This window comes from Pelecanus crispus, chromosome 3, assembly GCF_030463565.1.
Source record: "Pelecanus crispus isolate bPelCri1 chromosome 3, bPelCri1.pri, whole genome shotgun sequence".
In the NCBI taxonomy this organism is placed as follows: domain Eukaryota; kingdom Metazoa; phylum Chordata; class Aves; order Pelecaniformes; family Pelecanidae; genus Pelecanus; species Pelecanus crispus.
This window is the reverse complement of record NC_134645.1, coordinates 68,443,700-68,587,878: the sequence shown is the minus strand read 5'-3', so window position 1 is coordinate 68,587,878 and position 144,179 is coordinate 68,443,700. Positions and strand designations below refer to the sequence as shown.

The 144,179-nt window shown below is 39.4% G+C and overlaps 1 protein-coding gene across 4 annotated transcripts; it reads left to right on the top strand.

Moving 5' to 3' along the window:
* The first annotated feature begins 62,466 nt into the window (after positions 1–62,466).
* Positions 62,467–113,184, top strand: EYA4 (EYA transcriptional coactivator and phosphatase 4). Of its 4 annotated transcripts, none has more exons than XM_009489768.1 (17): positions 62,467–62,587; positions 69,116–69,193; positions 75,103–75,169; positions 76,068–76,070; positions 77,097–77,239; positions 77,377–77,520; positions 78,431–78,510; positions 78,866–79,046; positions 86,373–86,509; positions 88,017–88,100; positions 97,904–97,993; positions 104,273–104,331; positions 104,437–104,597; positions 107,026–107,140; positions 108,959–109,080; positions 111,390–111,490; positions 113,104–113,184. In XM_009489768.1, the coding sequence occupies exons 1-17, from the start codon at positions 62,467–62,469 to the stop codon at positions 113,182–113,184; spliced, it is 1,767 nt and encodes a 588-aa protein (XP_009488043.1). The 4 variants fall into 4 exon arrangements, with proteins under 4 accessions (XP_009488043.1, XP_075562789.1, XP_009488058.1 ...); XM_075706674.1 differs by lacking the exons at positions 76,068–76,070; positions 111,390–111,490 and adding exons at positions 63,772–63,840; positions 111,250–111,350 and having other exon boundaries at positions 69,101–69,193; XM_009489783.1 differs by lacking the exon at positions 76,068–76,070 and having other exon boundaries at positions 77,398–77,520.
* The last annotated feature ends 30,995 nt before the right edge of the window (positions 113,185–144,179 follow it).

Here is a 144,179-nt window from a genome sequence, read left to right as displayed (position 1 = left end):
AGATGAAATGTCAAAACTAGTAAATATCTATTAACTTCTTGGCCTGCTAATGAATTGAGGTAGTTTTTATAATTCTATGAGGTTATAATTTGTGCTAAGAGAATTTCATTTATTTGCTGAATTGATAAACTTCAGGAAAGTCATTCAGATCAGTAAGAAGCCAGTCTACTTTTCAGTGGTGTTCCCATTATTATATATAGTATAAAGTACAATTAGTTCCAGGAAACCAATCAAAAGCAATTGTAATCAATGTCCTTAGTAGATGGAAAGCTTCTAACATAGGCGAAATAAGCTATTCTTTTTTAAACAGACAGAGGTTTGAGAGTCCAGGGCAAAATTACAGAAGCAAATGCTTCCCCTTCCTGCTCAATTCTTGCTCTTCCTCTTTCACCTCTGTCCTTTTGAGTTCATGGGTCTGGCAGTAAACTGGTGGAAAACAGTTGTATATCTCATTTCTGTAAGAGCACTGTTTGATGTCACTGGTGAGCATTGCTCTCTTGCCTCAAAGGGGATAAGGGCAGGGATAAGGGCATAGAATGATTCTATGAATGAGTAGGAAAGCAAAGTTATTCAGGTAAAGCAACCCAATTACTGCATCAGCTACTGTTGTCCTCTTCTGACTGGTCCAAGAAACCACTCAGGTGTGGCATCTAAGGTGTGGCATCTAACCACGAATATGTGGCATCACTCTTCCTTTTCATTTTTCTATTATCAGTATAAAATAGTTTCTGTGCAAGAGACAGCAGTAATTGCAATTATCTATTTGAAGGCAGGGTGGCTGTGGCTCTCTAGATCTTCTCCCTGTGTCTTTGCATACTTGCCGCATATGTTCAGTTGCACTCATTTCTTGGCAGAAAAAAGGCTCTGCCATCAGAAAAACACAAGTATGGATGGAATCAAGAGTGCATTTTCTCGTGCCTGTATGGCAGATAAGTTGGAGTGTAAGCATCACGGTGTTTAAAACTCCATGATAATGCCTCAAAATGTCTTCTCAGCTTAATGTAAGGTGATGGTGTTAAATTACCAGAGGGCACACTCCATAATGCTTCAACTATACACCACAATTTAACTTCTTTTTCCTACTATGCCTGAGAAAAGCCAGAGAGTGTATAGTCTGGTGAGTACAAAAGAACTTTGCTAAAGGCTTCTTTAAGAAAGAGAAGAATGAATAGCATTTAATCTGCTCACTAGTGTATTATGTTAAAGGCAACAATAAGATGTAGAAAATCACTTTTCTCTGTGTTATATATATATATACCTTTATTTTCAACCGCTCTGTAATAGATTTTTTTTTTTCTGTCTGGGTTTGCTGTCAACCTAGAATGTCAGCTTTGTTTTGCCTTTTTTTTTCCCCTTGGAATTATATTTTGTCAGTAAAGGTTGCTTTGTGGAAGAACTGGGCATGCCTGCACCATGCAGTGGTGCAAAGCAGGAATACACAGTGTTGTCTATGCTAGTTAACAGACTGGAAGCATGATGATGAGCCCAGCCTGGTAAGATGCGTGGAAAGGTAGATAGAGCGGGAAACTGGAGGCACTAAGCAGCAGCTTTAACAACCAGGTAAATGGCGGGGGAAATCCCAGAAAATGATATGTTATGGGTTTTTTTTTCCTATAAAACTACTAATAAAATTGTCAATAAAAATATTGAAACCAGAAGAACAGTTAAGAGAGATATTTTTTCTCTCTCTCATTTTTCGGAGGAATAGAGCCATGGAATTCCAGAAAATAAGAACATATCTGACTTTTTGTCCATTTTTTGTGGGTAGATTTTTCAACAGAGAAATTCTAATTTTGATAAGGAGTTACATATTATATTGCTCAAAAGGTGATGGGTTACAAAGACCATAGCTATCCTGAGGAAGGATTTTAAGTAGGGAGGCTTGCTTTTTGGCAATTTTCCCTAATAGCATTAAAATAACAAGTTACTTTTTAGTATATTATTTGGGGGCTGTAGTTTCCCCAGAAATCACAGCTCAAGATAGGAAAGCAATGAAGGAATGTAGCTTCTATATTATATTCAAATTTTGAATTACAGCCTGACATTGTACATTTTTACCCACATAGACCACATCCCTTTTAAAAGGATATAAACCAGTTAGCTCTTTGACTATAATTTTTCAGCTAATCCACACATGTTTGGAAGCAGAGCAAAGCAGCTATTGAAGGAGATGGCTATTCCTCTTTCCCTCCTGCTCTCTCCCCTGTCTGGTGGAGAGGAGGGATCAGAGGCAGATAAGACATTAGGGAAGGGAGGTAAGTTTCTTGCTGTAGATCGGTACAACCAGCACTGCTGCTAAACCGCAGACTTTTGTGATAAACTGTGGGTTATATGCATGGAAATACTGTTGAATCATCTCTTCAAGTGTACTTATATACACATACCTAAATTATAGCTGTTCTAAACTCATTGCAAAATACATTTTTTTGATGATGAGCTATTAAATAACTTAAATAATGTAAGTGAAACCAATGCTTCACAATAATTAAAATGTAGCTCTAGGAAAAGAAGATGTTACAACGTGCGGTGGAACCATGGGACTCACAAGAATAAACAGTGACTTTCTGTTTTTCACATTTCAGGTAGTAGTTTGTTGCTGGAAGCCTAGTCATATGGTGTTGAAGGACTGACATATTAATTTTGCAGATGGTAAGAGAGGGTTAGAACAGATTTATAGAACAAAAGTGTTTCTTTCAGTAGTCTTTGAAGATAAATTATATATGAATGCTTTAAAAATTCATACAGATATTCTACGAATTATAACATTTTATATATATATAAAAAAGCAGTTTTCTAAATTGCACTGTAATGTTGTAATTTACTTTTTTTTAAAAAAAAAAAAAGAGAAGGAGTTACATATTTTGTATAGTTTCTATAGGGAACAAAGCAGAATCTGTGATATTTGCAAGAATACCAAAGATGCACCATTGCATGATGCTCCATGGAGATAAAATAAGAGGTAAGAGTTGTCAGTCTTCCCATATAGGACATTTCTGGCTTTACGCAGAAGCAGAGATACAACATCAAAAAGAATTACAGCTAATAAGCATGGGTTTTGAGGAGTGCAGTTTTAGATGTTGATATGTACTACTCCAGTCTCACTCTAGTTACCTGTCTCACTTTTGCATATTGTCCTCAGCACTAAGTTTCTAACAGTAAAGTCTTGTATGACTTCATGGGACATAGGGAGTTAAGACATTTGGGGGGTATGTCTGTCCATCTGTGGGTTTTCTTCATTCCTCTGGGACATAGGAATTGAGCACACTTTATGTTAAAGTTCTTGCTGCATATCAGACAGACTGAGAACTTAAATATGTGTATATCTATTGCAGGCTACCCCTTAAGTCTTTTATTGGAGAACACCCTCCCAGTCATAAAAAAAAAGGCTGGTCTTGCCTAGGCACCTAACTGGGCCAGGTGGCAGAGTTCGGATGGTTTGAATGGGTCAGGGACACCTAAGGGAGGTGCAGCTTCAACATTCAAAGTATTCTGGGTGTTTTTTGTATTACTTTAATCAAAAGTATCAGTACTAAAGCTTTTCCATATTGATGGGCAACTTGCATCTTTATTTGGAGCAATCTCTGGCGTGAGCAGAATACTGCTTGAGTGGGGGCTTCGGCTGTGCCTTCTCTCTGTCTGATACATTCAAGGATCATTTGATGATCGTGAACTTCAACGTATGTGGTGCTTTTCGTACACTAAACTCTGTTTTGGGAAAGCAGTAATATGCAGCAGATGGAGAGCAGGCTGTTGGTCATGCCTTAGGCAAATGTAGCTGCCTAAAAATAGCACCATTAGCCCACAAATGCGCATATTGGCATGGTGCACTCTTAGAATCCAGCTTCATACTTTTTTCATTTTTCCTTACACTGAAGCCTTTTAAAAAGTTCTGTGAGGTTTTGTGGAATGTAACCTGTCACTGTGATATATGGTACACTGGAGAAATATTAGAGAAAATGCCTTTCCACTATTTTGAACCTTTTTGTCACAGTATTTTATGTCACTACTTGGCTTCCTCTCTGCTCTTTGTTTTGTTTGCTCTATGGCTTATGAAACACCCCCATTAGCTCTTTCTCTCTAGCCTGTTCTGATAGTGCTGATTCACTAGCAGCTGATATTCCACTGTTGGTTTTTTTTTAGTTAACTAGCAAGAGAAAACTTGTGTAGCATTATGAAAAGGGTACAGACAGGTTCATCTTCTCCTGCTACCAGTGACATTTCTTCTTTTCATTCATCTGTCTCCTTTGGTTCTTTTCAGTCGTGATACACTGAATTTGGAAATTCAAAATAATTTTCTGTAAATCTATCTGAAATAATTTTTTTGCAGCTGTCTCAGCCACTTTGTGCTACAAGGAAGAAGTTGTTTAAACTACTGATATGTAGGATCTAAGTACTGAAGTTAGAGTTATTTTTAACAAATTTGAAGCTGACCTTCTCATCCTTCCTCATGCCATACAGAAACACACATATACCTCTGTTTATACTTGGAAGTGCCTTTCTCACCTTATCTGAATTATATTTCAGGTTGTGTGCCTTGCTTGTGAAAAATTGCTATAAACCTGTTAAATAATACAGCTTTTCAGGTTAGGACTAAAACTTGGTAAATCTGTGTCATCAGCAGCATCTTTTAAAAGATGGCACAAATGGTGACATCTGGGAGCCAATTCATCATTTAATTAAATTATCCTGTAATGAAATCTGCCTTAATGAGATTAATTTTAATTATTAATCAGGAGCTGACATGGGCTCAAGGCACCATAAATAATAAATGGAAGCTCTGTCTGCTCTGTTTCTAAGAAAGGACCTACTTTAGAAGAGCAGTGCTTTTCATGAAGCTGTGTTGGGTTTTTTGTGCTATTATGATCTCTGTTTTGTTGAGTTTGGTTTCTGTTTTAAACTTTAAGGCAGAATATTAGTCCTGCTTCTGTTAATGAGTAACTGTTGATGTTTTAGTATTTAATTTGATTCAGTCCTTACATCACCAGTCACCTTCATTATTCCAGAAATAAATTCTGCTTTGTTTTCATCTATAGTAGTTAATTACCATAAGTGTATTTTAGCGGTAAGTAATGTAGGTATAATTTATTGAGGCTGTGACCAAAGTATGCAAGGCCTTGTGCTAGTCTGTGCTATCACACCTATGTTTATATGCATAACTGCGCTCACACTTGTGCAGCTTCTCCCATATTCTGTTCTAATGTCCGTCTTCACATGGATTATGTTAGTGTTTGTATTAAGAATGCTCCTTATAAGGACTTTCGTTGCTTGGCCATAACAGAAGTTTATCTGGGAAGTATGGCTGACCTAGGAGAAATGATCCCTATGGTTACCAGCCACAAACGCTCCGTGAGGCTTGTCATGATTGTCTTACATGAGGAGTGAACCCTTTTGCCTTTGCCTCCATTAACAAGCAGGACAACACTGTGCTCTCACTTGCCAAATGCAGACTGGTTCCACAAGGCCAGAGCTGATTGTTCGCTGCTCACAGAGTGATTATTTCTTTGGCCTCCTGGGCTGTGCACATTACCTGCCATCTGTATTTGGTTTGAGGGAACTGACATTTGTTTTAGTTCCAGCATTCCGTGAATATTTGGTTTCCCTTCATTGTCTCTTGTTGAAAAATCATTTTACTTCAGAAAGAATAATAAGACCAAAGTTAGAACAAGAGCCGTTGATGCTGAGGAGTATCAGTAACAACCTGCCACATATGGGAGTTCCTGAATGATTGCAATTTTTGTAGGCTACCATTAGTCTGTTGGCCTGATAGCACAGCCCATGTTTGGGCCTCATTAGATGAGGGAATGAGTAAGCACGTGACCTCTGTCTAAGTTGAAGGAATTCCTTCTTCTGCAGCCATCATGGGTTGGACTCAAGGTCCTTTTCTTGGTACATTTCCTTTCTATTTTTGTTTTCCAAAATCAGAAGACTGACATTTAATGTATTGTAATCTTACCAATTTCTCAGTATATGCGGCTATAGTACCTGCTTGGTATACATCATTCAAGATGAACTTTTCGTTCAATAAGGATCTTAGACACCCCCAAATTCCTCTGTTATGCAATGGTGAGCAAGACAGTAATGAGTTAGCATGCCTCACTGTTTTAGAATTCTCTCAAGAGATGGAGATCTGGCTGATCAGCTCTTCATACATTTCCAAAAGGCATGAAGTAGCGTTCTGCATGGAACACTTTTGAGGATATTCAGGAGGCTTGGGAGGATAGGGTAGGAAACAAGGAATTAAACTGTGAAAAGAGATTGGATGACATCAAGGAAAAAAAAATTACTTTTTTTTTTTAAATAACAGTTTTAAAAGTTAACATTGAAATATTCCACTATTAGCTGGTGAAATCTACTGCTTAGTGTCCCTCACCTAATGTAGTCCAACAATTGCTGCAGGGTTGGAGAGTAATTTGGTCAAGTATCACTATATGATTTCCCTGTTCTTACACATTTTCAGTATCTGCTGAGGGTGGAATATTGGGCTCAATGCATTTTTTAATTATCTTGAACAGATCTTCTTATGTTCTTAAGCAAAGACTTGCAAATGGCTGAGCACCCATTTGCTGCAGTACGGTCATAATTAGCTCTAATACCAAAGCAAAGGGTGTTGGTGCTTCCCCTTTTGTCTTTCACAGAAATGAATATCCTGATTTCTGCATCAGTATAGTAACTTCTTGCTGCCTGAGGTCTGGTTAGAAAATCAAGATGAATTGTTGACTGTAGAAGAGTTTACGTTAACTTGGATCATGTCTGAGCAGCTCGTTGAGCATAGTGCAATAGTGTGATCTCCCAAGCAGACTGCAGGGAGATCACACGATCTAGGAATGCAGTGTGACCCACTCTGCTAGCACAGGGTGTATGCATTCGGGATCTGCATGTGCCTCCAGACAGAATACCTTGTGCCTTACTAGAGGGGCACATTTCACTTGGTTTTGAGCCACTGAGCTCAGTGCTGTAATCTTTCCGGTGCTGGCCAGTCAGCCCTTGTGTCACTGTGTTCTGTTAAAGTGCAGGATGTTCCAGTGTGTGTTAGCAGCCAGGTTTATTATTCTGCATTTGGTGGGTTCCTGCATACTTCTCTGCATTGCAATCAAACTTCAAGTTGGCTTTGTTCTCCAGGAGCTGATCCAAAGCGCACTGACGCTTCGAGGAGTTGTCCAAGTAACTGCTGTAGGCTTTGGAACAAGTTGAGTATTAATAATGCAGGCTGGAAACATTCAAAGAAGAGTCACTGTTTCACACATGCACACACACACATTTAGATGTGTTCAAAGAATTTATTATCCAAGGGCTATGGAGAATATTTTGTTCAACAGCTGCACATAAAAATAATACTATCCAGTCAGAAAAGAGAAAACTCACTTCTGGCATGGTGGCCTGGCAGATGTTAGGAAGTCTATTTTTGAGGGTGGGTGTGCCCCCATACCCGGGTGTGTATGTGTTTGCAAAGTTGTCTGCTGATCCAATTCATTTCTAGCTTTCAGGGAGAATTATTGCAAGATTTCAGTGATCTGTGGATTTATTGTAAAGGTTTTAGTTTTCTGTCCAGCTTCTCCCAGATGCATTCAATAGATGACAGATTTGAGGGTAATACTGGCTAGTCTTTATATATTTAACACTCCATCTCATTCTTTCTTCAAGCACATACTGAGATCTGGCCAAATGTTTAATATCATTGTTAAGTTGCAAAATTAAACCTTGGCCAGTTGGACATGATCTACTTGGAAGAGTGCAGCTCTGTAGAACATTCTGGTAGTCTTCTTGGGCAGAACAGCCATAATATTGTGCAGTCCACTAATTGCCTTGGCTCAAAGTCAAAACAACCCTCAGGCCATTAACTTAGCCTTTCCTTCACTGCTGAGAAGGATCTGCTCCCCACAGTTTCTAGGTGGATGTAAACCCTGTGCATTTGGACTTGTCCCCGTATACTTTTTCCAATGTTCCAATGTCCTGGTTGGCTCCCACTGAGTTTAAAATTTGCCATTTGAAACCATGTTTTCATTAGGCTTATCACCCTTGCATACTGATCTGCTTTTGATCTCATTGGGTCTGTGTCTGTTCCATAATTGGTTTGTCCACATTTCCTAATGTATAAATGGATAAGGAGATTTTAGGTGAGATATCTAACTTGCCAAGAAATTGGAATTTGTAAGTTCAGCCAATCTAGATTTCCACCCACTTCCTGATGTATACATGTGAATGTAAATTGGTTTTGGTCACTTTAATTTACATACCAAAGAGCAAAAAGAAGGTGTAAGTTACTATAGGAGTGGATAACTAACTTATTAATGTGTGCTCCTTCTAGTTGCATTACCTGTTTAGCCTCTCTCCTGATCGTTCAGTGTGTCAACAATACCTTCATAAGCTCAAACATATTTAATCATTCAAATTCAGAGATAATACATATAAAGATGTATTCTACAGTTTGTGAATGAGTGTGGATATAAATTTGCCTGTTTTATGATTCTAGATTCACTCATTTCAGTCTTAAGGCTTGTTCTGCCATCCCAAGAGGCAAGAGACTAAAAATCAAGCTAACAAGGAGAAACATGCCCTAGACTGTTCAGAGCATTCTGGGGCTGGCCTGTGAGATCTGTGGTAGATCTGCTCTTGACTTCAGTGGTGAAAGATCAGGCCTTCAGAATAATAGTCGTCTTCCTCTTGTTTAAGATTTCTTAGAATTAATTCAAGTCATTCTACTTCCCAGGGTTGTCTGGTTTAAGTCAAAGTGATTTAAAACACCAATTATAACCCTGATTTGAACCACCCATCAGAAAAAAGGTCTTTATCTTGCTTTTTATGAGCATTTTTAAATTATTTTTTCTTTAGAAACCTTGTCATTGACAGTATAACCATGAAATGTGGACTTGTCTTGCATGACACTGGAAAAACAAGCATTTAGGGAAACAAGTGATTTTTAAAGAATTATGTGGGCTTACTCAACTTCTGAATCTCCATTTCTATTTTGTTAAAATAAGGATACCACATTTGTTACTTTGGAGAAATTTAAATTTGTATCAACCTGCAGTTTGGATGCAAATCAGAATTCCACACAAATGCAGAAAAAAAAACATTTAATGTCTTTTACTGAAATAAACCAGCCTTAAATAGTTTGAATACATAACTAAAATATTTTCATGCAAGTCTAAAGGATCTGTTATACAAGAGAATTATTAATCACAGTTATTAAGTGAACAAGTCATCGCACTGGCTGAGATTTTCAAAGCTGTCTGGATACATAAAGGTGTTGAAAGGTATACAGAAGGTTTTTCCGATGTTACAAATGAAATTAATTGCTGACCTCTGAAAAAATAAGTTTGAATTAAGAATTAGGTTTCTTCTTGCTTAGACACCTTTGAAGTTCTGTGTACCAGAAACCTCCAAAAATTAGTTTAACTAGCAAAGCTCAGCTTCTATTGTTTTATTTGTTATATGGATTGGAAAGGAGCAAATTTCCTGCTTTTGCATATCTTAATTCAATTCCTTTACATTAGAGGTGGAAAAACTTGATTTCCCTTGATAAGAAAACTCAAAGTGTCTAGGAAAACTCATTTCTATGCAGGTGAAAACAAAATATTTATCTGAAAAACATATAACTGCCAACATTTTATCCATTATATATTATAAAACAATGACCTATTTTGTATATTATGATTCTGTAGTTTACTTTTTAATCGAGTTATAAGTTTTTGTCCCTATATATGTCTAAGATTAAAATAGAAGTTCTTATACATTTAATAATGACTCAATAACACTATTTAAAAAAAAATCCTATTCACTCAATAATTCTAGAAAGTTTTGGTGTTAGTATAGAATGGCATAACTACAAATACCATTTATAAATGCTTAAAAATTATGTAAGTTTTAAACACACAGTGAGTATTTACACAGTGAATTATTTAAATAGCAGAAAATACATATCCTTTAAAATGTTGCTTCTCTGACAGTTTTCCATATGATGGACACAAGTCTTTTGGAATGTTTTGGTGCCTTTAATTATTTGTGCTAGTCTTTCTAGATACTACAAGAGCACTTTAAAGAAACTGGCTGTCTCTATAGTGAGACAATCTTGTAGAAAGATAGCTGCATTCACCCTACCTTTGGATAGTTTGCATGGGTGATATCAGGCCTCCTTTCCTCCTCAGCAGAATTTCCAGTCTTACACTGGTAGACTTTGAGACCATTTTCTTAAAGCTGGAGGGGCACTGAATCATGTGAATCAGCTCATGAATCAGCTTTTCCTAACTGTGAATGTTCAAACCATGTACAACTTAAACATCAAGACAAAATCTGAAAGACGCTTCTGGGTAACAGGGTGTATGTCATAACGATTAGTGAATTTTAATTGTATTCTATCAAAATATTCGTTTTTCACTTTTTTTAGTCACAGTCTTCATTGCCAATTCTTGTCGTGTGGATGAAATTAGTTGTATGTCCTATTTAACCTAAGCAGTGTAATCAGTGTCTACCTGCATGATTTAGTGCCCAAATTCCTGGGTAGATTCTAAGAATCTTGTAATTTCTATTTTCTGCCTTTTAAATGTTATCACAGCTCCTGTTTATATTCATTCTTGGTTTTAATTCCCTTTGAGTTGAATTAACTAACTGAATATGCTCTCTGACCTTCAGAAAATGGCTTCTGTTTAACTTAATTTTGCGGAACAATTCCTCAGCTGATTTCTTGAACCCCAGAAATCTAAGAATCTGTGTAGTATTTTATCATAAAAATAGAGACATAATGAAAAACTCCCATGTTCTGTCTTCAGCTTTAAGGCTCCCTGATTTCACCTTTATCTGTGCTGTTAAGCTAATGAAGTTCATGTGATAAAGATTCAGGAAAAACAAGATGCAGAGTTTGTTTCATGCAGTAGGAAGCTACATGATCTTTTCACATACTGTCAAATGGAAGACATTAGTTGATGTTTTCCAAATGCTCGAGGTTAATTGTTCATTCACACATGTTCTTCTGAAACAGTCTGTCAGCTCTTTTTTATATTTGATTTCCTACATTTTGTTGAGATAGTAGCTGTTTCAAGATACTTGTCCCCCCAGAATTCCTCTTTGAGCTGCTTAGTTTATTCTTAAACTTGGTGCACCTCCAGGTCCTATTTGTGTTCCTTTCCCAATAACCAACTCTGAGACAATGTGTGCCTCTGAGCTTGCAAAACTAACCTAGTAATCTGTGGTCGTCACTCCCTTTTTGTCTATATGGTAAATCTTATTTTAGAAACCAGAAATTTAGATTTTGTTTAACTAAAAACTAAAGTATCAGCCTCAAGGTTCCCAGTGTTGCATTTTTTTTCACTAAAGCAAAATCTTTGGTTACACTACAAAATTCTTTGTCTGTTTAAATATGAAAAAAGGACAGTTCACATCACTTCTTCAGGCATCTGAATTTATGTAGGTAATTAGTGAACCAAAATTCAGGTGCATCCCCCCTAATTGTAACTCCCCATTGAGGAACCCAAGCTAGAAGTCAGCTGATGAAGAGACATGGCCTCTGCAACAGCGAGTTGGGTCTTGGTTTGCTGGGTCGCATGCTGGAAGAGTGTCAGGACTGAACTGCGCTCTGAAGTGGGCTGTTAGTCTTTATTATTAACTGTTCAGAAAGAATTGTGGAGTTGTATTGTAGTTCCCTAAAGTGTGAGTAGATCCCTCTGCCCTGCCAGCTTCCTTCCCTGATGCTGCTTAGATAGGTGGGAGCTTTGGCACTTTACAGGACAGTATAAAAGACCTCACACAAAATTTATGTTAAGGTTACCCAGTGGTCAGTTTTGAGCCTATCCTAATCTTTCTGTGCTGCCACAGGAAAGCACGGAGGGAGGGAGGGAAATTCACGCTCTGTGTTCAGTTCTGTTTGCTCAACCTGCTATGGATTTGGAAAAATTGTAGAATTCAGATATGGGAAATGGAAATTAATAAAGACATTCAAAAACCCAGCCCTCCTTTATGGACTGTGACAAACACAGTTGACAGATGACTCCAGTAATGTATATGCAATAATGAGTAGGATAGAGACTGTAAGTCAAGTGCTGCAATTTAGGTAGTATTAAGAGAAATTGAAATATATTTCAAACTAAAAAAAGGAATATTTTTCTACCAACACATAATAAAGATTTGGAATTCATTGCCACTAGGGAACACGGAGGCTAAAAGCTTAGGTTTTGTATGACTGAAATTATTTCATGAAAAATAAGACCATCCACAAATATTAAGTAGTTTTGCTTTGGTCAGATATAAGTGTGTGTATTTCACACACCAACAAATCCATAGAGTGTAGAGGTAAGATTGAACTCCCTGTCCTGGCAGGCTGTTCCATAACTTCACTGGACAGTGGGGGGACTCTTGCATCTACTTTTCAAACCATCAGTAATGTCCGCTTTCATAATTACGTCATTGTATCCCATATAACCCAAAGATCTAATCTGGTAATCTAATTTGTGATTGAGACTGAAGGCAGAGCTACCAAGGTTGATGTCTTCTAAACTGAGCTCTTAGCCAGCTCTGGAGTGCAGCACTCACTGGGGAAAAAAAACCCAAAAATATTCCCTCTTCTACTGCCAGTTGTCCCTGCTCCCCTCTCAAACAGGCGCTTTTGCAAGAAGGACTTCACTTGTGACTCCCTTTCTTTCTACCCTGCCCTTCTGTGCAGGCACAGCCAGACATTTATTTAATTTTTTAAAATCCACTTGGGGAGTTGTTTGAAACTTCCTTTTATCCCTCAGTGCTTTTAATACAGCACTCAGGCACTCACGGCAGGGACAGAAAGCAGAACTGCAGTTACATAGAGTAACAGGGTATGAGTTTGTTGGGCCCTGCCTCTGTCCAGATGTGATTGTTTTGGGGCCAAATCAGCAGAAACCTTGCATACATGGCTTTGCTCTTCAGTAATGCCATGCACTCTGAATATATGATACAATTTTTCTTGTAGTGAAATAGGTGTGCTTTATTTTAGCTAGATATTTTTTATTTTAGCTAGATATTTCAGTTACCAACTTGCATATTTCCTCTCTCTGCTGTGCAACGCAAGGTATTTAAAATATTCCTTAGCATTTTCTGACATTCCCTTGAACTCTTGCTAAAACTGGAGATAGTTACAGTGGATTCAATTTGAATGACTATATGTGTGCTTGAATTGTTTAAAAACTCTGAAGCAATATTTTCATGCACTATATAATTTTTTTTTAGTAATATCTCAATGTGTTTGTAGATCTCTAGAAATATGTGTGAGGAGTAAGTCTCATTTCTAATTGCACATATTACAGTGTGATGTCTTTTTTGTTGAAAACAGTAAGTATTACAAATCGGGAAAAGAGAAAAGACCTGAAATACCTGGCATAAACTTTGCAACAGTATTTCAATTCAAGTTCCATTCGTGTGGTGATTTACACATATGTCTAACTGCACGCTGTGAATAATTTTATTAAAGCCAGTGAAACAATTCCCATCTGAAGAAGTAAGCACATGCATATGATTTTTAATAGGTTATGTTGAATATTACCTCATTGGCATAGAAACCAATATTTTGAAAGAAATACCTTGCTTAAATATGTATCTCCAAAACACTTCCTTGTATTCTAAAAATTACCAAAATACAGTTGTGTCTGTCTGAGACAGAAGAAGGTTCATCTGTACTTATTTTGTAGGGCCAATGACCAGAATCACTACATTACCTTCAAAGCTGAGAAGAATCACTTTGGCATACTACAAGGAAATACCATTAATGTTTTTTGTCTGTATTCTATTAGGGTTTGGTGCTTGGTTCCCAGTTCAGACAGAAATTTTTTTCACCTGCAAAAGTTACCAGGTTTTCTTGAAATTCTTTCATTTTGTGTGTATCTCAGTTCATTTCTTTCTCCACAGAAAAAGCATCGAAGCTTCTACATTTTATTCCCAGTCTTGAAAAGGTATTGTTTGATTACTGGAAATGATCAAAAGCTCAGTTGGAGAAGCAGAATATAATGTTCCCTATTTAGGCCATAGTGTAAATTTTTAGAGGTCTGGTTTAGGAAAACAGATTTATAAGTATACAAGGAAAAAAAAAATCACTGTAGGCTTTTAAAAGTTTTGCTTTTTTTTAATCAATTTTGAATCACTGTATAACTAATGTCTCATGACAGTGACAGAAATCTGATTTTATTAAAGCTTCTGAATCAAGTTATGAAATACTATGATTTGTGATATTTTATTCTTTGTTTATATATGCAAATCTAAATAGCATGTAAAAGCAACTTATCTGCCTTTCTGTACTTGTGTCCAGAAACAGAGATCATGATTTAAACCAAGTAATTCTTCTGAAAGCTTGCGCTGATGCTGAGAAATTGGTTATGATGATGGAGGATGTTTGCTTTCCAGCACTAGTCACTTGTAAGATGATCCACCTTTGAAGTTGTGGTAAAACCTCTGAAACACTATATTTTTGAGTAGGGTGGTGTTGAAAACTGTATCCTGATCCAGATTTTGCTCTCACTTACAACAGTGCAACCCCATTGACTGTAGCAGAGTTGCAAGTGTGACGAGAAGAAAACTGGATGCAGTGAATTAAAACTTTCTTTATATGTAGAAATGCTAGGCAAAAGAATACAGCAAGGGCCAAATTTTGCTACTATGTCATGGATAGTTTTAGATTGACACTGCAGTAAAGGAGAGTGTTGTCAGAAGTGGACATTAATACCATTGTATTTCCAATTGTAAATCTGCATATTTGAAATATACTGAAGGATTCTTGCGGGTGAAGCAGTGTAGAATTTTAAGGTGTTTTATGAATTTAAAAAGTTTGTAGAGATCAGGAAGTGATCAGTTTAATACAATGATATTGTGGCAAAACTATCTGTGGAAGCCAAAACCCACATTCTGCTCTTGATTATTGTGGTGCATTCCACACAGAATTGATGAACACCTCTAGAGAACAGAATATGCCCCTACGTTTTTCTGTGTTGCAGAGGGCTAAAAACTTGACTTAGGCTTCAGGATGCAATAGCTTAAAGCACAGGGTGGATTTAATAAAATTACAAAGAGGGAAGACTGTATTTTAGTTAAGCAGTAAACTGTCACTGGACAAAAAAGGAATAAAAGCCTATAGTGTAGCACAGCAGAAAAAGGAGCGAGCTGCTGAAAGCTGGATAATTTGGGGATATAGAGATGTCACTTCCTCCCTTTGCCAGGCTGTGAAATTCTTTGTAATTCCCACTGGTAAAGCTGCCAACACAAACAAAGGAAAAAATGGAAACTTCCGTGCAAGTCCTCCTTTGATGAGTAGAAGAACATATACATTCAAAGGAACAAATTCACCAGCACCACGTTTGATACAAACTTTTTGTAAACCTTACAGAAAAAGGACGGAGATCTCACCCAAATCAAGAAAGCATATAAGAAATTTAATAATAATTTATGTTTCTAAGGAACGATTTTAGCAACAGATGCATGCCTAAAAAACGTGGATGACTAACTTGCCTAACAGTTACAGTATTATCTGTAACTCTGGGGGAAAGCTGGCTGAAATATGTTCATTTTGGTGTGATACCTAAGGTTTTTTGTTAACTAGCTGTTAGTCTCTTTAGAGGAAAAGATTGAGAGATTAATCGTTAGTATGGCTCAACAGTAGTTTCAGCGTATGGGTTCCTCATTAACATATTGGTGACTTTAAGCATAAATGTAATTGCACAGAAAGAGCTATAATAACTTTGTACTAAAAACAGTAATTATTAATTTCATAGAATCATAGAATCGTTTAGGTTGGAAAAGACCTTTAAGATCATCCAGTCCAGCCATTTATCTTTTGTCCAAATTTTTAAAGGACATTTTGAAGAGAGTGTCGCATAATTGTCTGAGAATAGATGTTTCCAATAATGACCAAATTAACTGGTGCAGGTAAGCTAGGTATCTCCCTGAAATGTCCATAACCAGACATGGAGGAGCCCAAGAATTTCCACCGTAAGATCCTATGCAACTCATGTATGCCATTAATTTTTACTTAAGGCTCCCTTTCAAGGTTTTTATACAGTGAAAACCATTTCTGTATAAAGTGGCTGGCTTCCCTAAATTTATGACAGATAACCTTCATTCACTCACAGCCAGAGCTTTTAATTTAGTTTTGTTTAAGGGAATTACTATACAAGGCAATTACAAAATTAACAGATTTTGTAATTTCTTTTTTTCTTTGTAATTTCTTATTTGTACCAGTTTATTTCTAATGCATGTATAAAATTTATTGCGTTGCATTGAAAGTTTACATTTAAAAAAAAGGACAATGGAATTTTTCTTACATACTTAGGTATCAGTCTTAGTAAGGGAGGTGACCTCAGTTAAACTGCTGGGTTTGTGAACCCCTTAAAGTGATAGCCTAAAAGAGATTATTTGCTAGAAAAGAGTTATATATGGATGATCTTTTTCCGGGCGAGTGAGCCATTCCTTAACTCCCATGTCTCCCAAATCAGAACCTGAACACCATCTTTTCCTTCATGCAAAAAGCACTTCCCCTACCACGCTAGGCTTTGCTCCAGGCGCAAATAAACAGTGTGAGCCCCAGCACTGTGCCCAGAAAGGTCAGGATCTGTTGCTGCTGCTCCCGCTTTTGCCTGCCCCGGCACAAAAGTACCGCCTTGAAGTGGTTTGCATACCACAGCTTAGGAATCCCTGCTTTGGTTGTCTCAGGCCTGATACTGCTCTAGCTTTCTGGTGAGGAGGTCTGTGGTAATTACGGAGGTGCCAGTCAGCTTTCAAAATAAACGGTAACTTAAAGCAAGGATAGAGCCCTTGTTTTATACAAAAAATCTATCATGCCATTCCTCAGACCAGCATTTCTGAGGATGTACAATGAGCTAGCCATGTGGGCACTGAGGGAGGGGGGAGGAGGGAGGAGAGCAGGTCCTGTTGCAGAAGCAGAACAAAAGCCGCAACAAGTGCTCGGTACAAGGAGTGAAGAGTATCGTACAGTCTGAAAAAATGAGAGATAAAAATGGACAGCATTTTGTTTACTCAGACTGGATGTTACCTACAACAGGAGGCTTGGCTGAGAGCAGTCAGATACTCAACTGCTCTTGCTGACTGTCTTTGAATGCATAATGGTTAAAATGATTGAAAATGTGGTCTGCTGATCAGAAGTTCAAGTCAAAAACTCCCAACAGTTTGACCTCTTATTTCCCTTGCAGCTTTCAAGGTCTGTTTCAAAAATTTAAACTCCTTCCCAACCTTCACATAACTGTAATTCTCTTCTGTACTTATTTAAAGAAATTTTTTATTTGGGTATAAAATTAACCGTGAAGATTATAGTAGAGTTGGGTCTCTAGAGCCATAAGAAAAACTAGATTTTAAGCTTTCAGTGTTGAGATCACATTTGTGCCCAGCACTGATCACTGACACATCACTCATCTTGATTGGAACCCTAGAAAAAGTGGTAATAAAAATGCATAATAATAGCAGAGGCTGGAATGAATACTTTTATAAATTATTTTTACTTTGAATGCCTTAGAAAGGTAAAGTGTTGCATGACAACTTCCCTTTAGGAGAAATTATATGAAAACCCTTATGACAAAGTTTGTACCTTGAACTTGACATGCATTTTGAAAAGTTGAGGATTTTATTTATTTGTTTGTTTTAAATCAGAATTAATATCAGAGATACTTAAAATGGCAGGTGGGAATGAGACGTAAATATGTACTTGTTGGAAAAAAATTCATTGAAACCACTGGAAGAAATTGAGATGGAGATGTTGAGGCAGAAAATACTATGTTGCCCGTTATGACAATTTTATTGTGTTTATGGCATTAATGTTTCAAGGTAAAGGCTTAATATTTCAAGGTAAAGGCATGAAGAAGTATACTTGCATTTTACAGAGTTACACGTAAGACTGTAGAAATAAACTGGAAAATGCGAATGCTGAGAAAACGTAAGGCAAATCAAGACGACCTCAAAACTTTAAAAAAACTGTGATGTTTTAAAGCTCTTTCAGGAATGTGATTTGTAAATACGTACAGTGTGTTGCTGTTATTAATTTATGTTTACGCTGTAAAATTCCTGTTTATGTTTATAAACTTTTTCCATTATCACTGTTTGAAAACCTGATATACTCAGATGTCTGTTTTTTCCTTGGAACTCAGAATTTAGCTAGCTTCCGTCTGTTTTTCAATTTTTTTTTTTTCTGACATTTTATCAAACAGTTTTTAGGGTTTGGTAGCAGTTTCAATAATGAAAAAAGTGCATGTCCTGGAGTCCAGCTGGCATCCGCTGTTTTGTTGTTGTTGTTCTCTGTGTGCGAGAAGCGGCTCTCGGCAAGGCTGAGGGGAATAAGGAGAGGGAAGGGGATGGGGACTGTGATGAAACCGCAGACTTTGCTCTAAGGGAGCTCCACGCTGGTGAGTGCGTGCCCAGGCAGAACATAACATAGCATTAGTGGTGGCTGGAGAGTCTAATAAATACAGTATCGCATATCGATAGAAGTGTTATAATAGTAATGATTTTATTTGTCTCACCCCCTTGATTTTACAGACAAGCCATGGAGCAGGTAGGAGGCACCCACGAAGTGAAATTCAAAGGATAGTTTGTCTTCCCATAAGGTCTACGGGATTGCCACAGATACAGCTCAGAGAAAACAAACAAAACAAAAATACCAGACAACAAAGCCGTCTTGAGGGGGTTGTAAATTTAAATGTCGTTTAAATGTCATTTAAACGTCATTTAAATGTCATTTCAATTTCATTAAAATTCATTTAAATTTCACTTCAATTTCTTGAAAAAGCACAGCAGTTGGGATCTGGGAATTTATTTTTTCTGACAGTTTTGTAACTAAAAAAACAAAGTAACAAAAAAAGGCAAACACACTTGAGCAAGTTAGTTTTTTGACAACGCTGGCTTGGTTGGAGGCACCATTATACCATTATCCATTATATGGATAAAGGTTGATACCCCCAGAGCCTGCTGTGGCCTGCCAGAGCCGGTCAGCCAGCCTGGGAAACGCCGAGAGGCCCCGAGGGGGGAGAGTCAGGGGCTGGCGCAGTCCCCTTGATCAAAGCACCTTCAAACCCTCTTTCAATGCAAGATCAGAGTCCACTAAAATATTTATTTGGCATTGAATTTGATCTCCAGTTAACGAAACTCTTGACCAACCCAAAATCTCACAGGCAGCCCTTTCTCAAAAAGTGGCTCTACTTCTTACACTCTTTTTTTTTTTTTTTTTTTTTTTTGTCAGTTTTATCACTGTATTGCTTAAACCCCCCTATTGACTCCATGTGGAGTGGTTGTGGTGGCGCTCAGAATGTGTTAGACAGGGTTGCTCGACAGCAAGAAAATCTGCTGCTACTGTGTGTTCTTCCCTCTAACGTACCTTGAGAAGTACTTAATGTCGTATGATGAAATCTGAAGGAATAGTAAAAAAATAGCAACTGCAAAAATGCATTCAAGGGAAGCGTATGTTCCCGTTAGTATCTTAAAAAGAGATTACTGCTTATAAAAATAGAGCATTTTCCTTCTCTCCAATTTCTCCACCTAGAGGAAAAAATAAAAAAAAGATAGAGAAATCTTTCATACCACCACTACTATTTTTATTAGTCTTCAAAGCTGTGGATATAACAGTAACTGTTGCTTATGTGGTCCTGCACAGTTAGTTAGTTTGTGACAACACTTAAAACATAAAGGCGTGCTGGTAAGCTTTTCTTTTTGGTTTGATATTCTCTGTATTGCAGGCAAACAGTGAACAACAACGCATAAAGCAAACCGTAGAACAGAAAAAATAACATCGGAAGTAATTTTCACAACTCTGGCCCTAAACCACACACTTTTGGTTGCAGAACTAATTCAGAAATTCACAATATTTAACATTTAATGCTTTCATATTTTCTCAAATGAGTACAATCTTTATTCACTAATGTCTGCTATTATCCTTTCTGTCACATTTGTGTCCTTAGGAAGATGGCGTAAATAAAGGGCATGAAGAAATTTCTGATTTATGTGTCCATAGAAAACATCTCCTTGGTAATCTCAATTTGCAGACAGAGCAGTTCATCAGTCACAGGGATGCTGGGACAGTTGTTTCCCCTGTCAGCCTGAGAAAGGAGCTTGTGCTGTAGATGTCATAATTTTCTCTGATCATCTCTTGACACTACTGCTGTGTGCACAGAATTATGCCGTAGAAATTTTTTGTCGTCACTATGCAATAAACACCTTTAAAAGTGTATGGGAGTATACTTTGCCTCCAGGTAAAGTGTATTTACCTTACAGGTGCCTGAGGAACAATAAAACCATCTTGTTTTACTGGGAAAAGGAGGAAGGCTGATGGTCATTTCTTTGCATCCTTGTGAGCAGAGACGTGTTAGTCTGTGGCAGAAGACAGGAGGACAGAGGTGAAGTGGGGGGGGGGGGAGGGCGGGCAAACAGGTCTGCTCTGGTTTGGAGCTGCTGAGTGAAGACCTCCTGTGTATGGAGGTGTGCAAAAGCGGGTGATGGCGTGCTCCTTGTGGAGTCTAAAACCAGGCTGGTTTCCCTCTGCCTGATGCCTGGTAGAAGAAGAGACAAATTTTGTTCCTCTTCTGCTCCTGTGAAGACCCTCTGCAGTTCACTGAGCAGTGTCTAAGGATTTGAGCCTTAGAGCTCCCCGTTCATGTATGTCCTGTGGCTTTCAGTCTTCCCTTGGCAGAGTTTTCCATGGTAGCTTTTCCCTTTGTTTTCCTTTTTTTCGGTGGTGAAAAAAACAGTTGCTTGCAAGCAATCTTGCATTAGCAACCTTCCGTATCTGATGCATTAGTTCTTTCAGCAGTTAAGAATGAGGTTATGCCCAATGCTAATGTCAAAAACAACATCTGAAAGCTGATTATGCTCTCCCCAGTGCTTTATATATGCTCCAGTGGGTTTTCATTGTCAAAGAGGTGGGCCTTTATTATGCCACATAGTGCAGTAAAATAAGGATTACTTGGATTTCAGTGCATGAGATAATAACAGCTGACAGGCACCTGTTTAAGGAAGTATATTGTATTCCTAAGCACAAGTATTTTGTAAAAATTAAGCGAGATTTCATATTTTAACTTTTGTACTTACACTTCATAAATAGGTTTAAGTACAAAAAAAGGCATCAGGGAATCTGGATGGATGTATTTATTAGTGGCCGTTACGGTCCCGACAGTCCATTCTAATAATAAAGTGTGGGACCTGTCAAATGATGGTACAAATATCCTAATCTGAACTGACATGGCTTTCCTGCCCAGTTCATCAATCATGTTTTATTAGTTTTAACAGAGCCAAGCTGCTATCTGTCATTTCGATGCTGTAGTGGTGACAAAAACTGGTGCCGAAAATGTGCTGCAGGTGTAACTTTCACTCAAAGAGCATTTCTGAGCAGCAGTCAAGTTTGTGTTTGCATGGGGAGAGAGTGCCATCTTCAGTTTCATGTCTCCACGAGAAACAAGTCTGAACTTTCTAGTGCTGCCCGATGACTAAAGTGAGGAAAAAAGTATCAGTAGAAATTTAGAAATAGTTCTCAATTCTTAGTTGTACGAGACTTTGGACTTGGGAAGAAAAATGCTAAACGCTATGTTCTTGTTCCTGTTTTAAGATACAGTTAATTCAGATATGTCTGTTGTGACAAGTAATTTCCAGTAGAGTACAGAAAAGTAAGGTTGGGCTTTGTCCTTTTGGTTTGCAACGCTGTATGAAGAAGATAACAATTGCCAGTTGGATCGCAAACCCCTTGTAACCAGTAGCACATTGTATGCATAAAAAATGAGAGCTAGGAGTCTGTACGCTGCTGCGTATTTACTGTGTTTTGTAAGAGCCATCAGTTCCATGTATTCTTTCAGCCCAGAATTGACTTTGCCGTTTGCATTGGGGTCCTGGCGCTTGACCCTTGTTTTTCTTGGCTCTGTGTCATTTTGCAGCAGAGCTCGAGGACTCTCCTCATCTCTTGTTTCCAGCATGTTAACATATTCAAGTAAATATCATCTGGCACAGGCACATGCATTTTCCTTTGGGGGAGAATTTGTAAAAGTTTTAAGGACCAGATCAAACAATGGCATCCATCTTCCTTCCTCCTGAATTTCTTTTATTCACAAGATGAATGTTGCTGGCAAAATTCTTTCTTTGATCTTTAAAAAGACTTTATTTTGTCAATATTCACAGACAAGGTTCGTGCCCATAAAAATCAGTATTACTTGCAGAATATATGCCCAGGTACGTCTTTTCTGTATATTTTAACACTTAATAAGACTTTGCACAATAAGGAGCAGATGTGTCATAGCGACAGCAGGCGAGCAGGGACCAGGAAGGTGGTTTCATTAAAAGAGCCTTGGGATAAATGCAGCACATTAGATACCCACTGAAAGACAGGAGCTGTTGATGGGGTGACCTCTGAATGCAAGTCATCTTACTATAAACAGAAGGGTGTGGAAAGCCATTGGACAGAGCCAAGCTTGTTTACTATCCAGATCTCCTCTTAGTTAACTTAAGTAACCGGACTGTGCTAGGCTGGGTGTGACAGTTCAAGGAAGAACAAAGTGTCTTCAGTATTTCCGAGTTTAAAAAAATCCTAGCTGACCGGTGCAAAAGCTTTTTGGTCCTGAAAATCTGTCTGCACACCTTAGCTGCTGTACAGTGGAAGTTAATTAGTGCTAAACATAACAGATACTCTTTTTTTTATTTTTTTATCTTGGAAACTGACTTTGCACATTTGGGGAATTCATTTCTGTTCATCAGAGACAACTGAGGTAAGGTTATGATGGATTTTAATTTGCGCTATCGATGCAAATGTCGCTTAGTGATAAAGTGGGAAATATGCGTGGGTATTAATTGCACCGTCAGATTATATTCTGAAAAGGAGATTTTGGGTTCATTTCTGTAGTAGCAGTTTCAAACTTGGTTTTGGAAGAACGCGTGTGTTCATAGTGGCTCTAGAGAACGGGAGTTTAGGTAGGTCATAGGACCGAATCCATCATGTTCTTTCAGGAGCAGCTTTTTCTTGAAGCAGGAGGTTACTTGTTAAGTGTTGTAAGAAATAAAAAGTGTCATTCTATAATATGCTGTGAATGTCACATTTTGTCAAATCTGCGAGCAGTTTGCTGGTGTGTTATTCAATACATTATTGTAAGAGACACTTAAAGGCCAGTACGCTGAGACAGGTGTCTAGACATAAATTGACTTCAAATTAATTAGCCCTAAACTACAAAAACTGCGGATACAAATAAAGTTAATTTAATTTACTAATACTTCATTTGAGTCCATTTAGTCCATTTCTAAGTTGCTTAGACAGTAGTTTGGAACAAATAATGCTGAAGTGTAATTACGCTAAAGCATCAGTCCTACCGCCTCAAAGTTCGCTTTAACTTTCTCCGTAATGTTATCTGTCAGTTGGCACTAAGAGTTTGTACTTGAGCCTTACTTCATTGTGAATTTGTTTCAAACCGTTTCATGCATTTTGCAATTGCGCAGACCATTTTTTAGGAAGAAATCCTGATTAAAACTGTACTTCTTCAGGGAGCCCGTGGGGCTGTGCGGCTGTTGCATTCAGATGCTTTTCTCTACCTTGGAGCCCGTGCAGCGGGCGAGCGCAGCCGTGCCACTGCCGTGCTGCATTCAGAGGGCCACGATGGGAGCTGGCATAATGATTACTGCTTCTTAAATGTCCATTTCATTCAGGGAAACGCGGGAGGGGTTTACTCTGGGAGTGCTCTTTTATTATCCTAGTGCAGCAAGCAGAGTCCCGGGGAAGAAAGAGCAACCCAGCATGGTCCAGCTGTAAACAGCCATTTACTGCTATAGGCAAATGTAATGTGTAGGGAACCTGTTTGGAGGAAAGGTATGATAAATTATTACAGCCAATAAGTTCTTCGATTTTGTGCCTGGGGTCTGGTGAGCGGCAAGCAGCAGGATCCAGTTACATGTTTCTTTTCTTGGACTGTTCACTGTTTTCTGAAATGCGTTTCAGCTAAGCAGCTTTTAACTGTCTCACTACCTTTTGTGCCATTATAATTATTTATCTTCTAAAGTAAATCAAATGTAAATTCAAAAAAGGTATATAAAGCAAGTAATATTTAAAATTCCTGGATTAAAAATACAGTTCTTGCCAAAGCATTTTTCCAAGATAATTTTGAATTTATTAAAGTGCTTAGTATAGCTTGTTAAATGGTACAGTGAATCGAGTAGCATTGACCTTGTATGAATGTGGATAATAGCAAGCAAAAGAACTTGAATTTGGCTTTGGGGAAATATCTGTATGTTTGTGTGATCATGCAAGCATATATACGCATGTTAGAGTGTGCATACACGGAAGCTAACTAATCTGTTACAGAAATTAGAAGTTGAGGTTATCTTCTAAACTTGAACAGATTGCGTTTTGATAAAATGTCTGAGTACACTGTGAAATAGAGGAAGCAAGTGAAAAACCACACTGCATACTGTCTGTCTCATTCGCGTGCTTACCTATCTTTTTGATCTTTTTTTTTTAATCTTTTGTTTTCTGTTGTTTTCTTTGCAGGAAGCTATACTTAGATTTTACTGAAGTTATATTTACTTTGGGACAATATAGGAAATAAGTAGCACTTTATTCAGTTTTAAACTTTGAATCGTAAAATTTATTTAGTAAATGTTATTTACGAGGGATTAAAATTTTAACATGATATACCATTTCAATATTTGTAAATAAAAGGAGAGCATTTATGTATAAAAGGTATGTGAGCAGTTTGTGGAATTTAATGCTCTAGTTAATATGCTACTTATTTACTTTTTATATCTTATGAACTCTATTTTCAGTTATACTGCTGGAAAAAATAAAAAAATTACATTTCTGTAATAGCTTAACAGGAAATATAATACCTATGTGGTTTATTTCTCTATGTAATATTTAATCATTGCTCTGAATTAATACATGATTAAATAGTATTCAATTATAAGTAAAGATCCGCAGAAAATGTGAAGTTTTTTTTTAAATCTAATTTTAAAATTGATCTTATTTTAGCCCCAAAAAGATGCAGTTAAAAATACATATTGAAGAACTTGGATTGATTTAAAAAGCATAATTATTTTATTGCTTGCACTGGATTGAAATGAAAGTGGTAGGCAGTATCTCAGAAAAGTAGAATTTATGTATTATTTTAGCAAGAGTTAATTGAAGATTTGCTTCCTAAATATTGAAGCAAAGTTCTCTGTGTGTTCTCATAGTAAATCTGTAATTGTTCTTCAAAATTCATTTCAGGAATATTTAAAGGTCATTAACTGAGCTTTACAATTATGTAACTGTGTCTGATCATCTGGTATAACTGATAATAAAACCTTTGGAAGGTAAAATAATCTGAAGTGATTTCACGTAAACAGAGATTCTGTATGTATTATATATATTTGCATACATGCACAAAAACATATCCTTGTGTGTTTGCACGCATATTAGAGCAGTTCTTTTTATCAAGGTTTTTTTTCTGGATAAAATTAATTGTCTCATGATTAGATTTTTGCTGTACTTAAAGTATTTGTAGTGCTATTCCAGGTGAGCTCTGCATTCAATTAGAGTCACAACTAAGAACCAAATGTACATGTTGCTCTGAACGTTCAAAATGTTAGCTCCACTGAAGCACAGTTTAACTTGATTGATACTTGGATTTTAAAGCAAATAAGGACTAATTTTTGCCTGTGGCAAAAAATCTTTGAAGTTTCATGCCTGTGCCGAGGCTGGATTAGTTAAGCGGTGGGACTGGGGCTGGGACTGTGACCCTGTTGTGCTTGGCAGGTTGTGATAAATGGGGGAATCTTTCTTAACCTTGTGGCCAAAACATTCCAGGATCAGGTTGGGGAGACAGGAGAGAAGGGAGGGGGGTCGGAAGATGCGGGAGACTTGGCACATTAAAGCTGGAGACAAAGGACACTTGCTTGTTTGTCTGAAACAGGGGTGAACCTGCAGACCCTTGCGGGAGAAAGTACTGCAGATGCATTGCAATATACTTTATTGTTATCTCTGACCGTTGACCTTGGTAGATGAAATTCATCCTTCACTGTGAAGCTGTCTCTTTTTATTTTTGTTTTGAATGCTTTCAAAGTTTAGAGAATCTTGGTTGTTATATTTTCCTACACTAAAGAGGTTTTTTATTTAATGCTTGAGATGTGTGTATAAAACCATCCAAAATATATTGGAAGGACTCCTTATTCCAAGTAATTGCCTGTTGGTTGAAGAATTTACTGGAGGACTGCAAATATAAACAAATGGTATGAATTTGGAAAAAAAAAACCCAACCAGTTAATTAATTGCTTCTGGAAAGCTAGTTCAACTATTTTGTTTATAGAACATTTTTAAAAGTAAAACATACTTTTAAATATTTAAAAATTATAAATTTTGATATAGAAGTACTAATAATAAATCTGAAAATTATTTGGATATGCTAAAGTAGTGTACTGGGATAAACCAGTCAAATTTTCAAACCTGAAAAAAGAGGCAAAATTGACTTATATCTGAGCTGAAACATGAGCTATCAAGTGCTTCTTTCTTGTGGCATTTTAAGAGCGATACTGCCTCTGATGTTGTCCCCATTGACTAATAATGAAAAATAGATTATTAGATGATGGTTTGAGATTTATTTACATAATTTATACTGTAAGTACAGCTATTCTGGCTAGTGTTAACTATAGCATAAAGCAAATGAAAATAAGAATGGTAACTATTTTTAATATGCTTTCTAATTGTGGATATTGTTACTAGTATACAAGCAAACATATGTTTTATCCCTCTGTGTAGATGAAATTAATAATTTCTCCTGAATGTCCTGAATGACATTTTAACACTATGATATTAATAGGATTTCTAATGAATGTTGTGTTGTAAATGTTCCCGGAGTTCACCTGTTCATTAATATTTGAATAATTAAATGTAAATCATATATATAAAAAGTACTCTCACTAAATAGGATTTTGCTTCTGTGCTGTTTACTAGCAATAGTAACTATGTGTACATTACATGTATTATAATTACCTATGCGTTTGTTAGATAGTATTTTATCTGTGGTTTGCCTCTGATAAGTTATTATTCTTTTTCTTCTACCCTTTAAAAAAAAAGACTGATTTCTTAGCAGCATTTTCTTCATTTTTATTGAAGTGTTCTAGAGGCACTGAAAACTAGCTAACCAGAAACAAACTAAATTTCATTGCATGACGATACAAATGCATGTGAATAGGTCTTTAGATTATATCCACTGGTTTGTGAGATTTTATACTGCAACATTGTGTGTCATTTTATCTTTCCTCTAATAAATTATTTTTTCACAAGTTAGACAACATATGGACCATAAAGAACTGATTCTTTTGTTTTGACCAGCAAGTAGTTTGAGCTACAAAGAATTTTTTGCATCCTTACTCTAACAGAAGTAGGTTGCCAAAGTTTTTGGTTATCTGATGTAGTTTATTAATGTTACAACAGCTGCTAGAAATTATTGCTACAATGCTAGACAAATTAGCTTCAGTAATGAGGAAGAACAGAAATGTATGAAACTGAAGAAAAAGGACAGCTGTTCACTGTAAATGTACAGGCGATTTACTTGGTAATTTTCAAGGTGGAATGTGATGTGCAATTGCTTATTACCTTCTCCTTCTATTTCCACTTTTTTCCCAGTTTTGAACATACTTTTGTTTTTAATTTGTAACGTAGTCATTTTTATACCTTTTAAGTAGGCGGTTTTAATTGGAATAGCCTCAGTGCGTTATACAAAAAATACTAGTGTTGTACAATTAGCTGATGACTTCAGCTTGGGCTATTTTCATAGAAATTATTTGTTCATGTTCACATTCATAGGTATTATCTGTTGAAAAGTCAGATATTTATGGCTGAATATCTTTGATCTACTACCAGGAGAAAAACTACCACGGAATAGCAGACAGGGGTTTCTGTTGTTGTTTGGTTGGGTTTTTTTTAATTTAATTTTATTTTAATACTGTTTTAACACGGTCTCCATCTAATTCCCATCTTCCACAATGCCTACAAGGACTCTGCCAGCTGAAAAGGGGTAGGCAGGTGCTCAGTTAAAATCATGTTCATATTACCTCCTCATGTTACCTTGTCCGTCCTCCCTACAACCTGTCTTCTTGCTCTGTCCACCTGTTGCTTTCTGGCATTAACGGAGCCCCCTCCCATCCTGCAAAAGCATATTCACATACTCACCTTCTTTATTCTGAATCATTTCATTGAAGATAACGGGCCTAACCACCATGTTCCTGTTTAGACTTAAGCTTAAATCTTTGTAGGCTTGTCCCAAGCTTGACAACTCGTAAGATCAGGGAATGCCTTTTGCTAAGGACTGAATACAGCATAGCCTCAGTTAGCCATTGCTGTTACCCTCACTGCTGCCGGAGCGAGGCGAAGGCACCAGTGGAAGCCCGTGCAAGCCGAGGTGGGACCGGGTCATTTTCTGCAATTACTGCCGTTAGTCGTGAACAGCCTGTTTGCATTCCCAGATCTCAGGACATGGAGGTACTCCTGCCTTTCAGGGTTGTGAAGGAGAGCAGTGAACAACTGCTTAGAGTCCGCAACTGTTGATTATTTTAGTCAAAAAGGGCAAAATCGTCCTGACAATATTAAGAGCAGGCATTTTCCTTGTTTCTGTCAAACACACTGGAGTTCAACTGGAGCTGAAGAAGCCAATGGTTTGGAGTGATCCTTGCCTGCAGCTACAGTCAAGCCTCCCCTATCCTGAGCCCGATCACAGCAAAACTGCCCAGTGACCAATTGCAAGTTCTTTTAGTTGAATGTGGCATTTTAGAGCATGTTCAGTCTGAATTCAGGTCAGGATGTGGAACTGAATTGCTTTAATGAAGTCAGATGATCTTTTTTGATCTGTGAGTAAAGGTCAGTTACATTTTCTTGTCTTTTTGGTACTCTATGTCACATATGACACTATCCACTGAATATAGTCATTTCTCCTGAGAGATGAAAATGGATCCAGAAGAGAAAGAAGTGAGTTGAGTCCTTAACAGATATATGCTAGAATTGTAATGAAATGCTGCAGTACAGTACTAGTTTTTCTCCTTTTCTGAAGGACATATACAAGGATCAGTATTTCTTCTGATTCTGTATGGCATACATGTGCTGGACTGGTCACACAGCATGGATTGTACTGTCAGACACTGCAGGTAATACACTGTTCTTCTACCATTACATCCGGTTCATACAGCTATAGCTAGATATGCTTGGGATAAGACCAACAGTGAAGAAAAGTTGGCCGAAAGTGTATCTGAGCAAGAGTAAAAGTGGTACTGGTGAATGAGTGGCTACACTTGGAAGAACTTGTGTCTACCATATTGTCTTGAATAGTTCAAGTCTCAACCTAGGAACTTTCTTTGGATCGTCGATAATCCAAGTTGTCGTGTAGCCAAATCCACATACAATGCTTTCAGTGTACCCAAACTATTCCATCCCATTCTATCAGACCATGATATGAGTCAAGTGTTCATTCATTATTAAGTGGGACGGACTGTTATGAAGACTTTGGTGCTTGAAAACCAAGTATTACAAAGCTCACATCAAGTCAGGGCATTGTGAACATACTAGATCTGTCTTTTTTTTTTTTTTTCACTAAATGGCATTTCCTGAACTTTTTGAATATAGTTCAAAACCACAGCCCTTGTTTTTAAAGACCCTTTAGCTCTGGGATGAAGAATGCAGCTGATGAGTATGCTCCTCCAAGACAGAGAGGATGGTGAAGGTGGTGGTGTTGTAGACATCTCCTCCTCAAGGCTGACCCAGCACCTGGGAGAGACCTCTCAGTGGAGCTAAGAAAATGGAGATTGCTGACCAAGAGTAAGGCACGTTTTGGGGGGCTGATCTCCTTTAACCTTACGACATAGCGATATTTATATTAAAAATACAGAAGACAAACAAGAGAATACAGGGAGAAAAAAAGGACTTCTCTGCTAAAATGGAATATTTTACATATATGTGTTTCATCATCTGTGGTGAGGATGAATATTTTGACAGATGTGTGATCATGTTGTTTACTGCACTTGGGTATCAGTATGCTCCTAGGTAGAAACGGGGATAGTGAAGAGCAGAAAGGAGGAGATGATCGACAAGGCCATTTGTTTAAATTTCCTCTAAGTGAGGGATGGAAAAGCTGTGACAAGTGTTCTTTGATCTTAAGGGGGAAAGGCAGATTATTTTCTGGTGAGGCAAAAGACTCAGGAGAGAAGTTGGCCTTTGTTATTGGGGAGGTCAGTATGTAAGCTCTTGGGTGAGCTAAGGGAAAGCTAGGTGTCAGGGAGGCACCAGCATCTACAGAACAGAGAGGTGCCTTGTGGCAGAGATACTTGACTTGTGGTAGAGAAATCAGCTTTAGCAGTAGAAATACACTGTACTGTTGCTCATACAAGATGGTTTCCACATGAAAAGAAAATAGCGTGTTTTATTATGCTTTATGGCACAGTACTATATGCCTTTAACAAAATAGCTTGAAGTATTTGCATGATGTATTTGCAACATGGCCAAGTTAACACAGCCATAGGAACATTAACTTTTGAACTTCCTGACTTGTCATTGCTTTAAATTTCAGCTTCAAAGTTTACTTTTTTTTCTTTGCGTTTGTTGGCCCTGGTTAGTTTTGAAAAGCAGGAGGAAAGAAAATAAGTTCAGGTTTTCTGAGGAGGCACTGAATCTTATGCATATAATGGGAGATGACTTGCTATTCCTTTGAATATGAAATGGTAACTCCAAAGCAGTTTTGATACACCTAGTTTGCTTATGATATTTCTGTGGATCTGGGGAATCACAAGGTTAAATCTAGAAAGCACTGCACAGTGTGGCTCTTCTCCTGCATCTCAGTATGTTTTTCTCCTGAAAAGAGATCAATGGTATCTGGGAATGCTGAGATTTAAAAAGCAAACACTTAAAATTAATAAAAATGGTGTGATGGCAACAAGTCTGGGGGAGATCATGGGACCATAACTGGAGTAAAAAACAGGAAGCATTTTTCCATGTCTAGATTGAGAACAGTACAGTATCTTCTAGCTGATTTCCAGTTGGAGATACCAGGGAGGCACCAAGGGTATACTTGCAGATTCAGCTGCAATGACACATACTGCTGATTTGAAAAGCCAAAAAAAGGCCACAGGTTTGTCTTCAGTGTGTTTTAAATAGAGAGAGAGAAAGAGAGAGGGAGTGAAAGAATATGACTGTGAGAGAGAGAAAAAAGAGAATCAGGTATTTCCAGCGCCAGTGCTTTAGCATTTCTTCCTGAATCTGACTTGGATAATAAATGAGCTGCTCCCAGCTCCAGACTGGTGGAGCTTCCCTGCCTTTGCAACTGTTGAATGGGGAATGGGGAGCTAACTCCTTTTCTTTCTTTCTTTCTTTCTGGGAAGGGAGCCAGCCTGATGGCCCATCCACCCAGCAGGGCAGGGGAAAGTGTTCTGCGAGCTCTGAGCTATTAGGTAACCCAGACTGAAACAAAAAGTGCTATCGTGGTGTGGCATTTGCCCTGCCTGCCCCACCAGTTAAGGGAAGGCATATTCCCTTCTTTCATCTAACACAAACAAACAAAAAGAAAAAAAGAATGCCATTTTTTTCCCACAGTGCATGTATAAATGCATTTCAAAATGTAGAAGATAGTACTTTACAGGTTGAAATCGCTTAAATTATGACTTGACCGTCACACACTCTGATATTTTTTTAAAGTGCACTTGTGCCAAAAGCAATTTAAAATGTGTTTTAAAAATGTTTGCAGGTATAAAAGACTTGAAAGAAGCTTAGAGCTCTGAACTGAGTGAACCCATTAATCAGGTTGCAAAAACAAACATGTAGGAAATCCTTCCACTGGTAAGAAAGTACCAAGGAAGGAAAATTTTGACCCCAAAGATAGCCTGCAAATGAGAAAATTGAGGAGTTAAGGTTGTCTCATATTTTATCAATTTATGCTATAAATACACCTTAATGAGACCTCCTTCTGAAAAACTTTTCAATAGAAACACAGTTTTATATTGGATAAATCTTTCTGATTTAAGTAGCACAAAGGCTTGAATCAAGGCTGACTGTGCAGTGTTCCTGAAAGAAACAATCATTATGGTCTCCTTGTAAGTATGAAAAAGCCATTTACCCAGATTGATTAAATCCCTATTTACTTTACTTTCTATGTACTGTGCACACCAGCAAGGGCTTTAGTGTGTCGCTACTTGTCATCCCAGCCTGGTGAAATAAGATCTGGGGGAAACGCAGCGCCGCTTGGCCTGTCTGTAGGCTGGTTCCCATCGAAGTTTCGTCCACACTATTCTCTGCAGAGGTTTATACGGAAAATCTAAAATGTTGTGGCAGTGATGAAGAGTGTCATCTCAAATAGTGGAAGCATTTAGTGAATTAGTATATGCTTTGTAAGTGATAGGTCCTTCTTAAAATGATTAGAGTCAATGACTGGTTCAAAGAAGCTGAGGCTCTAAAGCATGAAACTTTAGCAGGAGGCACCTCTCTCTGCTGCTGTAGTCATTGTTGCAGACAAAGAGGATTTCATGGAAGATGTAATGAAACACACAAGCTGTGTGGGGACAGTGGGCGCTCCCTCACTCTCTGGCAGCACTGTTTGATTTCCCCAATGTTTTCCCCACTACCTATCCTCTTCAGCAGTCAGTGGAGAGTAGCAACCATCATTCACAATTCATCTTGGCATAATTCCTCTCTGTCTGAAATAGATGACTACGCTAGGTCAGGTGACATACATCTGTATCTTTCTGTTAGATGTAAAGGAAGCCTGCGGTGACAAGCCTAGATAGATTTAGATGCCTAAACTGCACGTATTTGATACTAGATGTATCCCCTCTGGATTATTTTTCATTGCAAGTTAGCTGTACACCACATAGTGTTGCAGACCAGAGTTCCTACTGTGTTAGTCTGGGGAGAGGTGGGGGAGACAGGAGGGTAACAATGATACATTTCATCATGAACATGTCTATCTTAGGAAAGGTTTGCACGGAAAATAGAAAGATGCAATGGTGGGGCAGCAATGGCTTCCCCTGTTCCCATCCCTTTCTCTCAGCCCTGCACTGTGCTACGCGTTTGAAGCTCCCACACAATATCCACAGTGTTCTTATTCCTCCCACCTCTTAGAGACATGGCAACGTATCTAATGCCTTTACATATGAAGTCTCATCTACTGTGCTACATAAAATACAAAGGTCAACCTCAGCAGTCTGCTTCCATACGCAAACCTTTTAAGTAATTTGCACTTTCATTTAAACAAACAAACAAACAAACAAACAAACAAACCCCCAGCATATTCAAAACTGGATCTGTCCAGTTGTCAATTTTAGTCGACAGCATAACAATTTCATTACTAAGAAAATGGAAGAGACTTGAATCGCTAAACCTAGTTTAGGAGATGGGCTAAAAATGTGTTTTCATGGAGGACTAGCTTATATAGCCTTTAATTTTTTAAAAATTACTTTAATAGTGAATTACATTCACTCTAGTGAACTCCTGTTGATTACTCCTTGAAATCGATTTCTGTAGCAGTTTTCCTCATTCTTCCATTCCAACTAGAACTACTTTCAAATCTGCTGAGATTTGATAAGTCTACTTCAAGATGTGATTCAGTAAAAATACAGCTATGTACAGTGCCTCCACTGTGAAAAATCAGGGAAAAAAAATCAATTTTCTATTCCTTCAAGGTCTTTCACTCAACAGTAGCATCAGTGTTTGGGTTTTTAACTAAGTCAGAAACCTAATTAAAACTTGATGGTGAGTAACTATATAGTGTTACATTTTTTTATATACATTTTCATTTCATTTCATATTTCATTTTCATACAAACTGTTTATATATATTTATATTATGTAAGCTTATTATTATTAGCCTTAAGTAACTGAAACCCTTATGAGACCTATGGAAGTGTAGCATAAGAGTGATTTACTGTGAAAAATCAGTTGAGAATTTGGGATTATTCAGAATTCTTGTCAGATCTTTCTCTAGGCATTTTCAGCATTTCTGTTTGTTTTTGCAGAAGCTTCACTGAGATTTTGTTTTCACAAGACATGCATAGCTATAGTATTATTTGAATTTAGCCATCAAAAACACGCTTCATGCTCAATAACATTTGTATACTTTTTTTAAAATCAGTTTGAAAGCATATACATTTTCAGAATGGCTACAATTTGTTCCTAAATCCCAGCACTGTATCTTCAAGCTAGCGCTTGCCCTGTTTTTGTAGGTCAAGATAATGTCATTACTTGCTTCATGGTAGCAATGAATGGTGTCATGGTAGCAAAGGAAATCTTTGTTATGCTAGGCATTGTACAGACAGTCTCTGTGCTACAGATTTTGTTGTCAAGATGGTTATAAAACCAAATGTATACAGTGTCAAAGGCAGCATCTAAAAAATATTTGAAGGAGAAGCTACTTTTGTTTACTATTCATCCTCATAGCAGCATCACAGACATCCTGAGCCATGTTCTTCTCATGTATTTCTATCAGACTGTTCCCCTGAATGTCCCATCCTCTCCTGGGGCCATTCCACAGACATGGTCCCTTTCCCTGGACAGTGAGTAGAAGCTGGTGAGCTTTCAGCAGGGTAATTTGCTGTAGGGAAGCATCCAGGCAATAGAAGTGCGCTTGCTCTGCCCACACTCCAGACCACTCAGAAGTGGCATTAGCACAGGCTGAGCAAGCACACACATGTGCTTTGAGATGTCTTTGGGTCTGCAAAGAGTACTTTTCCCTCTTCGTTCTTGTCTCCTTGATGATAGAGCTTCCACAGCTGCACCATAGCTGCTTCCTCCAGACCCAAAGCATTGCGGGCGCTACTCGGCCTGATTGCATGCCAGTTTGGGAGGGATGCTCAAGGCCATATTTGATGCAGTAGGTGAGGGAGCTCAGCAGATTCTTTGCCAGAATAATTTACTGCTGATGTTGCAAGATTTTTCAGCTGTGCTTATTGTAAGTGTTAGAAGGGATTTCTCACCTGTGTTGCATTATGAGTTTAATACCATGACTGTGTGTGTGAGAACACCTCATAGAGCAGGACCAGTTCATGGTTTAACATCTAGTGTAATGAGGTCCAATAAAATCATGTTAAAAGGATGTTAATGTTGCAAAGGAAAACATCAGAAGCAAGGAAATGCCAGAATTAATATGGCCTGTGGAAATCCAGTCTCTTATGCATTATGGTGCAGCTCTTATTACATGACATGCTAGGCTTTCCAGGGGATGTCTCCTTTTTTCAGTGAATGTGTAGTTAGATTTTTCTTTTTATGTTCCTCAGTCTATATATGTTAAACATGAAGCATCCAAAGTCCATGGTTAATATAAAATCATTCATCATGTAAATATTTCTCATCTACATTACATTAAGAACTTTAGTGTTTAATGAATGTATCTCTTTTTCACAGTGCCCTCATAGTATCAGGCACTTAAAACAGTGTTCATATTTGAAATCTGCTGAACCAGGGCAGAGATGAAGGCAGAAACTGCATAAAATATTGACTGTTTTTTCCCCAATTTGAGTCAAATTAGACCTTCATTTTTCTGGATAAACCTAACATTTGTACACCATCTTATAAGTTCAAAGTATAGTTTCCCAGCTTGGATCATTAATTAGGTCTGCCGTGCAGCTGGTGTAGCAGAACTCGCCTGTTACTCTGGGCAGACTTGTCACTAAAGACTTTACTAGTGAGTTTCACAGGTATTTGATGAATGCTCAGGCTTGTGTTTATGGTGTTAGTCCCAAATCTAATTAGAGGGAAGGAGAGCAAACTGTGCTGTGCTGTCCTGTCCCAGCCAGCCCCCGTACGCTCCCACTGTCCACACCCCACCCCTACGTCTGCCACATTTTTTTTCACCTGGCCTCTGCCCTCCTCTAATTTTGCCCTCTGCAGATCCTGTTCTTTTGTCCCCCGGTTTCCATTCCCTCTCCCTGTTCCTGTTTTTCCTCTGTTCCTCCCTGTATTTGAGTCTACAGGGTTTTTCTGTTTCAGGGTATTGCCTGGGTACCTGCACGGTGGGAGATGGGGCTGACAGGGCAAAGAGGGACAGTTTCGCTAATGTCAGTCCCTTTCCTGTTGTCACGGAGGCTCCTGGCACTCAGGAGAAGTAATCCTAAGTCTTACTCGGCACCAGCATCTTTGAGATGGAGAGTATTCAATGCAGGTAGGGTCTTCAAAAATTCCTGAGCCAGACTACAAGAGTCCACTCATGGTGTGAAAACAGGGCTTTTAGAAGTTTATAAACTGGAACAAATTTGGGCGCCATTTCACATAGATGAAATATACCTGGGAACTGGTACACCTTGGACTCCCCCCACTTCCAGTTTTGGGATTCTGCCTCCAAACTTGCAGGCACTAAAGCTGCTCAGCGGCACAGTGGTGTGACTTTTAAAATATGGAGACAACAGCATGTTTTCTCAAAAATTTGGATTTAAGGATTTTTAGCTGAAACAATTCAAACATTCTGTAGTAGGCAGCCAAGGCAGGAGATTTCAGTGCAGCTTGGCAAAATTAAAAAACAACTGAAACTGGTATCTTACCACTGTTCTGAATGATTCTCAACGTGCATATAACTAGAATGGTTAGAAAACCTGTGTAAACAGAGAGGAAAAAAAAGGAAAACAGAGAAGAATTAAAGAAAAAGGTTCTTTTTATAGCATTTAACACATAAGAATGTAAATAAATGTGGTGTTAGTGAAAGTTAATTATTTTGAAAACAGTCAGCAAGGCAGGTTAAGAGGAAAAACAGTGCAGCTGAAGACAAAGGAAATGATATTTCATCTTTGATCAAGTTTTCACAGTGATTTTCTGTTCACCTTCAAGAGTGACATAATTTTATGAAAAACAAAATGTGTTTTGCTACTTGAGTAGCCCTAAAGAGAAGTGGTGTTCATTCCATATGGCCACTTGAAAGAAAATCACATGCCTGTTCCTCCTTTAAGAAAAAACATTTTTATTTATTAAATCTTTTCTCTCAAAGAGGGACCCTAAAGATACACAATGAAGTTTACATTTAGTCTCAGAGGAAAAGACAAGTCTATACTGTGTGCTTATGCTGCCCATTTACTCAGAGAATGATCATAGACTAACTGCATCATCTATATACCAAGCTGAAAACCTGAAGTATTCTTATTTTTAAAAATATTTTGGTTTCATTGCAATATTCTTGAATACGAAATACTTTTTTTTTTTTTTCTCAAGCTTGTTCCATCTTACGGGAGGTAAGTCTTTTTAATACAATTGGTCCATGGCTTTTCTGCTATTCCCTTTTAAGGCACACCAAAATTTGTCGGGTTTTTTTTTATAATCATCACACAGAGCATCATTTTTCAGTCATTTTAATTACTTCGTAATGCTGGTCAAAGCAGTAGTACTGTGAGCAGGGGTAGGACAACTTGTCCATGAGTATGCAGCTACTGCTTAACTGAGAGAAGAGGCACTTCTCATCCCTTCCGAGGAAAACCAGGGCTCTTAATATACTGTGTATGTTAAAAGTGCTCAGATAGCATTAGTGTATGTTTGAATTATCTTTGGGCTTCTGTGGTAATTGCCTACCAAAGGACCTGCCATCACTTTGCAAAATCAGGGTATTGGGATGTGCTGGGTGACTGTCAGACTCTCCAGCAACTGGTCAAAGTCACTGGTTGAACCTTCCTGACCTGGGGAGTGAGATCTGAGCCCCAGTGCAAATGTGACAGACAATGCTACTGGTGGCAACCACACGAACGGCAAAGGAATTGGAAAGGAATGTATAAATGCCAGTAAATTTAACAGCAAGGAGATAGCAAAAATAGCCTGGAAGTGAAGATATCCTAAAGGGTCAAAGAAAAAGGAGCTTTACTAGGATTTAAATAAATTAGATGCATTTCTATTTTTAATTAATTTTGATTACATGATGTTATTATATTTTATATTTTTATATTTTAATTATATTTTATAGTTCTAAATACATTATATCTCAAATTAATTTTTATACGTAAAATGAAAAGATTCTTTTTCTGGCCAAGTCCCCCTGTAACTCCGTTGAGACAATCTGCTCCTGAAAGTACACACTTCTCAAGGAAGGGCTGTTCCAGTTTCGGTGTCTTTCAATGATTTTTAATTCATTTTTTGAACAGTTGCCCATGATGTTGACACTCAGTACACTAATTTGAATGAATATTTCTCTTCTTTGTATACTAACGCACACTGCAGGCATTTTTCTTGGTACTTGATCATGTGGTTATATCTCAAGTATTTTACTGTATTTCAGATCTAATGTTACTTTAATAACAACATAGTGAACATAAAACTACAGCAATGATGTTTGCATCTGAATGTTTATGAGATAGTGCCTGAGGTTGGGGTTTGCGTGAGCCTTCACTGTCTCTCATGCTGAGCTGCTGCACCATCGCATGTGTCCATTATCCACTGCAACAACCAAGTCCATGGAGCAGCACAGTAGGAACAGTGAAGAAACAATTGAAGAGGAGGAAAATTAGTGGTGATGAAACTGAACAACTGGATAGGTTGGAAAAGTTTTCTAGTAAAAGTCAAGCAGAACATAATATTTAGAAGATCCTTTGTGTTTGCTACTTTTTTAGTGTTTCAGATAACACACGCTACAATAATAAAGACAGTTTTAAGTTATTGTCATGGGGAATTTTTCATTATTGCTACTGAAAACTGATTTCTATGAATAACCATGTATGCAGCTGTATTGTTTTTTCAGTACCTAGAACGCTAATGAAGAATAAAAATGACCATCTATAGAACCATGCTTGTACTCAGACGTCTGGGAGTGATGTTGCATGGCATTCAGTTGAGGTATTTAGGGAAAATACTTAGCGTTAGCCTAATCCTTTTTCTGTTGGAGTTGGTGAGTATTTTGCCAATGACTTCAATAGAAGTGAGTCAACGGTCACAATTTTTTTCTCTGAAATGCTTTTAAAGTAGCAAAAAAGTGTAGAAGAAAATCTTGATGCAAGGTATTCCCGAAAACTGTCATTGAACACTTGCTGGTTGTAATGGGAATGTTCTTTGTATTGTGTCAGTCACATCAAGTGAGTCTGAGTGACTGTGATGTTTCTAGGTGGCTTTAAAAATTGAGTTTTGAAACCTCCCGCACAGTCCTGGATTCTGCATTAGAACACAAGTAAGCAAAATGCTTTTCCTCTGCTGAAAGTACAAGAAATTTAGATTACCAGAAGGTAAAATTAAATTTTTGCAGGAAATCCTGAAGATCCCAAGGAGATACCTAGTCTGCAAGAGAACAGTTTTCTGTTTTTATTTGAAAGTGATGGATTTTTTCACCTTTAATTAGCTAACAGCAATGTATTGCAGAGATTAATATGGAAGTTGAAATACCCTTTATGTAGTTATATATTGCAAATATGTGTGGTAATGGTGTATGTGTTCTTTGATGCATTAGGAAAATACAGTTAACATGAAGTTAGCAGATTCACAAAATGAATTAATGTATGAATTATTTAGCTAACGCTATGCTTTGCCCCGGAATCTGGTGTTTATTATTGTGAGCTTTAGCAGGAAACAGAAGCAGTATCAATTGGGAAAACATTTCTTTACTGAGCTGAGAACAGTATGGCTTTCTCGTTTCAAAGTGGGGAACCTGACTCTTTGGTTTCTTTGTTCCTAGTTAGACTACTCCCAAGCTATTTTAGCCGAACATTTTACATACTAATGGAGCCTGGGGAAGTGCAGTTGGCAGCTGTTCATGGGATAATAATGAAACACACTGTTTAGTACTGCATACTGCTGCTGTAAAATGCGGGAAGTATTTTATAGCGATCATGGTGAGCAGAGCTGGATCCGCTTTAAGCGCTGTAAGTGCGTGAACCGTGAGCGAGGAAGTTTTGTTTCAAGTGAGAGTAACCGGCACTCATTTGCTTTTGCAGGTAAAGAAACCGTGTACAGAGTCAGATGGTTCAGAGCCGCAGAATCCCAGGTATGGTACCGGAGGGCGAGCGCCGACTGACCGCAGCACGGTGGTGGGGCACGAAGCAGAGCTGTGCTGCGGCTATGTAGCACCAGAGTGCAAGAGACCTGTTTAGCAAAGAATGAATGGTTGGATCAATTTTAATGGTTTTCACTCTGGAAGAGTTTTTTCCCTGTTCCCAGTTAAAGATGCGGGCTAGCATCTGGGTTGTCGAGTTTAGATGGTGCCATAACGCTGAATTGTCATTCTCAATTAAAAAAAAAAAAAGAACAGCTGTTAAACAGTGTAGGTCAATCTGTGTAAACAAATATCACTTTCTTTGTTTATCCTTTTTCTGCATACCCAAGTCTTGAAGTTTACTGATAATGTAGTTTATTTGGGAAAATTCAGCTTTATCAAACTCTTCGTTTTCACTTATATAAAACAAGCCACTGTGTTGGGAAGAGGCCATACATTCTTTTTAAAGAAACTTTTCCAATTAGTCTTTGCTAATTTCATGTACATGGAAAAATGGGTTTAATTCATGTCTTGCACATATATGTACACGTATGTATAATTTGAGCAGGTGAGGTAGTAATTGTTTTAGATACACCGTCAGGTGTGCATCTTCCTGTTGATTAGTAAGCTGTTGATTAACAGTGGATGATTTTCTTCAGGTTTTGTGGTTTGAAGTGCTTTTGTCTTTGTCTTGCTTCTGTTTAGAAGACCTATTTCAGTTTCAGAAAAACTCAGAAGCTTTAATTGGGAGGGGAGAGCCACAGAACAAGCCTGATGTCGCACTAATATCGTGATTAAAACTCAGAAAAGCGAAGGAATTCAAGGTTTGCCCCCAAATCCCATCCTTTGCCCGGTCTTTGTGCCGCTGTTGCAGCAGGATCCTCTGGGGTTCATCTGCAATACTGAAGGCCAATATAATACCTGTGGCTTGAGCTGTGCTGTGCACCATCTGAATTTCTTTGATTAGCTTTTCATGTCAGTTATTAACACATCCTTTCTTTTAGTTTGGTAAGAACTGAATATATGTAAGGGAATACAAAATTAAATGTCCAAATATGCTTCCAGTGAAGTCAGTAGCAGTTTTTCCCTGGACTTCAGTAGAGGCATGTTTTGCCCTTCAGTCATCATTTAATAACTTCTAAATGAAAAATCTATCTGTTGTGCTGCTGCTTTGGATTAAAATTTATTATAAAGGTCAAGCTCTTTCCAAGTACTTTGATAGCATGGAGAATCCCAACTTAGCAAAACATTTGTGCATGTGCATAGTTTTAAGTGTCTTGCTTGTCCAAAGGAGACTGTTATATCTCAAGTCTTTGAAAATTATGAAGTCCATAGTCTGACGTAGTTTCAACAAACCTGAGGACACAGAATACGATGTACCTCCATTACCTCTGCACATCAGGAATGTGCAGAGAGTATGAGCTGTGATAAATTCTTCATACAGAGTCTGAGAAGTAGGATACTTTTTTCCCCCCAAGTGCAAAAGGGAACCCATGTTACAAATAGTGAATCTGGAGGCTAAATCTGGTAGTTTCATTTTTTTAAGGTGCATCTTCAAACAAAAATGCTTTTCATTTCGACCTCCATGGCCTCAGTTTGAGGATAGATCAGATACAGTTGGGATTAATATTCCTGGCTGAGCGTGTGCGATGCTGTGTATACAGCCTGAAGCGGTATTTTTTGGTCAGATCTCGATTCGCGATGCGACTTTGGTCTTGCAGGGGAGTCTCTGAGAGACCTCTGGCTGGAGCAGCACTAGAGGGCACCGTGCGGCACATAAAACTTTAAAGCCTGGAGCAAGGTAATTCTTCTCTAAACAAGGCTTAAGTGAAAACATTGCACATAAAATGAAACATCAGCATAAAAATGAATGCTGGAGACACACAGCCTTACAGAATAGCTCCTGGCTTGGGACCTAAGGCCAATATCATTCATTTATTTAGCTAGCTTTATAGTCTGTTGGTTTTGGATTTGAAACTATTACAATGAATGCAGATGGAAAGTGTTTTTACAGTAGGGAAGTAATTAAATTGGGTGTGGGAACTTTGTCAGGAGAATTCTTGGAGTGACATGTGTGTATCAGCAGATTCTTTGTCTTGCTTGGCCTTGGTTTGTCTTTCAGAAAGAAACATTCAAACTGCAGATGTGACTAGTAAATTTTTTTTAAGGGAATTTACTAACCTATGCAGCATATCAAAAAATGCTTTCCAGAAGTAACCAGCTATACATGCAGTAAAAATCGACCATTGACAACATTTATTTATAGAAAATGGAACTGTAGTTAAGAATTGAAGTCGTGGTGGATAGGTGAGTTGTAAACACAGATGGAAACATGCATGACTTCAGTGTCTCTCTCACAAGCTTTGATTCACAAACAACTTTGTCTTACCAATTCTGTCAAAATTTCTTGGGAGTTGTTTTGCCAAATCCCTGTGAACCAGTTGTGAATGCTTCCTTTTACCCCCAAGTGTTTAGATATGCCTAAATGGTGGTATTATACCTAATCATGGTGGTATTGTGGCTGTATTAATATTGCAGCATTCTTTCTTCATAATTTTGTAATAAAAATCAAATTCTCCCTGCAAGTCTGGATAGCCATCCAGTCATGCAAAATGCTTACAGCTTTCTGGAGTCACTGGTGTATGAGACAGAAGCAGTAAATGGTTGGGACTTGCCAACCATCGTACTACAGGTCTGGATGAGACAGGAGTAACATGCATGGGTTACAACTCTGGCACACAAGCCCTGTATCAAATTCACTAGTGAGTTTAGGAAGAGAAGTTTCTGTGTTCAGAGCCTGTAAACATACATTACTCTTAATTTTCTTATATGGTGGGTATACTTTAAAATGGTACCAATCCCAAGTATGCTGAACAGCTCCTACATCAAATTTAATGTCGTACAAGAAACACTGAAGTCTAGCACAGTACATGAAAGTTACCTTGTTTGCAGTTACTAACAAGCTCCCTTTTTACACAGATAATCAAATAAGCCATTTAAACTCTAATAAGGAATCATTTTGTTGCCTTAAAACTTGTAACCTACACTTACAGCCTGTGGATCCAATATCTCAAGCTGTATTCATTCTTCCTGACTTGTCTTTTCCTTTATATACTTTTTTTTTTTTCTAAAAGCAAAGAAAGGGAAAAAGAAGCCACTCTAAGAAAATCTTCCCTTTTAAAACTTTATCAGATGCTGTAAGAAGAGTGTAATCAGAGGCATTATAGAGCTATTGCTTTAGTACCAGCTAAACAAAGTTTGTTCTTACGTGTTTCTGAACTGCAAATTCACTGATGATGATCACTGGTAAATATTGAATCATATGGACAGACACAGTTGCCAGATAAACAGGCTGTCCAAAAAAACACAGAGGGATTTTTTTTTATGTGTTTAAAAAAGGTCTCCAATATTTCAATTTAATATATGTTTCAGTAAGGCTCTTAGCATAGATTGCAGCTGTTCATCAGATGATTGCTGTTCTGTTCTTCCACACCCACACTTCTTAAAAGTGCACCACATAGTAAGATTTAAAAGATACGAATTCGTTTCTGTTTCTTCATCTTAAAAGTCTCTCTTAAAACTTCTGAATGAGAAATAGGCTTTCACATTTTCTCACTGGTCTCATTTTGATACCTACTCATGGTTTTTCATCGGTCAGGATATAGAGTGCATGTACATGTCCAGAGACCATTACTGTCATTAATGCATTCGCTAGTAAATAAATGGTATTGAATGCCAGTGAGAGCTACCACAGTTTTCACATTCAGTTCACTGGACCAAAGTTTGTCTTCTCTGCAATCTGGGGGCACTGTTGTGAATACGGTGTTCACTATACTTACTGTATTTCCAGTACTGAGCTACGCTAGTACTGCATGAGTGCATTACTGAACAGTGTTTCCATGGCCATCCATATATTTAACAAAAATGAAAATAACATGTGTCTTCTGCACCTTATTCTGGACAACCAGATCATCAAAAGTGTTATGCTCTCAGACTGTGTAAAATACACCCGAGATTTCTCTTTCACTGACTGATTCCCTCACCAAGATCTTCACAGTCTTACCTCAGGATGATGGTTGATTCTTTCAGTCAGGTATTGGCTTTATTTTAATACCATGTAATTTTCCATATTTACCAGATCTAACATTGTAACTCCTTGACCCAAATCCAAGCTTTACAGACATCTGACAGCTTCTGTGATGAAGCTGTCATGCCTTTCCCATGACTGTTTGAACACAGTTGACCCTCTGCATACCCGTTCCTGGAAGAGTGAGACCAGCAGTACCTGCTCATTCATTTGCAGTTCAAGAGATGAACAACAAATATTTATTATTACATGGTGAAGAGGAAATTTACAATTGAGCTGCCAAGCAAGAAAACCTGGCAGTAGCGATGGAAATTGTCATTAAAGTTTCAGCAATTATAATAGAACAAATAAATATTGATTGTACAGTAAAAATGGGCAAGCTCAGACTACCAAGCTTTCATGTATGTTGTTTAGCCACATTATGCTCCCTCATTTTCTTCTTATCCATGTCTTAAAAGTTTTTTTAGAAGGTAAGGGTTTATTGTTTGTGAACCATATGTAGCTTATCTTGGCTAGAGGGTAATTTAAATGCTTTTCTGAGTCAGGAGTAGTGTAGCTCCACTGTATCTCACACTGAATAATCTGTAGATCAGAATGATGTTCAAAATGGGCTTCGTTTGAGGAAATGAGATATTGAGGACTCTGATTGAGACTCTGAAGGTGAGATTCATCTCACCGTGAAGTAGATGTGTAAGGTAGGCACTTCGGAGATGCCATTTACCTGATCTTCTTTCTATTAACTGTGAAGACAGCTTACTGTATCCTTCTTCTCCTGAGCAACGATGCAGACTCCACCAGTAATCACCTGTTGCACTGCTGATTTATTACAAGAAGGCCAGCTAGATACACATGACCATGATACACATGAGATACATATGAGCAAAGGCAATGAAAGCATTTATTTTGATTTTACAGATTCCGCTTTTCTGCAAAACTGTTCAGTTCCAGAAGGGAATACATGCAATAATAAAATTATTCTTTATCCAGGAAAAAACACTTTGTGACTAGCTGCTAGTATTTCTTGTGTTTGGGGCAAACTGTAAAGAGGAACAGATAAAGTAATACAAATTTGCTATGAAAAGACAGAATAAATAAAGTTGAAATTGAAAGATTGCCACAAGTAATTTTGGGAACTGGAAGAAAAAATCCAGTCAACAGGAGGGATAGTCTATGTCTGTCAGAATAGAGCACTCATGTCAGTGAGGCCACTACAGTTATAAACACTTCACCTAAGAGAAATGTTTGGCAAGATCAAGCCCAGACTTCTCAGTCAAGACAGTGGCTGGCAAAAAACGTATCACAATTTTCCAATTTTAAAATAACTACGTTGTGGAATAAGATTTCTCATAAAGGCTACATTCTGGGACACACAGGCTTAGCTTGCAGTTGAGAGAATGTTTTATACAAATCTGTTACTTATTAAAGGTTTGGTGCACGTATTTAGTCTGCATGCCACTTAGGCGGTTTGAGTTAATCAAAATAATATAGTTAGTGAGATGACTATGCAGATACATGTAACTGAATGACATACAGCATTCACGACAATTGCACAACAGTTGCTACAAGTATGTTGCTTTGCTATGTACGTTGTCTTTTCAGGCATGTAGTTTTCAGGCAGCGCAAGTCTTGCCTATTTTTAGAGCAGTCTGTGTGGTATCTCTCTGCCTGCTGTACACTGATGTTCTCATTCGTTAACTTTAGAAATTCAGTCTTCTGATTACCCGAGGCCTATTGAAGCTGGTCACTGTCTGCCCATTGGTTTTTGTTGGCTCTGCATCAAGCCCCCAAAGAGTTCTAAAAATATATTTGATATGTTTACAGAAATTACAATAATCTATTTAGAGTGCAAACACATGGTAACTGATGACATCACAGGGAGGTATTTGAATGGTTTATATTAACAGATCCCTGTGGCTTTAACAATAAAATGAATGTATTTTTTATATTTCAGGTCTGTTACAAATTCCTGTTTTTTTTGTTAAAATCAGACATAAAATATTTTCTGTTATATCAGTAGTACTTTCTCTGGGTGATCCCATGGCAGATCATGCCAGTGTTAACACTTCCATTAACCTGAATCCGTGGTGAGTCAGACTGGAATAAACGAAAGCAACAAAACCCAAGAAGTTTTGAACACTTTTTGGAAATTTATATCACCTTATTGAAAAACAAAAAATAGGATAAACAAGATTTTAACAGAAGTGTTAGTAGAAGTAATTTGGAGATTTTGGAGCTACCCTTAAGTGCAAGTACATAGTCTTTTTGTCTAACGTCACATACTATGAAAGAAAAGAGATTTCTAGTATGGATTTGTGCTACTGGAATGCAAGAACCAACCACTGCTAATGATTTAAAACCTTTTTTAAAAATAGAAAATATCTAATACCTCTGGAAATGACATAAAGGTCTCTGAGAAAGAGAGAGACATGCTATTCTAACAGGTCTGAGTTTATCGTTAACTCTTAATAGGAATATGTCTTATTTATGAGATAGAGGAGATAATGCAAAATCCTGTGCAAGTGCATGCTGCGATGTACTAATTTAAATTTAAAGGATTTATTTTGTTTGCTGTCACCTTAGAAATGTGCTGTCATTCCTGTTTGTTTAGGTGTATTCTGAAAATGGTTAAAATCCTACTGAATAATGGCTTGAACCACCTACTCTTAAAATATTTCACAGCTGCTTATTTTTTCCCAGTTTTCACTCAACAAATACACAAATATATGAATTAAAAAGTTGGTATTTTATATGTAATTATTCATTGGGTATGACCTTATGTCTTATATATCTTAAGTAAATGTCCTAAACATTAGCCTGTTATGAAAGCCATTCCACTTGGTAGAAGTATTACATATTTCTTAGAGTGGGGATTTGAACCAGAGTATCCTGTAATCAGCACACATAAATCTAGTCCCTTTTGCTATCCTGGACTGATCTGTGAGAAAATTTTCCATCATCTTGAGTAATTCCTAGCTTACACACTGCTTTTATATGAACAATGATGGTAACTCCCAGGATACTGCTGCGTCCACATCTGTTTTAAACTCTTCTCATCGTTCTTTCTTCCGTGTGCCCTTCTTCAGAGAAAGGAAGTTTTTTTATGTGAATGTTTGTGGTTAATTGTGAGGAGGACTGGAACCACCCCCTATATTTGTATAATTAATAGTTTTGACACAATTGTGACTCTGAAGTGCCTTGTGATTTTTGAGCCTGCTCAAGAGTGCACATTATTTAGCAGACCCCAGCCATGAAACCACCTTCTCATGTGCTGAACTACTGTTACCTGTATTCTGCCATCATAAGGAATGGAATGGTGAGTGCCCTTCAACCTAAATGCATGTTAGTGCTCTTTATAAGGTCTTTGAAAAGCTGGCAAAAATGAAGCTCTGGAGCTGTGTCAATAACAAGTACTAATGGCAGTTAAGAACCAAGAAAACCCCCAACAACTAAAAACAGAAAAGGGACTACTGAAGAATTGAAAAGAAGGCAACAAATATTTCCAAAATTTCATATATAGGAAGCACACTAAAACCAACTTGCTCATAGTAATAACTTTAAACCAGAAGTGGCAACCTATAAACAAAAATGTACATAGACAATTTAACATGAATATTATAATCAAAGATTCTTGAAAGCACATTGAAATAATCAGTGTAATCCAGTAGTCATCATTTCAGAACAACTTTTTAGCAGCACAGGTACAGCAGTGTGTGGTTTAGTTCTTCCATCAGTATCTCCCATACCCTTTATCATCCCTTTTATACAGGGGTGCTGCTGCACAGCATAACTTGGGCAACTACGACAGCTATTTTTACAGCAGGCAGAAACGATAACAATATACATTCTACTGCCTTTACTACTAGATAAACAGGTGGCACAATGTAACATATATGCTGATGGCAGCAGTTAAATGCAATTTTGAGTCCATTTGCAAGGCTACTGTCACTCTTCCCCATCCACTTTCTCTAGCTGGAGCTGTGGGTGTATGGAGGGAGCAGGACCGAAGCCATCCCAGGGGCTTAGCGTGCACCTGGTTATTACTCATCTATTTTGGACGGATCAGATACCAGTGCGGCTGAGCAGGCCAGTGTCCTCCCTGCTGCCTGTGACACAGCTTGCTTCTGTCAGCTCATGGTGTGGGCACTGGTAGCCCAACATACAGCCTGAGCTATAACCAGTTGCATAGATAGATAAGTTCACTTCTGTGTGTGTTCTTCACACTGCATTACAGACCAGCCAGTGTACGCTAGCTCGCTGCAAAGTGCCCTTGGATTGCCAGCGGTTCCAAGATGTCAGTCTGTCAGTCACTGGCCTGGATGAAATTAATTTCTGTGTAAAGTGAGTATATTGCTGCTCTGCAAAACGGGTGGGCAAGGTCCGAGTGATTGGCTTTTAAAACATGAGCATTGACTCTCAGAGTGAGCATGCGTTATACTTCCCTCTACATCTCTGTTCTTCCTCCCTACCCAACCCCACATTTTGACTAATTTATACTGAATCTGTTGATCTGCTAAGTCATGCTACATTTTCGTATACCTAGTCTTCTTGGACTTCAGAGAGGGAAGGGGAGTGCATGTATTTTTGTATTAAACAATGTAGTAATCAGCATTTAACATTTTTGAACCTTCAGGAATGCCTTGGAATAGGGTAAATACTATTTCTGAGTGAAAGAAGATAACATAAGATTATACCTGCAAGTATTTTTACTTAATCCAATAGTTTCTTAGAGCCTTATCCTAAAATTGAATGGGATTTTGAGCCATAAAGTAACAGTGTTCGTTCTTCAAGTGCAGCACATTCAATCACAATGAGAAGGAGCTCTGTTTCTTTCTTTCTCCCTCAGTCTATTTTTTGCTCTGTCATATCACATTACAGCAGTACACAGGAGAACTAATTCAGACTCTGTTCCAGCTTCTTTGACCTCTTGGATACTCCAAATATATTTCACCATTGGTGAGTCTGAATAGTAAAAGTATTTGGTTCCACCTACTTTGCATTTCAAATCCAGTAGAATAGAGTCCTACAAGAATGCAGACATTAAAAAATTGGCCATTTAGATCCAAATGCCCTATTCTGAGATTGGTACAGGTTACTTTTTAAATGAATAATTTTTTTCTCAAATATTTTTAAGCGTATTAAGTTCCCAGCTAGATATTTCACAACCTGTTCAGACACATTTTAGATACCATCAGTCAGTCTACGTACTTGATAAGCATTTAACTAACACCATGCAGTTAGTATGCTGTGCTAGTACTTAACATGCCAAAGATCACCTCTTTGCCGTCCTACCAGATCCTGATTAGTCATTAGAAAAAAAAAAATGTCTGAAACAAGAATAGAATAAACCAAAAGATCCATATAAAAAGAGGTCACATGCAAATAAACTAATTGCAAGTTTTCTTTCTGTTTTCTAACATTTGCATCTTCCACACATTACACACATGCACGTTAAAACTGTTCTGTAGTATTTCAGACTTGGTCTCCTCTCTTTTTGTTAAGGTAGCATTATCAGAGAGTGATTCTGTGCTTCAGCTCTCTCCACACACAGCTTAGTCTGAGCACCAGTCTTCGTTGTCCTCCTCTGGGAACAGAAGTCAGAGGATCCAGATAACAAGTAGGGAAAGAGACTCCTCCATAAGCAGCATCTGGCTCTTTGGCAGATTTGTCAAGCACTTCTGCTAATGGGTTTGGATTTGCCCAGGGGTCTTTTATGTGGTTACGTTGCAGATGGTCTGTCTGTTCTATCTTCTCCTTTTGAATGCTTTTATTTAAAAAAAAGGCAGGGGGGGAAGCAAAAAACTTTCATCTGATCCTCAGAATTTACACACTCCTTTCCAGCTGATAAGGTTCTTTATGGGTCTCATAAGATGCCTGTGCAGGCTCCTTTCTGTTAGAAATCGCAAGGCTTTTCATATATCCAAACGTGTGTCTTGAGTTTTGTTGGCAATTCTGGACTTACTTCTCCAGTTTAGCTGCCAAGAGATATAATTTACTGTGATCTGAGTCCGTATTATTGTCAAATTTCTTTGGGAATTACTTTATGTCATTTGTAGAGCAGAGGTAACTTTACCTCCCCTTGAAGCATGAAATATACTTGCCTTCCACTAGCCGTCCACCTTTGAAAAACCAAAGTTCAAGTCTGGATTTGTTTAAAAGTGAAAATGAGTATGATGGTCTCAATCTAATTCATAGGGGATTCTTGTCTGCCATTTAAGAGAGGCCCAGGATTGAAGTAGCAAGTCTCTGGGAAGGTATGTTTGGCAGATCTATGGAGAAAGGCATACACAGTGCCCAAATAAATAAAGCGATTCCACGGATCGACTTTTTAGCAGAATCATTTATTGTGTGGCGCTAGCGCAGAAGAGGGCAGAGAGGCAGAGCATCCTGTCTGGTGAATTTCATTTTAGTTCTGTTTCAATTTACAATTGAATCTCTGTCACTTTAATTTTTGAGGGTTTTGGGGATTTTATTTGCTTTTCAGTGTAGAAGTAATTGGCAGGTGACTAGACATAAGATCATGTTTTATTCCTATGTTATTTCAGGCTTATGTCTTATTTTCCTTCTAATTATGTAGATTAAATTAAACAGAAAAAAAACACATGCTCTCAAAGATGCAGTGCTTTTCATGACTTTCTCAAAATAGTACTAGAGAAGGATATTCATCCCCCTTAGAATGTCATTATTATAACATATTTCACACAGTAATATTTTAAAATTTGATGAGAAACAAAAATAATTGAATTATAAAAAACAATTGTGTTATAATTAACATCTCCTCCCTTAGTGCCCTGTCTCGCAAACCGGGTTCTTAAACACTGGGGAACCTGTGCTAAATGCAAGTAAAGTTACAGCCTTAGGTCTGCAATATAGATGTGCCTGAACTTAAAAACCAACAACGCTTTAGGGTTTGTTTCCTCCTGCCGTGCTTTTTCCTCAGGACTTTGACAGAATTGGATATTTAATGATTTTTAAAGGCTAGCCAGTCTGTCAGAAGTCATAGCGAGGTCAAACCATTTGGTGTGAGCCAGGCTTTTAGCAGAGGGGGCTGTAAAGGACAGTTTCCACCAGAGAGGCAGGTTTCCAGTGCTGCCGTGTGTGTGCGGGGGACAGCGAGGGGCTGGAGCCGTGGCTCTGCCCGTGTCCTGCTCCCGGGCAGGCAGGTGTCCCCCCGCCATGGCCGGGGTGTCGGCATGCAGGCTGAGCTGGAACTGGAGGTGTTACAGATTTGCAGCTGGTACCTGCCTCTTCTTGTGGCTCAAGGGGATAATTCGGAAGGGATTGTGCCTTAGAGTCCTCAGCTACACGTATTTATTGACTCTTAGAAAAATCACCTACTTCAGCCCCAATTAAAAAGGTACATAAAAACTGTGTGTATGTTTTAAGTCTCAAATTATAAAATGACTTGGGGAAATCAAACAGCGAAGCAAAATGAAATGTAATCATTGGATATCAATTGCAAAGGTCGGCCGGCATGAGTACTTTTATCAGGACATCATTCTTTCTCATGCTCAGAATAATAGAAATTGTCTTGAACGTACTTAGTTATTAAAAGTAAACACAATAATCTCCCTGTTCTTTCAGGTGTACAGGTCATAAGGTCTCCTGGACAAAACAAAAGGGGATGTGTGCAACATATCTAACATACCTTGCCATCCAGAATGGTTATGCCCAGCTACACCTTATTACTTAACAGGAACGATCAGATGCTGAAGCAGTTAAAGCATCAGGCAGTCAGAAAGTTGCATATATTTATTTTATATTCTAAACCTAGCTCGTTGTTGTGGCTGCGATTAGAGAACAGAAATAATTGGTTTTGACACAAACTGTTTTGGAGCCAAACATAATGTGCTCCACATGAGGTAAACTACAGAATATTTGTCTTGGGAGCCAAGGTAAAGATCAGGTTTAGCTTTTAAGGGGAACTTCACTGTTAAAAGTGAGATGCGTTAATGTTTCCCATGTTAAGACTGCTTGCCAATAACTCTCTGTATTTTATATTTACAAAAAAAAAAAAAAAAAAAAACCCAGAGAAGATTCAGAATGTTTGCATTAAAATGTGACGTTTGAATGGAGCATGAAAACTACAAGATTTTGGGAACTCCTGTATCCTGTCCAGTCTGTCATTGTAACTCATTCTTTCTGGAGATGGATGAAGTTCTTGCAGGTCTCTGTACTGGTGGCTAAAGAAATTATATTGAAATGAGGTATGTTCACTCTAATACAGCACACCTGAAAGAGCTTCTTTTCCCTTGGGCAATCCCTGAGAAGAAGAACCAAGTTTCAATAACTAGTTTGAAATTTAAGAGACATTTCAGTTCAGGGTAAGTCAGGCACAACCCACCCTCTGCTCTCTTGTTATGAAAATGTGAATTCATACTTACATTGTGCAGTCCAGGCTCCGTTGAAGCCAACAGCAAAATTCCCAGCCTTTCATCCTTGATTTCCCAATTTTCGATTTGCGTAAATATTGTCTTACATGAATAAAGTTGGCATTACTATATTGCAATTAATAATGTTATTGCTATATTCCAATTAATAAATGCAGATATTGTGTTCAAAAAACGGGTAGACGTGGCACTTCGGGACATGGTTTAGTCTAGTCTACCCTTGATTGGCTTAGAGTAGACTTGGTAGTGTAGGTTAATGGTTGGACTGGATGATCTTAAAGGTCTTTTCCAACCTAAACGATTCTATGATTCTATGATTCTATATGGATCAGGCACCAGTATCTGGACCCCAGGTCAAGGGAAAGAAGTACATTCCCCCTTGCTGAAAGCATACCTCCAGCTACTGCACAGACAAGCCCAGAATGAAGGGTACTTGAGCAGTACATCAGGTCAAAATGGAAGAGCTACCCCATTGCAAAAGCAGGCCTCCAGCACCCTAGGAAAGGCTATGAGGAATTATACCACTTTCTCTCGAAAAAGGTAGTTGGAAGATAACATAGTGATGAAGCTATCCCTAGAAATTTTTAATGTGTGGGTAAGTACCAGGGATTTGGAGGACCTCTGTGCTTTGACGCGTCTTTCTGTCTCAGTCTGCCATTAACATGTGGTTTGGAAGAGGTTATTTCCTCTCATTAAAGAGCGAAGGTGCTAGAGCACCCCCATACTCAGTGTCCATAGGAAATCAGGGCTTCAAACAGCCCTTTCAAAACTTCTCTCATCGTTAAAATCAGACTGTCATGCCATGAGGCACACTGCCTTGTGTTTTCCCTGAGATGTTTTGAAATTCTCTGCAGTAAGCAGTGTGGCTTCGAAGGCTGTGTCTTACAAAGGACAGATTAGCAACAGGTTAATAATTGGCAGAGCTGATCATCTCCACATTCCTCTGCGTATATGAGAAATAGTCTTTGTTGCTCAAATTAGACTTAAAAACACCAAAGAAAGACTTAGTGAGATTCTCCAGTTATTGGGTTTGTTACCTGTTACTTACCTTCGACCAGGTCGCCTGTCAGAGATGCAGGAAGGACTCTGAAATTCCCAGCAGATTTTCCAGATGGGACTCTGAAGAGTTCTTCTGCCAAAGTTGTGATGTCGGAGGGAAGGCCACAGGCTTACTGTCTGCATTTCACCCATCTCCACAGAAGTGTTTGTTATTTGTTTATGACACAGCTCATCATGTTGTAAGAACCACGGAATTTGCAAGTGCCGATCACATCTGGAAGTGATCAGAAGTGGAAATGGGAGCTGTTGGGTGAACTGCTCTTTGAAAATGTGGCCCTGTGATCCGAAGAGTTGCATTTAGATCTTACGTATCTGTAAACCGGTAGTCCGTATTTCATGTAAGTTGGATACTTGACGGGTCCCCATGGAACCGCAGTGTCATTATCACGTTTGATTTATTTAAATGCTCACATAATGACTTCAAAGCCTACTTTAGTCACCTTTTTTTAAGTAGCAGGTTAAACATCAGTTTAACCTCCTGTGTACCTTTATGAATTTTCTGTTCACGCTGGGACTGGGAAGCGCATAATGCAGCCTGTGCACTGCGGGCTGCGTGGCCGAGCTTGTGGCAGCGTGTGAAACGTGGCCCTGCCTGAGCCCGAGCTGTGGCATGGGGTCATTGCTGCTGCTGGGTTTGGTGCGTGCCAGCCCGTGCTCGGGCACGCTCCGGTACAAGCCAGGTTCAGGAGGGGCCAGCCTGCACGTGGACTAAAGAGAACTGAGCTCCCTACCGTTCTCTCTGCTATTCCATCAGTCCCTGGTCCTCACTGCTGCTTAGTTTAGATGTTCTCTGTCTGGCTGCTGGAGCGGTTTTCTCCGACCAGCTGCCTTTTTCTTTGAGAAGATGGAAAATACCTGTTCAGACAGCACATTACCTCTTTCCAGATACTTCCTCCAGTGCCTGGAGCATAGACCCTGAGCTAAAACTGTTATCACATCAAACCTGTGGCTGTCACATTCAGATAGCCCAGAAAAGAGATCTCAAAGGCTGGGATCCAGCTGGCCAGAAGGTATCGCTTTGCGCAGCTTTGCTTTTTGTGTTTGCATCACTTTATTACATCAGAATATAATAGTTTCCCATATAAAACCATCATTTGCCTTTGTCAAATCAAACCAATCCCAAACTGCAGGGTGGGGAGGTGAGGTGGAAGGGGAGCCATGCAGAAAAAAAGGCTTCCCGTTATCTACCTTTTCAGTAACAGCCTGCCCATTTTGCTAGTGTAGACCTGTGTTTTGTAACTGAAGAAATCTCCTGAGCTTAGAGAGGGTGAGCTAGAAGTTTATGCTGAGGTAAACAATTTAAAAAGTCACGTCCATCCCCACCCACCCTCCCAGCCCCCTGACTTGCCTTGATTTTTACCTATCCATTTTAATACTTGCTTGCTTTGGACAAATGGACTGCATGTCCAACAGGAGAATCCAGAAATGGTTCCTAGAAATTATTCTATGTTTTATCCATAAGTGTGGAAATCCAAATTAATTTTATATTGTCTTTTAATTGTGTCAGGGAAATGACATTCATTCCCAGTAAAAGTCAGAAAGCAATGAGAAAATAACTTAATGTGAATTTGTGGCCAGCTGAACTGCACTAGAATAGACAGTTTTCTGTGGTTTTCTGGAAACCACATTAAATGACATTAAACTGAAATAAAATGTCTCAGTCAATCAGAAACCAGGGAAACCATACAGTTACTGACTTTTAAGCAAATAATAGTTTTCAGCAATTATACAGCACGACAATCCAAGCCTTCTAAATTTATTGCCCTGTTTAGTCATCACCAGAGCAAACCTAACCTTTTCACCTTCATTTTATCCTCAGGCAGGAAAAGAAAATGTCAGTTTTTCTTTTCCAACAAAAATAAACTTGAATTGGTAAGCAATTATTTTTCACAGTATTTAGTCATATTTTCTCACTAGGCCCATGAAGAAGAAATCCATGTACCCCTTTCAGTAAAGCAGTATGTCCCTTTTACTATAGCAATAGCTGTATGCTAGATTTACAAAAGCTATGGCCTTCGTTGTTTGCTCATGCAGTGAGAAGAGAGGGAAGCATAGATTTAATGAAGATAAAAAATATCTTGACACCTAGTTGTCAGGAAGCACAAAGAATCTCAAGGTGGCACAGGCTCAAAAAGAGAGTGTGATAGCAAAAGTTTAACTGGGGAAGTGGGAAGGGGGGTTGGGGAAGAAGCTGGAGTTCTGTTAAAAGAAACATCCTTTTTGTCTAGCTGTGAATGGCGTAAGGAGGCACACTGCAGTGCTGGCCTTTGTCACCCAACCTGCTTGCCCACGTTCTCAGCCGAGCCCTCTGCAGCAAGTGCATCCTGAGCACTGACACTGGCTGCCTGTCAGACAGCTCCTGTAAAGTAATACTGTCTGCATGAGGGATTTTTTTCCTGGAATTAGATCTTGAATAGCTGAGAGAAAGACAATAGGCATGGAAGCCAAACTGAGATACAGTCATGACCAGTGCCACTTTATGTCCCAAAGGACCGCCTAAGGAGCCCCATCCTCTGCAAGATAAGCAGTATTGTTGAGATCTAAAAAGCTATTAAACAAAATCAGGCAGTTCTGAGTTTTGCTCAAAATTATTGTTGCTTACTGGAAGGATCCTCTCCACAGTGTGGTTATTGCAATACCTGGGTAGAAGCTATTTCCCTGTGAGCTTGAACTCATGCACTGGGAAGCTGCATGATGATATTCAGGCTTGTAATTAATCATCCTTATTCATAAGGACTCTACCGCAGTCCCTACCATACAGTTCTACACAGGTGAACTTCATAATATTTTTATTATTTATCAACTCTCTGGTATTTATAAACATCGCAGAAAACTCTACTGTTGCAATTCTTCCTTTCACTAAGGTTTCCTCCCTGTGATACCCTCCACCTGACATTGGTTGTAGATTGACAGAGGAGAAGTACTTTTTTTTTAATATCAATGTGGCATTAGTTTTGTTTCTTTCTCTTTACTTTTTTAATATGAAAGGTGACACCCTATTTACAAAACCATGAGAAATAGAAATTATGTAGCTAGAATCCACCTTCTTATAAATGGTTGCAAAAAGTTTAGCACTTGCTTTCTAGATTGTTAAAAAAAAAGTAATAAAATAAAACTCTGAAGACCATTTGCTGGTTTTATCCCTATAACATGATGGTTTTTACTGCTTCTTAGCACTGTATCAGATCACTTTACAAGTTAAGAAATGAGGCCTCAAGGAGAGTGGAGAGGAGGTCTTGCTGGTGTCCAGCAGTATTATTTGTTTTTAACTCTCTGGCAGGCTCCCAGAATTTGCATGATGGAGGGGCATGCTTTTGCGAGATTGTGCCCAGAATAGCAAAGGATTTGCTATTTTGGCCATCTATTAAGCTTGATGTACAGCAGGGGTTGATGAGCCTGGGAAAACAAGAGAGGCAGTCATCTCAATAGAGCAAATTTATCTCATCGGTTTTGCGGTTTCTTCATTACCTTTTACAGTGGCAAAAAAATGACAAAGGCCGCCATACACAGCATAAAAGCACCTGGAAACAAAAATGTTATTAACTGGTATTTTAGGGTTAGTGTAATGATTGGAAATGTTACTCATTTGAGAAGTGTTCTTAGGCTGTGTGTTGTGTTACACTATTTGTGGAAGTCTTTGGTGGAAAGATGTTGCAAGTTCCTTATTGTGTATTTATATACTTACACACGTTTGTGTGTGGCATTTAGCACCAAAGAATTACTGAAAGTTTGCATGTAGCTGTGTGTTAGTGTACATGCATGTGTGTATTCCCTTGAAACCTGTCCATCATCCAGAATCTCTCTCTCTCCACCTTCTTTCTTACTGGGGTCTTTGAGGACTGTTAAGGGGTTGGTGTAAATTCTTTTTAATTGCGTTATTTACAGTTTGTGTAGGTGCAAGTGAACATGAAAAATTCCTGGCCTAACTGTGAATGTAATGTATAGAACACAGCTTTCTAAAAAGAAAAGCTAGAAAAGCCCTAGAAGTATGATGTATTTATTGTTATTGATTGTTTTAAACTTTGTTGCAGATTTTATGTAGATTTTATTGGACTACTGACATTTGTGTATGTGCATCCATTCTAATTTTTTTGTCAGAGTGAAAGGCTTGTATGAGCTAGTTCAGACTGCATATGGAAGAGAGGTGGGCTCAATAGTCCTGTTCAGAACATGGCTGAAAGATCTGGCTAAAAAAATTTCCTTGGGAAATAGAAAAAAAACACCCCCACTTTTCTTCAAAACTGTGTAGTCAGTCAGAGAGCTGAGCTGACAGCAGTAGGAAACAGATGTAGCTGAATCTGAACAGATCTGTTACCCAACTTTCATATAGCTCATTTTAAATACAGGAAAATTCCCTTTTTGTTTAATTTCAGAAGCTCCAAGGTAGCTGACATCTTAATTGGACAAGGCTCCAGGTTTCTGTGAGAAAGTTTGGGATACGTAAGAACTGGGGTTACAACAGGATGGATGTAAGAAAAGCAGGGGAAAACTAACAAAAAAAAAAAAAAAAAACCAAACCAAAACCAAAACCAAAACCAAAAACCCTGTTAATGTGGATTTTTGCCACAGTCAAGTTTAGCAAAGATTCTGCTAAAGAAATTATGTAGTGAATTTCCTTTTAAAGAATTGTAAAAAGAAAAATCCTTTTACATACTTGTAAAGAATTTTGTTCTGATTAATTTATAAACTAAATGATATTATTCAATTTTAAATAGCCTTCTTTCAATTCTCTTTTGTTTTGGATTTACTGCAAATGCTGCACAGTGAGGAATAAGTATTTGTAAAATGTTCTGTCTAGGCTAGGATTTAAAGTACTTTGTTTTCACATTACAATATTTATTTTTCTATAAATCTTTTATAAATTATTTCACATTTTCAAACTTGTTAGTAAAAAAGTTTGAAATGCAGCAAAAGTAGATTATATAGCAAAAAGTTTACATTTTAAAACATGAGCTCTTTAAAGAAGAAAATTATCTGAATATGGTCTATTTGTAGAATTCATTAATAATCAATGGAGTTTTGAGTTGTGGAAGGACCCGGCTCTTAGTCCATGTTTATAGTATTTTAACTGGAAATGCAAATGGAAAACAGTTATAACAACTCACATTTTCTGGAAAGAGATTTTAATTTTGCCGAAGAAAAGCAGTACACAAATGGTTATGTGATTGTAATGAGAGGAAAAAAAAATACAGGAATTTTAACCACACAACCCTAGAAGCAAGGCTTGAACTTTTTACTTTTAAAATAATACAAAGGAAAGCTATACAGAAATACAGCGATGCAGTTGTCAGATTGGGCAACCATAATTAGCCATACTTAAACCTTCCTACGCAAGGCTGGGTTATGATGCTGGGCTGTGCACTCCAGCGGTCTGGGATGCATCACAAGTTCTGTTCGTCTGCCATTGTAAAGACAGGGGAAAATTCCTCTCTTTGGATCCTGTTCCTTAACCCGTTTCTGAACGTAGGTTAACCCTTGAAACGATGTCACTTCAAGCCAGGGAACAAAATGTGGAAGGTCTCGGATTCATGCACAGCCATCTTTTTGATTCAAACCTGCTTCAGTTTGTTGGGGTTGTCCATGTCCAGGTTCAAGCTGAAGCCTAGGGGGATCTGGGAGGCTGTTCTGTGCAAATGGGATGTTTTAGAGGCTTTTCCAGTAAGCCTCTAAAATGATCCACTAAGCATGTGCAAATACCAATTTTCAAAGACTTAAAGCGTAGCCAAAGCAGAATAAAAGGCAAAACCATCTTGCCAGTTTTCAGGTTTTCACTCAGGAGCTTGGAATCATGCTAACATTCTTCAAACAAACAGTCGAGAAAATTAAAACATCTTCTTACCAAGTAATCTGTTTCCTCTCAAAATTTACCTTTTGATACAATTCAGCATTTTACTTAATTAATCTGAAAAGTAGTCAGAGACAATGCAAGAGGGGAAGAAGTAAAGCTCAGTTATGTGCATGGCAGAGAAACAAAAAATGGAAAATAAAGTTGTACGATGTAGTCTTTTAAGCAACTTTAACAATAGACTTTACTCTGTCTAAATTGAAACATACCGCATTTACTAGAAAACAGTCTTTAATAAATAATTGCATAAGCTTAGATGTATTAAATGGTCCTTCGGAGATCACTCTTTTTTACTTTTTTTAGTGAGGGAAAATACATACTGAACCCGAACCTGCTTCTGATTAAGTCAGTGAAAGCAGGACTCTGATAAACATTTAGTTTGACAAAATGAATTCAAGATGTTGGAATTATTTCATCCATTTTTTAAGCATTTTTCCTGAATCCTCTGTTCACTGAAACTGTAAGATTTTAGTAGGTCTGTTACATCTTCCCAAGAATTTTTTAGGTTAAAGGTAAACTAAAAGCATCCAGAAAGGTGGATTGAATGACATCTGTTACACAGAAGGTAACATGCACTTGAATAAATAAATTGCATAGGGATATATTAAAATAATCCCCTTACTTGTTCACACAGGATAGAGCACCCAGGATAAGTATAATATATACACATGGTTTTGTAAAACTTTTTATTGGTTTGGATATCCTTTTTATCCTTAATAGAGTACCAATAAGTGCAAGATGTCTTTTACTCATACACAGAAAATGTCTATTTGTAAATGTACTACTTTTAAAATAGCATTAGTTAATTAACTTGCTGTGTCTGTGGATTGGGATGGCATTTGCTATAGAAAACAAATATAAGGCAAATGAAATACTTTTCTGCACAAAAGGTTTCATACTGGTATGGAACAAAAACTATTCCTTTTACAAAGTCCGATTGTTTGTATTCTTTGCCAAGCAAATGAAAATCAGTGGACTTAGTTTTTTGATTAAGAAAATCTGATTCGATTAAGAAAATCATATTGAATTGCATGTGAAAAGTGCTTAAGATGGATACTTCTTAAATACACTAGCTAGGTAAGGCAATGATTTTGCTTATGAAATATTGCTGAAGTATTTGCATCTGTGGCCATGATATATGCCTGTCTGAAAAGAAATTATTGTAATTTTTGTACTAAAAAAGAAAAAAAGCACGCGTGAACTTCCTAAGCTAGAACTGCCTATTAGGTATTTCTGGGCTGATCATACTTGAACAGGAAATCATGACATTTAAACTGCTAAGCTAACACGTGGGGAGTATTACACTGTATATGCAATGAAACACATGTTGTTTATTTTGTGTAGCATTCTCCTGCTCCCTTAAATACATACAAGATGGAAACTCACGGACTTTTTTTAACCTTTAGCTGCTATCCTTGTACAGAAACTACTAAACAAAAACCAACAGACTAGTAAACCACTTGAGTTCATTTTATTTCATCTAACACTGATCACATTTCCAGTAGACAATAAATACAAGGCACTGCTGACAGATGTGTAGAAATGTATATACAATTAGATGAAGAAATACGGGTCAAGGCAGTTCAAATCTCAGTTTATGCCTTTGCATTTCCTTGAATATGGCTATAAAATTCTTACCTGCTGCTGCGTGGCATCCTGCAATATCAGTTTTCCCCTGCTCATCCAGACTGCTGCTTGGGAGGCTGCCCTGCCAGTGGCGTATTGGTACATCTCAGGCTTTATTCGAGCATTTCCTGGAGTAAATGACATTCTTTGCTTGAGCTTCGTGTGCCTTTGGGTAAGGACCTGGTGCATTTTCCCAGCTGAGATGTAGTATTTCCTACATTTCCTGGAAGATACACAAGACAGCAGAGCTCTAAATCTGTGTCTTGGGTTAAATGAATGCAATGAGAAGTGAGCTAAAGCATCCGGGAGATCAACAGAACTAGGAGCACAAAATGGGAGACAATTTCATTCTGTGGTTTCTTTTCTTTTCCTTTCCTTATCTTGGAGAAAAAAAAAAATAGATTCAGACAGCATGCCCATATTTGATGGAAAGATGGTGGGGTTTTGTTTGGGGTTTTTTTTCCCAGAGGAGGACGTGTGGAGCACAGAAGATAGACGATTTCAAAGTGAAACGTGCAATAAATACTTAAGATGCTGAGTGTTGCCTTAACAATTTGCCACTGCTCTTCCTGCCCAGAATATCAATATACAGGACCGGTTATTCCTACTGAACTATCCCAACTGTTCACCTCTTTCCTAGCCATTTCAGTCTTCTACAATGCAATTGGGCTCTTACAGCTCTGTAAGACAATCTTTCTGTTGACCTTTGTAGTATACATATGGTAAATGGTTCTCTGGTCACAGATGGGCTGGCAACTTTGCTTATATATAGCAAAAATGTTTCTTTGGGGAAAAAGTCTGTGTAATTAATTTACACATGAAGCAAGGAAAAGGCGAGCACACACTGCAAATTGGATTGCAATTACCGGTCTAGGAAGAAATGCTTCTTGTCTGCTTTGTTTGCTTTGTCTGCTTTGTCTGAGAAAGGCAGATCTGTTGTCACTGAATGAAAACCATCCACAGTTCCCCAGGATAACTGTGACGCTGAAATCCATTGTGGTCTAAATCCACTTGAAATTTTACAAGTTTCCTAGAAATGACTCAGAAGAAAAAAATATCGTTAGCTAGTAAGGATATATGCATTTGTAAGAGTGAAGAATCTTCCAGATGCACGTGCAAGTTCTGTTCATTCACCTGTATGGTCTGTTCCTCTGTTTTAGTGTGGATGCAGTGACTGCTGGTGGTTGGAATACAGAGAATGGGAGGCAGAAGTTCCTATTCTGACTTCTTGTGTAATGACTGACTTTTCACTTAATTTCTTGGTTTTCTTCTAAGGAATACCTACATATGTGCATTTATCCATTTATCCCTCCATCTGTCCATCCATATATATGCACTCCCTCATGCACATCTTTTACAAGCTCTTTGAGCAGTTTCATAAGCCTGTGTCATTTACTTCATAACACCTAAAGGAAAAGTGAAAATTGGCCTTGTTGCTGCATTATTCGATACTTTCTTAGGTTTGGTAAAAAGCAAAGATGACCTTAAAGGAACCTGTATTGATTTGTTAATCTGGCTACATTACAAACTCTCCATGTAAAAAAAGTTGTTATAGAAAAAGCAGTTTATTACAGATAGTATCACAATGCATTTAAATACTGTCACCTTCTTCTTTAACAGGTCTATGGAAATGCAAGATCTAGCCAGTCCTCATAATCTTGTTGGAAGTAGTGATGCGCCGGGTAGTTCCAAACTGGATAAACCTAATCTCAGTAGCACATCAGTTACAACAAATGGAACAGGAGGTAAGTGTAAGATACTGCTGGCACACAGAAAGTTTTGGCAAGTCTTTAGTCATATGCATTTTTTAACATAATTTTGAGGATGAGCATAAACCCTTTATAAACCCAGCAAGAATTATGAAAAAATGGCAGTCATACCAGTGTAGAACTACTAATTCCAACAGCACTTCTTTGATTTGCACCAACTGAAGAGGCAAAACTGTGCAAAGGTGAAATAAGGAAAATCTAGGAATGGTTGATTTGAACAAAGTGTTAAAAGTTTGGTTGTACCTGCCGGTAACTTGAAGTAGATTGCATTTTCTGCATCATATTTCATTGCTGAGTAATAATTTACTCTTACACCCTGAGCTACACACATTTAGGTTAATTTAAAATCTCTGTTAAAAGAAGTGCATCAAAATTAGGCATAGGTAATTTTTTTACAGGCTGAATGTGTTAATTCCATTTCTTGGCAGGTAATGAAAGTTTGTCATAAAGAGATTTTTAGATTTTCCTCAAAAGTAACTGGTTATTACTGCTGTATCTATTACTGTAGGGACAGCACTACCATGCAGCTACAACACAGATGTTCTAGTGCTTTCAGAAAATAGATTCTGCCATAGCTGAATTGGACCAGTGGGAGGCAGGGTACCACATTCTGAGATGGAGTCCTGTTCCCATTAGCGTCTGTGACAGTGACACCATGGATACGAGTCAAGCTAGAGTTTCAGTCCTCTTTTTTTGAGTTCATACATTGCTGTCTATTTTAACAGTTGGCACCAAGAAAATTTTTTTTAGTTTGTTCTTTCTGGTCACTGTGGAAAGCATTTTATTCCCTTATCCCTATTTAAAAAAAAAAAAAATCTGTCAATGTCAATAAAAAGTGTATGTGCATGTGAGGGCAACAGAGCTCTGCAGAGAAGGGTTCAACCGTTAAGGTTCAGCCTATTTATATTTTTAAATAGAATCCTTATTCCAGCATAAAGAGAAGGGAAAACTTCAAGCATGCCATTAAAGAACACTAATAACTAGATGCCTCTATATTATACTTGCACAAATAAACCAGTTAAAATAATACTCATAAAAACAATACAGTGCAGTTAAAAGACTTGGCTCAAAGTGCAAAAACACTTATTTGCCTTGAAGACTATTCACGTGCCGTGAACTGACGTTGGGACAATGAACCGTTATACCATTCCCATTCTCAGGAGACAACATGACTGTGTTAAATACCGCAGACTGGTTGCTGAGTTGCAGTACTCCCTCTTCTGCAACAAGTATGAGAGACTCTGGTACAGTGCATGTGTGTGGTGGTGTGTCCCCGTGACTGCTGTGTAACATCTCTCTTGGTTTGCTCTGTTCTTTTGTTAAGCAGTTTGAACTTTTTCATAGGGTTCCCCCCGCTTTTTTTTCCACCCCTTCTCAGAGGCCTTTCCCACAGCCAGAAAACTGTTGCAATAAATAGTTATCTTACCGAATGACTGAAAGTCATTTGATGAGCAAGGAGAATTTAACCCACTTAAGATTAGCTTAACTGTCTACATGCTCTGACTGGGAGAGCCCTGTGGTGATCAACATTGCTGGGAACTGCCAGCAGTCAGCATTACTGGAAGTCAGACCAATGGATTTTCCACAGAATGCCCATTTGTTTTTCTTTTATTTTTAGGTACAACATTGCATGATTACCTGAGCACAAATCAAGGTTGACATTATTGTTACTACTCCTACTACTACTTTCATTATTAATTAAAGCTTATGTCTAGTGTGGTACTGCATGTAACTTGCCACTTTACAAACATTTGGCCAAATTTTCCAAGCTGTTGTTTTCATTTATGAGTTTCCTCTCAAATATTATTAATTGTTATGAGTTACAATGATTAATAATAATTATATATGTGACACTCTTGCAGTGCATATTGGATTAAACATAAGGTGTAAACATGCATCACCATGACTCTCTACACGCCATTACAGAGGTGCTTAAGCTATGCAGGTATGGACTAAAGTTAGGAAGATCTCAAAAAGTTTCCTTTTAAAGAAACCCTCAGAATTAACTTGCCAGTTGTAAGCCGCACATCCACAGAGAATTTACCGTAAAAAAGTTCAGACTTGAGCACAAAAGATCATTTGCACTGGAATAACTGATTCCATGGGAATGCTCCTGCTCAGTTACAAGAACTTAAGTTTAAGGAAGGACTAAGCTAACTTAGTCTGTCACCTCAGTTAACTGTTCAGCATGTTCAGATAAATTTGGAAGCTAGTAATTCAAGTACTAATTATCAGTAGTAAGGAAATGTAATGTGAAAGTCCTTGCATTACTTGCATTAAATCTGATTTTCCATAGGCAGTAGAACGTTTAGATCTGTGCTTCTGGTTGAGTATATTCCTAGGAAAACCCTTAGGCTTGCTAAAAGAGGAAAATCATTCCAATGACAAGCTGTGTGGCTTATTGTTTCATGTGAGCTTTCCAAAACTTTTTTCCTCTAATACAGCTATTGCACTCGCTTGTCCTCCTTCATGCATAGTAGTAGCATCCTTGCCCCTAAAACTCTGTGTTTATTTTGAGTCCTTAATGTAGAGAGGTTCTTTAGGTAAAAAGAGAGGCCGGCAGAGTAGTATTCATGTTGGTCTGCTAAGTCCTTTCATCAAGTGAAGAACTTATGTTGTAGAAGCTGTTGCCTGTTGGGAGCTGTATTCTGAGTTTGTCTTAGAATAATTAAGTTTAGAAGGGATCCCTGGAGGTCAGCTGGGCCAACCCCTGCTCAGAGCAGGGCCAGCTTTGCTGTTAGATCACGTTGCTCAAGGCAGCGTCTAGTTGAGTGTTGAGTATTTCCAAGGTGGAGGTGCCACAGCCTCTCTGGGCACCTGTCCCAGGGCCTGACTACTCCCGGCGAAGAATTTTCCTCTTACATCTAATGGGATTTTTCCTTTGCTGCAGCTTGTGTCTGTTGCCTCCTGTCATTTCACAGGGCACCTTTTGAGAAGAGTGTGCCTTTGTTCTTTGTCATCTTTGCACCTTCCCATTAGATAGCTGCAGGCAGCAATTAGCTCTCCCCTCAGCCTTCTCTTCCTAGGACAGAACAAGCCCAGCTTCTTCTCTCTGTCCTTGTACATCATATGCCCCAGCCCCTGACCATCGTGGTAGCTCTACTCTGTTAGCACGTGCAGTCTTTACTGTTAGCAACACTCAAATGTATTTCCAGCTTGAGATTGCTTTTCATTTTATTTTTACTCTTTCAATATTTTAAAAAAAAGAAACCAACTAATCCACGCTTTAAAAAATAGAATATTAAATGTACAGTCTCTAAAGTATTTATCCAAAGTGCTGGTTCAAACTCCTAGTCTTTGCATTATGCCTAGAGCAGTTGCCATAGTAGTATCAGAACCATGCTTTATCTTGCATGTGGGAAACATGGGGATGATTCTGTGTTTTTAATTGGTGTCACCTTTTATTTTGATTTCAGTTTTAAACGTTCCTGGGTTTTTGATCTGATGTTAGAATTCTTTTTTTTTTTTTTTTTTTTTAGTTAGCTTTGTGCTTTTTCCCTTCTTGGTTTAATGAAATGCAACACAAAGAAAGAAAGGTAGTAGTCCAAATGTCTAGCTACACCGAGGAAAACACCTTGATGGATTCCTTACTGTGATAAAATCTGAATGTAACAAAGTAGAATGGTTTAAAATCAAGCACATATAAAAATACTTTCTACGTGTATTTTTCAACAAAACACAGTGCCAATATGATGTTTTTCCTCAAGTTAAGTTCTGAGAGTTTCTTTTGGTTTAGATCCCTTTCTGCTTGACAGGGAGAGAAAAAGATGGTGACTATTGGTGCTGATGGAAATGCACTGCAGCTGGCATTAACCAGAACTAGAAACAACTCTAAAGGACACATTTCAATTCATTACTGAAGTTTTTGTTAAATAAAACAGTTTGGCACATACTGGAGTGTCTTTCTGGATGCAATACTGAACACAGGTTTGTAGCTCAGTATGGGCAATAGTGGAATACCTTCTTGAATAGAAACAGATAAAGGTACTAAAAAATAGGTTTTCTTCATGCAGGTAGATGTCCATGCCCTGCAGAGAAGAGAGACATGCATCTTATAAAGTAAAATATTACCAAAGATCTTCAGAGGACAAAATACAAATCTTTCCAACTTAGTTTGATTTTTCATTCTCTATCTGAAGTACATGCAGACATCTCTATATAGTAATCAGAAAACAAATTTATTTAGTTACTTTTCATGCTTCAGGCAACAATACGTGTTCCACATGACTGAGAGGCCTGAGGTTCAGTGGAGGCAATTGTTTTGTGACAAATGACCCTTAAGCTTTTTCTTGATGTGTATTTTATTGACCTGATGAAAATAAAATCATATCTTTCTCATCTAAATAGAGAAATGGGAATGGCTGATTACTCTTATGAATGACTTTGTTCATTTTGTGTAATGTTTGTCTCAGCTTTTTTTTTTTTTAAATCAGGAGATAATAGCCTGCAAAATGACAAGGAGTGCACAGCAGCTTGAAAAAATGTGGCTAAAATTCCCTGATGATTTCATATTGAACTAATATCCTGCTGCTTGCAGGGACAATATATGGGTGTGGCAGTTTTATTAAAGAGAAATTATAATGAAAAGAAGTCTACATTTAAAAAACACACATTTGAATACTTTTTAATCTCACACAGTAAATGGAAAGTTACAACTGTGTAACTTATGTAAGAAAGTGCTACTTGGTTTCCTTAGCACTGGGGCGCCAGCGACACTGCAAGGCACTCTCCCTGGCAGAGACAAGTATATCCCGATTTTTCAAAAGTTCTCTATTTGACAGGTGTGCCTTTGAATTCAGCGTAGGTCAGTCATGCAACTGTAGACACCTGCAGCATCCCCTATGACTTACTTAAGCAGTGTGACTGGAAATCGGGTGTGATATTGTAGGAAAGGTAGCTCATGCAGGGCCTGTCACATGTGGCTGTATCGATAGCTGTGCAGTTCCCGGTGGGCTCCTCGTTGCGCTCACAGACACAGGGAGGAATAGCAGTATGGTTCTGTAGGTGTTGTTTTCCCATGAGAAAACCAAATCCTTTATTTAGCTCATCCACTACTTTTTTGTCTGCAGACTGTAAGAGGGGTGGTGAACTGAAGGGCAGCTCAGGCTGTATTGGGACCGAATCACCCTCTGGAATTACCTCTGTTTCTCAGCTGGACATAAAGGGAGATTAGTATGCACGGAATTCAGATGCTTAAGTTAGGTGACTTGCATCTGAGCCATAGTTTGTAAATACATTGCCAGCTCAGAACATGAAACTCACACACACACACACACTTTTGCCAGTGAAGTCAACCATGGATGCAGTGATGTCAGCTTGGGTGATGTCCCTCAGAGGCGTCAGGTAACTAGCTGGCAGAAAATGCCTTTGCTTGGCATATGTTAGACCTGCTGGGAGGGCTCTGCCAACCCGGCTGTCACAGCGAAGTCTTCTGCACAAATCGTGGACTGTGTCCTTGGAATTTCCATACCTGGCGTATGACCACAGTAGTGGCCCGTTCAGGTCCTCGTCGCCACTTCGCTCTGTGCCCCTGGGCAGCAAGCGGTCCTGTGGTATCTATAGGCAAGTTGCTGGTATATATATGATAAATGCTCACACACACCCCTAACTGGCCTTCACAAAGCAATTGTGATATGTTGATGGTTTCCACATTTGCCAGTCAAACATCTAATAAAAGCTTCAGTATATTCTGTACCGCTGTTTTTTACCACATCAATTAGAAGGGTGATTCCCAAACTCCATTAGAAAAGTCCATGCCAGATGGTCTGTTCAGGTAACATGCTAAACTATAACATCTAGATTGCCTCTGTGGTGCTTTCAGTTATAGCTTGGATAGTGAGAGTCCATGATGATCTGTAAGAAATAATTTTAGTTCAGAGTGGACCCAAATGTTTGGTAACCTCTGAGTTAGAAGCTGACTTGTCGTGGCTGCCGTTTGTGTCCTACTCTAGTTCTTTTGCTTTTTTTTCTTTTAAACTTCTCTCTTCATTTATGGAAAATTGCTTGCTGGTGACCTAGCTCAAAAAGCACCCCCCAGACTCTGTAAAAGGGGAAGGGGAAAGGCAGAATGCTGGCACTGTGGAAGTAATTTGCTTCTATATGAGCATGAAACCATATTATTATTATTGTTTCACTTGTCAGGCAAAACTATTTTTGTTATGTGCTACATCCCTTGACAGCTCATGTTTCCTTCCTTTCTGCTACTCTTAGGAACTGTTAGAATCAATTAGATTTAGGTTGAAATCTCCCCAGCAGATATTGCAGTTGCTAAAACCAATAGATAGACGAATGCACAGATAAAAAGCTATGTAAATGCATGGCCATTCCAGACGGAGCAAGTGTAGATTGTCTCAGTACAGTGGTAGAGCGAAGGTTGAAGCTGTTGCACCGCATGCTTGTTCTAGCTGGACTACCGCTAGTGAGGCTGGCATGAAGACTCCAGTATAAATTTAGAAGTAAAATCTCATGTCTACTTATTCTTCTATGTAGTGTCTCTTCTTGCAGTAAAAACAGAGCCCATGAACAGCAGTGAAACAACAACAACAACTGGAGATGGATCGCTTGACACTTTTACTGGGTCAGGTAAAGCCATAATAAGATCACATATTGTTAGATGCACATTAATATATAGCATTTAATAACCTTCACTAATGAACATTTCACTGCATGGAAGCAATCTTTAAAAAATTACAGTAAAGTAACATTTTAATACCAAATAATAATAATAAAATAATAATGGTAGCTTTTGCATTTTTGTAAATGAAAATCTACAATTTTCATGAGCTATTGTCTTAAAGAAGCTGTAATGATGCCTAAGAGGATTACTGTATGCAAAAATCTTATAGTAATAATGTTTTTATTGTACTGTAGATTTTTCTCAGTGTTAGTCTTGTATGATCTTAGGAAGAAAAAAAAGGATTGTATTTGTAGCAGCCATTCTAATTTGTAAAATTTAAAATCTTAAGGGTTATATTTCAGTGCTAATCTTTTTATTCCTATGGGCAGTGTGTTAGTTTAAACACTGACCAGGTTGCCATAAGCACCTTTCTTTCCTTGAAACTAAAGGCAGGCTATATTTTACTTTAAATAATCGTAAGTTTCAGTTACTTCTTAAAAAATTCAAACAAACAGCAATTTTTAAGTAGATTCCTATACATTATTAAAAGGTGATGAATGTGGAAAAGTACAGATAATCTAATCTGCCTTTTAATCATTAAGCTGAATCCTGCTAATAATAATAACAGGGAGACGGGGGAGAATAAATTTTGCATCTGAAAATACCAGTTCAGTGATGGCCTGACTGAAATGTCACTGAAGCCAGGAATTGCCACTCCACACTGATACTACTATTACATCGGTAGACTTAGGTAGTCAAGACGTATTTAAAATATTTTGGAAATCACAATGTTTCTGTGTAATGAAAATGTTTTAAAAATTGAGTTTATGTTTCTGGAATTGTTTTTTAGGCATCAGTAAATGCAGATATACTCTGAAGTTGGTCATTCAGAAAAGTATTTATAACAAATTCAGTGCCTGAAGAAAAGGTCTTTTGTGAGATGTAAAGCAAGCGTATACTATTTCTGATTAGAAAAGATGAAAACATTGTCCTCATTATGTTTATACTGAAAGAAACACCATCAACTTAAAGTCTTACAAGTTCCATAAAAAAATTAGTATCTTGGCTAAAAATTAGTTTTTCTTTTTCACTCCATTGTTACTCTATCCTAAAATTGTCTTAGTAATGATTACAGATTATAAAATGTCCAACCATATATATGATTTTCTCATTGCTGGTGAAATTTTATCAGTTTCTCCCACGTATTTAGGACATCTGAGTTGGATTCCATGTGTAAAACATGGCTAAGGCAACATTTTCATGAAGGGGTGCCAAAAATTGCAGCCCTCAGTTCAGGTTTAGATAGCTAAGTAACAACTTGATTTCCCCAGGTTCCATTCACCCATTAGCTTCCACTGACTTCAGTAGAAGTGTTGAGATCTCTGCGCTTTCGAGATTTGGAAACAACTGGTGCCTCCAAAAAAAGGCAGGAATTTGAGCCTTACACAATAATTTTTGTCCGTTAGCCACCTGCATACTAAAAAGAAATATGAACCTGATTCTCCATTTAGGCCACAAACTTGAGTATTAAATGAGTATGGTCATGCACAGTGGGAAATCAATAGTCTGCCTGTCTGGGTGATGTGCAGTCTTCATCATCAGAGCGAGACACGGAGCTGCCTTGATAATGCACTTTCATGAAGAGCAAATCCATTACTTTCACACTTGCTTTTTAGGCAATTTGGTTGGCTCAGTTTTGTGGGAGAAGTGCTAAAGAACAACAAAAACTCACCAAAAAAGTATTTCTCTGACTTTTTAACCTGACTGGTTATTTGGGGCGTTTAATGGGTTGCCAAAGACAATAAATACTGACTAGTAGAAAGATGTCATTTCAGACAAACCAGGTGCAATTGAAAATAATGCATAACAAAGCCCCACACTGAACAGTTTGGGTTTTCCTAATAATCAGTTACATATGTGTGTTATTCCCAACTGTGACAAGGTGATAATGTTAGTGCTTTCCTGCAGCATTCAGAGCACCTGTGAGCTCATTTCGTGAGGATGCCTAGACATATAGGCCACTAGCAGGGGTATCACCTACTCTGTCTTATACAAGCATAGGTCAGAAGGAGTCAAGCATCCTTTGTTGAGAAAGGACGGATTTAGGTATGTTGTTAAATATGAAATGAGGCATAGGTGAAAAGAGAAATCCTTGTGCTGAGACCCATTTCAGAGTCTGCCATGCAGAAATGCTCTCCTTCAAGTATTCTACCCGCTAAAATTGATTTCTGTGCTTGAAGGGCAGTCAAAACCCGTGACGTGTCCTGGAGCTGAGCAGAAGGCTGAACAAGCCCTGTGGGGTGTAAAGTAGCCAGCTCTGTCCCTAACGACCAGCTGTAACACGGAAAGTGATGGTCAAGCACATTGAGGTATAAGGCAGGAGAGACAGATTAGGCTTCACAGGTAACTTGTGATGAGCCCCAATTTTTGATTGAAAAGTTGAAAAATAAAAGCACATAGTTCTCTTGAATTTAGAGTGACAGTTGCCACAGTGGCCTTGCCCGGGCCATTGGGCAAGCTCCTGCTCAGGGCTGCAGCTCCCCTGTTGCAGCTCATGCGCAAGGGCTCCAGTTCCTCCGTCCTGCAGAGCCGCCCCTGGGAGAAACTGTGCCTCTTAGCAAAGGTTAGCCAGGTGGAGAGTCACGTTGCGCACTCCTCCTCCTCCTCCGTTTTCTTCAGAGAATGACAGTTGGGACTTAATATCAGTGTACTCAATTTGGAGCTTTGTGGTCCTGCAGCAGACTCCCACTGGGGTGGGTATTCACAGGAAGCGGAGAGCTGACCAGCCTTGAGCGCAGCATTTTCATACTCTGTGAATTTGCTGCAGCTGCTGTGCTGTGAGTGCATGCATTCTTGTGTTTATATTGCTTACAATACTGGGTTAATTTGAGAACCATTTACCATTTTAATGGAGTGGAGGGAGAGACGTTTGAAGTTCACATCATCCTTTTTACTTAGTATTTTTTACACATAAAAAGGATATAGAAAACAGTTTCTGAAGGCTATAAAGGCAATGTTAGGAAACACCACTGCTGTATAACCTATGTTTGGTCCCCTTGCGTGTAGACATTGTGATTTGTTATTTAAATGAGATCTGTTTAACCTAACCTCTTTGCACAGAATTTTCCAGATGCGTAATGACAAAGTACAAAATTCAATGTGTTAATATACTGAACCCAACACATGCTATCAGAATAGTTTAGGGTCATTTAAATTCTCCACAGCCACCTTGGCCAGTTGAGCTAACAGGTAAACTGGTAAGACCTGGCTGTCAGCTTCTTGTTCCCTCTGTGAATCAATGTTAGTGGGGACTGGAATACGCCCTCAGCGCCGTAGTGAGACTTGAGAAATCAAGGGTCTTATACCTGCCCTGAAGGGCATTCCTCTGGTAAACTCGAGCAGTGAAGTCTTAGAAATATTTGAGTTTTTCAGAGAAGAAACAGTTTTGATTTTGCTTTTAAGATAAGCAACATAAAACAGTGTTTAGCCCCATTCATATAAATGGCTATATAAAGTGGCACAGTTATAAAAACAATAACAAACTGCTTCCACCATCTCCTCCGTTGCCAGCAGTCCTCAGAAGTAGGGTTAGGAGGGTAGCCAGCAGTGAAAGTTATTTAAGTTTGATAACCCTTAGAATTACCAATCTGATCTATGAGATACAGTCATAGTCCACAGGCTCTACTCAGTCATAACATTCTCTTATGGTAGGTCTTACACCTTGTGTTTCTCAAACACCTCACAGTGTAAAATGTAGTGCACAAATCAGTGGGACAATCTACCAGAGAAAGAGTGAAAGAAACACTTAGTTTGAAAGGTACACGATTTATTTCAGGGGGCACTTGCCTCTTTTTCTCTCTCTTCCCTGTAACCGGTAGTACCATCAGGAAAACTAAAAAAAAAAAAAAAAAACAACCCCAAAAAACCCAGCAAAAAAACCCCCACCTTCAAAACTGGAAACCAGACACATTCCAAAAGTATTTTATTTTCTTGTCTGAATTTACAGAATAGGTACGTGCAGTAAGTTTTTGCTGAAAACCATTAGGTTTTGATAGCTCATGTGATTTAAATGAACAGTCATTCTTTTTTTGTAGTTTACATCAGCTGTGGTGGAATGGTAAATGTGCTTTAACTAAACTGATTAATCAAATGAGCTGTCATCTAGCAAATGGTCAGACAAAAAGTGGAGCTGTACAGGCAAAAAAGATCCGATAAGCTGATAATGGATCACAAAAGTTCCTTGCCCTGAGAAACACCAAGTTCACTCTGTTAGCTATTGCTTGTCTTTAGAAAGGTCACAGGGATACAACAGGGAAGACTGATTACTCTTCAAGCCTTAAATAACTGAGAGCATCCCTTAGAGTTCTATGGACTAATTATCTTGATATATACAGCTATAGGTTCACCTAACTCTGGGAATAGCTGTATGCACATCTAGTCGATCACTCTGCGGATTGAGCTTAAACCACGGAAAGGCATTCTCAAACAAAAAAAGAATATTCACACAAAATTAAATTCAGCAGACTTCCATCACAGGCAAACCTTCAGTATCTTTTCAGTCAGCAACTGCTTTATGAAAACTGGTGGCACATGTTCCAAAAATTATTATCCAATTCTTTATTTTCAAGCCATACTCAACTGCACATTTTAAAACGAAGCTAATTGTTTTTCTTCTACTGTGTTTTCCTTTTAAGTCCTACATGTTCTAAATGCATTTAAACTAGCTTTAAAAAGATGAAGTTCTGCATATGTTCAAAGCAGTAGATCTCAAAGACGTTAATTAGGCCTGGATGTAGAAATACATCATGTTTCATAAAATAGTTAGGAACCTAAACCTATTTGTCACATATAATTCTGCAAGTTCATTTCTACTACCATTATGAACAACTCAGGAAGAGGGTACACTTTGAAGTACAACTATGATTGATTAGACTAAAGAAATTCCAGTGCTTCGTTGTGTACTACTTTAATCTTTTGAAAAGTGAATGAACAGCAGATGGCCTAATAAAGACACTCTGTATGTTTGCCCAGTATGGATTTGCTCTGAAGGGATTGGTTCAACACTTTAGAGTACATATATTTGGAATACATCTGTCTTAGTCAAGACAGATGGCTAAAGGAAAGAGAAACTTCCAAACACTTGGAATTAATCCAGTGTGAGCACCGCTTCGGAATGAAATTTTAATGGGATATGACTATTGTTCTCTTAGCTTTTTTGGAAGAATGCAGCTGTGAATAGTATAGACATACACAATTTTGATGGCTACTGAACAGGACTGCTTATCCTTATTTTGAAATAAAAATAATGTTGTTAGTGGCTATGTTCTAGTCGCCCTGTCGATAAGGAATGGTATTCGTTTTCTAGTAGTCAATCTGGTATCTTCCATCACCTAAGCTGACTAAAATTAACTACATGCATATAAAATGTGTTTTTCCTACCCAGTATTAATATTGAACTTGTGAGACTTTAAAAGTATGTGTATGTTATTTCAATCCCGTGCAATACCATATATTAAATCACAAGATTCTTTTTAACTACCAGTTGTAATAAAATTTGCAAATTTGAAAGATCTGTGGGGTGTGGATCGGATTAGGTACGAAATTGTCTCTGCAATATATTCAGAAACATGTCAGTCAAGCTGAAAAAGCGTGACATACCCACACCAAATAGAGAGTTCTGTACAATGATGAATGATTTGGGAGTCTTTTAATTTTTTTATTAAGATGTTGTAGTTCAGGTGACATCTACTTTGTTGAAAAGCTGTCCATTTCAATAAGCTTCTCTGCTAATGTTGCTGCATTAGTATTCAGACTGTTTGGCTGTATCGGTCTGATGATGTTTCTAACTGTTGTACTCTTGTTTTCTGTTTTGCAGTAATAACAAGTAGTGGCTACAGCCCAAGATCAGCGCACCAGTACTCTCCGCAGATATATCCCTCCAAGTTAGTGTCTGCACCTCTTCTAGTCTTTTATAGGGAATTGACCTTGGCTGTAGGCAGTTCTGTGGTTTGTTGCAAACAAGTGTTCAGCAGAAGAAGAAACAGAGAGAAAGGAAAATACTTAAGCCTCAGTACTGGCTCCATTATAGCTCGCTTTCCAACTTTTTTTTCCTCACATGGCTGCAGAGTAAGATCCTGCCCTGTGCATTATGGTATTGCTGCACAAGAAATACCCTTGAATATCGGCACACAACAGAAGGAAAAAATTGGACTATTATGTTCTCAAACATCAGCATCTTAGCAGTGCTGGCAATGTATACAGACATATTTTGAAGAAGACAGTTTATATTTAGAAATCACAATTGCATGTGCAAGATGTGTACTGAGGGGTAACCCTGTCAAAGACCCTCCCAGCGCCAGCATTGCCAAACGCTTCCAAACATTCCAGAGTCATGAACTGCCCTTTCCTCCTCCTTCTCCGGTATCATAAGATTTAAAAATCAAATAAATTGGATTAGCTTTTAATGCCTTTTTTTTATTATTTTTAAGCCAATGGGCGTTGTTAGGAATAGCAAATTTCTTTCACTTTTTTTTGAGGAAATCAGGTTCTTGGGCAATCACATGAATCCAGGAGTGGAAACTTTAGGAAAAAGTACCAAAGATGTTATATGAAACTGCTGCAGTTGGCAGGCTATTAGTTTGCTTGTCCTATGATCAGTGTTGTGCACAAGGGTGCTTGATTCCAGTATGCCATCTATTTATTTCCATGTGTTTGATACAACTACCTATGTGACTTTGATACAGAGAAAACATTGAAACTGTAGTTGATTAGGCTTTTTCAAGTTTCTTTTAACAAATTTGCATTCATATCATGATAGCCAATATTTATTGATACAGAAAGTAGGTGCCTGAACTAAGAACAGTTCACTTCATTCCACTTAAAACAGTTTTTGGCAAACTGTATCTGATACTTTTGGCCAAATACATTACAAGGTTTAATAGAATTTTTAATCTACTGTAATAATTTATTAGCGTCTAAATTAACGAGTAATACTTTTCTGATAGTAACTGCTGCCAACTGTACTGAACTAATTAGAAAGAAAAAAAAAAAGAATCTGAAATTTAGTCATGGCTTTTAATGGTCAGGTTTCAGTTAGCGTAATTCTGCAGAGTGTGTTTATTCAACTCTTGGTCCATAAAGTCTTATTTGACTTACAAAACAATCCAAGACAAATGTTTCTCTGTATGTTTTTGCAACTCTGGAGGGCAAAAATTTTAAACTTGATTTTATTCAATCTCTCTATAAAACCCCAGTATTTATAAATAAAAGACCATTTTTATTTCCATTCTATTTTCCTAGCCCATATTTTCCAAATGCTTAAAGCCCATCTGGTTACCAAAGTATTGCCATCAATATTTTTCATCCTGCTCTCAATGGGCACAATCCATCTCCCGTTGAAGCCGGAGGCTAGATGTCTGTTGAAGCAGAACCGTACACAGAGGACATAATGTAGTAGCTTTAGTGTTCACCTCTGTATTTCCTTTATTCTTCTAGTCCAATTTTCCCTCCACTGGATTAAAAAAGCATGAGGGCTTTTCTGATTTAGGCAGGCTGATCTTGGCTCAAAGGGGTCAAATCCATATAAAGCCATATAGCAGTGGCACAGTCCACCTAGAGCTGGACACAACAGTTTGAGAATTAAATTGTAGTGATGGGACAGCACAAAATGTTCACCGTGCCCTCGGGAATGTGAGCTGGAGTGGTTTTCCGCTTATTTCAGTGGGTGATGGAATAAATCCCAGAAGAGGAGCAGTTGGCAGAATAATGAACTGCCTTTGGACATCTTGAAACCTTTTTCTTTACTTTATTGCTTGAATCAACATACAAAGTATTTGTTGCCACAGTAATGCTATTTTTCCTAATATTTAGGCCCTATCCACACATTCTTTCTACACCAGCAGCTCAAACAATGTCTGCCTATGCCGGACAAACCCAGTATTCAGGAATGCAGCAACCAGCGGTCTATACAGCCTACTCCCAGCCAGGACAGCCGTACAGCTTACCCACTTACGGTATTTGACTTCTTATTACTTCACCTTACGTAGAAGTAAGAGCAATGCTGACGTGAATGCTTTTTGCTTTCTTCTTTATCTTCCCAACCGTAAGAAAATATTTTAAAGAATCAGTTGAACATTAATTTCTTATACAGATTTGGGTGTAATGTTGCCAGGCATCAAGACGGAAAGTGGGCTCTCGCAGACCCAATCACCACTGCAGAGCGGGTGCCTCAGTTACAGCCCAGGGTTTTCCACCCCACAACCAGGCCAAACACCCTACTCTTATCAGATGCCAGGTGAGTAGTCACCACTGTCAGGTCTCCTCCCATCCCGCTGCTGCTGACAGCCCCCTCTTCCCTCATATTTTTGACATATTTTCCATTCATTTTTGTGAATGTCATTGACAGCTACTTTCACCTCTGAAATTTAAAGCTAGGTGGTTTTTTCCCAGTACTGATATGCATTTACGTATTCATTTTTGTTATCTATTAATTTAGATCTGGTCATGCAATGCAGTCCCTATTTGCACCTTCATTTTTTATGGGGTGAAATCACATGGCAGGACTGGAAGCATTTGTTGTGTTTATTAGCGTACACAAGTCACTTTTCCTTGTTTCTATGTCTCTGAGTATGACTTCATTTGATACTTGTTTCTCTTTGGATTAACATAATTTGTTGGAATTTCTCCTTAATTCATATTTATTCTTCCATTTACTATGCAATTATTAATTCACTTATTACCCTTTGATAATTGATAACCTGTTTTATTTGGATAATTTTTAAGCTTCTTATACATCAGTTAATCTTTTAAATATTACAAATTACAATATGAATCATCTGACATGTCGGAAACAAGGACATGCCTCATTACAGATCAATTAAAAACACCTGGAACATTAAAATATTCTTTGAAAAGTTTTTTGTTTCATAAATGAATATGCACTAAAGTGTTAGCACTTAGAAATTAAAGCGAAAGAGAAAAACAATAGCTTCCTTGCATGGTGTGAAGAGGATTGTATGCCTCTACGCGTGAAAGTAACATTTCATTTCTTTTAAAGTTTCATTGCAATGTTTTATTGTTTAAACAGAAAATAAAAGCTGTTTGTTCTTCTGATTCATCTGTATTTTAACATGGAATATTGTATTTAGAATTTTATTTTGATTCACAAGCAAGTTCTCACCATTAATTGTATTTTTTAATTTTAGGTTCTAGTTTTACACCATCATCCACTATTTATGCAAACAATTCTGTTTCAAATTCTACAAATTTCAGTAGTTCACAACAGGTATGAATATTAACATTTTTGTTTGTCAATTACAAAAGGATTTATATAACTTAAATGATAGCATGTTACTTTAATTTTGATCTGTTATGTTGAATTAGACTCACTGTGGTTCAATGCTATTTCCTGTGGAAAGCGACCAAAATCCCAGTGGAAGCCTAGTTGCATCTTTTGGCACTTAAATACTTCAGCAACCTCCCTGTAGTCTTTTAGTAAATATCCTTAAATTAAAAAAAGATCTAAACTAAACCCCCAAAGCTCTTGCAAAAGTCATATGATTGCACACTTAGAAATACTTAATGGAAAAATCACTTGTTACTCTACTTAATTAAGTACTCTGCTGCATTTGCTCTTTTAGGATTATCCATCATACACTGCTTTTGGCCAAAATCAATATGCACAGTATTACTCAGCATCAACATATGGTGCATATATGACCTCAAACAACACAGCTGATGGCACTTCATCATCATCAACCTACCAGTTACAGGACTCTCTCCCTGGCCTGACTAGTCAACCAGGTACAGATCTACATTCAGGTGAAAACAATTTTTGTATTTTATTCTGTACTTGTATAAAGACAAGATTTCCATATCCACCTTGTTTGAATATTGACATTTTAAGCTCATGCCTTTCAGAAAACTTTATCATGCAAAACAGCCAAAATAAGCTAATTTTTTGTTTTAGGTAGGAAACCTGTCTAGTTTGTTTGTTAGTTAAATAAAGCTCTTTGCAGACTGAGATGGTTGTCTGTGGAAGGATTGAGCCTGAAAAAAGTTACAACAGGCTGGTAGGGATCTGTTAGTACCAAAAATAACTGTATGGTAACAAACCTTTAGTAAATTTTGAAATAAAAATTCAATGAGCTCTCCTGTTACTCACAGTGGAACATTTCTGTATCCACCTACATGTTCTGAAGGATTGCTGTAAAGAATTTAAAACAAGATACTGTTGTTCATGTAAGCAAGAGTACATGGGCTTTCTTCAAATGTATACAAGCCATGCTTGCTAATTCACAAATTTGGGTAACTAAGAATAGAGCAATCGGTTACTAGCACAAGTATCTTTAGAAAAATAACATTGAAGTAGTTGCAGTTGCAAAAAGAAAGTTCTCAGGAGACATCAGGAGGCTCAATTTGCCTGCCCGACTCTGCCCCCTTGTGCACATCCGCTACAACACAGCAGTTTGTTAGGCACTTGTATTTCTAGGGCACTGCTGCTGGGTAATGGCAGCTCTTCATTTTTGCTCATTATCATTATAACCCAGTTCACAGTCATTTACCTGCTCCATTCTATGTGTTCTACAAACACAAATGTTAATATGGATTTCTTTTTTTTTTTTCATGCTAGATTTCTAAGTTCCTGAACATCTCACCAATTTGTTTTCCCTCATTTAATACAAATAGGACCAAAGTAAAGAAAAGTTAATTATGCATAGTATAGTGCAGAGCTCTGAAGATCTTGGTGGGGTAGTTTAGGAATTCACAGCCACAGTCAGACGAGCGTGGTATCCTTACTGGGTGACCAGAGCCTGCTTTTTCATGCTCACTTTACTATATTGTTTCTATTATATAGGAAGTTCTTAAAGATCTAGCTCAGTATTATGTCATATATTCATAACTTAAGTAGCCTATGAAGGCTCTGTGTAGCACCTATGGGAGAGGTTATCAATTGCCAGCCACCTGACTCAGTACTTTTAGAGCAACCTCTTCCAGGGACACTGGCTTCACTCGTGCAGCATGGGTAGTGTCTGCCTTACCAACAGACTGTGAACATTTCTACAAAGACTAAAAACAAAATAAACAAATTGGGTTTTGGATTAGGCTCTGAATAGTGGGGAGATGTGCTTTAATCACAAAATCAACTCATTGCATAAATCTTCCTAATTCTCATCCTAACAACTGCACCATCTCACTGAAAAGTATAGTATAGTAGAAAAAAGTATAGTAGAAAAACTAATGTATTATAATAATGAACTTGTGCAAAGGAATAATATAAAATAAAGGGTAATACTCTGTAGAAAAGTATAAGCAAGGCCTCATGCGTGTGTTTGTGGTATGGTACAGAATGGATATGGGGAGATAGAGACACATTCCCGTGGGTTTTGAAGAAAGTGTAAAATGTTATTCAGTAGTCTCAGAATGCAAATTTAGGAAGAAAAAGCTAAGAGGTAACATGAAATCAAGAGAAATTTCAACAGCTGCAGGACATCCATAACAGACACAAATCATATATCAAGTATTTTTAAAGGAGTGTGAAGAGTACTCACAAGTGATGTTTTGATAACTGCGCGTCTTGTGTACTTTTCCCTGTGCCTTTGTTATTCCTCTGTATTCTTATTTGAGAAAATCAGACAGTGTTTCCCATATTGTCTCTCCCTTGTGTATCTGTGTTTTCTAGAAACTCTGTATAAATTTGTCATGTATTACAAACTCCCTTAGTATTGAATAGCATTGGCAAAGAAAAGGAATCTAACATAGCTTGAACAGGTTGAAAAAATATTGAAGGCTTCACATCTATGAAATAGTAAGGATTTTTCTTGTTTGTGGATTGTTTAAGCATATGAACTTGTTGTCCTGTTAAGTAGGTTGTGTATCTGAACTTACAAATCTGCCCACACGCTCCTTATTTCTGTGAAGTGTTACACTGATCATACAACCCTCTGCTGAGAGTGAAACACCCACTTTGCAAATAGACGACATGCCTGTGCCCTTCTGTGTCACTGTAAAAATAAATTTCCATCAGTGAGGTGCAATGTCTTGGAGATCACTTCAGATACAGTAGATCGTACTGCAAAGCTTCAGCACTCACCATGTTCACTTGCTGTCTAACAGGCCTTTATTGCTCAGTCCTTAAGACTTACTCCAACTAAAACCTAAAATTAAACACAGCAAGCCAATTCACTCTTCTGCCATCTCTGCTAGCTATTAATTCAAATAACTAATCAAAGCCTCTAGTACTCTCCACACATACAGGATTTCTTGTTTTCATAATAAAGCCCCATCAGATCAAGAGTTAATATCAGTTACAGTTTTATTTATTGACTGAGTAAAGAATATGAGATGAAAATTGAAATAGACTTTACTCTTTCTGCTACTCATAACAAGCAATAACACATTACAAGCCAGGAAAAAAAAAGGCTTTTAATGTTGAAGCCATCTTCTGGCTGCTCTGTCTGGTAAGAATATGTAACAAAAGTCAATCCATAAGGAGAGTATGAAGGGACTCAGAAGTTTATCCATCCCAGATAGGTGTAAGGCTCAGCTCCTTAACCTTCCCATGGACTTCTCTTCTGAGCTTGTATTGTGCCTGCCCGATATTAAGATTTTTCAAAATGCACTCATTACCACAGAGTATCTGTGAGACAAATAGTATCTCCAAGGGCACTTCGTATCAAATTGGGGTAAGTCAGATGAATCCTGAGATGAGGTCTCAGGAGATGAGTACATTTGAGTACCTTTGATGAGTACATGAGTACATTTAATCTAGGGCAGATAAAATTCTAGCAGAGGAAATAGGCCTGGCTAAAAGCTTCGTGTTTAGGCACCTCACGTTCATACGTCCAGAGTTAGGTGAGGTGAATCACTCGTAGGATATTGGCTCCAGTTCAGTTACTGGGATGCAGCAGAGCTTGGTCTCTCTTAATTTGGCACCCACAATGAAGTCACCCTTTGCAGCTTCTCCAGGAGAGGGCATTATGTCTACATGCAGACTGTGCCCACATCTCTTTTCTCCTACTTAAGTGGTACCAACTGTCTTTCAACAGGGAGGAGGGGATATTCACATCAAACTAGAGGTGGGAAGCAATGTTCTGGGTATGAAAGACTACCTCCATTTGTAATGGTGGTGCTGTAACTCCCTGTCCTCTAACTGGAGCTGCTGCAAGGTCTCCTCAGCTTGGAAGGTTTCATGCTGGACATGAACCAGTGTATGAGTATGTGTATGAACATCTGTGATAAAGTAGTCGTTCCATGTTCTGTTTTTAACATTTTCCTCTTGCTTTATTGGATCTCTGATGCTGCTTATAGTTCCAGTGGAAGGAGGCTATGAAGTATATTTATTAGGCATGTGTTGAATATTGGAAAAGCTAAAAAATGTCAAGCGTTGCAATAAAAATTTCTGTCTAATATGAGCTGCAGTAGGAACTCTTCATAAGGGGAATGTTTTCAGTACTCTTTGGTACTAGAATTTCTCACATTCTTTTATGTTACATGGCTGAATTTTTAATAAGTTTTCCTTTTATCAGGATTGACCTCATTTCTAAAGCAAATGGAGGATAAGAAAATGCAGTTGCTCCTTTAGCCTGCTGTTGGTAAAACGCAAATCAAGCAATTAAGCCTACAGTTGTTCAAAAAAACATGCACTACTGACTTCTGCAGTTCTAAAATAGATTCATACCTTGCGTTCAAGTAAGAGACAGCTGCTCATTCTGATTTAGAGATTAGCGTAATGAAATAAAGTTGGCTTTAAATATCTAGAACTTACAAGGTACAGTGATTAGTTACAGTACTGATTAATGGATAATTATGCAATCATGTGCAGTGTTGACCCAAGCAGAAGCCTGGGGCAACTGGTAATGGCTAATGCTAAATGAAAATTGAAGTTATTTACTTCAGTTTTTGGATACTTTCAGAGAAGATTTAGAACAGGGCTTTTTTTTTATTTTATTTTATTTTTGGTAGATTAGAGTAAACACAGTCATTGAGAACAGATGTTTTAATACATTACTGTAGAAATGAGTCTTGATTTTGTTGTAAAATGTTGAAATGTTATAAATATGAATACTTTTGTGGTAAGAATGTAAACATTCATCTTCACTTATTTAATTTTTGCCTTTTCATTTCTGGGGTTTTGTTTTGGGACATTTTTTCCACTCTGTCAGAAAAATCTAGAGAATTATATTTTTGTACAGCACTCTCGCACACTCAGAACTTCTTTTGAGGCCAGTGTAGTTTTTTGCTGCCTGAGGATTCTGGTTATGAAACATCTTTTTGTACATTTGTACATTTACTGAAGTATATTTTGCTGTTCTTCTTATGGGGAAAGAACTAAGATAATGTGACCTTATTGATCGTTCCACTGCCTGCAGTGTCCTTACTGACATCAACACCGTGCTGGGAATAGAAATGATTAGTCAACAAGAACTCGCTCTCTCCGTTCTGTAGGGACAAGTGAAAACACCATAGGAACATTATTCATTAGTTATTGTTATTGCTGCTTAATTTTCCTGCCATTTCTTGGCAAATAAGAGTTTTAGCTGAAAGAGAAACTACTATAGAATGCATATGATCCTTACCCAACTCAGGACAGACCTATCTAAAATGGTATCTGGCATAAATTCTCAACTGCAGTTTTGAAAATCTCTTCTGAGCTGCTGCCTGAAAGTTTGGCTCTGTTCTGCACAAGCAGGGAAGCACATGGGTTTTGTGACACAGAAGTAGTCATCACCTAGTTTGAGAAAAAAGTAGTAGTATCTTCTTCCAGGTGATAGCAGAATAATTTAATTACTTTCCCAGGAAGTGAGAGAGACAGATTTGATTTCCTCCTGTTTCATGGAGGTTTCATCACCCTCCCCCTGGGGGTACAGGGATGTGGATTCTGGGTCATGAACATATGTCTTTATACTTCATATATATCAATCATTCAGGCAAATAAACAAGTGTACCCCGGAGAAGGCAGTGGAACCTAGATATGTCCTTCTTCAGGTAAATGTCCTAACCAATATGCTCAGGAACTAACTTTCTTCTTATTCTCCCCTTTCCTTGACTCTTGAATTCTTTCCTCACAATGTCTAGAGTTCCCATTCAGGAATGTGGCATTTTGGGTTTAAATCTTATTCTTCCAAGAAATACAGCAGTATTTTTCCAGTCAAGATATATAAATATATCTCCCGGTGTATTTATTTTAATAATGTTCTGTATGTGATTCACTGTAAGGTATAAATAAATGATGGAAGACATTAAGAATTTAACAGTTGTGTTACATTATGCACAGACTCTTAATTGAGACTGCAGTCTATTTTTAGTTCTTAGAGCCTGCTAGACCAGAATTGTTTCTTCTTTGTTGTGGAGGGAGAATGAGGTGAAATACTCAGGGAAGATCACAGAAACATTCAATCATTCATGTTGGAAGGGACCTCTGTGGGTCTTTTGGTCCAACCTGCTTGTGGACAAGCCAACTTAGATCAAGTTGCTCAGGGCTGTGTCCAATGGAGTTTTGAGTATCTCCAAGGATGGGGAATGCACAGCCTCTGGGCACCTGTCCCAGGGCCTGACCACTCTCACAGTGAAGGATTTTTTCCTTGTATCTAACAGGAATATCCCTTGCTGTGATTTCTGTCTGTTTTGTCTTGTCCTTTCTCTGCATACCTCTGTGAAGAGTCAGTCAGCCTTTCCTCCTATATGCTCAGCCCCTTAACTGTCTTGGTGGCCCTCACCTGGACTGACTCCAGTTTGTCAATATCTCCCTTCTACTTGGGGACCCAAAACTAGACAGTTTTCCAGACATGGTCTTGCAAGTTCAGAATGGAGCAAAAAAAAAATCACTCTCCTTGATCTGCTGGCCACTTAGTGATGCTCTTTAGTAAAAATGAAAAATGTTCAGATTCCAGCTCAAAATCAGATGCATCATAGATGATTCTTGGGAAACGTTTGTACCAAGTGTTAATTTATTCTGCAGACATGCCATCATGAGCACTTTTAACAATTATTACCAATGTGGCCCAGAAACACACAATTACATGAAGCACAAAGGACTCCCTTGAATCAAACTCTGTAGTAGATGTCAGATCAAAGCTGTACCCTTTCCTTCTTTAATGAAGAAAAATCAAATCGTTAATAGGATAGATGACGAAGGAGGATTTATGGCATTTAGCACTCAGGAACCTAGCCAAACTGCAGTTTTAAAGGGGCACTGAAGGTACTGTGTTATGAAGAAAAGGATATTTTCCATTTACTGAGCTGTGGCATAGAAGTACTTTGTAAAGGGAGGTTCCTTGCCATCCTTCCTGGAGATACCTTCTTCATTCTGTCTGTCTTACATAGCTACTGGTTTGTGATCGTCTCTAAAGCCCTCTATTACCAGCAGAGGCAAAGTAGATTAAATGAGTAAGTCAGGGATAGGCCTGAGTGTTAAGAGCAACTATGCCATGCCAGGTTAAAGGTCCTTCCAGCACATCTTCTCTCTGACAGCAGACAATAGCTGATATTTAGAGAAAGATGATCAGAATACAAGTACGACTTCACCCTCTTTCTAGTAGTAACTGGAATATTGCATTTAATATTATGACTTTCCTCTGCTAATTTATGGGCGGAGGTAAGGTGAAAAAAAAAAGTGAACTCTACTAAAGAGCAGGTGACATGGGAGGAGGAGATGAAGCAGGAAGCTGACTGGCTGTTCTGGTGCATGGACAAGTGCCAAAGGGTGTTCTGGTAAAAGTAACGCAGGGCTCAGAAATAAGTCTAGCTGAACTCGAAACATGGGAAATGAACTATTTTAACTAGAAGGCACTTCGTGTTTTGAGAAGTCATTAGTGTGACTTCTAAAATACATCTTCCTTGGATATATCAATATTTTGCATGGGCTCATGTGTATTTGTATATATGTCTGCACATGCATATGCGTCATTTTAATCTTTCTCTTATTCTGCTAAGGTTTATAATTTCTCCTTGGTAAAGTCAAAAGTGTATGTGGCATCTGCAGATTCCATCTGCATAAGACAAACCACATTATCACTCATTTTATACAACTTTTTTAGGTGCATCTTGTGGTTGAGTTTGCATACAGACCTGTCTAGCTTTGAGAAAAAAAAAGTTTATTATTTAAAAATCCAGCACTAATTTTGCCATGAATGGTTGACTTTACAGGGGAGTTTGACACAGTGCAGAGCCCCTCCACGCCAATCAAAGATCTTGATGAGAGAACATGTAGGAGTTCTGGGTCAAAGTCTCGGGGTAGAGGGCGGAAGAATAATCCATCACCCCCTCCGGACAGTGACTTGGAGGTATGCCTGTGGTAATTGATGAGTGGTAATGTGGAGGTTTCTTCTGATGCAAAGGAAATTCTGAAAACTACAGCTGTGGAAATAGCTTAAAGCATTTTAGAAAACATCATGGACTCAGTCTCACTAACTGAATACAACAGATATTAGTTTCTGTTTTAACATACATGTACAATGACACATTACTCTTCTGTATGACAAAGTTAGGCAGAAAAGTAAATGTGATTCAGCCTTGCACTTTTTAGCTCTAAGATTGTGTGTCTTTCAGTTTCTCATGCAATAAAACCACAAAATTGTGAGACTTCTGTATTCAACACTGTCACATTTTCTTTTGTTTTTTTGAATTGGAAATCTCAAATGTATTGCTCAGCTTAATTACATGTATTTATGAATGTAGTGTAAATATGCAGGGTCATCTGACCATAGACTTTCAGATATTTAGGCACAGGTTTGTCCTTGAGCTTGTAAGTAATGTCAGTGGATTTCAGTGAGGCAGCTTACATCAGTGAAGTTATGGCTGTACTTAAGTATTTGCAAGATCAGTGCTTTAGTGAAGAAATATATCTGCCTAATATATGGGGTGACGATTTAAAACATAAGTGACCTCTTAGCAACGGAGTAATTGTAGTCTTATTACTCCTGTGTTAGCAGTGTGCTGCCTTACAGTGACAGGAGGAGGAGGAGGAGGAGGAGGAGGAGAAGGAGGAGGAGGAGGAGGAGGAGGAGGAGGAGGAGGAAGCGGAGTGCCTGTGTGTGTGAAACACTCCAGCTCTGGCATCAGGGGAGCGTGCTGCCCACCGGGGCCATGTGTTCCCTGCTGCCACCAGACCGGCTGCAGCGCTAGGCACTCAATGTAAATGCCATTGCTTTTATACAGAAACTGTTACACATTTTTTGCTTTTCAAAGGATTTAACTTTTCAAAGGATTTAACTTTTCCAGTGAAAAGACTCTAACTTTTTACTTTTTCATTTTCCTGTTTCTTTTATAGTTTACCATTGAAAATGAACCCCTTATCAGTATAAGGAGTTTCTTTCTTTTTTCAGTTAGAATAATCCATTTTATCCTACAATATTATTTAAATTCTGTATTACATTATATGTGGCATATAGCACTTTTACCCAAGACTTAATTTTAGCTATGCAGGCGAAACAAAGAAGAACCTTGAATCACTGAGACTTGCAGAGAAGTATCTGAGAGTACTGTTTATCCTTAAGTGAAGTTAACAATTATGTTTGACACCCATCACATTTCTGAAATCTGTGTTACACAGCTGTTTTGTAAAGCTTTTTAGGGGACAAATAAGAAATAGTTGAAGAGTTCAAAAGTTACTCTCCTTCTGACTTTTTACTATGCGTGATACACTGTTCTTGCTGATTTTCAGAGAAAACCTGCTTGGTTTAGCTAGTAGTTAAACTTTAGGACTGAGATGACTTTTAGCCCTCTGGGTGGGATGGTGGTGGGACTTTGATGTTATTTGTTTAATAATACTGTCCCCACTTCTTTTTTCAGCGTGTATTTGTTTGGGATTTGGATGAAACAATCATAGTTTTTCACTCGCTGCTCACAGGATCCTATGCACAGAAGTATGGCAAGGTATGTGAGCCATGAATTCTGCGTCGATTCGCTGTATCAGAGCGATCTGGCCTGTACATGTACATGTTTTTCACCTTCCATGTTCATCATGGCTTAGGTGAAGGTAGAGGGAAAGTGTACAGTAGATACCATTTTCAGAGGATTACTGTGAAAATGTCAAGGAGAGAAATGAGACACAGACCCTAAGCACAATACAGGAGGCAGGGCTGAAGCAGATTCTGCAAGTGAGGAACAAGGATGAGTTGGAAGAGATGTTGCAGGGAGATAGTAGAGGTAATGGGCAAACGGAAATAACTGACTATGTGGATGCGTAGAGGAAGAAATAAGAAATAAACTGGAGCAATGGCTGAATTTATGGGGAAATTGATGAATCAGAATGAGCAAGTAAGAGACAGACCTGCTTCAATGCCAGCAGCAGATGTTATTCTTTGGCTCTCTATCTTTTCCACTGAATCTTTGGTTCCCTTGGCTGGCTCTGGGGTGAGTAATGCCAGGGAGTGAATCCCTTTCCCAAGCAGACAGTTGTACTCATCCTCTCCCCTCCGATGAGATCCAAAAGCAGTTCCGGTCAGAGAGCAGCGAGCAGGAGAGCAGAAGGGAGAGTGAGGGAGGCAGGGAGAGGCAGTCGGAGCCTGCAGGAGCGGGAGCTCCCCTGCTGAGCCAGCAGCGAGCCCCGCGGGACTGGTGGTGGGAGCCCAGGGAACGGTGCTTGGGCAAGGGCAGAAGGGACTGGTGGGAGAACCAGTGTGTAGCAGCAGGAGCGGACTGCTGGGAGGGGTAGAGCTAAAGGCCTGGATAAAACAAAAAATTAGGGCAAATGTATGGAAGGGAACAAAATGGACAGGGAGAATATCGGTATGTACATAACGTGGATGTAGGTTCTCTAGGTGTTGTGCCATTCAAGTGTAATTAATACAAAGGTATTTATTTTTAGGAACATAACCATGTCCATACTACGTCAGACAAAGGGCTTGCTTAGCATAAGTTTCCTGCCTCTTTAGTCCAGCCAGAATCAGATTCTCAAGAAAAGGATGTGAGAAACAGTACATTAGAGAAATGCTTTCCAAGCACACCTCCCCAGCCAGTGGGTTCAAAATGTCCAAAGCTAGATCTGTGAATTATAACCACAGATGGGCCAGTCTTCTGTGTTTTGAGACAGCTGTTTGTGGTTTTTAAAAGAGAAAGCTAATAGGAAAACTCACAGGCCCAGACAAAAATCTGAATTTTTGGAATGCTGAGATAAGGGTAGTTATTCATGTCTTGTAAAAAACAGCCTTGCTTGATTTGCAGCTTCACAGTGCCAAATCAATGCACATTTCAGTACTCTGTCAAAAATTCCTCTTCTGCTCTTTTTCAAACACTGTACAACAGTGACTGTCAGAACCATTTCTAACTTACAGTTATCAAAACAGGAGAGAAATCTAGCTGAACATGAACATTTATATCACTTTTGAGTGTAGCCCATAGACTGCCACAAAACTTGCTGAATTGCCCCGGTGATGTAGTCCTTCCTTTCATCCTTTTTTTGATTGTGCCCTTAGGATATTTACATCTCATGCACCATCTCACATAATGTATGAGTAAAGTCTAAGTCAACTTTAATACAAAGTTTTAAAAATCAGAGCACATTTTGTAGCTCACAAACATCTGTGAATAACTTTGAAAACTGTCTTAGAGACAGCAAAAGAAATGTAATTCCTCTTGGATTCTCACTTTGTTATGAGTAGGGATATTTGAAAAAATCCCAGTACCACTGTTCTTTAAGAGCACATCTGCTGCAATAATTGACTCTCCATACCGAGTCCTTAGAAACAGTAATGGCATATTAACAGCCAGTACTACTGACAGCAGATAAAGTTGGCTTGTATAAACTAAGAGTATCTCAAGGGCAAGTGAAATTAATGTAGTTACACTGCTGAGATCAGCATCAGTAAACAAATGTCATGAACAACCATGAAGCAAAAAGAGAGGAAATCTTATGTAAAATCCTTTTTCTTTTGTACTGATAGGTGGCATCCATACAAGTCGGGAAATGTGTTCCTTTCCAGAGACTGTAAAATAAAAGTAGTAGACTTTTTCCTTCCTGCAGTGACTACCTTTGCCATATTTATAGAGAACTCGTTGGGAAGGTAATGAGTAATTGCCAGTGAAACTCAAATATATACATTGCTGACTGCAAGGCAGCTAGAGCAGTAGGAAAGGGAATACAGGGAGAAGTTATCATGAGTAGTTTTTAACTTCTGCATGTCATTGAAGTGTTGCCTGAACTTAAGATGGGATGTATCTGAGCCTAAGTGCCTAACAGGTTAGGCATGGGAAAAGGGAAAGATAGCACAGCTGGACCTCAGTTACTCTCTCGTGCATGACCCGTTTAGCGGATGTGGCCCTTATCTTTTCGGACTATGATTTCTATCTGTAAACAAGGCCTTAATGCAGACTGAAGTCTAGATTGTTAGGAGGATTGGCTTGCTATGAGAGTAAATAGTCCATGAATTGTGAGGTTCTCAGTGGAAGTCTTGTGAGCACACAGGTCTTTCAAAAGTGTTCAGAGAGCTGTTTTTCTGGGAAAGGTGGTATAAAATTGTCACTTCACAATGAAAAAAATTTCAGGGTAGTGTAAAATAATGGTGATACTAAATTATTTAATTGTGCTGATTTGCTATCTGATTTTAAAAAATAAAGGCGTGTAATGTTACACAGATGCTCAGCTGTGCATACTGTGTTCTTCCATATGTATTTTTTCATATTCACACACCAGAAGGACGAGATGTCATCCAAAGGGACCTGGACAAGCTGGAGAGGTGGGCCTGTGTGAACCTCATGAGGTTCAACAAGGCCAAGTGCAAGGTCCTGCACCTGGGAGGGGGCAACCCCCGGTATCAGTACAGGTTGGGGGATGAAGGGATTGAGAGCAGCCCTGCGGAGAAGGACCTGGGGGTACTGGTCGATGAAAACGATGGACATGAGCTGGCAATGTGTGCTTGCAGCCCAGAAAGCCAAGCGTATCCTGGGCTGCATCAAAAGCAGCGTGGCCAGCAGGTCGAGGGAGGTGATTCTGCCCCTCTGCTCTGCTCTGGTGAGACCTCACCTGGAGCACTGCGTCCAGCTCTGTGGCCCTCAGCACAGGAAGGACATGGACCTGTTGAAGCGGGTCCAGAGGAGGGACACAAAAATGATCCGAGGGCTGGAGCACATCTCCTACGAGGCCAGGCTGAGAGAGTTGGGGTTGTTCAGCCTGGAGAAGAGAAGGCTGAGGGGAGACCTTATTGCGACCTTCCAGTACTTAAAGGGGGCCTACAGGAAAGATGGGGAGAATCTTCTTAATAAGGCCTGTTGTGACAGGACAAGGAATAATGGATTTAAACTAAAGAAGAATAGATTCAGACTGGATATAAGGAAAAAATTTTTTACAATGTGGGTGGTGAAGCACGGGAACAGGTTGACCAGAGAGGTGGTGGAGGCCCCATCCCTGGCAACATTCAAGGTCAGGTTGGACGGGGCTTTGAGCACCCTGATCCAGTTAAAGCTGTCCCTGCTCACTGCAGGGGGGTTGGGCTAGATGGTCTCTAAAGGTCCCTTCCAACCCAAAGCATTCTATGATTCTATGATTCTATTTTTTGAACCCATTTTGTATAACATAATGAGGTTACTCCTAAAAAAGAAACAAACAAACAAAAAAAATTCACAGGAAAAGCAGAGTTTTCCCCTTCCCCATATTCAAATATTCTGAGATTAGTGAGTCTTTAATGTGAACATTGGTTTAAAGGAAGGCATCTTATACCAAGTGTGCTCACTTCGTACTTTCAAGGGGTGAGATACTGGGTTTAGAGCTAGTGTGAATATACAGACAGGCAAGGATATTCACCTTCAGTTCTTTCCCATCTACTCCTTGACATGTGAACTTTCATCCCCCTTTCCCACTAGCTCTTTACCCTATTTCTTGCCGTAACCGGGCAAAACCAAAACATTCAGAAATTAGTCTTTTAACCTCTCTGCTCTGCTGCAGTTCAGGCTGTGCAGGAAATGCAGTGAGGGGAGGTGCAGCATGTGGAGGTGGCCATCACGCTGTTATGGCCAGGTGGAGGGACCAATGTATGTGTGCAGGAGCACTTGAGAGCCGCAGTGGTGCCAGGAGGCAAACAGTCTCTCTTTCAAAAGATTTCTACAGTTTAACAAGCAGTTGAAGTAGAAGAGAAAAAGGAAAGGCAAACCAAGCATCCTTGAGGAGAGACATGCAATGGGGGCATTCACTGGTGGAGGTTTTGTGGGAAGGCCTGGATCCAGTAGTCAAGTTTCAGGTCATGTATTTGTCAAGAGAACATCAGATTTCTGACTTATGCCTGAGGATGAGGATTTCTGAAGTTGAGAATGGACACTCTCCTTGGTATATACTTGTCCGGCACTTTGGATGGTGTGATATTAATTTGATTTCAGAATTAAATAGCGCTGTTATGATAAAGATGTTAAAAACAAAACTAGTGATGAAGTGGAAGATTTAGCTTACTGGATGCAGCTGTAAGCATCGCATTTAAAACACAGGGCACATTGCTCCTTCTTATCTAGGCACCGGTAGATTATAGGTGTAAACTCCACTAAAGTGGGAGAGATTTGGCCAGAGGTTGGTCAATGCATCACTTTGATATTTAAAATATAAAACTTATCCAGAGGAATATACTATGGCTTGTTGTTTTTTACCTGTGGGTGTTTCTGTCTGACTTTTGGTGTAGTGGTTACTTTATTGGGCTGGTCAGAGCTAACAAAAAAAGAGAATAAAAACCACACTGTACCTCTGTTAGGTTTCAGGGAAACCGTGCTACTTCCCAGCAGTAAGAGTACCTCTCATTGTTCAGCTCATTTGCTCATCTGCTTCGTACTTCATAGAACTAGTACATTTCTATTTTTAATTATTTACTGCAGTAGCAAATTATGAACATTGGCATTTGAGCTGTTATATTGTGACTTGTGTGGCTGATGATGGTTTTTGCAGCTGAGCACCAGTTGACAGATACAGTTTTCTACAATGCTGAGCTCTTAAGTGAGGATTTGTTGATGTGACAGGACATGTGTTAGGAGATGTCATCATCTGTTAAAGTTTATGAGGTACATTCTTATTCCCTGTGAACAGTGTGTATTCTTTGTCCCATTACATTCCAGTTATTCTTGCAGATTTAAGGCTGATTAAGCTGGAGTTTTGTCTGCCTCCGGGCATTTATATTTCATTCATTTCTCCCAGGTCAATCCAGAGGGCAAGGATGCCCAGATAAATGCTGTGACTCAAGGTGCAACTGGTTAAAAAAGAATGAAAGTCCCTTGTGACCTTAGAAGGGGAAGAATGTGATTTCCAAGTGCAAAAATCAAAACAAATCCACACTCAATGATCACATTTGGACATTTTTTGGTAGCATTGCCAATGACCAAAAGTTGTCAGGGAGGCCACATTAACCTTGTACACTTCTCTGGGAAAGGCTCAGAAGCTTTTTATTGCTCACTCTCTGCTAGTCCAGTCATTAAACAGAAAAACTTTGTCACCGTTAGCACCCATGATGACATTCCCAAGTGCACTCATAAATATGCTTTTGTCTGCCTGTATTAATAGTGTATCTCTCATGATCTCCAGTTGTCCTCTCCATTCACTCCCTCATTTTCTGAGACCTCTGAGTCCATTTTTCTACTGCCTTGTAGAGAGCGTGGAACAGAAACTCCCTATGGAGTACATGAGTTTTCCTTCATCAGCCACGAGATATGGTTATTAAGAAGAGATGTATTCTCTTCTTATATCACCACCCACATGAAGCTCTCCTGGGAACAAGTGCTCCTATGAGAGAGTGAGGGCTGAACTTAAATCTAAGATTCCTACATAATGTAGGGAAGTGTCTTTAAGCTAAAAATATTGGTACTTAAGCATTTCCACTTTTTCCAGAGGTCGATTTTGTTATAAGTCCATTCAGGACGGCCACTGATTGAAAATCTATTCTCACAATATTATTCATATATTTTGCTTGTTTTCTGCCTTATTTTTAAGGCTTCATGCATACAAATTCCTGTCACAATGAATCTACCTGGCAGTCTATTTATCTGTTTGTTTTCTGAGATTTTATAAAAAAGTGTTCAGTGTGTTTATATTATTTTTCCATGAAATTAAGTGATTTTGAACATCTTGTGCTGAAACCTGACCTTCCAAGAGGGAGGTTAAATAGTTTTTTTCCACTAATGGACACTGAGCTTTTGGGGCTTTATTCCAGTCACTTTTCTCTTGGTCAAAACATTTAAGTATTGGTCCTCCCAGGATATTTTTACCTAGTCTCCCAGGAGGCATTCTGGTGGATAGACCAGTCTAGTACAGAAGTCCACAGACAGACAGTCTGGCTCCAGTTTAGTGCCTTCATACTAACATAACTAAAGTCATTTGTATTTTGGTATACAGAAGTGCTGTAGCTGGTCTTGACTCTTTTGCACGCTAATGATATCTGGCTAAAATCATGCCTCTGAGGGCCAAAGAGTTGTGCTGCTTTATTCTGCAAATTACCTGGGGAAAACTTCCAGATTTTTTTTTTTTTTATTATTGATTCTTCTTTTGTGTATGCTTGTGCAGAGTAGCACAAAATACCATTCTGGCAGAAATTCAGTCTGCCTTTTATTCAGTTTCTCAATTTGCTGTGCTCAAATCTGTAGCAGCTGCACATGTTTCTTGCTTTCTTTTCAACACTCAGTTTTTTGTGCCACTTGAGCCAGCCTGCAACTTCTGCTTCAAGTTGAAAGACAGTAAAATGATGATTGGGATGTTCCTCCACATTGCACAAACATTATAAAACCACAAGACCCTGACAAATCTGCTTTCTCTGTCTATTTTTGTATGTGAAGGAATGAACTTAACATGGCAAGAGCTGGAATGTGATGTCTAATTCTTGTTAAACAGTTGCAGTGCCAGTTTTGGCCAATTTATTAAAGGAAGAATTGTTCATGTCTTGAGAATTCAATTCCAGTGACTCTTCTTAACAGAAGTTGTTATGGGGAGATCCCAGACTGATTTCATGCTAAGCTGAAATGAATTCTTTTTGTTTTATTTTATTTTACATATAGTACCTAGCAATATCCTACACATGCCTTTGTCAAAACAGGAACATAGGAAATCTCATTTTAACAGTAATAAAGTCAGGCATAGTTGGTTACAAAAATATGACTAATAAGAAAATCATAAAAGCTTTGTCACATTTATGTCTTTCAACTATACTAGGCAAGGCAGGAAATTGTGATACGTAGTTGGTAGTTTCTGTAAAAATAAATTGGATTATAATGGAATATGTTATAGCAAATTTCCGCATTTAAGTCTGCTTTCTACTCAGGAAGGAGAAAAAAGAGGCTGAGAATCAAAAGTCTGAGATTGCAGTCTTGGAAGCATTCCAATGAATAACTTAACTCACATAAATAATAATGAGTTACCACCTGTGCATAAAGTTATACACGTGCTTTAGTGTTCGTAGGATTGAGTTAAAGAAGCATATTGCAAATACTCTTTATTATATTGTATCTAGGAAGAAAAATTTATAATTTACTGTGCACAGAAAAAAAACACTAGAGAAAGGAGAGAGAAACACATGTTTATATGTGATGACATTTTGATAAAAGCATTATGGCTTGATGAGGAATCTCATGAGTCCAGAGTATTTTGATTTGTGTTCTAAGTATCTTACATGAGTTTTTGCAAATCTGTTAACGTGTGTTCCTTAATCATCCCCCTGCGTAACTGACCTTCACACTTGCTGCTGCCTTCAGCCATGTGACTTTCGGATTCAGTGAACATGACTGCAGAAGACATAGGGGATGAAGTTATGTTACTAAGCACTGCATTTGGTTTTTACTTCTGAAAGGTAGTCTAGACCAGGTCAAGGGTCAACATAAAAATATTTCCTTTCACTGCCAGAGAATTGGGTCTATCTTTGGATCATTACAATTTCTTGTACACTATTCTTCCCTTCAAGTCTGACTTTTTCATGAGCAAGGGTCAAAATATGTCTATGTTTCAGATTTTACCGTTAGTTTTTAAGTGCTTGGGGGCAGAAGCCATCTTTTATTCTGTCGTTGCGAAGCCCTGGGGTAGCAGACGTCTGATCCTGATTGGGATGCCTTTGATCCTAATACTAACAAATGATCATGTGAGGTTTTGCATGATTTTGTTGCCAGATGCTGGTAAACTTTTAGACTTTTAATCTCAAGGTATTTAAGAAAGGATTTCTGAAAACTTGATAATGTCAATCAGAGTTTAAATGATGTAATACAGATTTTTTTTCTTATTTTAATGTGAAGAGGACCACATCTATTTTAAAAGTCCATTGCAGTACATTAAGTATAAAAAAGTTAACTGAACCCCACAAGCTCAGGCAGATGATTAAGACAATGATAAAACTAGTTACCAGGTGTCAGCTAAGCATCAGGAGCAGTCCATGCGCATTCTTATTCTAAAACAAATGTAAGGTAATGCAAATTGGCTTAACCTCTTTCCTAGTAAGCCTAGCAAAGTTAAATTAATGATCTCACATTTACTGTACACTAAATGCTCTCAGACAAACTGTTATTGCAGATCAGTAGATTTGTGGTATCTTGCTGAGGGAGAGAGATTTGATAGCGGGGAAGCTGACCTACGAGCAGATGCAACATTTTGAATGAATCTCAGCCAGGGACAGGAATCCTGTATTTCATCAGAGATGAAGGGATGGTCTGTAGCAAAAAAACTGACATATGCCTTCCCATTGCTGTGGACCGCCTAAAGAATTGTGCCATAGTTTGTAGGCATGCGGAAGAATATTTAGAAGAACACTTACAGGCACTTTGTTGAATGAATACCTGCAATAAAATCATAAAGGAGAGCCTGGAAGTTCATCAGTGGTGCCTGCATGGAAGAAGGGTAAATATTGAGACGGAGAAGGACCAAGTGCAGGGCTTGAGGATACATGCTGGAGCAGCAGATAGTATAGGAAATAAGTGATGTAGGCCTAAGCATAGGCAGGGCAGTGATGATTCATCCAAAGTGAAACTCAGTTTGGGGAAATGGGCATAGGTTCAGTTTTATAAAGCAAAGACATTAGAAATTGAAAAGGCCTTTTAAATCACACCTTCCTATCACAGTGTAGGATCATTGCTTACAAAGGAGTCATTTGGTAGAGATGACTACCTTTCCTAGTTCAGTTTAGCATGGCCTTGGTGAGGACTTCTATGTGCCCAAAAGTTGGGAGGAAAAGCCAAGAGATCAGAGGAATTGTGCAGTGGACTGGTTGTCACATGGAGTAATTTTGTTCCGACCTCTGCTGCTGACTCAGTGCATTGGGTCAGAAAAATTAGTTACTGCTCCATGACTCAGCTTTTTCTGCCCAGAAACTGACAGGCAAGATACTTAGATATTTATGTAAAAGGCTCAGGGATGAAAAATGTTGTGTATTCCTATTATAATATATATTGATTTTCTTACATATATGTTTTGTGAAAAGTTCCTTCCCTGTTTAAAGCCTTCTTTATGCAGGTTTACATATGGCCACCACGTTTTCTCCTGTCAGTTTAGCCAGGTTACAAATACCTTGACTTTGAAAAAATTTGATGTTTCAACATCCTCAGCTCCCCAAATGTTCTCACACAGGTTCAGCAGTCTCTTCTTGTAGCGTTATATTAAAATAGCTTAATACTGAAAGGATTTTAGAGAAATTTCTTGCAGTGTTAATTTTTCAAAACACTTTGTATACAGCAGTTTTTAAAGTAATTCTGATATAACTTAAAGGTATTTAAGTAGTTAACCTTGCTTTCTGTTTTTTAAGGATCCACCAATGGCAGTGACCCTTGGACTGCGAATGGAAGAAATGATTTTTAATCTTGCTGACACACATTTATTTTTTAATGATTTAGAGGTAAGAATCAAAGGAACATAAACACCATTACGCCTGGGTTTTTAACATAGCGGTTTTTGCTGTATGTTAGTGTTTGTTTTGTGTGACATTTTTCGCCTGTCTAGACTTTGGGTTTGTCATACTCCAATCAGAGGGAGGTTAACCAGGTGGCAGTGACTTCCCATGGCAACAGAGCCCTTCCATGAAACTGGGTGAGAGAGGGAATCTGCAAACTACCCTTTCCTCTCTTTGTCCAGTGGCCATCTTTTCAGTTTCCATGGATTTAGAGCTGTCTGCAGTGATGTCCAGGAGGGGAACACATGTGCCTCCTCCCATTCTTTCTCTTTAAGTTCTCTACATTTGCTTTCAATGGGTGTGCCATCATCTGACCATAAGAAACAGTGTTCTTCTCTTCACACACCTAAGTAGCCTTTTGGCCACAGGCCCCCCTTTCTTGCTCAAAGGTAGAATATTCTTCATTTACCTCAAAGACTGCAGCATCAGAGAGCTGGGACTATGACAGGTGTACTCATCAGTGATGTATCTTCCCAAAGTAGCCAGGCGACCACATGTTTTGTCACGATGTACCCAGGGTGTGCAGTTTGGCATCCGGTCAGAAAAGGGAGAGACCTCTTCCTAGGGAGTGACTCTTGTGGACTGCTCACCTGTCAGAAGCACACAGATGGACTGCTGCAGGGACAGTGGTCTGGGAAGCAGGCCCATCAGCTGGGCTTCACTGACTTTCCATTTCACTCCGGGCGTCTGGATCTGTTAACATGGAAAGTGACAGTCTTACAACCATGTGTGTCAAGAGACAGGGGGTGAAAAACAGTTCTCAAATTGAACTATGGGCTTTTCAGACCTTCCCCTGGTCTAAATCAGTTGTTTTCTTACTCAAAGTGGATCCCAGAGTTCCCTCCGTGGACAGACGTTTTGCCACTAATGGCAGCTGGAAGACTTTGAGGTTTTGTTTAAAGTGCCAGAGAAAGGTCTCTGGTTAGTGAACAGAAAAAATGAGGATAAGTGAGATTTTTCCATTCACTTGATTTTTCTAGCATGCACTTCTTTTGTTCCTTCATTGACTGTAGGCAATAAGAAAAGCAGAAGGTACCAGGCTGCAGTTGTCTTTGTCATCTCTTGCAGACCTCATTTATTCTTAGCTCTTTTTAAGTCAAGAAAGTGGGATCTACTTCATGCTATACCTGGACTGCACTTCCTCCTTCCAGCAGCAGAAACATAAGGAAGTGAAGCCCTGGGCATGCCTTCACCAGTCAGTGTTTTATTGCAGTCCTAGTGAGTCATCACTTGACAGTGCAGGTGCATTCAGTGAATGTTCTCCTTCTGGTGCCCTGTACCGGGGATAGATTCCAAAGCAATTTTTCAAAGCATTGCTTAAATTTCTTTTTAGCAGACCTTTGCCCCTGCGTGTTCAGATTTCATGTGGCACCTAATGAACTTCAAGCCATTTGGTAGCATATGCCCAGAGTTCTTCAATCTTGTGCTGAGTTCAAGTGGAAGAGTTTAGCAAAATGGAGCTTTGCCCTCTTTCCATACCTCTTTATTCTTGCTTATGGCCATTGTAGCTTCATTTCTTTCTCTCATTATTTATTTTCTTTGTAGATCTCAGGTTCAGCTGTCACAGGTGGATCGTCACATTTTGTATATTCTTCATAGGGTGGTTTTAATATCCTGTCCAAAAATTCATAGTCCAGATCATTCCAGAGCTTGAACAGTATCCAAACAGTTTTCAGTTTTAGATAAATCAAAAAATACTACTTGGGGACTCTCTCAGAGAATCTCATAACTCAATCAATTTGATTTGATTAAAACCAATTGCTATATGCAATTAAGTATTTTCTAGCCCAGAATTTATCTTAGTTTCAAAGCCAACTCTCTTATAAGATTACCAAAGTTCCAAACATCTTGTTCTGAAATGAGCTGTATGCACACATTCTGGCATATGCAAGAAGACCAACAATTCTCTGTCTTCTTAGCAAATAAGATATAATTGCATGGCATCCTGTGCCAAAGTACATAGAGGCATCCTTTAATATGCAGATGAATAAATTTGTCTGTTTAAATATGTTTGCAAAGCACATGGCCATTACTGAATATTGCAGTGCATCTGCATGATGTGTGTGTAATGAATTCTGAGAATTCCCCAGTTCTGACTTGGGATGTCTCTCTCATCTCTCCCCCTCTCCATCTCTCTTCCTCTGTCTACCTCTCTCCATCCTCCCCCATGTGAGGGGAGGTGAGTGCTGAGCTGTTGATGGTCATGGCCATCAAGACAACAGAACCTTCAGTTCTTACGGGAGGAAGTGAGATAGGCCTTTACTCACTAGACAGATTACTTACCCTTTCATCATCTCACTTTTTTAATGCTGAGCCATCAGGTCCCATACCTTCTGTCTTGCTTTCACCTTCACCCCACAATAAACCTCGTGACTCCAGACATGACAACTGTAATGTACTAATAAACCTATATTCCTGTAATATTGACTTCAGTCACTACGTGCCCTAAGCTCTCTTTTTTCCCTGTCTTTCTTGGTTGCAAATACTGCATACCAGGGTCTAGTAATAATAACCAAGTTATTGAAAGTTATCACATACAAAAATAAAGTTTTCCTTCCTCTATGCAAATCTGTCTCACTACAATGACTGCTGATGCAGAAATTCCGATCTGCTGAGACATTCCCCGCTGACCCAGTAACCCATGTTCTAATCAGCCAAACTGCACTTTTATTTCAGACTAGGCTGTTCTCCAGCTATTTCATTCTCAGTGTATAAATTTTAGTTAGCTTGAGAACTATCACTTGGGAGGGCAGTTGATTTTTTGCCATGAAAATAGGAGTCTGGTGCTCTAGAAAGTTCATGTGCCTAAACAATGCTTAGAGATGGGATTCAGTTCTGTAATAATATCCAGACGAATGCATTCTGCTCTCAACCAGGTAAGAAATAAAATGACATTTTTCTCCCTATCTCAGTATTGACTTTAAGACAGCTTTTACAAATGTTAGTAGGGCATACTATGCATGCAAAACCCCCAATTTCTACAATTTGCAAGCAGGAATTTGGATGTGAATCTTCCAACTCCATTATCCCCCTCCACTCTCAGGATGATGAAGAAAAACGAATATTAATTCCAAACAAACTGAATTACATTTCCATTTTTATGATAAACGTACCATATTTTAAATGAGATTTTGTCATCTTTTTTTTTCTCATTAGAAATGGAAATGAAAAATAAAAAATAGGGTTTAGATAAGTCTCAGAATTTGGGAGGCAGGTCAAACTAGTTTTAACAGAGACTGAAGCATATACATAAAAAAGGGTGTTCTGTATAGCCTAGGAAAGCATAGTGCTGAATATCCCCTCAGTAATAACATTTTTGTGTTCAGTGTGGTGAGTCAGTGTTCTTACTGGGTAATGAAATTACTGTCCATTCCAGGAGGACAGTTTTTATGGATAATTTGTTGATTCTGTACTCTGAAATTTTCAGGCTTTAAAACTTGCTGCAAAGAATTGGCTGCAATTGGATATAGTTTAAATTAGTACTGCTTCAAGCAAAAGCCAGTTATTGTACCTAGATTCCTTTCCTGTACTCTCAGTAATAGGAGAGATATTCTACCTTTCTTAGTTTTGACCTTGCACTGACGGTGAGCCACTGTGACTTGAGTGTAGCCAGTACTATAGCTGATGTGAAAATATTTTACCTTAACATTTAAAGTGGCAGACAGCTTGCTTGCCTTCCTTCCTCCCTGCAACTGTTTGGTCTCTTTTACAAGCAAACTCAGATCTAGTGTTGTGCCACCAATTTCCTGTTTCTTTTGGGAAAAGTAGAGAAGTATCTCAAATCTGCTCAAACCATCTGCTTTTTCTTTTTTCCCGGAAAGTTTTTTCACACTGTATTAGTGAATTTGTAAAATGTAAACATTTTAGTTGAAGTAGGTAAGTAAACAAGAAAACAAAGTAAAACGAAGCTAGGAGTGGTGGGCACGTGAGTTTGTTGTTGGTCAGCAAATGTGTATTGCCAGTATGGTAAGGAGGTGAGCCATAGATCTGAGAGGAGGAGAGGAAGGAGGAAAAGGAGGAGGCTCAGGGTGTTGTTGGGTTTGATCCTCTTATGTGGCTGGAAACTTAAGAACCTTATTGCAGGGACAAGGGGCAAGTAATCAGAAAACTGCATGTTCCCCTCATCTCCTGTTCCTGGAGTCAATGAACAAACTGAGAGATAAAAAAATAAAAGTAAACAGCTGAGCCTTTGCCACCCACTCATATTTAACTTAATAATGAAATTATCAGCAGAACAGTTATCGGGAATTTTCAAGGCTGGAACAATGTAGCTGAAAGGCTTAACAAACCCCAAACAGCAGCAGACACTCCTTATCCATCAGGGATACTGTGTGCCCTCCATTTCATTAGTACACCTTCAAATCCACAGGACTGATTTTTAGATTTTTAAAATTATCTTACACTTTGAGCAGTTCCAGGGGAATCTGTGAAGGTGATTAGTAAGTCAGATATCGCTCAGATATTGCAAAATACAGAGTTAGAATTTGTCCCAGTGGTGCTTTTTATCTGAGTTTTGAGTTCCTGTCCTACACTGGGTGGAGTATAGTTGCTTTTTTTTTTTTCTGGAGTGTAAATAATAGATAAGGATAAAGAAATTAATCTTCTATTTCAGCTGCCACTTCACCTTTTCTTTCTCTTTTCATCTGCTATTTACATCCAAAAGCAGCATCTTTAAAATGCTCTACAGCTCAAGATAATCTCCTCAGACAGAACCAAAAAATTTTATTTCTCCAGTGGGGAGAAGAATGCTTCGTTTCTGTTCCTTGAACACAGCTCTTTCGTGCCTGTCTTAATCGATTAAGCCAGATGAGCAGAGTTTGGCCAATCATTCCTTTAGTCTTGACACAAAATTTTAAATTATGATTGCTTGTATGATGCAATGAAATTATGTATTTGAAAATGAAATTGCATGTATTTATTTTATTCAAAAAGTGTTAATTTATTTTAACAACTTACTTTGTGTGGGTAAAAGTCTGTTAGGTTTTCATTGAGTGCAAAGCAAACAAAACATAAAGAAGAAATGGTAATTCCCCAAATTCACAGTCTGGGAACTTGTGGCATACACATTTGGAAATCACTCCCCTGTTCAGATTTATCCTTTATCTGGACAACTTAGCACTGGTACAAGACTGAGATTGGAAACTTAGAACTGTGTACTCCTGCATGTCACAGAGAGTCTGAACTAAGTGCTGCTTGTCAGCAACTTTATTTGAAGTAGATGACTCAGATGACTCTTTATTTGAGGCACAGAGCTGTGCATTTTCAAAGCTCAACCTCATTTTGCCTTAGTGATGAGATTAAATTATCTGAAAACATTAGTTGGGAAGTAATTTTTAAATACGACCTTGAACTTTTTAATAAATTATAGTAGCATTATGTTAACAACAGCTATTTTAAATATTAAAAAAATGCTTACATACAGGAAAGTAAAATCTCTGGACACTGAACTTCAGGTGTGTCTTTGGGTTAAGATGTTAATTCTAGCAACTGCAGAAAACAGCAATACAATGCCCGTTCATATTTACTGTTGCATGGTGGCTTGAGTTGTTTATTTATTTGTGCTTCCCCCATATTTTCCTATCTTTCTGCCATAACCACTGTGCAGAAAAGGATATTTGATAGCTATCCAATTATAAAATCAGCTTGGAGAGGAGTTCAGTTTTCTAGTGTACCTCTGTTCCCTGGAGTTACTTCCATCCCTTCCAAAACCAGGAAATAATGAAATTCTCCAGGACTGCTTGATTATCTGTGATTTTCCAGCCAAAGGCATTTGGATAAATCAAGAAAAGAATCTGATAAGCATCCGAACTCCTAGAGACTTAACAGAAATTACATGCCTGTGGAGGTTCATCATCATTAGCTTTTAGGAAGTGGGGAAATAAGGTTTAGGTGATTTTGGAATATTTGTATGCTAGAGAGACTATAAATGAGACTTGTAATTGTTGGGGTTTTTCCAATTAAAATAATTTTAATCTACAATCACTCTAAAATTACATATCGCTTTTCTAAAGGCCTATTTTAACTAATAATTTATACAGTATAGAAGGAGTTGAAGGTTGTATTATTTTAAAGAAACTGCTGGTAATAGAAGCTGTAAGTGTACTATGCTGCCATCTTCTGGTGCACTTAGTGGCCTGCACCGATCATTTCTTCCAACACCTGTACTAAGCATATGGAGAGCATACACTCTTATAAGATAATTTATCTTTTTTTTTTTTTCAACAGGAATGTGATCAAGTTCATATAGATGATGTTTCTTCTGATGATAATGGACAAGACCTAAGGTAAGACAGAGCATTTGTTTCTTTTTTTTTCTTCAAAGATTAAATAAATTGAGCATTTACAGGAATACATTGTATTTATTTTTACTGTATTTTGGGTGTTTGCAGTACCTACAGTTTTGCAACTGATGGCTTCCATGCAGCTGCAAGTAGTGCAAACCTTTGTCTGCCAACAGGTGTAAGAGGAGGGGTTGACTGGATGAGGAAGCTGGCTTTCCGTTACAGAAGAGTAAAAGAGTTGTATAATACTTACAAGAACAACATAGGAGGTGAGTTTAATTGTCAAAAATAATTTAGAATGCTGATCAGGTTAAACTGAATGGCGATGAACTCCTGCTGAGGGAATGTGCTTTGGAAGCCACAGAGTGAATGGAAAGTATGTGACTGGACCGTGGGCTATTGAAAGCTGCTGGCTGTAATGGCAGAGCCAACATTGTGCTGTTGTGCAGGAGAAGCAGAGATGGAGAAACCGAGCAGGCTTCCATTTGGCTTCCACAGAGCCCGTTTTTCTCCATCAGACCCAGCTCAGCTATACCTATCTTACTGATTGGTTGAGCCATATTCTACTTCAAATATGCTGTTATTCTAGGAAAGAGGTTGTATAGTTTCCACAGCACAAATTGGTTGTGGCTGGCCTATTCCATCCTACATTTTCATGATCTAGTTGGTAACAACACACTGTCTGCCACATTCTCTGCTGGGTACCTGTTAGTCTGTTTTCACCAGTGGATGCAAGAAAACTCTAGCGCTAGCATACCACTAGCCCCTTTTGTTGACTCTGTAGCCTACACAGTTAATTGTGTTGCAAGAAATCTGAGTCTCATTTGGGCTGAGAGCTTTCCTGTTGTTGTTTTCATTCATGGACTCACTCATGTCCATGCCAGCAGGCTTGTAGGAAATCAAGCAGCAGAACTGAAAGAATCAGGCCTGGAGAGTCCTGTGTGACTTGCAGAGGCAGCCAGCCCTCTTCTGAGGAGGGGAATATGTCAACTGACTCCCTCAAGAAGAGCCTGCCAGAACAGGCAATACTTACAAGTCTTCAAGCGTTGCTACAGCCACAGTTGAGGATAAGCTGAGGACAACCCAGCCAGGAAGGAATCCAAGTGAACACTCTCCCGTTGCATAGCATGGGCTTTTTCCACTCATCTGAAATTTATTTCAAAGGAACCTGAAACTCAAAGTAAAGCTCACCTTCAGCAAAACCAGACAGTTCGGTGTTCACTTCCTGCAGTCTCTCAAAAATGGGAAACAGTACTAACTAATATGGACAGTGAATTAGGCATTAACCTTAATCATTTTCTAAACTATGTAAGCCTGAAATATATATTTTCTCTTAGAAGCTCAGAGTCTTTACTTGTCTCAGGATGAAGCAACAGGAGCAAAGGGTGATAGTAAATGATGAGCTTTCACTTGCCCTGCCTTGCCCTTCATTGGTGTCCTGAATGGAGGTTTTATATGTTAAGAATACTTGAAAAACTATTATCCAAACATTTACCGGGTTTTCTTATATCTCCTAATGCATCTAAGATTCTAAAGCTGTTGCATTTCAAAAACCTTTAACATTAGTAAGAGCTTAAGTCCAAAAGCACAGCATAGGGAATCACACTAAGAGGAATGATCATTGCAAATGGAATAATGTAGATATGTGGTGCACTGTATTAAGGTTTTTATTCTCTCCCACAAATCCTGCTTCTGAAATATCCTTAAGTGGGCAAGTTCCTTCATTCATCCTCTACTTCTTAGCTTTTTAAATAATCTTTTTATTGCATATGTATCTATTTATTTCAAAATAGCTGTTAGAAGGCAACAGAAGGCTAGCTCAAACTAGGTATTTTTAGGTTGCTTCATTTCAGATTTCTGAAGACAGTCATCACCACTTCTTGGGAGCATAGGGTGTGAAAGAGAAGAGGGATGCTAAAGGTCATGAAGTAGGCTTCCCTGCTCTTCCAGGACCAAATCTAAATTTAAAATGGCTTGGTTCCAAAGAACTCATGTCTCAACATTCAATAGGCTGGGTATTTTTTAAAATCTGACCATTCATGCCCAAAACAAGATTTTAAGGTGCTTTTAAGGACTGAGATATGAGAACATAAGATGTACAGCCATTTCAGGGCTGTAAATGCTATAAAAGGAGCTATCATTGCTAACTACAGCAGGACATGAAGAGCAAGCCATCAGTGAACAAATGTATTTCCATATGTGTAACCTGAGGTTCACCTATATACAGAGCCATTAGGCAAGGCAGTTTTAAACATACGCAGATACTGCAAAGGCAAGTTTATTCTAAAGTCTCTTCTTTAGTGAGTGTCTCTGCCTATGATCCCAATGGTATAGATCTCCTTGTCACTGCCTCTGATAATTAGAGAGTAAGAAGTATCTGAGGAGTTGGTTTAAAAAATGTGTGTTTCTGAAAGGTATACTTTGAAACATAGTAAAGTAGGCTGAATAGACAGAAAAACCAATTGATGATGATGACCAATTCTTAGTATCTGCAATACTCTCTGACATTGATACAGTGCAAATAAAAACAGAGCGCAATTTACTGAGCCTTGAAGACAATAGATTTCCTCTTTGATGTTTTTTCAAGTTCTAGTGGAATTTAAAATAGAAACAATGGCCATAAAATCTATACATTCCAGCTAATACAGAATTTAATTTGTTTTTTTTTTTTCTTTTCTTGCTTTTTTTACACAAAAGGACTCCTGGGTCCCGCTAAAAGAGATGCATGGTTGCAATTAAGAGCAGAGATTGAAGCTCTGACAGACTCCTGGCTAACAAATGCACTTAAATCATTATCAATTATCAGCACAAGGTATGTATTTGAGTCTACTGTAAAAAAGTTTCTAGTTTTGGACTTGTAACGGTTATTTTTTGACATTTTAGGTTACAATAAATTAGTCCCTTCAAAGAACAGAAAAGGTCTAATATGACTTTTGAATAGGACATAGGAAAAATTCCATGGAAAGTGATTTCATTTTCAGCGATTCCAGCATTTACTAAAGATAGTATGAAGTTTCTTCTAAAATGTGATAAATGTCGCTGTGTACATTGAGAGGGTATTGTAGAATTCTGAGCCAGCCTTTAATTTATTGTCTTCTGGGCAGCATCCTCTGAACTCCATGTCTCTCTGTTCTGTGCTTCAATGTTTGTGCCTATTCACACTACTAAATACTGTATAGATGCCAGAACACAAAAACATTTTCCTTCTGTCCTTCCAGACAAATCAGTATTCTTAAGCATATATCTAAGTTTTCAGAAGAGCAAAAATCTGTTTTAACTGAGTTAAAAATCTGAGTTTCTAGTAATGAGACATAAAATATATTGTTCCTTTGAAATAATAAAACTGTGAACACTGCTGCTGCTGCTTAGTTAGCCATGCAATATGTATCTCATCAGAAATCCTCAAAAATTCTGGGTTTAAACCATAAAAAAGAACAATGTTAATCCATCTTGCCTTCTGAACATGTCTGGGAAAAGACTTAATGTCAAGTGGAAAGAACAAACTTGGAAAGATATGAAAAACTTACTTTAAACATAACAGCTTCTGCAATATGTTTATCTGTTAATTGGGTTTTTTTTATTTATTAGTTTATTAACAATAAAAATTATTTAACAGTCTTAAGCACCTCAAGAGAAAAAAAGTAAAAAAATTGTGTAAACCATTGTGTTTAGCTCTGCATTTCTTTCCAAACCACTAGACTTCAAAAAGACATTTGGTAAGGAAGGCCACTTGAGCATTGGTGGGCGATTCTGGAAAACTGTTATCAGTTACTCAGGACTGTTAAATAAGTCTTCTGTTTTGTCTTCAAATAACTGTACAGAAGCTACCCATGAGGCAGCTAAACATTACCTATATGTTACCGACAGGAAACTGAGTTACATAAAGGCAGAAATAGTAGCCTAAGGTCTTGCTTGGAGTTTGTGGAAGAACCAGGAGGAAAAATCACAACTCTTCACTCTCAGCTCCACGTTCACACCATGGTCACGCTCGTGTTCCATCATGTCAGTGCCTGAAATAGCCTGGCTCAGAGTTTTCTGTTGTGTAACTGCTAGCACAACTTCTCCATTCAAGTTTTCATCCTCACTATTCAATGCTAGCTTATTAATATGATTATTCTTCTCTCTCCCTCCTCCCAGAAATATTCTTACTCCTGAAACATGAAGAAAGTGATGTCATTGTGCAGAAATGTGTTTTGGCTGTTTATGTCCCCTCAAGACAGGAGTAACAAATGATGTTTTTCGCATTTTCCTAACTCTTTCATTTGGCTGGTAGCTACTGCCAATTAATTGCCAGCATGAAAATGATGCTTTCAAAGCATTAGAATGCCTGTTTTCAGACACAGTTGGTGATTTTAAATGTCTGTATTTTAGTGGACCCATCTTCAAGGACCTGTTTTTTATAAACCAGTGTGGAATATTTCCTACAAATCAGGCCTGCATATTTTTAAAAGGTTTTTGCCAAAAGTTTTATGTACATTTTTCTGGAAGTGATGGTGCTGAGCAGCAGTCCTGTGTGAGTGAAAGTAAATGTTGAGGAATCCTGAATATGCTCTCCACAGCTTGTTCACCTCATCGGCATTTGGGTAATGGTTTTAAACTATTTCAACTGAAACTATTTCTCTCTTTTTAGGAGTAACTGTGTAAACGTGTTGGTAACAACAACCCAGCTTATCCCAGCACTTGCAAAAGTTTTGCTATACAGCTTAGGAGGAGCTTTTCCTATTGAAAATATTTACAGTGCAACCAAAATAGGTAAGAAAATTATTCTTTCACCCCTTCTGATTACACTGCATTGCCAATATTTTTTTGCCAGTAATGGATGGATTCCAAGCCACTTCCCTGACACTTACAGTGTTAGTTATAAGATTTAGGCATTGCATATGTTCAGATGTATTTATGTTGATAAATTCCAGATTCAGCTTATTTTCAATGATGCCTGAAGGAATAAAGGTCCCCATACTGATTAAAAGCCTGAGAAACTCCTAAGTATGGTGCAGAAAACAGAGAATGTGCAGAAAAGAATGAAGAAAAGTGTTTTGTGAATTCAAATCTAAGCAGAACTTCTGTTAAATCGTCTCTGCTCTGACCGTCAGCTCTATGTAAGCTAGGCCACCACTTCACAAGCTTTTTCTTCAAGCATAGTACATTGGTGATGGTAATGACAACTGTTAACCAACAGAAGCTGTGTTGATGGGTGCCACAAGGGCACTTCCCTATTCTGTCAATAACTGTGTGCCTCTTGTGTATTACAGTTTGGAAATTTATGGGTTTTGGAAGTCGCATCCAAAATTTTCTTGTATACCAAGAAAAGTTATCATTCCTGTGAAATGTGACACAGCCTACAATGACTGATAATTTTGGCAGATTTTGTGATTTACCAGTTATTAATTCAGTAATGCTTAATTTCTATACCTATGACACCTTATATAACATGAAGTGTGACACTTCATTAACAAAAGCATTACAGTATATTTCCTAAATGATTTTCACAAGTGAAAAGCAAATGCATATTCTACCAGTGTCAGGAAAAACTATTACCTCAGTCATCTTTTAATTAGCTGTAGCTGTCCTCAAATACTTTAAAAAACTTAAGTCAAGGCACGAAGTATCCCAAATACCATATGGTACTGAGCAGCCTCTGGAATTAATGTCATCTGTCATACAGCCTGTACATGTTGGATTCAGTCACTGAGATTGCACTCAGACCAAAGGAAGGAGAATTAAGAAATAGGGCCAACAGCACAGAAGGGGGTGGTGAAGTGAAGCACAGTCTCTGGAGCCTCTGTCGAAATAATTCTACACCAGGAATTCCTTCTGGGAGCAGTGTGGCTGCTGTTATGCCCCTGTGGGGAGCACAAAATACTCTGTGGGGTACAAGATCTCTCTCTACTTTTCATCTTAGTAATCTCTGCAGTGTGCTGAGCACAGGACTATAATTGCAGCTGTTGCTTGCACATGCTGAAATCTGGTCCTCACTCAACAGTTAGTACACATGATGCTTGTCCTAATCATAAGCCCTTTTTTGTGGGCCAGCTGAAAAAACCCAAGAGGAGAGCAGTAAGAATCAGAGATCTAGAAGTCATGAGCTTGTGAGAAGAGACTGAAAAACCTGGGGTGGGGATAGACATAATAACAAACAAGGTAAAAAGCTATTGCAGAGAGGAAAGAAATAATCTTTCTCTACATTGATGGGAGGTATGACAATAGGTGATGATTTCTTTGCAATAGGACATGTGTAGGTCGCATGTCAAAGAGAAACTTCCTAATGGAAAGGGTTAATTAAATACAGAGATCGCCTGTGGAAACAGTGAAATCATCATATTAGGACAGTTTTATGATAGACAGCACAAGCATTTGTTGGTAAAACTGAACCTGCAGTACAATGAGAAGACCACTAGATGACTTTGCTTGCTCCCTTGCAATCCTGTTTATTGCTGTTACTGGCTTAGCCTGCTTGCTTCCACATTTCTCAAAAAAACCCAAATGCTTCATAGAAGTTCTCCCAAGAATTAATTTTATTTCGCTTGTCCATTGTTCTTTGAACACTTCCTCCATTGCTACATCACTCATTGCAGGTGCATTAGAATTAAGATTTCTGCTTTCCTTGAAAAAATATTACTACAATAATAGGGAAATATTTAAATTCAATTATTTATTCAGTGACCTATTCATTTTTGCAGTGCTGCTAATTCTTTTATCTTAGTGGCTTTCCTGTAACTCTTAAGAAGGAGATTTGTTTTACCTGGGACAGCTCAGTGTCACTAAGGGAATTAATTTCTTCTTACCAGTTTTGGCTCTAAATCCCAAGGCTGGGAACTTTGAGAAAGTAGTGGTAACGATGTCTTACCGCTGCAATAATCCTTTGTAGGGCTTCACCATAACTCACTTGATAGCTTGAATAAGTAGTGCATTGTTTTTCAGGCAAAGAGAGCTGTTTTGAGCGTATAGTGTCCAGATTTGGCACTAACATAACTTATGTTGTGATTGGAGATGGCCGAGATGAGGAACATGCGGCTAATCAGGTAACTTCGCTCTGAACTCTTATCTCATTTATCTTCCAGGAAAAGAAAGTTGCTTTGAACGAATAATGCAAAGGTTTGGCAGAAAAGTAGTATATGTTGTAATTGGGGATGGTGTAGAAGAAGAACAGGCAGCAAAAAAGGTAACCTGTCTCCTGAAATGTTGGTGTGATACATAGCTACTAATGCAAGCCTTCTGTTTGCATTTCTGTCAGTGTTGCACAATGACAGAATGACAAATAATTTCAGTCCACAGATGCAAGGCAACAAGAGCATGATGAGATCAAAATTTAGAGTAAAATGAACCATTTGGATTCTAGCATTTGCTTCACTTCAGATTGGAAAGAAAAAAATGCAAAATTATAAAATAAATGAAAAATGATTGCAGCAAAAATGTCTGACTAGTTTCAAGCAAATTAAAGATAAACACAAGAGAGAGGGCTCTGACATGATGGTTGGGTGGTGGTTTTCTTTGAATGGTGAAATCAGGGAGGTTTCAAGAGAACTGTTGCAGAGAATGCGGAAAAACATCTAAAGGACTGTGCAAAGTTTTTGCTAACATAGATGGAGATCTGTAGTTTACTGGAGCAAATATGATGAACATATAGTTTGCTTCAAGAAAGACGTATCTGCAAAAGGAAAAAGAACCCAACAGAGTTTGTGCAAGAAGTCTCTGTTTCTAAAAAAAACCTATTTCTTTAGAAATATTCAATTTTTTCATGATAATAATTCAAGTCTAAATTTCACCAGATAAGTTTTCAATGTTCAGAAACAGATCAAATTAGTAATTTGCACCATACTTCCCAGTATAACCATCGAAGTGTGCAGAAACTGAAAACTTTTGCCTCACGATGTCTGCACAGGACAAGTGATGTAAATATCATTGTGCTAGGAGTAGCAAAATAAAGTGCCCTTTTAGTGTTGTAGCTGGAATGGAAACAAAATTAAAATAACCAAAATGCTCATTCCAAATGGTTCCTTAATACAGGTACAGTACTGGTGATGGGTCTTTTATAGTTTGTGCTAAACAAAGGTGGTTGGATTGTGTACTTTCCAGTTTGGCATGCTTTTTTCTTAACGTTGGCTATATTGCATGGATAGATACAGAATTCAGAGAAATGGATGAATAGAGCATATTACAAATAGATCTGAACACAACATGGAATGATGGGGTTTTTTTCTATTCTGATGAACTGCTGAAGGAGAACAGTGCATATATCTGCATCTCTCAGAGATACTGATGCTTTCTGCAACACAAATTCTCTTTTTTTAAAGCAGAAATGTGTTATTTTCTTATCCAGAGAGATTTCTTTTTTCTCCCTAGATGGAGAACAAGGTAATTCAACTCTGTTTCAGTGTTGTGTGTGAAGCCTCTTCTAATGAAAGTCTTATAGCCCTTTAAATGATCATTCGGTATTTTGCAAAGTCTAATAAGTGGAGCAGAAAGGGATTTCCTATCAATGCTCCTTTGTATGGGTTTGCATGCTAAAAATAAGCAAATAGCCCTTGCAAAATAACGGGCTCTTTCCAAAGAAACTATTAAGAAAGACTATCTAATTATTTTAACTTCAGTTGAATTATTAACCTCAGATCTATTTTGGTCTGATTTTTGTCAGTGCTTCACTAGCAAAAATCAATCCAGAAACCCAGTGGTGTAAAATACGTGGTGGTAATCTGACTAGCCTCGTTTGTCGTATACTGCCCTGTGTCACAGTGTTCATCTTTCCTGACCTTTTCCCCCTTCTAACAAACACAGCACAACATGCCTTTCTGGAGGATATCCAGTCATTCGGACCTCTTGGCTCTCCATCAAGCACTGGAACTAGAGTATTTGTAACTGTGTTCTAAAGCTGGCAATCCTTTTTTTTTATATATATATTTCAAGTACACTGAATTTTTATGTGTGATTCAATGCCTCTGGCTTTACACATATGAATTGTCTTAAGAAGGGAAGAATACTTGGAATTAAAAATTCCAAATTGAAGAATTCAGATTGCTGAATGGAGTTAAAACATTAGTGCTACGTAAGGAAGCTCTATGGTCTTATATATGCAACGTTTTTAAATGAATTAAAACTGTGGAGGTTGCTGGTACACACCAAGTGAGCCCTGACAGGAGTGAACAAAGGACTCAAACTGGCAAAGCACCAACACGCGTTTTCCAGCCAACAAGGTGGTGTTCAACAACATTCCTCAAAATGGGATATATTCTCAGCACTGAGGTTTGAACCAGACTTTAGCCTACCTAACCCAGAAAATCTGAATTGGAATGCACTCAGACTGTATAACGACAATCCTGTCTAGACCTGTAATTTGTGTAAATTATTGATGAAAATAATTTACTGTGACTTTATTAGCAGCTGATTTTGGAGGTGGATGCAATTTTTCTTTCTTTTGGGGGGCAGGGGAGGGAGAGGGTTATATAATATTGTCTCTTTTATAAGTTTGGCAACAGAATGTGCATAATGATGTGTTGTGCCTTAAAGAGAAGACTGTGTTTGTGTGTTATAATGTAATTTTGGTTAAAAACTATGTAGATAAACAAAAAAAACCTTTGTGATAATTTTTGACATGACCAAATTTGAAATTCAAAGAAATCAAAGAGCAGGGCTGCATCAAAGCATTTAAGTATTTGTTGCAGTAAGAAAAAATAATAAAGGAAAGTTTGTGTTTTTATTTGGATTCTGAATAATTCCACTGATTGTTTGAGGAAAGTTAAGAGTATGTTGGGAGGTTGATACTGGGGACCGCTACCTTGAAAGCTAAAAAAAAGTGTTTAACACCTTCAGCATCATTTCTTGATTCTCTGACAAGAGAACTAAGAGCCATATTCATGAATTACTTAGTCCACTGAAAGCCATACGGTGAGTGCATCTGCTGTGTATAACAGAACAAATTCCCACCCAGCAGACAAAGTGTGCAAGTGGCATTACTGGAAGGTGAAAATGAGGAGTTAAGCCCAGATGGGGAACAAAACACGAGTTCATTAGGAATGAAAAATTACTAAAGAATCTCTCACCAGTCAGATGCACAAATGATGCTACATTTAGCATGCTCAGGATCAGCACAAGCTGCTGAAATTGCTGGCATGATGACATTGGCCATTTCAGGAGCATAGTCCACTTCGGTAAATAAAACAGCATTTTGGTAGCTTTTTCATTCTGTTCCACATTTATGTGTCTTCTGGTTTGGGTCAACATGATTTTCCTCACCCATTTTTGATTGCACAACAATATTACACGGGAGTAACCCCAAATGTTTTTGAATTAGAAATTTCAATAGCATGTCAAGCATCTGAGGAGACAATAAGGAGGCGATTTTTATGAAGAAATATTGAGAAATATATTACCTTAATTTTCATCATTTCTATTAAAAATTACAGTCCATACGGTGATAATTACCTTGCAAGTTTTGAACATGCTACCTTTCCGCTTTGGGAAATGAGCAAGGTCCATATTGCACACAGGGTCCTTAGCGCTCCACATGCAGCCTGAGCACTCTCAAACAACAGCAAGTGGTTCGTCTCTCATGGCAGAAGATGGAAACTGCTTTTTGATTTTCAACACTGTACGTGGAGACACCTGAGGTTGCCTGTGCTCTGACTGCGTGAAGAGGTGTGTGCAAGAGAAGATGTTAAATGTAAACTCCAGGATGCCTACACAAGCACAGCAGTCAGCACTGGGGTGAAGATCTTCCCTCTCTGTGCTGTGAAGCCACCGTATGTCTAGCGACCAAGTAGTAACTTTGTTGATTTAAACTTTGTAGGTTGTATGAAAGTTAGTTGGTAGGTGAAAGCCTGGAGGCACTAAAATTGCAAGGCAAAACTCCTCTATAAATTCATAAAAATGGGATTTCTTTGCTGTGTTGGAACTGGATATACAAGTCACCACACAACAAACTAATGATGATTTGTTATCACTGGGCAGTGTGAAGCCACCACATGAGACTTGCCACATGTGAAGTCATAATACATCAGTTACTCAGATGATAGATTTGTGTGTCCAACAAGTAAAAATTATGCATACTTTCTTTATATTTACAGTACCTGTCTAGTCAAATTTGGCCTGGAAGTACATTTTTCATAAAAAGCTGTGGTATCAGCTTTTTGGGGTTTTCCAAGTGGGAAAAAAGTGTTTCTACTGGAATAGGAAAAAAGGTGAAACAAAGCCCTTCTCAAGCTCCAGCATCATAATATTGCATGAGATTATCAACATAAAAGCTGTTATAAAACAAAAAATTGGTATGGTGAACTAGCTTCTTTTTCTTTTTCTTTTTTTTTGGACAAGTCATAGTGTTATTTAAATGCATGAAGCAATATTATTTCTCAAGTTATTTGTTCAGCTTTTCAGTGTTCTTTTCCTAATCAGATGTAAGAACAAACAATAGCCCAGCAACAACTGTCAGTTCTTATAAAAGGTTTGCAGTGACTTCATTGGAGTTGTGCTTAGCTCTCTGTGGTAGGTATGGCTCAGTTAATATACTGGACTTCTACAGAGGAGATGGACACAAAAGGAGGGGAGTTTTACAGAGCATGACAAAATTCTGATTTTAACTTGGATTCTGTGTGCTGCCATAGCAGAAGTTAATTATAAAAATAAATAATATACAAGAATGTACATCCAAAGAAAATGCAAGGATTTAGCTCAAAAGCCTTTGCAATACTAAAATTCTAAAACAAAATTTCAGAGCACGAATACTCTCTTGCTAAGCAAAAATTGTTATATATCTTTAAATAAAAGTGTGTAGTACATGCCTGCCTTGTAGAGAGAAATTACTCTGATACATTTTCCTGCATGAACAATACAGAGGAGAAAATAACCAAGGCAGAGACATAGTCACGCCAGACTGTTCCAGATGGGCCTAAGTAGATTAAACTGAAGGCTGGTCATTTTGACATTGAGTGCATTTTAATTCAACAGCTTGTTAATCAGAAACTGCCTTCCCTTCGGCCTCTCCTCAACAATCAAGATTGAGCACAATTTCATGTTTGCAAGTATTTTGGGCAAATGAACTATAGAATATAATGCCTTTTGCTGATACTCTAGCAGTTCTCAGTCAGTACAGAACTTGAATATTCATTAGGCATTTGAATAGTCAGCTTGCAGAGTACAAATATGGTGTGATTGCCATCACAAGGTAGTATCTTAAATAGATATAACTCCGTGCAGTTCAGTATATCAGTAAAAGAAGACAGGAAAAACTAAAAATGTTGCTTCTTTTTAGATGCCTATGGAGATTGTGCACAAAGATATAGGAGGCAGCCAGCTCCCAGATCTGTTTTCATTAGAAACCACTGTGAGCAGCAGTGTTTGCATCTAAAGCAGATGCAGAGTATGTTCCAGTGTAAGCACTGACAAGGGAGATGAGGCCAAATCAAAATCCTGTATACAAGCACACTTCATCCTGGGGCAGATGAAATCCTGCAGCCAATCAGAATTGCAGCATTTATGGAGAACATGGACTTGGCCCACAATAGGAAGACTGGATTTTAGCTGTGAGGTTGTATCCAGATCCAGGGTTTTGGTTCAAAAGTCATCTCTGCTTTACAGGATTGACACCAGGCATATGATCTCAGTGAATATGGTATTTAGTATCTCTGAAGAGGAGCTGAAGTGACGAGCCAAAATCCCAGCAATAGCAGAATTTTTGAGAAAGAATTGAAGCCAAGGGTCTCTGTCATGTATTAGCAGATTATAGTTTATTAGGGCCTACATAATTTAAGAAAATGTAAATTAAAATTAAAAGCTTGTATAATTATGTACATCTTTACTATTTCTCAATAAATACACTTGGAAATGTCATTTTCTGCACTATACCATGTTGTAAGATGTTTGGTTTGTGGTTGAAACCCTCTGTACACAATGTCTCTTAGGAGAACTGAGCATCACCTCGGACTCTTTTTAAGTATGTCCGCACTGCCTTTGCAGTTCATGCCTGGAGCAACACTGTGCCCATGTGGTCTGGTAGAGACTGGCTCACCTGGGTACCCTTTGCAGGGCGGAGCCACTAGAGAGAACCTCCCTCTGTTCCTCACCAAGAACACCAGGTGCCTTGCTCCAGATGCAGCCTGAGAGACAACTCACACCTTTGTTGCAGTCGCCTTGGGGCAAAATGCTGAACAAACCAATTTGATGTCTAGACACATAGTGTATTCATTTAAATTCCCTTACCAATTCACTTACTAATGTCATGCTAATATTCTTCTTATGGACATGGGTTGTTTAGGAGACAGACTGGGCTACTGAAGGGAAGCAGCCATTCCAGTCAAAGCTGAGCCTCATGAAACTTCGTAAATGTCTTTGGGAGCAGTACTTCATGTCTTAGTGAGGTGTTGACCTTGGTTTGAAGGAAGCAGTCCCCCTCCCTGAGTCTGCTTGCACAGGCTTTATGGCAAAAGTGAGACCACAGGACTATCAGCACACAAAGGCTTGACATTATCATCTTGGGAACAACATAGCAAGTGGCAGAGCCTTGGCAACCACAGCGCTTCAACCACAAGAGACAGCTTTTAAATAGTAGATTTTTTTTCCCAGGAGTTCAATTAAAGCATGTCTGTTACAAAGATCACAGAATCATAGAATCATTTAAAATCATCAAGTCCAACCATTAACCTAGCACTGCCAAGTCCACCACTAAACCATGTCCCTAAGCACCACATCTACATGTCTTTTAAATACCTCCAGGGATGGGGACTCAACCACTTCCCTGGGCAGCCTCTTCCAATACTTGACAACCCTTTTGGTGAAGAAATTTTTCCTAATATCTAATCTAAACCTCCCCTGGCGCAACTTGAGCCCATTTCCTCTTGTCCTATCACTTGTTACTTGGGAGAAGAGACCAACACCCACCTCACTACAACCTCCTCTCAGGTAGTTGTAGAGAGCGATAAGGTCTCCCCTCAGCCTCCTTTTCTCTAGGCTAAACAACCCCAGTTCCCTCAGCTGCTCCTCACAAGACTTGTTCTCTAAACCCTTCACCAGCTTCGTTGCCCTTCTCTGGACATGCTCCAGCACCTCAATCTCTTTCTTGTACTGAGGGGCCCAAAACTGGACACAGAATTCAAGGTGCAGCCTCACCAGTGCCAAGTACAGGGGGACAATCACTTCCCTGCTCCTGCTGGCCACACTATTCCTGATACAAGCCAGGATGCTGTTGGCCTTCTTGGCCACCTGGGCACACTGCTGGCTCATGTTCAGCTGGTTGTCAACCAACACCCCCAGGTCCTTTTCGGCCAGGCAGCTTTCCAGCCACTCTTCCCCAAGCCTGTAGTGTTGTTGTGACCCAAGTGCAGAATGCGGCACTTAGCCATGTTGAATCTCAACAGACAACTGTGCTGTAGGTACATTTGCCTTCTACTCCAATTTTAGGAACAAAAGGGAAGATATATCAAAAATAGGGTGGACAAAATACAAAGAAGGCCCATCTACTGAGCAGACTCACCCATAGAAAACAGTAGTTTTAACATTGTGTCTCCTAGATGGGTTTGCATGTAACTCTAGAGAAGAGGAACCAATGTTCAGTACTATTTCAGGAGAGTGAGATAAAAAGTAGTCAGAAAAATGGTTTTCCTCACCATTAAAACTGTGGGAGATTCCAGAACCTTTCCCTTTTCACATCACGAGAAAAATTAGATATTGTGGGCTTTTACTTAAAAGCTCTTCTGTGAGTTTTAGCACAGCATTAGCTTTGTTTCTCATTGCTGAGAAACTCAATGCTATAAATGGCTGTCAATGTGTTCTGCACATGACGATTCACAGCACTGAACTAAAGTAAAAACATTATACTGAGAGCATTTATGAGTGGAGAAATAACTCTTCCTCATTTAGGGGCAAAAATACTTCTTCCTCATTATCCATTACCTATAGTGAATCCCTGACGAAAACCAAGCGGAAATTCAGAATGGAATTATTTGTTATGTGCCTTGTCCATTGTTTGCCAATGTATTATTATCTCCAGGGCATGCATATTTACAGTTGACTTGTTTGATCCATTTTCTTTTTTCAAACAAATAATGGATTCAGAAACATTCTGCAAATGTTTATAAATTTGGCGGAATTGTTTCAGTTGCCAAAAGCCCAGACAGTAGGAGGAATGCTGAGAAAGTCAAAACATCTCAATAGTTTGTTTTTGCATGTTAGTTTCTCTACCAATTTTAAGGCTTGGTTTTCCAAGAACTGATCTCTGACTTTAAACCACTAATAAAAAAATGAAGAAAGGAATTCTTTTTTTTCTGGTTGGGAAGAAAAGGGAGAAAAACCCTGAATGTTTCACAAATTTATTTTTAAGTGGACAAGCAAAGAAAATCCTTTGTTGCACAAAGCTCCATTTCTCAATTTGCCGGATTAATTAGTCATCAAACATCCATCTAAACGTGGGTTATTAGAAATTCACATATGCACTTCAATAAACATGAAGCAAGCAAGCAGAGAAGCATGAAGGGCAGGATTTAAATGAACTATATCATATCAAGGAGTCAGGCTGAGAATGGAGGTTAATTAGACTTAATTTTTTGGCTATGCTCTCAGTGTCTGGGAAAATGAAGTGCTGCGGAGGAGCAGCAAATGGAAAGTTATTCATGTTTCCTAGGCTACTATACAACCTACTGTGCCCTTCACCAGGAAGCACACACTTTTTCTATGTAAAAAACCCCAACTGGAGCTATTTGGAAAATATTAGAAATGGTTGACTCATTGAAACCAAAATGTGTTTTGGGACTGCACACACCGACATCGATGAAAGGAACATTTCTAGTCCTGTTTAGAGAAAGAGTGAATCAGGAGCCCACCAGATCAGCCAGAAAAAAAGTCTGAGCCATTGAAGGAGTCTGGTGACTATGGCTCTCAGCTGGCATATCAAGCCCCTGGTTTTTGCTTTCAGCTTGCCTGGGTTAGGATCTTGGTTTCTAGCTTTCTGACTCAAAAAGGTGTCAGTTTGGTCCCAGTAGTGAAGAGGAATGTTTCTGAAATCAGGGAAAAAAGTGAGAGTAAGAGATAAGCAAAGGGAAGAAGAAATGAAAAAATAATCTCCCTCCTTACCCAACACTGAAACCACTATGCCCATTGTGAAGGGTTCTGGAAAAAGAAATCTTCCCAGAAAGTCTTTAGCAACTGAGAAGCTGCGGTTAGTTGGTTGGTTGCCTGCAGGATGAGGCGGGGAAGACAAGATGTGGGAAAAGGCCAGCAACCAGAAAGGGCATTTTCCCTGGACAGCGTGTGTGGATCTCTCCTGTTTTACAGCACAGCCTCATTTGTGTTCTTTGTGCTCTGAACCCCACCCCGCACAGCTACCCCCTCCAACTGTCCCACCAACTCTGGTCCATGGGTTTTTGCAGACTGATCTCTTTGCTTCCTTGTCTCTCTCTGGTTTTACACCTTCCCATTACCTCTTTGCAGCTGTAGCCCTTTGCTGTCTGTGAATTTGCTAGGATCCCAAACAGTCTTTCAGGTGTAGCAGCTCCTTACAGCTTTTGCAGGAAAAAGAAAGAGGGCTCCAGTGGTGTTTTGCTACACAGGCCACAGAGGCGAACGAGTCCCTGCAGCCCTGCTCCCCTGCCCACATGGGGTACCAGGGCTGTAGGAGAGCAAGATCCACACACGGGACCAGCCATAAGCAGCGGCCCAGCCACTTCCCTTTGCTGCAAATGCTTCCCTCTGCCACTGTTTGCAGCCAGCATCGCGGGGAGCAGCTGTTGCTCTTGTAGGAGGCAGGCAGGAGATGCCATACGCTTTTACAGAGCAACAGGACACAAGGCAAGCAGAGTTGCCCTTTTAGGGTGGGAGCAGAAGCAGAAAACTGGCAGCAAAGGCTTGTGCACAAAGATAAACGTAAGGGGTCTATGGAAGAAGCACACAGAATGGATATGTCCCTTCGTGGAGCTGGGGGTGACACATTAAGTACAGCTTGCTGCGTTGGTGTAAGGAGATCATATCTAGTATTGTGAGCCTCCTGGATAGCTGAGCAAACTCCTGGAACTTAGCAGCAGGACTTCTTTGCAGGGTTTTTTTTCTGGGAGGGGAGGCGTGGTGGGTTAGCCTTGGTTGGCAGCCAAATTCCCACCCAGCCACTTGCTCACTTCTCCCCTCAGTGGGATGGGGGAAATAGGAAGAACAGTAATGAGAAAGCTTGTGGGTGGAGATGAAGACAGGGAGATTGCTTAGCAATTTCTGTAATGGGGAAAGACTCCACGTGGAAAAAATTAATTTATTGTTGATTAAAATAAATACTTAATCACTGCATTTGGTAGTGGGAAACAAAAAGGTAAACATTAAAAGAGCACCTTTCCTCCCCTCATTCCCATGCCCAGCTTCACTCCTTCACTGCCAACTCCTCTACATCCCCTGAGCAGCACAGGTCAGGTGGGGGAGTATGGCGGCTACAGTCAGTAAGTATGCAGCGGTTCCTCTATGCTGCTCCTTCCTCCTTGCACTCCTCCTCTGCTCCAGTGTGGGCTCCTCTCCACAGGCTGCAGTTCAGGGAATGTCCACCTGCTCTGGCACATGATCCTCCACAGGCTGCGGTGTGGATATCTGCTCCGCCATGGAGCTCCTCCTCCTCCTCATCTGGCCTTGGCGTTCCCTCTGCTGCTTCTCACTCTTTGTGTTCCCTCCTACTCTGCCTGTGCCGTGTTTTCTGCCCCTTCTCGCACACGCTTTCCCTGAGGCGCTGCCATCAGGGCTGTGGGGCTCAGCCGTGCTTTATGGTGGGTCCATTGGAGCCGGCTGTGTCCAGCACGGGGCAGCCCTGGCCGCTCCTCACAGAGGCCGCCCTGCAGCCCCCCATTGCCAGCACCTGGGCACCTGCACCCAAAATGGGGTGGGAGCAGAGGTGTATCTCAAAAAACCCCTGACACAATGTCAAACCTCTAGTTCTGCATGGTTTTCATTAATGGTAGAAGCCTGCTGGAAGAGGACAAGACTTATCGGGAGGTGACACACAGACCTAACCTCAAGCAGAAGCGCAGAGGGAGACACAGGGTCTTTTTCCGCTGCCCAAATTACCCAGAGCCTATGAATAGTCCCAGCACATCTTAAACCTCCTGCTGGAGAACTGCCAGATTAGGTCTCAGCAGGTCTAACTCCTGATCTCTGGCTGAGACAGGCATGGCCATGCCTTTTCACCTCCTGCCCATCATGCACGCCTCCTGCTCACCTGCCCCATCCCCATCCCATCTCCATCCTCCACCCCAGTCCTGGCCCCACTTCCAGCCCCTTCCAAGCCAGATTTCAGAGGAGCACCTCGCCTGCCCCAAGACACCAGGCATGCCTGAGGTCCCATTGAAATGCTCACGTGCCCGAGAGACTCCTCATGCCCTGCACCACCTCCAGGGCGTCAGGGTCTGCGTGTTTAGCAGACAACCTAGCAGGCTGTTTGCAAAGTGCCACCCAAGTGCATAAGAGCCATCCCAGCTGTCTGGCAACTGAGCTGTTTGCTTTTCGCAACCCATGAGGGCATGGCAATTCACAGCCTCATGATGCCTGCCACATGCAGACAGTTAAATAAATTAATTCTCCAGGAAATAGTTAGCTGTTATAGCGAAACCTTAGTAACAATCAGCTGCAGTTGATTTAATCCATTGCTATTGCAACACACTAATGGGTAAAAAGATGGTTTTCATTTATTTATCTGTGTGTGTATATATATATATATAATTTTTCTCCTGGAATAAACAGTTTGTTTGGTGGGAATGGGCAGTAGTGAACAGGAACTGAAATGGATAGCTTCTGAGTGTGGTTTTTAACAACATATGAATATTCTTTTTCACCCATGCAGAATGCTGTCCCAGTGGTGACAAATGCGTGCCCATTGCTCTGTGAAACTTGCTTCAGTATAAAAGCTGTTGCTTCTGGTGGCAGGATCGCTCCTGGTCCTGTGTGGCTCTCTCTGTGCCACCTCCTTCAGGCAGTCCTGACCTGTTACCCTGGGACTGTGCTTTGCGTAGGGAAGGTTTTGGATGTGACTGGAGCTGCTGGTCAAACTGCCAGCTTAGTCCCTCCATACACAACTCATTCCTGCTGGCAAGAAATGAGATAACACAAATGAAATGGTTTGTTTCTTCCTGTTTTAGCCTCAGGGTGTAGGAACTGCTAGTGTAGCTCGGTGTATCCCTGCAGTACCTGATCGCACCCCCTTTATTCAGGAGCCCTGTTCAGGGAGGGCAGGGTCTTCACAGGCTGTCCCTGTCACCCTCCCCAGCATGCCCAGGAGCAGCTCTCCTGCCAGAGCAAGGCTGCACATCTCTGTCTTTCAGAGGTTTGGTGCCGTGGGAGGCCTCTGCCTGTATCTCACCAGCGTAGCCCATAAGCAGCCTATAATGCTATCTTTACAAGACTGCATCAGCTTCAAATGCTGTCTTTCTCCCATGTAAAACTTTTAGTTTGATTTGGTTTTATGGTACAAGCCACGACTACAGCATGTGTTACAATTCTGCAGCCCATGCAAAGGACTATACACCAGAAACCCTTAATGACATCTGTGCCTCATGATCACTCATTCTTAAAGCAAAAGAAAACAAGGGAAAAAAAAAGCGGGGGGGGCATGTAGCCAAGTGTGAGGGGCTGCTCCACTCAAACAACATATGGACACTGATTTATGAAATGCGATCCTATTCTCAGCAATCGCCACAGGCCACTGGCACATGGGGGCTGATGGAGGAAAGGTAATTAGCAAAGCCTAACTGCTCCTGTTACTCCCTGGGAGCTAAAATGAGGGGTTTATCACAAGCCCTGAATAGTCTTGATGAAGAACATATTCATGTTCAACATTGAACTGCCTGCTGGCCAAACGGGAGGCTGCGTAGCCACCCAGCCCCCACAGCCAGTTGAGAGGGGAAAGAGCCAAACCTGCCCAGGTCCCTTCTCAAGGTGGGCACCCACCCCACTCACCTGGCCGCTCACCTTGCCCACTGTAGCCTTGCTTGCCACCGTCCTAGTGAGAAGAGGGCAATGGCCCGGGCAGCACTGCCCCTGGGGTTAGCCCCCCAGGGAGCAAAGAGTGCAACTTCCAGTGCTTCACTGATTATCTCTGAGTTGGTTTTACACCATCCTTAGACTAGGATGGTTGTCAGTGGAACAGGGGTCCTAGCTGGGAGGAACCTATTCACAGATGGAAAAAACCTAACACCTAATTTGAGCCCTCAAGAAGTCAAGAACTGCTCGGCCCAAAGGGTATCCAAGCACTTGCTAATGTTTTTATTGTTTCACTTTACCTAAATGCTCAGAGCAAATTTTCTTCTCTGCTTAAACTGCAGTTCCTTAAAAGCAGTTTATTTATAATGGAAAGGCTGACTCAACCTTCACTCTAATAACCAGGAAAACACAACAGTAAAATGAAACAACAAATCATTGCTCTGACAGTAATGAGGCGCTTGCTTAGACATTTATCTGTCCTTTTACAGGGCTGTAATTTTATGGTTGAAAAGTCTTGTTTTTAAACTTCATGACCGGGAAGAAATTACCAAGCCCTGGCCAAAATTGCCTCCTTTAGCAGATGGTAACATTGTACATAATTAATGCATTCATTTTCATTCTTAAAAACTAGTAAATGCAGCTTATTTGAATTTCCTCCTGAAAGCTAAATTTATTAGCTACAAAACATAGAGACTGTGCCAGCTGTTTCAAGGAGATTATATCCTGTATTTCCCCATTTTCTAACTGTTTTCCACCAATGTCACCTGGGTGGCTCTTACCCTCTCTACAGGAAACTTCAGAGCGGGCGACGGCTTTCTCCTGTCCCTTTTATTCCTCCATATGTTTTGATGATAAAGGTTTCTTTCCTTCACCTCCATTTCAAAAGCAGAAAGGCTGCCACTTGTTTGCTGAAAATGACTTTAAATTCATCAGCTCTCCTAGACCTAATAAAGTGACATGTTTACAATGTTAAAGGAAATCAGGTGTTTTAATGTTAAATGAAAAAAAACATATTTATGTAGTGTTATAATAATACCGTTTGCCTGGCCTCTCTCAGTCTATTCATCATGCAGCAATCTCCCCACAAGATGCTATGGAGTCCACGTGCTGGAATGCCATGCAATAATACGCCCAAATTCACCATAAATAATGTATTGCAGCAGCCTCCCCCCATGCTGCTGGCAGCCGTGGCAGTGGGGCACACACAGGGAAAGAGTCGGCTCCCAGGCACGTGGCAGCATGGATGGAGAAAGGAAGCCCACCGGCAGGTGGGCACCGCTGCTACAGGCCCCTTTTGCTACTCAGGCAAAGTCCATTCGTGCTACTGGTCCCACCACAGAAGTGCTGCTGGTCCCTTTTGTGCTACTGGTCCCTTTCATCCTGCTGGTCCCACTGCAAAGAGCTAGAAGCAGAAAGCCTAGACTCTTGTTGGGCTCCTGGGCCACAGCTGCTGGTGCCACCTTCATTTTGAAGGCCAGCGTCCAGTGCTGCCACTGGAGCGGGGGCAATGTGCACAGGTGGACTGTCACATTTTTTCTGGCATTCAGCTGTGCCATTCCCAGCTCCACGTGCGCTGCTAGCCATTTTGTTGCCTAAGTCCATAATGTTACTAATAGCATTACTGCCCCAAGTGAGAAGTGTCCACACTGCTTGAGATCCTTCCTTTAAAGGACAGAAACCTCTCCTGTCCTGTCCTGGGCAGTGAAGTAGGTGATGGGAACCTCCAGTTTTATGACAGTTTTTTCTTGAGAAGAAGGTTTTTGAATCTCCTGATCTAGTTTGTAAATTCATTGGTTAGGTGTGTACCTCTCAGCAAAAAATCAGGACGATTCAGTCATTTCCATTAAAGTGGATAACAGCAGAGTCCCTTTGGGAAGTAACGTGCCAGGCAATGGTTTCCATGTGGTTTCCCAAGCCAGCTCCTACCACACTGCAGCTGGGCTGAACACACTGCACTCTGGATGTAGTTCTGCAAGAGAAGTACCTTGTTTACCACTTACACATCACTTGTTCTCACACTCTGAAATACAGCACCACCTTCACAGAGGTCTGCTCAGAGGTGTTAATGGCATGGGTGAGTTTACTTACTGCTGGGTCCCAGCACAGTTATTCTCACAAATCCTGTAGAAAAGAGCAAAGTAGGCAGGTAGAATCTTAATGTTTGGTATTTAGCAACCAGAATTTTTCCTTTCTTTTCTTTTTTCTTTGCATTAATTTACCCTAAACAGGAAAGTCTCCAGTTTCGCAACAAGCTGAAGCCCTTCATGGGACTCCCCACCAAGAGGTGTGGTGCTCTATTACTGAGCAAGCCTAGGGAGAGGGCTTTCAGGCAGAGAGGTACAGCTTGCTGCTTCTCTGGAAAGGCACTGTTATTTTGTTCTAACACATAAGTAACTGAGGCACTAAGTGATTTATGGTGGCACAGCATGGCAGGATATGAATCACACGTCCCAGACTAACCTCGTCTCTCTGCCCTTACCTGTTGCTAAATCCAATATCTATTCTTCTCTGGCCAAGGCCCCATGTGACTTCTTTTACCCTTGTTAAACTTTTCTGTTCTGCTCCATCTGCAGAGATTGGCATAGGTCTATAATGAAAACATGCTGGTTTTTAAGAGAAATTTCTGAAAGAGATACTGAATTTCTATCTAGTAATTCAACCACTTTCATAGAGGTAGGTAGAATATATGTCTTTAATTGATAGCCATCTCTTGTCCCTTCTGCTGAACCACCATCAGACTCTGTGGTTTTATGCTAGAAAACTTCTGGAGAACATGTGGGCCCTTAATTCCTTCAGCTGGCTGTCTTTGCTGAAGGCTAATTTCAACCTTCCTTGTAACTCCACTGGTAGTCCTGAGCTTAATATCTTTCCTTGCACCTGTAGACCTCAGAGCCAGTAGCTCCTGCATTCAAGTATGCAGAGTTACAGACACTTGACACTCAACCCCACTTGACTGTGGGGTTAATAAAGGAATCTTGTGTCTGCTATGAAGGCTCTGCAATAGTGATCTGTGCAGGGATGCGATAGCACTGATCTCTGTGGTGATGCAATAACACCACAGAACAAAACATCTGGCTATAGAAAGCAGCCAATAGACCCTGTGGCAACAGCTCCTTTTAAATGGTTTTAAGAGGACGGTGTGTGTAAAGAAGTGGGTAACATTGTTTCGGCATATTTCTGAATTAAAAGAGGGTGAACCTCTTTATCTCTGGTCACTATTAATTTCAATATTGAGATGCATTACAAGAAAAAAATCATCATTATACTCCTAGCCTTGTAACTGTAAGGCTTTTTTGCCATTAAATTTTCTTTCTCAGCTATCACAGTAGTAAATTCACAGTCAGTGTCCATGATGTTTTTTTATATGGAGAAGCAATGCTTTCAGAGCTTTTATCATTGTGGATTTCAGGATAACGTAATGAACAGAAGAAGCCAGAAGTCTTGTCGCACTGTTGGGATTTATTAGAACAGTCAGGAACAAAACAAATGTGTTCATATTTGCTTCGTTAGAAACAGTAAACTGAATAACAGAGCGTGCAGACTCTGTAATGTGATGCTGGATGATGCTTCTTTCCTGTTGCTCCCTCTTTGTACTTAATCCAGAATTCCTCAGTGGTTTTCAGTGTGTAGATTACTTCCCAATGCAGAGCTTTTCTCTTGGTCCAGCCTACCTTTCCATGGCTGATCCTATACCTCCCCTTTCACAGAAGCTTACTGCTATGTTGCATTAATGCCTGGTTTGGAAAAGCCACATTTGGTCGTGTATGTTTGGCTTCTTCAGTGTAATAAGGCTGACCAAAGAAAAGAAGACTGCCTTGTTTTCTACAGATGTAAGCAGATGCTTGGAGCACCATTCACAGTCCCAAACCCATAGTTGTGGCAACAGCCGCTCTCCACTTGCCTACTTGCAGCCATTTCTTCAAATAAATTGATGTCCCCTGCAAAAGACTCTTTCTGTTACTGCTCTTAAAAACACAGAAATCATTACATCAATTGTCCATTGAGAAAACCATCTCTAATGAGGGACAAAGCCCAGCAACAAGGTGAGCAAAAGGCCAGTTCAGTGGCTTAAAACCTTGGACCAGCAATACTGAGAGTTGCACTCCCTTGCTAGCTCCTTGCAGCGGTCTGCTGTGGTGCAGATGTTCAAAGCTTGTCACACCTTGGGGATTTTCCTACTTCAAGGGTCTCTGGATGCTTTCACAAGTGGAAGTAATTTCAGTCTTTCTTCCAAAGTTATTCAGGAGAACTTAGGTAGGTGCCGCGTGTTTTATGAAAAGCCATATCAGATCTGATTAGACCAACTGTCCGTCAGGTCTAGTCTGTCTCTGACAGGGACCAGCACCCAGTATTTCAAGGAAAAAGGAAAAACTTTCAGGAAAGATGAAGAGGCTGTATGCTCCATCTTGAACAAGTTTATTCCAGTCCTTCAGCACCTACTGGTTTAAGCAAGCAGGCTGGCAACTTGTATAACTAACTACCTGCACTAATAGAATTGATGGTAGTATTTTTCAGCATCTAAAACCCCAGTCTTTTCTGAAACTTGTCATGCTCTTTCCCTCAGAACTTTATTTGGCAGTCAAAATTACAGGTCAGCTATAACTGTTTTGAAAACATATCTCTTTCTGTTATGAACTTGTTCTCTCAATTTTATTCGGTATTGCCTGCACAATATTATGGGGAAGGAAGAATTGTGGAATATAGAGAAAGTAAAATAACAATAATTATTGTCTACTTCTATCAAGTGGACATGGCATGACAGTAGTACTTGGCAATGACACTGTATTTTTTCTGGCCCCTTCTTCCTACTCCCACCTCTCATTAGGTTAATTATCTTGTATATTCTGTAGTGCATATCTGTGCATTCAGCAAAGATGCCTGGGATAGCTGAAACAACATTTAAATATTTCACTGTTTCTCTCCCCTTGCTGATGGAATATCTCTGTTCATACAGTATTTTTACAATTTATTTTGTTGCTAATCCCTAACACACTTTCTAGACTGTTTTGTAACTATTGTGCATTAAAAATTATCTTTCTCCTACTTCATTCTAATCAAGCACTTGTGTTATTTCAGGATTATTGTTTTCCTTTTAAAAACAATGCTAACCATTTCTTTCTGTTGATGTATGCACTAGCAGCTTCCAGTCAATAGAGAACATCGGATCCAGGGATTTAAACAGAATTCCAGGTGTCTGATGGTGGCCCTCACTGCCTAAGTTTGAGGGATGCCAAGGGATAACCTTTTCACAATGGTTGAGCAAGTTTGGGGGTTGAGGGATTAAAAATCCATTTTGCCTCAGCATTAGTCCACCTTTGGGACTAGTTGGACATCTCCCTAGGATGTGGCAATAATGTTTTGGAGGCCATTTGAAGAGAAAATTTTGCTGCACCGCCGATTTACTGAGAGGTAGTGAGTGTCTGAGAGAGTTACTTGAGAAAACCTTCTGGAATTGCTATCTCTAAAGCTGACGGTCATCCAATAAACTGAGATCACACATGTGTAACATTACTGAAGTGTCAGCTCCACAGCGTGCTATCTGCAGTGAAGTTTTCTCAGAGTTCTGTAAGCAGTCTTGTGATTTGCTTGAGAGATGAGGGGAGACATGTGCACTGTAACATTTGGCCTCAGCTGGAAGACAATGACTTCAGTGATGGTAGACAATCCAATAAGTGCATTTGTTGTTACAGTACTCCTCTCAGCCAGGCAAATGCTTCTGCTGTAAGCCAAATTTATGTCTCAGATGAATCGCACAATTTATCAGCAAAACAGACCAGACCTATTGTTGCCTACAGAAGTAACAGAAAGAGCCTTCAGAGATGACAGGAGTGTGGTACAAAGAGTTTGCACTGCAGCGTGTGGGGCTTTTCCAGCTCTCAACATGTTAGAACAGGCAGAGATAAATGGGCAGATTGGGATCTCTGTAACTTTATCACCCCATGCTTAACAAGGCAACAAGTTGGCCACAGAGACATTCCCCAGAGACATTCCATAAGATCTCTGGAGCCAGGACTGGATTTTCAAAAAAGCCAGGAGAAAAACACAGTATTTTCACTGAATGAGTTTCCTTTCTACTGAGGTCATAGCATATTGAGAGTGGGTAATTCAGCTATCTGCAAAATGTTCCTGTACTCTCCCTGGCTTAAAAAATGAACCACCATTCCCATGCTTTTCCTTGTAGAGAGGCTTTGTGCAAAACAAATTGCCAGCAACCTTAAGCAAGCTGTGGCCCTGTCTTCTTTTAGATGGCTGTTTGAGGTCACAAATTTTCTCTGTATTGATTCATTCTAGGAGAAGCAAGTGAAATGGAAGTGGTGGGCCAATCTCATAGGTATCTGATACCCTCAAATTCCCTCATGGGAATGGACCTCAGCCATTTAAATAGTAGGCTTAGTCATAGCATTATTCACAGTAGTTGATGGTCTCCAAAAGGCTTTGCCAGTGCTATTACATCTTTCAGCATACTTCAGTTCAACTGATCAAGAGCATCTGTTGGGCTGAGAAGAGATGTGAGGCTAGATAGATTCATTTGTTTCCTGAAAAGTAGGGTACTACTGAATCCCTCTCTTCTCCAAAGGTTTCTAGCTATACTAACTTCTTGAAGTCTTTTCTACTACTCAGCATTTTGGTAAAACCAGTGGAAAGGACAGCAAACCAATGTGGGCTGAGGTGTTGCAATGGCAATCCTTCCAGGGTTCCTTTAAAAAATCATGCCATGTTTTTCCATTGGCCATTTTGTTTTGGGATCTGACTTAAACTTACTGGTAATAGCAGAAATCTAAATGTTTTGAAACAGGATAGAATTTGTATTTTTGTAGGATATAACAAACTTTTCAACAACGGCCTCAATGGAAGACATACAAGCTTTGGCTGAATGTTTTACGGGTCCCTAGATCCTTTGGCCTGTGTTCAGGCACTGTTCAGCCCCTGATATAAACAGGTTGACACGAATGGCAAGCATATTATAGCTTTGCATTTTGGAAGTAGAACTGATCTTAATAACATGATGCTCCGGCACAGAATTTTGTGAAATTCTTCACCATTTCAGACACCAAAAAAACATTAATGGAAGCACTGATTAATGAACCCATTCATTTTCTGGGCAGACTAGTAGTCTGAGATAGACACATTACTAATGTTGGCCAGAAAATGCCAGTTCTCTTTCTCAAAGGTGATTTGGATTATCTGTGTAAGAGTCCTGAGAAGTCTGGGAAGAGAAAAGGGACTGATAAAAAGGACAAATCTAGAGATAAATTTCTTGCTTTTGAAAAATAATTCCAGGAAGGAAGGAAAGACCTTTGCAGAAACCTTTTTTGTTGTCGTTATGGTTTATGTCATTCTGTTTAATGAAAACAGAAACTAGAGGGTCCCAAGGACCTTCCCGCCTTCACTGTTGGAGTGGGGACCTGGGTCAGGTGCAGGGGAGGCGATGTGACATAGGACCAGCTAAGGGAGGAGAGATGCTAACGGGAAGAAGAGGTTGGGAAGCGTGGCCCCTCCTCACTGCAAGTTGAACCAGGTGCACAAAGAGCTCTGGGAATGAAACTGGGATGGGAGAAGCACAGAGCAGAGCTGGGACAGTGCTGGGGCTGATACAGATAAGGGCTTGAGATCTGTATAGTTGTTATTGCAGCAGCATTCAGGGTATGAGCTGTTCCTGAACTGCTGTGGTGCTGGAAAGCAGTTGTCTTCTCCAGCCATGGGCTGGTGTTGAGATGGAGAACACCAGCCTCCCTTTCTGCTGCACATTGAACCCCCCCAGAAAAACATACATTATTTCTCCTATCACTCAGCCCCTGGTAGCAGAGATGAACCATTACAGGTGACAGGTCAACAGCTATGAGATTGTTCTTGCCAACAATAGTGAAGCCCATGAATATTTACTGTATGCTATTTGTCCACATTTCCCCTTTTTTCATATAGGCTGATCCAAAGCAGATATTCCTGCAATTGCTGAAACTGTGATTCTCAATACCTGAACTGTGGGAAGGTTTGGATGGGAATGTGAAACTTCTGCTGCTCAAGCGTTTATCTGGTTGTATGTGATATTTATAACCAGTTGCATTTTGCCTGCCACAAAAGACAGGAGGTACTGCTCATGTGCCCACCTGCCTTGCATCAGCTTCTCGTTTCTCTGTGCCCTGTGCAGCAGCAATTGCTGCCTTCAGCTCACCAGCTGAAGGGAATTTCCAAAGCGCTCTCTGCATGGGTCTGACGATCGATACCTTGGGCAGACCGGTGTCACCGGCACAGAGCTCAGAAGGAGTCATTTCAGTCTGGTTTTGGGCCTGCGTAGATCCTGTCCCAGCTGGATGGGAAGTGTAAGGAGCAGGGAGCTGAGGGTCCCTGTGCTCCAGCAAGCAGCCCCCGTCCCCATCCCGCGGGCAGTGGCAGCAGGGTGGGCAGGCAGCCTGAAGGCTGGAGAAGAGGGAGCAATGCTCCGTTGCGTGGCGAAGCGCTGATTGACCAGCCGGGTTAGCTCAGTTGGTTAGAGCATGGTGCTAATAACGCCAAGTTCACAGGTTCAATCCCTGCTTACTGCAGGGGGGTTGGGCTCGATGATCTCTGAAGGTCCCTTCCAACCCAAAGCATTCTATGATTCTATGATCACTCCAGGTCAGCAGGTGCCACAGGCTGGTCCTGCTGCTGCTCCCCAGCCTCCAGGCACGAAGCTTCTCCTCCAGCACCAGCTTATCAAGCACAGGTTGTACAAACACGCAGCTGAGAATATTTCAGGGGAGAACAAGATGAACGCTTGCTGTGGCTGTGGTTTGTGCTGCCACAGCCGTCTTTGCTCCGGCTGCTGGATGAGACGCTGAGAAGCTGGAGACTGCGAGGCAGCCGTCGGCGGGGAGACACTGCCATCTCCCGACACCGGGCTCCCGGTGGATGGATCGCTCTGTTCCCGCATCTCCTGGGGAAGCAGGGCAGGGGTAAGGTGCCTGAGGCCTCAGGGCTGTTTCACACTCATGTTTTAGTTGCAGGGGGGTTTTGGAGACCTGGATGCAGGCAGCCTAGCAGGCAGTGGTGGGAGGTCACCTCTGGGCTGCCGAGGCAGTCACGGGCTGATGCAAAAGTTAGCACAGTGAGCCAGAGGTGATACAGGGAGATAAACCCAAATGCAGCAGGGAGCTTGGGAGGCATACAAAAGTGTTTGTAGCTGGAACGGAGTAGGCTGTCACAGGCCATACCTGGCACCACCATTAACAGCAGGATAGCCAGGAATCCATAAATTGCCTGTGCCTCTTCCTGCCTACACCCTCTAACCACACACCTGGACAACTTTCCTGAAGAAGAAAGGCATTTAAAGGAGGCAATAGCATAATTTTCTCCTCCAAAATGGCCCTAATAAGTGCTGGAAATCAGCAGAAGTTCTTGCACTTTTACATTTAGCTGTTAAAAATACCATTCCCAATCAAGCAAACCAAAGCTTGGGAAATAGAGATGCAAAAGCGCCTCTGCTTTGCCTGTCTGTGCAGCCTCCTTGCCTGTCCCTGCTCCAACTCGCTGGACCGTCTGTGGGATGGCGGTGGAGGTGCAGTTTGGTGCTAATCTGAAGGCCAGTAATTCCCAGCCAAAGCACCAGGGGTCATTCCACTCTTTATCTCCACTTTAGCCCAGCTTCTCAGCACAACAGCACTAGCAACACCTCTCCCCTTCTCTCCCTTCCGACCGCCTACAATAAACCTGAACTGTAAATAAGGTTGTGTTTAGACAGGAAAGTGGTGGGAATTTTGTCTGAGTAAAGACAGGAGGATCTGTCCCGGTGGAAAGGCTTTTGAGTGGTTTACAATATTTGCCTGTAATTGTACACATTCCTTGAACAAATCACATCCACTCATTTATTATCCATGCTAAACAACGCAGTAGGTCTAATACACAGGTGTGTCACTCACCCTGCTTCAGGCTAGAGACATCCGCAATGGAATGTAATTTTTCCACCCAGAGATTAGTTGTGTTAATGCAACATCAGAGGTGACCAGTTTGGGGAGGCAGGCAGAGAAGGGAATATGGGAGGAAAAATAAGCTGAACAAAATGTTCACACAGACTTGGAATAAAATTACTGAGAACAGGTGTTTGCTTTCTCCCCTGACACATACAAAAACAGTGATGGATTTTTGGTTTTAATAATAATTCTTATTTAAAATGTAAGTAATTCTCTAGCTGGTGATGGTTTGATCTAAAAGGCATGGAAATCAATGGGAACTTTCCCTGGGCTTTGGATCATGCCACATGTGTCAGCTGGATTTTTTTTGTCACGGGAGTACTAATGAGGAATAGTTTGTTTGAGGCTAGAATACCTAGGTCTTTGCTTCTGGTTAAAGCAGGTTACACATCTAATAAATGTGCACCTCCTGTCAACTACCATGAGTGTTTTCCATGTTAAATGCAAGGTGTTTGAGGCCCAGAATCCCACAGGAACAGAAGTGCAAGTTTAGAGGAAGGTAAAAGCTGCGCGCGTGTGCGTGCACACACACACACAGTGTGCCACTTTTCTGTGGCTGAGGATTTAATCTCATACATGAGCAATGCAGTACACAGGACTGATGTGCTTTGGGCAAAGAACTGAGCCCTAAAGCCCAATGAAACCCACCAGAAAGTTAACCCCTTCCTTCCTGACCTTCCTCTGTACTCCACCAGGAAAGGGTAGGTCACTCTTCTCGTGCATCTTTTTTCTTTTCCCAGGGAGAATGGCTAGAAAGAGAGAAAGATCCTCAGTTCCCAATGTGTATCAACACATGAGTTTTGCTGTTCTCTCAGCCTTAACATTTATTTGCTATAACAGACCCTGGTGCCTCAGTCCACGTCTGTTCAGCACTTACACAGATAATGTAGCCTGAAACCTTTAATGGATACCTAAGATTACACCATGTCGGCACTCACTGCCTGGCTTGTCTGAAAGTTTTTCATCATCTTGCCCAAGAGTTTCCATTCTCTTTAGCCCCCAGAAACATCAGGCAACCCCTGTGCAATTTATTGCAGTTTATAGTTTCTCCACATGGACGTCACTTCCAAGATATTCATTAGAAAAATTAGTCATTTACAGTAAATGTTACATTTTTACAAGAAAACACAGCGATTATTTATTAAGCATCTGGATTTTTTCAGCACCACTTCATAATGGGGATGAGTCTGAACTGGAACACCTGATCTAAACCCTCTTCTGACTTTTGGAGAATTTCAGATCCAAGTTCTTGAGGGCTGGGATTGTCTTCATTTCGAGTCTTCTACAGTTCTGAGTACTTTGTTGGCACTTAACAAATAAACAATAGTAATCCAAATCTGGACCAGAAATTAATGGCTAGGGTGTATCTGTACTTTATAAAAAATGTATACACCTTCCACGTTACCCATGCTACATCAAATGCAATGCCCTTTTTCTTTTGTAAGCATAAATCACAATTAGAAAATACAACCTCCAGCCCACAGCTCACGGGGTTGCCAGGAAAACCTTCATGGTAGCACTAGCCATAATCCCGAGGTGTGAACTGGGGTGATGAAGTGGCTTTTAGACAAGGGCTGCAGGGCAACAATAATTTGAACGATGGCAACCCCTGGCCAGCAGGCACACCTAGCAGGGAAGGAGCAAGCTGTGTGTGATGGCTCGAGGGAAACGTGCTGGTGGCTGTGTCTCATCACAGAAACTGAACCAATTGTCTCACTCATTCCCAGCTCTCAGGGAGGATGGAGAAGGTGACTTACCCAGTCTGGATTTACAAGGATATAGCTTCACATCAGTACTCTTGAGATAATGAGCACTTCTTGGGGATCTTCCCCTCACAAAGTTCCCATCTGCCAAAGCCTTCCTGCTAACATCACCTCTGATTTACATGAACAGTGCACCTGGGGTTTAGGCCACTGTTTGGAAATGTTCAGATTTGTGAACTAAAAAAAGATTGTCTGAAAAGCATCTCACGTTGTCCTCCCTCAGGAAAGAGAAGTGCCTATATTTAACAGGGACAGGCCCAAATGCAGTAATACAGTAGCATTTATTGTAATCTGTATTGCTTATGTCCAAAAGCTATACTATATTTTCCTTAGCATCTGCTTTTGGATATTTGGCCTTCTATGTGCTTCACAGTGGAAATGAAGAAATGGTGAAAACTTCTGGCAGTTTGCAAAGAACAGAAGGAGAGAACGTAGATGGAAAAGTGCTCCAGCAGAGGTGGAGTAATGGCAACTGATATGCAAGGGGAAGTCATAGGAAACAATGCAATCTAACTTGTTCCAGCTGCCTGAGCAATCACAGGGACAGTGCCAGATGTAATACAGCTCTGGTTAGCATGAGCTGAAATGTGGGATAGCCTCCAAAAACAAGGATGGGGAGAAAAGAAGCAGCAGCTTGTTTGTGAACAAAAGACTAAACTATTTGGTTGCTAAAATACACATAAAGGAGGTATCCCCTCCCTTTGCCCCATGTACAAATTACATCTAATCTGGGTTTTCCAGAAAAAAAGGAAAAAAAATAACCCAGTTTGTGGTTGTGCTGAATTCATATGACAAACACTGGAGGCCATGCTAAATGGGGAGGAGAGCTTGGGGAGTGTTATTTTGGTTGTGCAGCAGTTGAGTCCAATGTTTTAACAAACTACTGCTGCTCTGTTAGAGAAAATGCATTTTTAAAATGTGAATCAACCAGGATGATTCAAAACAAGACAGCAGCTCCAAGAGCCCCTCCATTAGGTGTAGGGTACGTCGACGGTCAGTTCATCCCATGATTACGTTGTCAGATGGAGGGCCTGAGTTACCTTGGGACTAGTAACAGTAGTAAAATGGCCAAGGACTACGATAACTCTGAGCCCAGCTTATGTGACTGACAAACAGAACAAATATGCTTATTCTGAACTCCCTTCTACTGATATTTAATATAAATCTCTCTCAAATCACTTTATACTATATTCAGTCATGTTATGACTGTTGAGTTTACCTTTCCCCCAGGCCATTTAGACAATGAAGGAAACCCAGAAGGACCATGTAGATCAGATTGCCTCGTCCGTCTCATCGCCTCCTTGCAACTGTTCCCCAACCTGCAAGAGCACGGGCAGGACAGGCAGCAATTTGAGTGCTTCTCTAAACATATTTCACAAAAGAGCCCTGCTGTAAGAAAGGATCATTCTGCCTCGGTTTCCAGAGCACATTAAGAAATACCTTCAAGACGTCTTTCTATTTTTAACTTGTGTTGTCCCCAGGAGGGGAGGATCCAGCTGTCCAATTTGCTCGAAGTAGCAAGTCAATCTGCATAATGTGGTTTGAAGGAAAGGATGCTGTTTTGGCTCCACTGACTTTCAAAGCAACTTGGCAATGATTGCCATTATTGGTCTGTATTAAAGCGGCAAAGTAGTAGGAGATAGGAAGCATTATTATCCCCATTTTACAGAAAGAAAGGAAGACATGGGGAACTCAGAAAATTTACTTACTCCAGGGTCTTGGTCCAGCTCTGTTCTTTCTCTGACATAGAAGTCACAGCTCTAAGGAGGGCAGCAGGTGCTGCACTAACGTGGGTCTGCCACGCATCACCATTCTCAGCTAGGAAAACAGGACAGGACCACATTGTTTAGCTTTGCAAGATGGTGAAAAAAACCTGAAAAGCAGAGTTAATCCTTCAATTTAACAACAGAATGGGCTTCAACAGCAAAATCTCTACTCTGTTTGCAGTTTCTGAGCACTGCTGTGGTTGTCCTTCTTGCAAATATGATCTACTATCATATACTTGTTAACATTTATAGATGTTGCCACATAATGTAGATATGGCTGTTCCTTCCCCCACAGCCACAGTCTATTTGAGGGATAAAAGCTGTTGCTTTCTTAGAATCAAAATGCCATCAGTCTTACGAGTATCAGATCTGCGTTGAGGTCTTGTCACAGAAATGCTTTTCATTTATCACCTGACATGTGCCACCTCTGTGCCCTTTTTACCAGGGACACCAATTCTGTGGAAATATTAATAAATGACAAATTGCATTTATGTAATCTTGTGAAATGTTTTGACTACTAAAGTTGTTCCATAGCAGTTCATTAAAGGACACATAAAGCATTTAAGTTTACATTTTATAAAAAGATCAGGAATGCTCTGGCTGATTGCTTTCTTTCTATTGAGCATCTGTTTCTTATTTTTTTAACAGCTTACAGCAGTGGTTGGCCAGTTCTGTACTAATAGTTGATCTTAACTGGATCAAAACATTGTAATTTCTTAACAAAGGTTAGAGAGTGTCCTTCTAACACAGCTTCCTAGGGCTGCAACCAGCAATGTCTGTGCATCAACATCTGGTTTCAAAATATTAAAAATGATAAACACTTCCAGATATAATCCATCTGGCCTCCCAAAATTCTACATCTGCATAATTTTGCTTTCCTTTTAAAAACCAAACAGACTTAGTTTGGCCCTGCTACATTACTGAAGAATCCTCCTCCTTCTAATTGCGGGGCAAAGCCCATGGTTGAGTTTTGTTGGAAGCAGCCATCTGTATCTGGCTGACTGTTGTGTCTAACGTTGGCTGTATTAGTAAGTGATAAGCGGAAATTCTTTGCTTGGTTAGCATACAGTATCTGATTGAATCAGAACGGAGACTGCAATGAAGAAATCATGGTGAACTGAATGAGCAGTAAAGTTTGCAGTGCTGGCTGCGATCAGGGTTTTGAAAGCTGTTCGCTTGCTGCCCATCTGCATCGTGTCAATCCTCCCAAGGACAGCACCAAGCCCGCAGTATTCCTGCCAGTGCAGATGCAATCGCGGTGTGTGATTCACTGCTTCACTCCAATGTCTCAGGCTTTCTTGAGCAGCATCGTCCTTGGCTCTAACACCCTGCAGACAGGTCTGCAACACTGCAAGGGTCAGAGCAGTGGAAGGGGGACCACCCCTCTCCCTTTTGGCCAGAGATACTTCCTGTGGGATGGCTGCTGCGTCTGTGACTAAACAATGCTGAACTACTTCCTCTGGCCTCTCTCCCCTTCCTTTTCATTTTCCATGCCAATTCAAGGAGCTCTGTACTGTTGAGTCCCTGTCTGCTCTACCCAGATGGAAAGATGATTTGTATTTCATATGCACAGGGAAATAACAAGTCACTGTTACGCAGATAACTGTGTGCAGAGTATGAAATGTCATTGGTTTCATTAGCTTTTAATTAATGATGCTACTTAGTGTTCAACATTATGTATAAAAAGGAATGGTGAAATTAATAATAACATATGGAAATTAATAGAGGCGTGGGGATAAGTATTCCAAGTTCAGTCAAAGTCAGAAGTTCATCTTATCATTTTTGTGTCCTTCAATGGTCTAATTTGCAATGAAACAGTATTTTTCCCTGAGCTTTTCAAAAACTGAACAGGTTCCAGTAAGCTCTGAAGGCAGGACACTGAACAGGCTTTTCACCCCAGCTGGAGTGCTCCAGCTTAAAGCTGAAGAGGTAATCAAGATGGGAATCAACACTTCTTTCACTCTTCCAAGATTTTACTGGCTCTAATGAGAGTATCTTATGTTAAAAACAGGAACAGACAACATCTTTCAGACCAGGAGGATGTCCCAGAGAAGTCACTGCAAGAATCCATACTTTGACTCGGCTCTTGATTCATAGATACCTGGTACCCCACAGCCTGTTGCACAATACCTCAATCAAAAATATACCAAGGATCATGGCCATACCCTGGATGGGATGGTTGATAATGGCAGCCATGAAAGTTTGAACCACATAAATAACAAAACCAGTTATGGATATTAGTTTCATTATGGAAAAAAATTCCAGTCAGGCCAGCCAGTCTAAATATTTAATTCCATTGTCATGCTTATTAGTTGCATATAATTCTAATCTCAGCTTGAGACCAAATTTCCTGCATAAACCAGAGACAGCAAACACCATCCTAACACTGTACTTAATCTCTCGTGACTGACATGGCTGTTGCTAGTGTTTCCTGCAGTGATGATGGCTTGCCAGGTGCTGAGGAACAAAAGCACAGTCAGACCGTATAATAAGCTGAGTAAAACAAAGGTCTATGGCTGCACTAGTTATATATGCTGCTGTTGTCATCTCTTAAATGTAACTGCATCCATAAATATGTGCCAAGTGCATCAGCCAGAAGATATCCTAAAAGGTTTAGGAATGACAAATCAATGGGAAAACCCCATAGCAAACTACCAGCAGTTAGTGTCAAACAACCTCCCACTCACCTGCAGCAGACACTAGAAAGCCAAGGCAGAGAAGGCAACTTGTTCCTTTCTTGACTGAGATCTAAGGCAGCTCCTTTTTTCACTGTTCACAGCTAGAACAGCCTTCCTTTTCCATCTATATTTTGAAAGAAATTCAAGCAAAGTTTACCTTCATTCTGAGAGACATGAAGTTTAATCTGGATAATAATTCTTTTATTTTCAATCTAAGCAGTCAAAATAGAGTTTGCTCATCAGTGAAAGAACTTCTCAAGAAAATGTAGGTGTTGTCTTGGGTTCCTTAATGACCCTGACCTGCCAAAGTCACAAAAGACAATGATTCCAGCAGTATCCCTGTACCACACTGGAGTTTAATTAGTTCAATCATTTGATAATCAAACAGCTTGATCATTTGATAACTATACATCGTTCGTAAGGTGGCAAGTAACACCATCATATGCATCATCCCTGGTTTTCACCTCCTACAATGAATATTTTTTTAATGTCAAAGTCTCTCTTTCCTTCTTTCCTCCTCTTCCTTACTTTCATTTTCCCCAAGTTCTTTTGTCTTCCATTTTCTCAAAAAGAACATTTGCCTCCATTGCAAAACCAATAATTTTACTGTGATAAGGGCAAGTGGTTAGACAGAGATGGTCATGGTCATGGGTTTTGTTTCCCATCATCAGCTGAGGAAAAAGAGCTCCAAAGATGTCTGGATTAATTTATTTAAAATTGTTTGTAAAGGAAATCAGAACCAAATTATGTTCTCTGTTTTTTTAGGAGGAGGGAGTAGATACCCAGTATGCTCTTAAGTTGTGACTGCTGCTTCTGAACACCTGCTATGCTGCCTCATTCCCACTGCTTGGAGGTGCACAGGGCTCCACTCTCTCTGGCTTGGCTGGGCAGCCATTTCAATGTAAGGGGAATTACTTTTCCTGAGCAAAACTCCTCTGGGTATGAGAGGCTAGTGAGGAGTGTGATGGCTGTTGTCAGCTCTGTCAGGGAGGGATGCGTTGAATCCCTAAAAGGGAGATACTGAGGGCTGGAACTTGGGATGAGGCTGTGAGATGGGTCAGGGTGCAGGATTCAGAAGAAACCAGAATTTTAAGCAGTTATTTCATTATTGCTGTGAGGCTGCAGAGACTGTCTTCCCAGGCAGAAAGCAAAGGTTTTACCCTGTGATTCCTGAGAAATAACACTGCAGTGGTGAAGCAGTTCTTGCCCTTACTTTAAGACCCTGTCACTCATTGGAAAGAAAAGATTTAGAGAAGGCATTTTGGGAATCCTAATACTTCTATCTGTTTTAAAATATAGGTAAAATTATTAAAAATAAAATAAATAAAAGATGAAATTGAATAATGTAGTCTTACCCCTAGAGTCTGCCCCACAGATACCTTTATCTATTTAGCATGACTTAACAAAACATGATTGACCTGCATAGAGGCATATGCCCTGTGTTGAGACAGAGGGAGTACTGCCTGGAGTTACAGACTTGCCACCAATTATTTTGCTTGTGTAGACACTTAGATAAAGCTGAATTTATTTGATACTAAGTTTGGCCAACTTTATGGTCATGATTTTTCTGCTGAATAAATTTGGTACCATCCATGTGCATTGAGAAAAGTATGTAAAGAAAATATTAGAAGTTTTATTTTATATCAGAGAATAATCAAGTACACTGCATATTTGATTGTGTCAGCCTTGGAAACAGGACTGTGAGAGTTATTCATTGAATCAAGACAGTGAAACTTTGGCATGATCTCTGTAAGAATAAATGTTACCAACAGAGCTTAAATACTTCAAAGAAGCTCTATATGAAGCATAAATAATTGCATAATTCAATGTAGCAAACAAGTTAAGAAAATAAAATAGCCTCAGCAAATAATTTGCTTTTCCTAGGCAGCTCACAAAAAAAGAAAAGAACAGAACCAGATAATTTGCTGTGACTTACTCTCTGGCTCTTAAAAGGTTTTTTCCCTTTATTAACAGAAATAGTTGAGTCAGAATCTGTTTTTGTTTCTGCTGAGACTAATAGCAATAGCATGATTCCCGTAATAAGAAAGCAAATCCATTTTGCCAGAGCAATGCTTTAAGAACTTATGCATGCTGACGTGTAGATAGCATTAGCATTTACTTTTTCTATCTGATAGCATTGTTTCAGTATGAACTTCTTATTGCTCTGGAAGGTTTCTTGGTCTGACCTCAAGACCCTGGAAGAGTGATGGCCTAAAACTATTTCAAATAAGGCTGTCTGAAAATAAGAGCAAGCAATAAGAAAATTATCCTGGCTTCAAATTAATCTGCTCAAGTGTCCGGGTTACCGCAAATCAATTTTAAATTGTGCAGAAGCATTTAAAAAATAAATTGCCTCTTTAGTTGTAATTTCCACAGTCTGCTTTCACTCACACTTTAGTCAATAACTAAAGGCTGGGAGGCAGAATAATATTAATATATATCAGAAAAAAATATTTCCAGGCTATAACTCAGAGGAACAGGTTATATATGCAAATATACAATCCAGTTGCTGGGAGACTTTATGGATGCTCATGCGTATGAAGACTCAAACCAATATTAAGAACTAAAGGCCTTAGTCGTACAGTAATGCACTTAATTAAGCTCTTCAGTTCCCATTTAATAATAGCTTTCTGTCCATTCCATTTGTATTACATGGTCCTTCAACTGTACAAGTTCAGTCTTATAATAAAGGAATGTATTTCCTCCTCTGGGTAAGTATGTAATCTCTTAGGGATCATTTACACTTGAAAATTAGCTTTGCGCAAAGGCAGGTGGGAAACTAAACACAGTAACTATTTCTGTATAATTCCACATGTAGATATTGTTTTTGCCATTAAAATTGTCCGCTTGTGGGATTATTCAGGAATGTTGATGTAGAATTGCTGCTTCGGAAAAACTGTTTAGGTGCAATACCACATTTGGAAAAATCCTTCTGATCTATATTCAAGTCACATAAACCAGAAGAGGAGTCAAGACAGACAGAAGAAATTGTGATACCCACATTGGCTAGACCGGCAGAAAATCATTAACAGAGATGCCCAACTCCCAGCCAAGCCCTGATGCTTTAATTTCAAAGGATTTCACTCGTTTTTGCAGATTTACTGCAGCGAGCATGTACCAGTGATGAGATCAGAACTATGATTCCTTGAAACCAGCTCTGCCCTCACCTACTCACATGTTACCTCTCCTCAGGACAGTTAACAGAGGCAGGTGAGAAGGTAAAATGCTTGTACCTCACATACAGAAATTATACTGACCACTATATTAAAGTAATCAACAGCTGCAATTTAATCTCACATTTAGAGGCAATTGCCTAAAGAGGTGAGGAGGGAATCCCCTTGCAACACTCAGCTGGTCCCAGTTGCCTGTAATCTTGTCCAGAGGGAGGGCTTCCTATTCCTTCCCCCCAAACACTGGAGACTGATGTTGTCTGAGGACAGGACAGCTGAAATAGATCAGCTTTCTGTGGTGTGAAAAGGCTTGCTGAGATTTCATGTTGATGAATCTCAACCGTGTGCTTGTGGTCAACCCCTAGACCAGATGAATTAATGATCCCTTTTGACCTTAACCACCGGGAAACTATGCAGGTCACAAAATGCTCCTTTCTTACAGGGACCCCAGAGGACAGTGTTTTGCACAGTGTCTTCTTCAGCTCGTAGCCACTCCGAAATGCTAACACTGACTTTGGGCCCGTCCTGGTGACTGCATTTTCTGCAGACATCTAGTTAACTGCTGAGAAGTCCTGCAGAGTTGCAGGATAGTGACAATTGTGGA

What these genes read in the sequence shown, in the direction of transcription:
- EYA4 (XM_075706674.1), top strand. Translation starts at nt 62,467, where the DNA reads ATGGAAATGCAAGATCTAGCCAGTCCTCATAATCTTGTTGGAAGTAGT. An exon ending in TGACACTTTTACTGGGTCAG is followed by an intron (nt 69,194 to 75,102) that starts GTAAAGCCATAA and finishes TCTGTTTTGCAG; the next exon opens with TAATAACAAGTAGTGGCTAC. An exon ending in ATTTCAGTAGTTCACAACAG is followed by an intron (nt 78,511 to 78,865) that starts GTATGAATATTA and finishes TTGCTCTTTTAG; the next exon opens with GATTATCCATCATACACTGC.